The following is a 108,374-nucleotide window of genomic DNA, read 5'->3' on the forward strand; positions in this document are numbered from 1 at the left end:
TGTATGGGCACCCTGGCCAGAGGAGGAGAAAGAGGCAGGGGTGTGCAGGCACGGGCTGGGGGACCAGATCCTGCAGCCTCCCATGAAGTCTGCGTGGGTCTGTGGGGCGAAGAGCCAGGGAGGACGGGAGGAGGGCGAGCAAGGCCAGACACACACACACGCACATGTGCACACACCAACACACACTCAGGGTAACCCCTGCAGTGACCTCCAAGCCATATTGAGCCAACCCAGCAGAGCCTCCCAGCACACTGGCACGAAAAAGAGATGATTTATTTGTTTTTTTCATCTGCTTGGAGGTGCCTGGATTTTATGGCTGTGGCAAGTCATGGCAGAAAACGGAGAAGAGGATTTTCCTGCAAAACAACCTCCCCTCACTCATTTACACTGGGGTCTGCTGGGAGACCTTTCCCACCAGGTTGTCCCAGGTTGAGCATGTTTCTGGCGTACAGTTCCCATGGAAATATCATGGTCGCCCTTCAAGTTTGAGCATTAAAGTTGGGTTTTCTCTCCCCCAAGACCCCCCAAAGGGACACAGGGGCCATTGCTGATCCCTGGTCCCAGTTAGGGAAGAGGAGGGCAGTTTGCCTTGGCCAGCGCCTGCTTGGGACCCGTGGACTCAAAGCAGGCTGCTGTGGCTGAAATGTGGCAGAGAAATGGGGTGAGGGGAGAGGTTTCGGCTGGGCCAGCAAGAAGGTGTCCAATATCCCGTAGGCCAGACCATGAACTGCCCCTGAGCACAATAGCATGACCTGATTTTCCAGCCGAGCCGGACTGTGGCCATCCTTGCAGCGGATCAGGGTAGATGGGAATGTGGTGTGGACAGGGGCAGCCTGCAGGAGGCAGAGACCATCTCCCTGGGACCCCACAGCTGTGGGTTGCAGTCCTGGGAGAGGTCTTGTGGACGGAGCTTTAGGGACTGTGCTGGGGGCAGGAAGGCGAATGCTGCTGGGGGACATGTTGTAAGGGATGGGGGTGTTACATACCTGCACTTCTGGGAGCTGAGTTATATGAGGGAAGGGCTGTTGCTCAGGTGTGATACGGAGCGCAGAGTTATTGCCCAGGGGATATATATCACATAGGAGCTGGGAAGGACAGCGCTGCCGGGGGTTCGTAGCAGGGTGCTGCCACAGCAGGCTCAAACCCAGCCCGGTTTCAGGGCTGGGCTGGCATGCCTGGGGCTGGGCAGGCCCCCCAGGGCTGCGTCCCTCTTCCCCGGGGTAACAGCAGTTACCTGGGCTCCCAGACAATGCTTCCCCCTGCCTCGCAGCCCAACAGTTTCTTTGATAATTGCTTCCAGCAGTAGCTGCCCCGGGGGTGTCTGGCTCATTCAGGAGAGCTACCCGCTGAGGGTAACTCATCTGTTAAAACCCTGGGCTGTTTGGTTGTTAAACAAGAGAGCGGCTGTTCCCGCTGTAGGAACGGGGAAGCCGCTGCGGTGGCTGCGGTGGCTGCCTGGAACCAGAGACAGCAGGCGGCCAGCGGGCTGGGCACACCGGGGAGCACCCCCAGGGCACGGGGGTACCACACTGGGGCACGCCACATGCCTCTGCCTGCCCGTGCCCATCTTCCCCTTTCCCTGTGGTTAGCACTGCATTCAAGCTTCTGCATCCCACCCATCCCTTGCCTCCAGCCAGAGCTCCTAGGGCTCTGTACTAGGAGGTCCTCGGCTTGCCTCTCTGGCATGCCAGCACATCCAGGATGGGCCTGAAGGGTTCAGGCTCCCCAGACAGTTGGCTCCTGGTTGCCCCCATGGTGATTCAGCACCAGGCATTTTCCCCGCAGCCTGGGAGCAAAGCAGAAGCTGCCCTGTCACCCATGGGGAGGGATCGCCCCAGCCCCATCTGTCCTGTGCTGTGCTTGCTGCTTCTCTGGGACCAGGGCTCTGCATGCAGCTTGGCCATGCTGCACATGTGTGGCTCCTGCTGGCCACATCGGCTGGTCCCTGCTCCTCAGGAACAGACTTGGGGACTTGCTCCCAGCCCGAAGTTTTATTCCCACTCAGGTCTGACAAAGCTGCATCTCTGCATCCTTCCCAGCTCATGTTCCTTGCGCAGATGCTTCCCGTCCTGCAGAAAATGCCAGATCCTGGACTGCCCAGGTCAGGATAGATGTTCAGCCCTTGGTCTCTGGCATCTCAAAAGGGTGGCACTGCTGGGTCTTCTTGGGTGGATGTCTCCCAGCTTCCTGTCTTCCCCTCTCTCCACCACTGCCACCAAAAATCCCAGTCCTGTTTCATTGTGAAACAAAAAGAAATGTTCATCACATTCTTGTTTCCTGGCCAACTCTACCCTTTGTTATCCACCAAACACAGCACGGACTCTGGCACTGCACCAGCTTGCAAACGGAGTCACTGAGCAGACAGTGCGAGCTGGAAAGTCCAGGAACAAGAGAGCATGAACTGAAGGTCCTGACCAAGCTCACGGCATCAGTGGCAGGTTGGCAGATGCCAAAGAGGCTGCCCAGGGTTATTGCAGCCCAACTCCCATCACACATCCATTTCATTTCAATGGACCAATGCCTCCTGAGATCTCCTACCTTCTCACAGGCGATTACACACCTCTAGCACTTCTCCCTGCTTCCTGCTGAGCAGACCATGTGGAAACAAACCTAGAAGCCCTCTGTCAAACCATCAGGATGTGTAGTCCTGAAAGCCCTGTGTCCTGGAAAGGCTTCCTCCAGGCTTGGTGATGAGAGCACATGGGGATGGGGGCAGTTACAGACACTGCAGCTGTGGGATGTGGGGGAAAGAGCTGTGTCAACTCATGGGCTGCAGCTTCCAGCTGATATTTTCTTTCCTCCAGCTTGTGCAGATTCATTTCACAGTGAGGTCTCCAATAGCCCTTATCTCCTCCATTCGTTGCTCACCTTCCCACCCAGCTATGGCCACATGCTCACCTTTAAGTTTTCAGCTGAGAATCCAGTTAGTAAATTAAGGTGTTTGAGCCCACCAAAACATGTTGGGTACATTCTGGCCCCAGTTCAGCATGGCTCTGATCATTGAGCTACTCTTTGAAAGCCACAGTTTTGAAAGCCAGCGTGGCCAGGACACTCCTGGCCTGAGCTGCCTTGCTGCAGCATGGAGGTGTATGAGCAAGGCTGTCCCAGCTGAAGCTCCCCAGCACCCCGTGACAGAGCACAGGAACACATGCAGACAGAGAGGAAGGAAGAGGGGAATGAGGTGGTGGAGTGGGAAGGAAGATGAGGAGCACTGGTGTCTGAAATGCCTGAGAGAAGATGCAAGGGAGTGGTGGGAGCTGGAAGACAGAATCTGACCATCCCGCTGCAATGCCATGTTCCTGGGTGCCTAAAGAAGCCAGACACATGAGGAACCATTTGCTGAGCATTTTATTGTGTCCATCAGGCCTGGATGGAGAGTGCAATCTCTCTTTGGGTGCTCCAAGAAGAGCTCTGAGTGGTTCCTGGCCTCCAACACCAGGTATGGCATCAGGGCTGCTGATGGCCAGCAATGGTTACAAGAGCTCCTGGGGAGGACATGGAAACCATCACACAGTCAGCATGTCACTCTGCGGTGGGCCAGGGAGGGCAGGACTGCCATGGCAATGGACGGGAGCATCACACCCCTCCTATGTTTATTTTTGGCAGGGCTCAAGGGGTCAGTGAGCAGAGATGGAAGACGTATAATGAAACGTCCAGCCTTCCGTACCGTATGGTATGGTATGGTATGCTATGCTATTTGCCCCATTTCCCTGCCTGCTGGCCCCTGAAGTTGATGGCTGGGCCAGTGGGGACATCCCCCAGCTCAACCTCTTCCAAAGCTCCTAGAAAAGTGCAGCACCAGAGAGTGTAGCTGTGCCACAGGGCAGGGTGATGTATCCTGTCATTGGCCACAAACATCAGAAATTTCCAGCTGCCTGGTGTGTCCGTACCGCAGAGACAGGGATGGCGGTGCCCTGCTGAACTGCGGGCACACCCGCTGAGCACGAGACATGCTCTTGCGTCAGCTGTGCTCTCCTCCAGAGCCCCAGGGCAAAGGTCTACTTGAGGTGGAGATGGCAAAGCTCCTCCATCTCCAAAGGATGGGCTGAGCCAGGGAGATGATCTTGGCTGAGATGAGCTGAGGATCTAGTCCTGGTCATCCCAACACACAGCCTTTGAGGATGTCCCTTCACCTTGATCTGGCTGGGGGGCAAATCTCCTTGACTAGGCTTTCCTCACTCAGGGGACTGACCCCTAGGGTGGCAGGGTCTTTGCTGTCACAACACATCCCAGGGCAATGTGACCCCCATCTGCTGGCAAGCTCCAGTGGCCACAGTGTCCAGGCCACAGACACCAGTCTCAGCTGGGACACATCCAGCTGGCCGAGGTGCTGTCCTCGTGGAGTAATGTGGTGGCAGCTCCTGTGGGATCTTCAGGCTCTCCAGACGGCTGGTGCTCCTCTAGTTTTTGCCTTCAGGACTGCAGGCGAGCAAGTCCAGGCCTGAGCCTGCTCTCAGGCAAAGGGTGGGTCCTACGAGAGGATCTCATTGCTCCAGGCCTTTCTAAAATGAGCCGAGTTTCAGAGCATGCTTTGTGGGAGCCACCTCCACCACTGCCATTACATAAGACATGTTTTAGGGGGCCGGCAAGCTGAACTGATAAGAAGCCCAGTGCCTGAGCCATAGGGAGGTGCTGCTGAGCTTAAGGGGGGACGGGGACTTTGGGGCCAGGTCCTGCAGGATGAGACCATAGAGCATGTTCACCAGTTGCACTGTCCCAATGAGATCTGCACGCCCCAGTGCCGTACCCCACCAGGACAACCTCTGCACTTGCACTGAGGATAGCCTCTGCGATAGTGCCACCAAGCACTTTCTGGTGCATGAGCAGCATCTGATACAGTGGCCACAGCGTGGCTAGTGCCCATCAGGTGATCTAAACAGGCTTCCAGGTTTGGTGATGCCAGAGCTGGGTGTCCCAGTTTTCTTCCCTGTAAATTCCCAGTGTACCAGTGAGCACAGCAAGACCTGGCTCCATCTGGCACCAGGCTCCAACTGGTGCCTTTCTGGGGTGCTGGCCTTGGAGCCAGGGTCAGAGGGGGCAGCAGGTCCACCAGGATGGACAGAAAGTGTCTGTCTCCCAGTCAGCTTCTGCCAGTGGCCAGGAGTGTCTGGGTAGGCTCTAGAGGGGCAAAGGGGCGCTGGCTTCCCCGGGGCACACAGGGGAAACCCTTCACCTTCCCCACCCAATAGGGTGGTGGGGCCCAAGTGCAGACCTTGCTCTGGCCATGAGACTGGGAGGGAGGGGGTCCCGGGATGTGCCTCAGGGGTTCTTTGAGCACAGCAGGAGAGGAGATGGGCACACGGAGGGGCTGAGTGTCTGTGAACTGCAGTCCCCTCTGCTTGGGCACACTCCAGCCCTGAGGCTTCCCAGGGTCCCTGGTGCTGGGACCCCTTACCAAGTCATCCCAGGGAGCAAGTCCTAAGGGTCGCGCTAGCTGCAGGCAGGTCCCCAGCCTTTGTGCTGAGACCCATCCCTCCCGCATCCTCCCTTCCCAGAAGTGACGGTGGCAGGCGGTGGCAGGCGGCCAGCCCCACCTGTCTGACAGGTAGAGCAAGGGTGGGGGCAGCTGCTGGCACCCGCTGCCTGCATGCCTGCCCCAACCTGCCGGGGCCCTGCCAGGGATCGCCCCACTGCAGCGGGCAGGAGGAGCGGTGGCCCTGGCCAGCAGTGCCACCCTGCAGGGGCAGCACAGCTCTGCCCCTGGCACAGAGGGAAATCGGGAGGCAACACACTGCTGGGTGCGGATATCCTGCACCGTGGCATGTTAACCACAAGCACAGGCAGTTGCACACGCGTGACCACACACACAGTGGGCTACACAGCAACAGACACACTTGCAGACATACAGTTACGGATGCGTGCAGAGTGTGTTACGCTGATAAACAGTCACAAATGCAGATACACAACAGGTGCGTGCACAGCGTGACGATTGCGGACACCCTCAGTTACACACAAATACGCAGTGTGTTGCATGCACAGAGGTACGCGCAGAGTGTGTGAGTTCCAGGCGTACACACAGACACATGCAGAGTTGCACACTGCATTACCCAGGCATGTAAGTAGTTACACACATGGTTACTCACATGCAGTTACTCACACAAGCTCCTACACAGCTTCTCACCCGTGGGCACACACACCCCCTCAGACAGGTTGCACCCAGCATGGTGGTAGCCCAAGTCGCACTCACGTCCTGTTCCCACCACCCGCAGAAGATGCCCAGGTGCCCCCCCAGCCCCGGCCCCGCTGTGGCCAGCCACTCACCCCCAGCCTGTCTTCTTGCTCCCAGCTCCCTGGGTTGGGAAGGGCTTTGGGATAGACAGAAATCCCTGCAGGGTGCTGATGGGGCCAATGAATCACAGTGACGTGTCACGCCCTGCTTCAACCCTGGGCCAGCTGCAAGCAACAGGCTACAGGGTGAGTGCTCCCTGTTTTGGGCAGCAGGAACCCCCAATGGTCAGGAGCCGACCCCCAGCCCTGCCTGGTGAAGATGCAAGCAGACCATGGGTGGACTCTCACCCATCCCTGGTATTTTGGCAAGAGCTGGCAATGCCAGGCCTGTACCTGTGGGAGTGCTGGCCAGCACCCTGCCGGCTCTGGCACATATCCACCCAGCGTGTCCCCAGCAGGGATCGCAAGGGCCTATTTGGGGCATGGCTGGGCAGTGTCCAAGGGCTGTGTGATCACACACTGTTTATTTTCCTAGTTTCTGTCGCCAGGGACCTATTGGTGACCTGAGCTCAGAGCTGCAGGGACAGACTTTCCTGGGGTCAGAGACCTCCAGCGCTTGCAGCATCTCAACAGCTAACTGAGGGTCACAAACAGCCTCCAGGATCTGGCCGGGCCACTCCAGCCCCAGGCAACGAGCCTCAACATCTTGCCCAGCCACTTGCAAACAAGCCAAACAGCTCAAGGTCTCCCAGACTGGCTGCAGACATCTCGACCACCCTGCAAACAAAGCAGAGGTGTGGGCTGTGCCTCTCCCCTCCAGGCAGAAGGAGGGTCCCGTGTCCTCTTGCTGCTCCTGCCTGTGAGACGCAACCTAAAGGTCCCATGGGGCCCCTGCTTGACAGGCCAACACTGCACATCCCCTGCCCATGGGGTGCTGCTGAAGCTGTTCCAGCTCCCTGGGTGCCCCACAAGCTGGGGTGAGTGATATGCAGCTGCCAAGATGGAGACGTAGGTGGGCACCCCTCTGCCCTGGCAAGCCGACCACAGTGGGTTGTTCACACACCAGACCAACCAACTGGTATTTATCTTAGTTTGCCCAGGCAAAGGCCACCAAGCATCCCTGGGGCTGTGGGGTGAGCAGGACACGTCGCTCCCAGAAAGCAGGGGTAGGGTGATGGAGCTCACTTGGATGAAAGCAGCAATCAGGTCTACATGAGGCAGATGCGCTGGCCAGGGTTCAAAGCAAATGATTGCAGCTGGGAGGTGAGGAAGGCTGAGGGTGCAGCATAGCAAGAAGTGACTTGGCACTGTGTAGACACCCAGGCTAAACTGCTGGTGCACAGGGCGGTGGGGAGACCAGATGCTCACCCTGGATCTACAACAGCATGTTGGGAATCTAGATGCAGAGCCTACAACAGTCTCTAGCTTGATGCCCCCCAAACAGTGAGGGCAAATCCCATTTATCCTGAGGAAACAGGCACCTAAAACAGGGTGTGCCACAGAGAATGTTGGATGAGGAAAGGGCCCTTAGCTGGAGCTCCCATGACCCCGTCATTGTCCCACACTGTCCCTGGGGTGGCGATGAGCTCATTTCACTGTGGTTACCCTCCTCGCCTGCATGCCAGGTGCTTTGTCATGAGGCAAGAAGAGGAGTGGGAACAGGTTATTCAAGGTCTGCGGGGCCCAGGGCAAGCACAGGTGACCATGGGAGCTGGGGGTGTCTGGGGGTGCGAGAACAGGGCAGCCAGGCAGGGTGTAGCCCCCTCCTCTTCCCACAGGAGCTCCGGGGATGTGGGGGCTCTGGAGCCCAGCGCCAGGCACTGCGATATATCCACGGGGCACGGATGGGGAAAGTGGTAGACTTTGCCCCCGCCTACAAGGTGTGGCAGAGAGGCTGAACAGTCTGCATAATTATCATCAAGGCCGGAAAAGGCGGGTCGGGGTTAGGACGGGTCACATTTGGGTCAGATTGGGAGACCTGACCTGGATGGGATCAACAGAAACCCCCTGTGATGGGTTTTGCAGCATGAAAGCATCCCTCCACTGCTTGGGACAGGACCTCCTTCCTTGGCAGTTGGTGAGTCCCTCACTGTCATCTTCCCAGCTGAGAACCAGTGGGTTAAACGTCCCCAGGTGGACCAGAACATTTTCCACAGCCCCATGAGCCCCCTCCTGCCCTCCCCAGGCTCTCCTTTGCCACCTGATCCCCAAACTGTGCAAACTCCTTTTGGTGGGGCCACGACCCTGCAGAGCACAGGGACCAGGCACAGCAGCCCTTCTGGTCTGCCATCGCAGGGCGTTGGATCTCCTGGGCACTTGGAGACCTGGCGATGCTTCACGGGAAGCTGTTCCTCCTCTTCCTCTCCGACAGCTGCTTTTCCTGCTGGGATGTGCCATGGCCACAGCCCCTGCGGACCCCGTGCCCACCCCACGTGCCATTGGGGAAGCTGCGGTTCTGCCCCCCTCTCCCCCTGCACCATACACCCCCCTCTGCCCACACAGACCCCTTGCTCTTCTCATGCACACCCCAGCCCTGCACACACATACTCCCCATCCTTGCACCCGTCTTTTCTGTGTGCCTATGTGCACACACACGTGCCAGTCCCTGGGACTGGTGTTCTCCCCTTTTTGCTTTTGGGATCCCATAAACACAGTGAACCTGCAAACACCCGTCTTGTCCCCCCGGGGTGCAAATCAGTGTGGGTGGTGGGATCCAGTCCTAGGAAGGGTAGCTGAAAGCACGTGTCTGCAGGTTTCAGCAAGCCTGAGGCTTTTCTCTGGAAACAAAACCTAAGGGAACGAGAGGGAAGGAGCATCCCAGGTACCACAATGTACCCCCATCCATGTTCCTCCCTGCTCTGCCCCTTGGGCTGGTGGTTCAGGTGTTGGAGGGGGTCTTGGCTGCTGACCCAGAGGGTCCTGTTGGAGGAGTCAGGGCTGGAAACCTGGTACCACATGAGGTCTGTACAGAGAAGATTTGGCCTTGGTCAAGGCCTCCAGAAAACAAAGGAGAGGCCAAGAAAGCACTGTGAGAGCTGAGGATGCTGCTCCGTGGCTGCAGAGCCAGCCCTGCCACCAGCATGCAGCCGGATGCCAGTGAAGGGAAGGTCTGGGCACACTGCCCTTGGCTCCATCCCCAGCCGAGGGCAGGGGGCCAGCAGGGATCTCTGTCCCCAGGGGCTGAGGGACCCCACGGGTCCCTCTTCTTGTGGACAGGTCAAGCCTTAACACCATGGCTGGTCCTTGCTCCAGCTGCTTGCCTGGGAAATCATTGCAGCTCCTTCCTGTCCTGATGATGGTTGGAAATTTCATCTTTTCCAGCTGAAATATGGCCACAGACACTGTTGTACATTCACTTCTCCTTGTGCAACCTTTGTCCATAGCCGAAAGAGCTGTTCCCCACTCCCATGAGCCTGTGTGAGTCCATCAGACAGGGTGCACCCAGACCCCAAGATCTGGGGATGGCGGGGAGAGCAGAGCCTGGGGGCACCTGCCCTGGTTGGGGGCAGGGGGATGCTCTGGGGAGAGGTGACCCAATACAGAGAGCTCACAGGGCACCAGCCCAGTGAGGTGAGCATACAAGCAGTGCAAAAGCGAGGGGGTTTGGGAGAGCCACAAAACTGACCTCCTCCCAGGGGCACAGCCAGGCGCGGCTAAGCTGCACGATGCCCCGTGGAGCGAGCACCAGAGCGGGTCCCTGGGTCCCTCCCTGCCTGACCTGCAGCCTCATACCACCACCGCTGATCCAGGGCCGGTGTAACCCAAGCGCTGTTTGTGTTGTGGGAGGTTTGTGTGTGTGTGTGCACGCGCCTGTACGTGTGGGCAGGGCCCCCGAGCATGGAGCTGAGCGAGGATGTCATGTCAGCCAGGGGTGCGGCACCGCCCAGACATTCATTTTGCAAACAGACGTGGGGTCATGAACTACATAAAAGGCAGATGTGGGTTCTGCCAGCACCCGGTCTGAACCACACCTCCCTCGTCCAGGTCACCCCAGGAGAGCAGAGCGGCACTGGGGCACGGGGGAGGATGGGAGGACACAGCAAAACCCTTTGCCCTGGGATAAATAAAGCACACCACCAACTCAGGTGAAACTGAAACATTTTGGGACTGAGGATTCCCCCCAGCAAGTGCCTGGCAGGTTTGTAACAGCTGGGACTGCATTCCTGCTCACCTCCCCCAGCAACAGGCACGTGGACCTGGGGATCATCGCCTCCTGGCTGGACTCCCAGCGGAGATGCGGGAAGCCAGGATGGTCCCAGCACCTACCCAGATCTCCAGGGCAGCTGGAGACCTTGCAATCTTGCTGGATCTCCCAGGGCTGCTGAGGGCAGCCAGGCTTTTAGCTCAGCTTAGCCATAGTGGTCCCCAGCACCACTTACTTGTTCCTTGGTGCAGCAACAAAAGCCAGAGTCCAGATGTCCTGGCTAGGTGCTCCTGCCTACCCTGGCATTAGGAGCACAGCTCCCTCTCTGCCCTCGCCGCAGAGGACCCCACTCTCTGCTGTTCTGCCTTCCCATCCCAGGGGACATCAGGGCACAGCACGGGAAGACCCCAGGCCACCTGGTCAGCCTCAGCAGGCGGCTCCCCGTGACAGAAGTGATGCATGCAGGAGGCCAGGCAAGGCCCAGCCTCCCACTCTGCGGGGACGTGTCAGCCCCGCCACGACCCCACTCCTCCGGGAGCTCTGGGGGGTCTCTTGGGTGCAGAGGGCATTTAGGGTGCAGAGGTGGCTCTGTGCCTGGCTGCAGCTCAGGTCTGCCACAGGGACGGGACCCTATGGAGCTGGGGCAGCCCCCTGACAGCAGCACAGCTGTGGGGCCGGGGCTGCAGGCTCTGGGGAGCTCTGTTCCTTTTCAGGTATGTGCTGTTCCTGAAACTAATTAACCTGCAAATCTTTTGCTCGCAGACATAAAAAGCAACACTGAGAGTGGCAGTGGAGACCCAAAACCAAACCCCATTTTGAAAGCTCTCTTTTCCCCCCAGCCTGGAGCCCTGTGGTCCTGCTCTTGCACTGTGCTCGACTGCCTTCTGCCCTCGGCCCGGCTGTGGCACAGAGCCTGTGCATCCCCCGGACAGCAGATCTAGGGCTTAGCAGGTGTGGCAGAGCTGCTTACTCCTTTGAATACAGGATGGATGAGATACCCACCCCGCATGAAGGCAGCACTTTGCCCCTATTCCCCAGAGAAAGGACGGGCTTGCAGGGAGGGGAAGGGCTGCAGGACCCTCTGAACTTCACTCCTGTCTTCTCGGGAATGGCACTCTTGGGCAGGAGCCCTGCAGCCTTGCAGGCTTTGCCTGATGCTGCTACACGTCCCGTGGAGTTTGTAGGCTTGTCCCCAGCCCTGCACCTTGCTACCCGTGCTGCTGACTCATAGCCTGACCTTGGGTTGGCCACCACGTCTCTCTGTGTCATTGGGTTTCCCAAGGAGTGCGCTTGGCTCGGCTGCTGGCTGCCCAGACGTGGAAATTCCCCACCTCCCTCCCATCCCCAGGACCTGCTCCGCCTCGGCACCCGGGCATGACGAAGGCTCTGCCCCTGGCCAGCCCCGCACGCTCTCCCTAGCGGATCTCGCGCCCTGGAGAACAGTCCACATCCCGACTTTGCAAAACCCCAGCAGCCCCGGGGATGAGCAAGCCCTGACAGCGCCAGAGGAGGAGCCTGGCTGCAAACACTGGCCTCTTTGTAATGGCTGGGAGCAGGCGAGTGCCAGGCTCCTGGTATTTATTTATTTATGGAGGTGAATGCTAACAGCTTGTTTGAAAGGAAAACATGCACCTTGGGGCCCTGCGGGCAACCATCCCTCCGCTGTGCCTGCGCCCCTGGCCCCTGCCACGGCCAGACCCAGGCACCCCACACGGTGCCCCCCAGCCGGGGCCCTGGAAGGTGGGAAGGGCTCAGAGCACCCAGTCTCACCCAGTCAGCAGTCCAGAGCTGGTGGCCCACCCCGGCCCCGCTGCAGGCTGTTCGGGAAGGGTGAGACTGCAGCAAGGAGATGTGAAGGACAGCAAAAGCCCCGAGCCCAGGACCCGATGCAGACACTCCATCCAGCCCTTCAGGGCTTGTCTGGATCTGCCCCAGCCCTGACACGAGTTCATCCCATACCCATGGGCCAGCCCATGGAGCGCTGCGCCCACAGTGGGCAGCTCCTCCCTGCCCTTGGTTCGTGACCATGACAAAGATACCGCTGGACTGCAGCAAAACGGCTTGCGCGACACCTGATGCCATGTCTCCCAGCATCCCTCTGCTCCTGGGACCGAGGACAGTGGGCAGGGAAGGAGAACAGGAGCCAAAATAAGTGAGGCCAGTTAGGAAAAGGAAAGGTCTTGGTCAGCTTTGGGCTATCCTGCGGCCAGAGGAGCTTTACGTCTACCTAAGACCCAAACTACAGGTCTTGGCTGCCATGAGGCTTCACTCCCACCAGCTCGGCAGCAGCAGAGCTTTTCATGGCATAAGCTTGGCTGGCCAAACCCACTCCCCACCCAAGGTACAGCTTGCTGGTCTGTGAAGCCTGGCTGCAAACAGGAGTGTCTGTGTGTTTTGGGGGGCAGGCCAGGTGGAAAGCTGGTAGGTTTGCTCGAGGGAACTGGATCCCTATGTGTAACCTGGGGCTGTGGAGGGAAGTTGCTGAGATGTTCATACTTATCCTCCATCAGCAAGTGTCACCCTGCTAACCACGATGTCACCCTGGTTCCTGCCTTGATCACCGCATGCCAGGTCCACCTGTGCACCTTCTTGCCCAGCAGTGGGGATGGGACAGCCTCGAGTCAGGACCAGAGAACTGGCGCTGCCTCTCCAATGCCACAGGAAGCCAGAGGTGTTTCGGCAGTGCGTGCTCATTCTTCATTGCTAGTGACCTGCAGAGAGGAATGTGTGCTTCTGGGGACACTCCAACTCTCCAGCTGCTTGGCGTCCTGTGGGAGGATTTAAGGCACACGCTGATGAGCAGTAGGATATGGTGGTGTGAGTGCGTGTGGTCATGCCCATCAGTCCTGCTGCAGCTTGGCTGGTGGTCTTGGCCCTTGTGTCTAGCAAGGCTGGGACAGGTTCAGCAGTAGCAAGTGAAATTTAAGCTAATCACCAGAAGAAGCTGATCACCAGCAGTGCTTTAGGACCAGGTCCAGCAAAGCAGAGGGCTCTTGGAGCACCCCGATCTACTGCAGCTGCTTGTCTTAGCACAACTCATGCTGGTGATGGGGTGGCCCAAGCCAGCCTCGACAACCTCCAGCCTTGTCCACACACACAGTGCTGGACTTGGGTGGCCTGGAAATGGCCATGGGAGGGCAATGACCACATGGGACACCCAGACAGTGCTTGTAACAAACTGTATATTGATCGAGACCCCTCTGCACAGAGCTGGTGAGCCTGCGTAACCCTGTGGGTCATCCTCCAATGTGGTGACAGCATCCGTGGGATAAAGCAGATCTGTTCACCCCTGAAAGCAAGGCTGGTGAATCTCTCCCATACCCTGCAATAACCCTTCTTGCTTCAGCAGTCGTGGCTTGCCAGGTGTCCCCACCCTGCAGTCTCCCTGCTCAAACTGGATCCACATTTTTATTGCAAAGTCTGCAACGGGGGGAGCATGGGGATGCAGCAGTGGGGACACGGTCAGTGCTGGCCCTCCCTGCCAGCTGCTCGTCTCTCCCCATGCTCTGTTTGCTCAGTGTTGGGTGCCACGTGAAGGCAAACACAGCTGTGCCGGAGGAGCAGAAATGAGGGCAAACAGAGGCTGGCACAGTCCCGCAGCCTTCAGCCACGGTTAGTGGCATTTGGGGGTTCCCAGGGCACAGCCAGCGCCGACGGCACCCCAGGGCCCTGACAGCCCCTCACCTCTTCCCTGAGACAGCTCAGAGCTGCACAAGAGGAGAGCTGCACAACCCGCAGCGTGGGAGACCTCAGCCCAGGCAGCATCCCCCCGCTTGGCCCCAAGCCGCGATCACAGAGTGCAGATTTAAAACTGAGCCAGGTGGACCAAGCTCACAGGGACAGGGAGATTGGTGGCTCCTGAGGACAGAGGGACAGTCCCCAGTGGGAGGATGGTTGATGCCGTCACACTAAATTTGCCATGTTCGTGCATTGTCCTGCGGAGCAGAGCCTGGACCGGTTGGTCCCACTGAGGGGGAGCGATCCTGTGCCCACTGGCAGTGTCCCTGCACCCTGCATGCAGCGCCCTGCCCTTCTCTCTAAGCCCCAGCAGCGTCCCATGCTGGTGTCACATCTGCAGCCAGACTGGCTAGCGTGATGCACCCCCGGCCCGCTCCGCTCTCAGCTCCCTTTGGCTGCCCCGATGGAGGGGAGGGAAGGGAAAAGTTGAAGTATCTTCCCAGCGCTGCCTGGGGAGGGACGAGCCGGGTTCAAACCAGGGCCGGCAGCGGTGGGTTCTCATGTCCCCATCTGAGATTGACGTGTTGGCCAGGCCTTGTGGGTGAGCTGTCTAGGGCCGTCTGGCAGGGCTGCCTTCACCAAGGCAGCAGCACCTGGGGCAGACAAGGTGCCCATTTGACCCAAAAAGGGCCATGCTGGGACTGTGCACACTCGGCTCCTCGGTCAGAGATGACCCCATGCCAGGCCAGGACCTGGCTGACCCTTGGCTGTAGAAGCCTCTGAGCCAATATAAATCACTTCCTCTTCCTATAATTAGCACAACAATTTGCTGGGGAGCTGTGCTAATTTCTCATATGACGTCCCAGGTCAGAGACAGTCCTAGTTTTCCTCCTAACACCTGCTGAGCCTGACCTGCTGAGAACACACCCCACTCATCACCCGAGTGCGACGGCAGGCTTTGCTCTCTGCTGGACCAGCGGGCAGGCGGGTGCCTGGGCTTGCACTTTGGAAGCCATTTACACCTCTTGAAAGGGAGCATGAAATAGCTTCTCACCCCTCCCTGATCTACCCCATAGGTACCAGCCAAGGGGACGCAGCGTCCCTGCCATGCCGGGAGCCGCACTGACCCAGACCAGAGGGATGTGGCCCTGGAGAGCGTGGCCTGCTTGCATAAGAGCACTGGCATTTCCAGGGCCACCTCTGCCAATTCAAAGCAGGCAGAGAAATACAGTGTTCACAGGCTGATAGCTGCGTGCACGAGGTGTGTCTGCAGATAATGACAGTGGGGTCTGAAGTCCAGGAGATAAGAGGCTGGGGAAAGCAGTCTGGGGAGCTGCTGCCAGGAGAGATTTCAGGGTCCTGCAGAGGGAGCGGAGCAGGTTCCCAGTGCACAGCGCTGGGGCCGCCAGGTCATGTTGGGAGAGGTCAGGTCCCCACTGGCCACCAGTCCAGCGCAGCTCCGGCTGCCTCCACCCTGCTCAGCTGTGCAGCCCCAGAGCACAGCCCTGGCAGAGGGGCAGGGGGACATCATCGGGGGATGTGCTAGGAGCAGGGGAGGATGCCCAACCAGGGATGGTGGGAGGCAGGAGAGGGTGAGAGGCGCGGCTGGGGCTCAAGGCAGGCAGAGGGGGGTGAATGCTGCTCTGCCAAAGCTCCCCATGCCCGCCCTTCCCCGCACAATGGCCCTTTGTCCATGCCCGTCACAGTGGGGACGACATCCCTGCCACTGCCACTGCTCCCTGAGCGAGCGCTCAGCCCCGTGGCCCCGGTGGCTGTCGCAGCAAAATGAGAATAATTAGAAGGAGGTGCCTTTTATTACAGGTGTCTCTGAAGGCCTGGCAGAGTCGGACCCCGGGGCCCCCTTTGATCTCAGCCTTTGAAACCCTATAGCTTTGCTGACAGAGCTGCTCTGTGTTTCCAGGTCACCGGATGATCATTTCCATCTGGAAACAATGAGCTCTTTATGCCGCCCTGCGTGCTGGACCCTCCCTGTGCTGAGTGGACTGCTGCAGAAGCCCTCATCAGGGTCGGCTCCTTCTCCGGGTGGATGACGTAGAGAGGGACAGCAGCGGCAGGAGCCCACCCAGCTCAGCATCCTCATTCCCCATGGGAAATGGGAGGCTTTTAGTGCCGGGAGGTCAAATTCCCCCAATGCATAGCCCTGGGAGAGAGCCTTTCGTCCCTAGGGTGTACCACAAAAACTTCCTGCTCCCCTGGGGGAAACCCCTGCACATCCCCACCCCCAGCAGCTAAACCAAAATCCAGCCTCTGGGATGGGCCAAGCAGGCACATGGGGGGTTTCTGCACATGGGGGGTTTCTGTGCCTCCCAGTGCATCGCACCCAACACCTCACTGTAGGGAGCAGGACATGTCAGGGCTCCCGGAGCAGGTCCCCAAGCCAGGGATCTGCAGGGTGAGCACCTCTGCTGCATGCTGCCATCAGAGAGGAAGGCTCCTGGCATTGCCCCTGAAACAGCAACTCCCCAGGCACTGTCCTGGGGCCTGTTGCTGCTCCAGACTCTGCACGCTCAGCCCCCTGTGCTCTGGTGGTGCTCGGGCAGCAGGAGAAAGCCCTAAGCCTGTATTTCACAGGGCAATATGGACTTTGCTGGTTGGACAGCCCTGCTACAGAGCCTGGGAGCTGGTCACCTGGGGACAAGCCCAAGAACAGAGAAGGACTTGGGGAGGAGAAGCCCCTCAACAGCCTGTTGGTCCTTGTCTCCCTTGGGGACTTTGTCTGAACTGGAAAAACAGCAGCTGAAAAAACCAGCATCTTCATGGTCTACATGGTCTGTCTCTGTGCCTTTTCCAGCTCTGCAGCCTTTCCCAGCCCAGGAAGCTGCAGGGCACCTTCATCTCCCCTTCCTCTCCCTGCTGCAGCCTGCCCAGCGCCCTTGCCTACCCTGGGGGTCTGTACCTCCATCCTTCTATGGGTCGCAGCTTGGCATGGGGCTGCTGAAGGCTGTGGTTTGCATTTGCATTTGTCAAAACAACACATTGTTCTCCAGCAGCAGACAGGGGGACCGGTTGTGCAAGTTTCCTTGGTTGTGACAGTCAGTTTTTCCTGGGGTACGAGGCAAGATTTTGACTAGATGAGCTCCAAGGTCTGGTCCCTGGGGAATGGGGTGTCCCAGTGTTCTGGGGACATGCACTGGGGACACGTCTGGGTCCAGTCTGACTCCTTTGGCCTGTGCTTGGGTGATGCTTATCATAGACCATGATGAGGCCAAGTATCTCATGGCTGTTCTCAGCCTGAGGAACGAAACAAGTCGTCCCTGGGGAAGCCAGCAGCGTTAGCCACTATATTCCATGTTCCAGCAGCAACTGGCTCCACTGTCATACACTAGCCCACCTCTCATCTGTACCCACGGAGGCTTGGCAGACCCTGTGGGATAGGGCATGCCAAAGCCGGAGCACAGATCCTACAGCAGCAGCTGCTGTGGAGAGCGTGGTTGTGGTGACTGACTGGCTGATTGATTAATGAACAGAGATAATTAATGAACAGATAATATGAACAGAGCCAGCAGTGTCCTTGTGTGCATTTTCTGGGTGTGTTTGTTGCCCTCTCCTTGTGCTGGATGTCACCTTCTAGTTTTGCAAAGCAAATACTGGCTGTGCAGGGGCTGTGGAGCGGGGACACCTGCTCATTTGCCAGGTAAATTCCCCAGGGAGCAGGGCCAGCGGCCAACCTCTCGGCTTGGCCCCACGAAGCTGTTGTCAGCGGAGCGCAGGATGTGGGGGTCCATCTCCACCCCCCCATGCCCCCCGCTCCCTTTCCCCACCATGCTCCAGCAGAGCTATCTCCAGGCAACCCAGCCGGAGCGAAGGAGCGTCTCTCCCCTGCCGAGCTGGTGTGCTTGTGCCTGGCACATACCTTGCATACCTGGATGCAGGCATCACCAGGAACGCTAACCCTTTCCTACTCTACAGACAGCAATGCCTGCCCAGGCGCTGGCCTCCTGCGGGAGCTGCTGGCCTCCTGACCCAGTCCCAGCACCCCAAGGATCCAGCACTGCGTAGGCACCGCTGGCACCCACCTGGGCAAGGAGCCAAGAGCCTCCGTGGTGTCAAAGCTCGTGCTTTGCTGCCTCTGCATGTGTCCTTGCTGCCTGAGAGCTGCTTTACTCCATAGGCAAGCTGGAGGGCAACTTGCCCTGTTTAAACCCTGCCGCCCACATGCTGCTACAACCCCTCTTGCACTTTGATTGCACCTCTCTCTGGCAGCTCCTGGGACAAGGATTCTCCCAGCTGCCCCAGAAGTCACGATGTAAAGAGAGTCCACTGCAGGAGGGGCTTCTCAGCAGTTCTTTGCCTCCCCTAAGCAGTGCTGAGGTGGATCAGACTGGATCCCTGCATATCTCCGGGATGGTAAAAAGTCCGGCATGCTCCCTGCAGCATCTTCCACTCACAGCTGCAGCCTGGCCAGATATGCTGCCAGTGGCTGCTCCCAGCCAATACCTACCCTGATCTGACAGACGTCCTGCACTGAAACCTGGTACATGCAGGCGTGTTAGGAAGGGAGCCTGGGGACAAATCAACCCATGCCACATGTGGCAGTTTGCGCTGGGTAATTGTTCTTCTGGTTCAGTACAGACGTCCCAGCCCACACTTCACATGAAACACCCCTGGAGGAGGAGGGTGTCTTTTCTGCTGGAGGCTGAGATCCAGCTGAGACTGTTTCAGATCAGACATGCAGCTGTCCATGCACATCTGGCACTGCAGGTGCTGCGTGTCTATTTTGGCATGCATGTGGATGCATGTGCCTCTGTGTACATGCCTTAATGGGTGGGAGTCTGCACGCAACTGTGTCCCCATGTTGCTTGCAGGTGTTGGCATGTTCTCCTGGCTCTGTGTGCTCTCTGCAGGGATGGATGCGTGGAGAAGGGGATTAGTTTATGCCTGCCCAGGAGCTGCAAGTCCTACTCTTTCTTATTGCAAGGACTCCACAAGATCTCCTCACTCTCTTCTCTCTACCAGGTCTTGCTTAACCCACCCTAAGAGCTCCTCCTGCATCCTCCTTCAATCTGCTGCCTGACTGTCTGGCTTCAGGCAGCCCGTGCTGCAGGGTCTGAGACCTGGACGTAGCAGGCCTGGAACTGCCTGAAGTAAGTGTCTCCCCTGAGCCAGCCTGCCTATCCTGACTGTGTCCAGAGACTCACAATCCAGGTCCAAGCTCACAAGAGCCCTCTATCCAAAGGCCAAACTTCAGAGAGGTGGTCTGGACACCCGCAGCCACGTAGGCTGCCCAGCAGCTCCGCTGCAGCTCCAACTCCCCACAGACCTGCACAGCCCATGGTGGAGCAGGAGGTCTACAGAATGGGGCAAAACCATGAGTGGGATTTTTTTGTGCCTGAGACCAGGGGAGCTTGTGCCTCCCTGATCCCAAGGCTTGAGCAATGTATTAGAAGTAGATGAGGCATGGAAGGGCACAGAGACAGCCCGAGCAGTGGCATCAGGACAAGCAAGGCTGTTAGGGATGCTGGGGGTTGCACTCATAGCTTGAGCAGTGCCATTTTGGAGCCCCAGCAAGAGGTCCAAAGAAGAAAAGGGGCAGGCCAACCTTGAAGCGTGACATGAGATCATGCAGGTGTCTTTGGAGGACACTGAGGGTGAGCTATAGGTACAGGCAGTACCTGGTGCACACTGTACTCCAGGCCCTTTGCTAGGCAGAAGGATGGCATGGAGTCTAAGCTGCCCAGGGGTCCCAAGAGATTTTTGGCTGTTTCCTGGAGTGGTGGATCCCAGGAGACTTGAGGAACTGCTAGCCCGGGTTCTCCTTGGCTGTGGGTCCTGCCTGCTAGCCTGTAGCCCAAAAGGCTCTGCCAGGTGGTGGCCGGTCCAGGCTGTGCCAGCCTGAGCACAGCTGTCCGCCACTGGCACCCTCTGGCTAGTGGATATTTTGCAGGTGACTAATGGTAAGTGCCCAGGCGACAGGGCTGGCGCTGGTCCCTGAGGGCCAGCTGAGTTGGCTTGAGCTGGGGATGCAGCTATGAGTGACAGAGCTCTGCTACACATCTGGTGCTGAGTCCTGGGGGCATGGCACGGAAGAGCAGGGAAAGCCAGACAGGTAGCTCAGAGCACCTGGAGCAGAGCCGGGTCTGGCACCTTTGCTGTGTTTCCATCTCCCCAGATGTTATTGCTCTTCCAGTATTGCCAGCTCCTGAGTGAGAGGAGTTTAAGGAAACCCCAACTTGGTGTTGAGACCAGATTTAGATCTTGTGGCTGATGAAGGAAGCCTGCTCCAGGGCATCTTCCAGCACCCAGTATAGAGCAGGTTTCCAAGCTGACGGGCATCTTGTTCAGTCCCAGGCAGCACGGCTTGTGCTCAGTAAGGCTGTTCACAGCCACAGGGCAGCCCCACACTGGGAAAAGCGGTGGGTGAAAGTGCACAGGGTGATATACACTAGTGGGTACAGAGCATGGCTGCACACCACAGCTAGCCCGCAGTGTGCTAGCCGAGGGATGGGCAGATCCCCATGGCAAGCAAACCGGCAAAGCAGAGGAGGACACGGCTGTGGGCTTTACCTGACAGAACTGCCCGGCAGCCCCGGGAGCTGAGCCTGCCCATCACCTCCACCTCTCCGAGCTCGTGGGCTGTGCCTGGACCAGCTCTGGGCGTACAGGAGTAAGCCGGTGGCTCTTGCCTGCCCCGCTCCTCTAACACGGCATAAGCCTCCCCATCGGGTGGTGGGGTGAGCCAAGAGCTGAGCCCCGCTGCTGCCTTCGAAGGCTGCTCATGCCTTCCCCCGTAAACCCAGCGCTGGCAGCCTGCACTGCGCTGCGCCCAGGCTGCTGGCCCAGGAGTTGCACAATGGGCAGGGCTAAGCCCTGGCACTGGCTCCACAGCCACCAGCCCGGGGGGGCCAGCCTGGACCCCCACGAGCCCAGGGGTGCTGGGGAGCAGAGGCACAGCTGGAGTGTTGGAGCAGCCCGGGCTGGGACGGCCTTGGGGACCTTCCCAGGTGCTTGCAGCCACAGGTCCTGGTGTCACGCTGCACCAGACAGGTGGCAGCACTGTCCTGGCACACTGCCGTGGTGGCTTGTTTCCATGCCAGGGAACTGCATTGCTTCAGAGCAAGTGGAGAAGAGCTAAAGTCCTTCCTCGCATGACCTTGGCACAGCTGGCATTCTCGGAGGTAGTGAAAGGTGTAGAGATGGCCTTGGGGGTCTCCTAGTACCAATCCTGGCCTGGCCTCCAGTGATGAAGGGGGGGCGGGGCACGGAGCACTGCTGCCAGGGAGACAGTGCCTGCCAGCTCAGAGAGGCAGAGCCAAACTCTCCAGGCAGAGCAGGCAGCATGCCTGCATTTTTTTTCTCTGTGTCTTTCTTTGCAAGCTGCATTTGCACTGTGCTTTGGTAAGAGGCATTTCAATCCCCCAGCAGCTTTCGCTGGCCCTGGGTGCACATCCTGGGGTTACCTGGGAGGCGTGCGCTGCCAACCCTTCGCAGGGTGGCGAAACCGTCCCCAGCTCTGAGACCCCGCTGGGAAGCTGTCTTCCTGACACAGGTGTAGTGCATGATGTGCTCGGCCCTGCAGAGGATGTGTCTGACGTGTCTGCCTTCTTGCAGGCTGATGGTAAACTGAGTTAGCTGCCTCCTACCCAGGAGACCTTCTACCATGAATGGAGAAACTGAGTCAGGGTAGAGGTTGTGACTCACTCCCATCTTCAGGCAGTGCTGTGGAGGAGCCAGGACCCTGCACCGGGCTGCATTGCCCGCAGGAGGAGGGGAGTTGCACTGGTGCCACTGTGCAGAGGAGAGGGCAGTCTGGCCGAGCCGGGACGGCGAAAGGAGCAGCCTGGAGCACAGCATGACTCAGCTGTGATGTGTGTGGGGGTGAGGCTCAGGCTCCACCAAACCCAGCCTTTCGCAATGTGTTTACCAGGACCTGGGCAGCCGGTGCCTTCTAGGACGAGCAGCCCATCCTCCTCAGCCCCGAACCTGCTCGCCAGGCTCAGCCAGGCGGAGGAGGGACCATGTCCCCACCCCGGCCTCGCTGGCTCATGGCGGGGAACTGGGCGAGGAGCCTCTGGCCAGCTCTCTGCTCCAGCACTGCTGCTGGCGCTCTGCCCATGCCCAAGGGGAAAGTGATGCACCATGCCGAGGTCGGGAGCGTGCTCCCAGGGCAGCCGAAAACTGCCAGGTGCACCAAAACATGGCCCCAACCCACGGGGAGGTGGTGGCACATCAGGCCATTTATATCCACATGATGTCATCCCAGGGAGAGAGACAGAAATTCCCCCGCTTTCCTTATACCGTTTGCTAACTGCTGTCCCAACCACCCAGCCACCTTCTGCCAGCTACGAGGTTACGTGTCCCGACTGGGCAGGACACAGAGAGTGAGGGGCAAGTCCCTTTTTATGGATGATTTTATAGCAAGATATGCCAAGGACAACAGATCCAAATGATGTTTTATTTCATTTCAGCTTCTTGTGGAGTTTGAGATGGAAAATACTGGTCAAAAGCACAAACACCAACATTTATTCCCGCAATGAGCTGGAATGGAGGGTGTCAGGTGGTGGCCCATCTCCCTGCTTTCTTCTGTAGGTGAACTCAGCTTTGCTGCTGTAGCACTGCCGGGGATGAACACCCAACAGCAAAGGTCCCCAGTGCTCCTGCAACGCGCTGCAACTGGGAATGCCTGCTGTACCATGCGCAGGAGTGCCTGGCACATGGGGACCCCCAGAAAAGAGGCCCTGGAGCCATCACTGGAGATCTCAGGTGCTTTCAACAGGTCTATGTTGATCCCTGCCGCACTGGATATGGGGCACCACAGAGCGATGCCACGTCTGCTGAATGCTGCTCACACCTGGCCAGCCAGGACCCTTTGTCATGTGGCGCAAATGAACTGTTTTCAGCAGTTAACCTCAAACTGCAGTTCCCAGTTTGGCTCTGGGCAAGGCTGAGCCCTCCAGAGAAAGCCACGTGTGGGCCCGTCTCCTGCTGGCCTCTTTGCTGGCTGGTTTCCATCGCGTGATTCATGTCAGTTCCCAGCGCCAACGGCTGGGAAGGGACCTTTGTCACTGCATTGTCCCTGAAATAATTATTGCTTGGTTACCGAAGTAGGTTCAGGCTGGCAGGAGCTTGCATTACAGGCAGCAGGCAGAAACTGGCGTCCCCAGCCTGGCAGGAGCAGTGGCAGGGGCAAGGCGGGCAGCTGGGCTGCTGGAGACCCAGCTCCTCTGGCATCATGGGGCTGTGGGGACGGGTGGCGAGGGGTAGCTGTGCAGTGCCACGGCTGGGCATCGCTCTCGATACCTGCTCTGGCTGCCTGGGGAGGGCTCAGCCACCCTCACTGCCCTCTGGGCTCCTGCCAGGCACTCGTTCCTCACCGCTGATGCCCGAGCATTCACCCCTGCTGCTCCGTCGCCCCAGCTCCGCAGCAGGAACATCAGAGAGGGCAGGGCCCACATATGAAAGAGAAATGTCTTCACCCACCCCATGCCAGGAATATCTGCCTGCAGGGCGTGTGCGCCTGTGGGCACGGCAGGTTTCACATTGGCTGCTTCTCAGGGATGGGTCCCCAAATGCGCATCAGCCCAGCCCACCGCCCCTTCCCCTCCCAGTGCCAGCCTGCAGCGGCTCTCCCTCAGCTCAGACTGACTTGCAGCCTCCCCACTGCAGCAGGACCTGGCAGGTTTCTGGCTCCTGCAAGATATAAAGCTCTTGCCCCCATCCCTGGGGTCAGAGGATATCCGGGGAGGTGGGAGAGGCGCCGCATGGCACATCCAGGGGCCACCCATGCCTGTAAATCAGTAACAAAGCCGGCAGGTCCTTCGCTGCTCCCGTTTTCCCACTCATGTGACTCTCCCTGTCTGCAGCCTCTCCCCTCGGGCGGGAACAGGTGACGATGTGACTATCGATGGCCATGTGCCGCTGGGCTGCCACCGCCCTGCAGCACGGTGGCACTGGGACATGCACCAATGAGCATATGGGGAGCAGGGCATGGGATGGGGTGGGCTCCTTTCCTACAGGGGACCGTGCTTACTCCACACTCCCAGTGCCGAGTGGCAGATCATAGAATCATAGATTCATTAAGTTTGGAAAAGACCTCTACGATCATCGAGTCCAACCATCAACCCAACACCACCATGCCCACTACATCATGTCCCTAAGCGCCTCATCTACACGTCTTTTAAATACCTCCAGGGATGGGGACTCCACCACTTCCCTGGGCAGCCTGTTCCAAGGCCTGACCACTCTTTCAGTAAAGAAATTTCTCCTAATGTCCAATCTAAACCTCCCCTGGCGCAACTTGAGGCCATTTCCTCTCGTCCTATCGCTGTTACTTGGGAGAGGAGACCAACCCCTACCTCACTACAACCTCCTTTCAGGGAGTTGTAGAGCGCGATGAGGTCTCCCCTCAGCCTCCTCTTCTCCAGGCTGAACACCCCCAGTTCCCTCAGCCGCTCCCCATCAGACTTGTGCTCCAGGCCCTTCACCAGCTTCGTTGCCCTTCTCTGGACACGCTCCAGCACCTCCATGTGCTTCTTGGAGTGAGGGGCCCAAAACTGAACACAGGATTCGAGGTGCAGCCTCACCAGAGCCGAGTACAGGGGCACGATCACCTCCCTAGTCCTGCTGGCCACACTATTCCTAATACAGGCCAGGATGCTGTTGGCCTTCTTGGCCACCTGGGCACACGGCCGGCTCATGTTCAGCTGCTGTCAACCAGCACCCCCAGGTCCTTTTCCTCCGGGCAGCTTTCCAGCCACTCTTCCCCAAGCCTGTAGCGTTGCCTGGGGTTGTTGTGGCCCAAGTGCAGGACCCGGCACTTGGCCTTGTTGAACCTCATACAGTTGGCCTCGGCCATCGACCCAGCCTGTCCAGGTCCCTCTGCAGAGCCCTCCTGCCCTCCAGCAGATCAACACTCCCGCCCAGCTTGGTGTCATCTGCAAACTTACTGAGGGAGCACTCGATCCCCTCGTCCAGATCATTGATAAAGATATTGAACAGGACCGGCCCCAGCACTGAGCCCTGGGGAACACCGCTCGTGACCGGTGCCAACTGGATTTAACTCCGTTGACCACAACTCTCTGGGCTCGGCCTTCCAGCCAGTTTTTTACCCAGCGAAGAGTGCACCTGTCTAGGCCGTGAGCCGCCAGCTTCTCTAGGAGAATGCCGTGGGAGACAGTGTCAAAAGCTTTACTGAGGTCGAGGTAGACCACATCCACAGCCTTTCCCTCATGCACTAGTGGGTCACCTGGTCATAGAAGGAGATCAGGTTGGTCAAGCAGGACCTGCCTTCCATGAACCCGCGCTGGCTGGGCCTGATCCCCTGGTTATCCCGGACATGGCTCGTGAGCGCCCTCAAGATGAACCGCTCCATAATCTTCCCCAGCACCGAGGTCAGGCTGACCAGCCTGTAGTTCCCCAAATCCTCCTTCCAGCCCTTCTTATAGATGGGTGTCACGTTGGCAAGCCTCCAGTCGTCCGGGACCTCCCCAGTTAACCAGGACTGCTGGTAAATGATGGAGAGCGGCTTGGCAAGCTCCTCCGCCACCTCCCTCAGTACCCTCGGGTGGATCCCGTCCGGCCCCATAGACTTGTGAGCATCCAGGTGGCGTAGCAGGTCATTAACTGCTTCCTCTTGGATTATGGGGGGTTTATCCTGCTCGCCGTCCCTGTCTTTCAGCTCAGGGGGCTGAGTACCCTGAGGATAACTGCTCTGACTATTAAAGACTGAGGCAAAGAAGGTGTAAAGTACCTCAGCCTTTTCCTCGTCCTCGGTGGCAACGTTCCCCCCTCGCATCCAATAAAGCGAGATTCTCCTTGGCTCTCTTTTCGTTGCTAATATATTTGTAAAAACATTTTTTGTTTCCTCTTATGACAGTGGCCAGATTGCGTTCTAGCTGGGCTGTTGCCGTGGCAGCGCATGCTGGGGCTGGGGGCTCAGCCTTGGGACAGACCTGAGCCTCTCCTCCTTCTTGCAGTCCTCGTTTAGCAATGCCCCTCATTCGGCTCTTCCCTGACCACTCCTCATCGCCCTGGCAGTGTGTGGCATGTACCCACCCAGCCAGCAGCACCTCGGTGGTCTCTGGCAGATGGCAGCCGTGGGATACACCTGTCCCTCCAGCAACCTCCAGGGACTGAAATAAAGTTTTATTTCAATTATTGTATCCATAACAGTGACGGACAAGAGGGGGCACAAAAAAACCCCCACCGGTTTCTATGGCAACCAGGAATAATCTCCTTGGAGATGGTGCCGTCTCTGTCCCAGACCCTGGTAATACATCAGTTTCCTGATACAGGGACAGCACGGTATGTTGGCCACAAAAAACATCTGAAAGGACCCAGGAGGTATGAAGCAGAGGTTGCAAACAGCAGGGGCCCTCAGCTGCAGAGCCCTGCCATCCCCGAAATGCCCTTCCTCCTCTCTGTACCAGCTCCCTTTGCTTGCTCTCCTGTCATGCTCTGCAAAAGCCAGAGCCAGGAGGAATGTCTGTAGTTTCACAGCAGGGGGAGCAGGACAGGGACCTGCCCTCTCTCCGCCGCTGAGTCAGCAGCCAAGCCTGCACCACCACCAGCTCTTTGCTGCAGATGAGTGCTCCTCACCTATGGTCTCACCCTAACTTGGGAGAGCCTCTGCCCTGTCCTGAGCCTCTCCAACCTCCGATGGTGGGTGATGGAGCACTGTTCAGCCTGTCGCACAGTGGCAGCGGTGTTCCCACATTGCAATCTCGCTGGGGCATCCTGACAGCCCATGATATCTGGGAGAAGGCAGCGTGTGCTGCATCGTCTCATTCTTACATGGGGCAACTCAACATGCAGGTGGCACAGGGGCCCACCACCCATCCCTGGAGTAGACAGAGACTCATCTGCTCCAAGGCAGCTTGTGGCACTGCATGGCACAACGCCCTCCATGCCCACACCTGGAGGAGACATTGGAAGGGGTTACCCAGAGAGGTTGTGGAGGCATCATCTGGGCATGATCCGGGGCAACATCCTCTAGCTGACCCTGCTCTGAGTAGGTGATCTCCAGAGGTGCCTCCAACCTCAACCTTCCTCTGATCTCCACTTTGGGAACCTTACAGTACCCGCAGGGAGGTGTCCCCATGCCTCCCCCTGTCTAGGGCCACAGAGCCCTACCAGAGCCACCTTTCGGGCTGGGGGAGGAGAAGATGTCCAGACACCCTCCAGGCTCCAGGTGTGTCATAGGCCAATCATTTCAGTTTCAGCTATTCTGACATCATTTTTTTCCAGGAACAGGAAATTCTGATCCCTGAAAACCCCTTTATTAGCAGTCACTTCTGATTGGTTCCATTGCAGAACAAGGTGGCTCCCAGGGCCAATCACCACACAGCTGCCACTCTCACAGGTGCGGCAGCGAGAGGCAGTGTCTGATTGGCCGTTTGGGTCTCTCCTGAGGATATATTAGTGAAAACGTGGCTCTGATTGGCTCTGATTGGCTGCTTGGGTCCCTCCTGGAGGCTCATTGGTTTTCATGACTGGTTTCTTGCCGGCTGCTGCAGCCTGGGACAATGCCTGGTGTCATGGCTGTGCCCAGTGCCCTGGGACCCCCAGTTCAGGGGTGGCTGGAAGGCTCCCGTCCCTAGTCCTTGCATGGCCCCAGCCCCTGCCCATGGGGTGGAGACAGCAGCACCGGGGCTGCCCCAGTCCCCCGTGGTTGGCTGGTGGTGCACGGGGCCAGGCTGCCCACAGGATAGTGGATCTCCCGTGGGGCCAGCTCCTGAGGAGAGGGCAGAGCCCTCCCTTGGCTCACCCATGGGTGCACGCTCTGTTAGAGGCAAGCCCAGGCACGCACATCCCCGATGCGGGAGCTGGTGTCACACCTTCAGGATGCTGAGGATGTCCCTGCTTCGTTCCTGGGGATCACCACCTGCTGGGAATGACCGTCAAGGGCCTGGGCCAGGTTTTAAGCATCAGTTCCCTGTCTCTCCTGCTCCGCTCTGTGATCTTGGAGCAAGACCCAGAGCCTGAGAAAACAAAGCAGTGCAGGTGGAAAATTATACCTGGCTGCAGTCCTGAGAGCTTTAAACAATATCTCTGATTTCTTAGGAGAATAGTGGAAGGGAGCAGCTCCATCTGTGCAGCAGAGCGTGGAGGAGGTCATAAAGCACATGGGTAAGCAGAGGCACTGGACAAAGTCAGGGGAAATGGGTATGAGGCATCACTTATGTTCCTTCCCTCCTCGTTGCTGAATCTCCCTTTGTGGCCCTAGGCCGATTAGCATAACACATGACAACAGAAAGGTCCTTTCCTACTCCATCATACCCATACAGGGGGTTTCCTGAGAAGCTCTGTCTTTGGCATTATCAGAGATGTAGTGACTTAACTGGCAATCATTTGTCACCGTAATAGCTTTTAATGCCATCAGCAGCACCAGCTCCAGAAAGGATCCCTGTGAGACTCAGCTGGTGACCTCAATCTTTAGAAAGCATTTCACTGCCAAAATCACTCGGACTCTTCCCCATAACATACTGCTAAACCACATGCCGTGGATCCCCTGCTAGTCAGCAGCACCACCAGTGAGTTCCCCAAGCGTCTGCGTGAAGACATTTCTCCGGGTGAAGGTCCTGGCATTTTTTCTCTCCTTTCATGTAAACTAATGTGTTCTGAAATTCTCTTTTACTGGCATCCCTATTTGAGGGACCTCATCTAACTTCTTCACTGTGAAGAAAGAGTCCAGCCCGGGAAGCCCCTGTATGCCTCTGCAGGGAACAACAATGCGAGGGATTCATCTCACTTTTCTTTACAGCTTATCTTCTATGAGTGCTCCTGTTGTACTCCATTGTTTGTTGATTCCAGCCTCTTTGGCAAGCAACCGTCTTTTGCGTACTTAAAAAAACGTCTGAAAGTTAGTTGTTATGCCTTTAGCAAGTTGTTCCTCAAAAAAAAAATTTGGCTTGCCTTACTGTGGTTTTACATTTCACTTGCCCAGGTTTACACTCTTTGCAGTTTGCCTTGTTTGGACATGGCTATGGCGTATTCAAAGATATCACTTTACTTCCAACGGGCTCCCATACTTACTTTTTAAAAACATTTGCTATAATACTGCTAGAATCTATTTGGACAGACAGTGTACATTTACTCTGTGCCTCCAGTATCATATTTACATAATGTCCAACATTTTACTCTTTTGGTTGCTACTTTTAATGTCTTAATCTCCTTGTTTTCTTAGTTTCTTAATTTTAATAATGTCCCTCTTTTTGTACATAATTATTGCTGCAGGTTTTAGGCTGCTGGTTTTCATGTCCAAGACATCGTTATGGTCATCAGAATAACATTTTGGACTAGGTTTGTTGTCCTGCTTGTAGAGCTATGTAACAGATATACTAAGACGGGGATGGAGAAAGTGTGTGTGGGAATGGCTGGGTGTGAAAGGACCAGAAGAAACCCTGAAGAGGAAATTATGAGAATGGCCTGCACTAATAACCACGGGCACAATCAACATCAGGGAGATGCTGAGGAATCTGGTGTTTGCATGAGCCCACATGGCTGCACTTTGATAAGGCCCGGGTGTAGATGACGCACCAGCAGAAGACTTGTGCTTTGATAGCAGGAGGATGGCAGCAAGATACAAGTACATCGCTGACATCTTCCTCCTCCCCCAACACCATGATGGCACCTGTAAAGACAGCCACAACAAGGAAGCCCAGACAAAGGGCAACTATCCTGCCTGAGGCTCTTGGAGGGTGATGTGAGCAAGGATCAGAGGCTAAAGATGCTGCCGCGAAAATGGTTGATTCCTAAAGGGTATAAAAGACCTGTCCTCACCAGTTTGCTGTAGCCAATAAAGAGGGCCCCATGAGATACAGTGAAGACCCATCTGCTAGCATCTCTCATCCTTGGTGCCGCACAATGGTAACCTGGTCAGACCCCTTGTGTGAGTGAGTGTGGGGATGAGTGAAACTGGGAGAGCGGCAATGCGAGAGACTGAGTCAGTTTGGTTTAAAATGAAAATCCACTTCCCCATGGAATTTTATTACATTAACACCATATGGTGTGCCTGGCCCTGGGGCAGGAAGTGAAGTCGAAGCACGAGCCCCAGCCTGCACCCCGTTGGTATGGCCTTGGAGGGCTTTCCTAGGGATGGTCCACAGCCAGGTTGTGGGGGGCTGAGATGCCAGTGGTATCTGTGTGTATTCAGTCTCTGCAACACCGGCTGGTGACTTGGCTGGCTGTATTCCTGGAACTGAGATGCATTCGCCCAGCGCAATTGCTTGGGGGCTGAGGAGTTGAAGATGTGCTGGCCAGGCTGACGATGCTGCTTCCAGCAGCTGCTAGGGACACGCTCTTGGACGGTAAGGTTGGATCCCACAAAGGCAGGGCCCTTGTGAAGTCCTGGAGAGTTGCGAAGAGCCACCACAGAGGCTGCCAGCTGGAAATTGTGATGCAGAAGGCAATGGCTGGTGCTGTGCAGTGCTCAAACCTGCCCAGACACATGGAGGTCCACGGAGAGGGGGTTCTCCTGAGGGCAGTGCAGCCGCCTCTGCCATGGTTCCTCCCTGGCAGGCAGCATTACTTCTGCATCCTAGAGCCCAGGAGTGCTCTCCTTATCCTGCCTCCAACACTGTAAGAAAAGGATAATGCTTGAGAAAGGATCTGTGCTGCTGAACACCCTAATTCTGCTGAAACCCAGCACATTTTGTGAGACCCCACCTGGAGTACCGCATCCAGCTCTCGAGCCCTCAGCACAGGACAGACATGGACCTGTTGGAGCGGGTCCAGAGAAGGCCACAAAAATGACTGGGGGGGTGGAACGTCTCTCCTATGAAGAAAGGCTGAGAGAGTTGGGGTTGTTCAGCCTGGAGAAGAGAAGGCTTCGGGGAGACCTTATTGTGGCCTTTCAGAACTTAAAGGGGGCTTATAAGAAAGATGGTGGCAAAATTTTTAGCAGGGCCTGTTGCAACAGGACAAGGGGGAATGGTTTTAAACTAAAAGATTTAGAGTTAGACTAGATATAAGGAAGACATTTTTTCAATGAGGGCGGTGAGACACTGGTACAGGTTGCCCAGAGAGGTCGTAGATGCCCCATCCCTGGAAACATTCAAGGTCAGGTTGGACGGGGCTCTGAGCAACCTGATCTAGTTGAAGATGTCCCTGCCCACAGCACAGGGTTTGGACTAGATGACCTTTAAAGGTCCCTTCCAACCCAAACTATTCTATGATTCTATGATCTATGGCTGGACAGGCTCACCCAGCAGAATATCCCAGTGCAGGGAAATGTGGCTGGTAGGGAAAGGGGTTGCACAAAGGGTACCACTGCCCCAGCAGAAGTGGTGTGTGTGTCCAAAGCAAGGTGCAGGTATGGGCATGAGGGCTTGTGACCATGTTAACCTGCAGGGAAAGAGATCACCCACAGACTCAGAGATCCCCCGGCATCATGGGTCAGGTTGTCCTTCCCCTCCCACCCCCTGCATTCCTACAAGCTGACTCACGGGTTTGCAGATACCACCTACGCCTGCCCAGCAATCGGGGAGGGCTCAGCTCCTCCTCCTGGCACAGCAGGTTGGCAGGACTCTGCCACTCAAGGTCAGAAAGGTTTTTGGGATTGGGGAAAGGGGGAGGGAGAAGAGCGGGTACCATCATGGGCTGAGGCTTGGAGCTACAGTAGATGTATCTTGCAGGGTTCCTTGCTCCTCTGGGAGGAGAAGGTTCCCCCTCTGTGTCAGGGCACTGCTCTTCCCACTCACAGCTCCCCAGCGTTTATCTGCCACCAGGCCACTGCCGTGTGGACCCTCTGGATGTTGTGCTGACCTTGGGCTGGCTGGGCACATGGCTATAGAGACCTGGTCCCCCTGCAGTGACTGGTCAGCATGATCACATCTAGATGTCCAGGCTCAGCATCCCTCCAAAGCAGACTCCAAGGAAACCACAGAAAAACCAAGTGGCTGGCATCCAGCAGTTAATGCTCCTCGTCACTTTTCAGTCATGGAGTGGGAAAAGACCAGTGGATGTAGAAGGGTCCATCCATCCTCTAGGCTGAGGTCAGAAAACTTCAGCATCCTCAAATAAAGGACAGGAAGAAAAGTGAGGAAATTGTGATAGGGAAAAGAGAAAAGTCATTTCAGCAAATAGAGAGCCATTTAAACAAAGTTCACAAAAAGAGATGCCCAAAGGTATGTTTGGATTAGGGACCAGAGGTATCTCTGCCAGTGGCAGAGGAGATGAGATGGGCAGAGAAAGGCATCATAGACTAAAAACCATGTTGGAGAGTGGAAATAGCAGATCTGTCCTGTCCCAGATCCAGTGCCAGGAACCATTTGGGACTGAAACTCTGCCTCAAAGCAGGAATTGTCTCCAATGAACTACCAACCTCCTAACCAGGGCCACGGCACTGATCAGAGGGCTGGTGGAGATCAGAGCAGAAACACAGGAGAAACGTCTTACTTCCAAGCATGTAACAAAACTCAGTGCCAGACCTTGGCAACAGGAGGTTTCTATTTTAAACAAAACTGACTCAGTCTCTCACACTTCTTGCTGGTCTCTCTCACCTTCACAGCTGCCCCCACCCTGATGTGTTTGCACAAGGGGTATGGCCAGGTCTTCAGGCTGAGACACAAAGCACAAAGGTGCCAGATCAAGTCCCCTCTGCGTGGGATCCTCTCAACTGGCAATAACAAACTAATTTTTGGGCAGGATTTGTACAGGCATCAACAATTATTATGGCAGGATCTTTCATCTCCAAACCTTGCTCACTTCACCCTCCACAAGAGTCAGGCAGAGCTGCTGATTTTTGTCTGTTCATCCTCATTTTGGGTGTCTTTTTTGGCTGCTGTCTGTCGAAGTGTTGGGATAGGAAGAAGACACAGGGTATCTGCTGGCATCATCCTCCTGTTACAAGAGCGCAGGCCTCCTGGGCTCAGTGTGAACACTGCATTTCTCAGTGTTTATCAATTTGCCTGTGGTCATTTCCACCGCTGGTTATTGATACAGGCCATTCACATAATCCCTGGTGTTTTGGGGTTTTTTTCACATTGGGATGTTTTCATCCATGCTTCAGCCAATTTTATCATTTTAGTTACAGTCTACACTACAATCCTGCCAAGATCCTTGCTTTGTGCTCAGCAGCTCTGGGTTCAACCTGGGATCCATTGAAACCCATCTGAGTAGTCTTGCTATTTGATAAAAGAGCATTTGCATTCCTGCAAGGCTAAAAAAGGCCACTCTGCACAAAAAGTGGCACATTTAAGAGGGCTAGATCTGGTCCAAGGGTTTGTTGAGTGCCCAGCGAATTAGCAAAAAAATCTTCAAGTAAGTTTGTGTTGGAGAAGGTAGGAGCTGGTTTGACCAGGTGGGATTTTAAGACCTTTTTCAGTGCAGTTCTAGGTTAAAAAGTATTTTGAACAATGTCCCTGCTTGCTTCTTTTGGAAAATGTCCTGTTAAAATCTTCCAACTACTTTCCTCAACACGTTGTTTCTAAATCCAGCACACTTGGTGCAATCTGCTGCTGCCCTGTCCCAAGGAAGACAGAGCCCCGTGTGCCCCACGTAAAGGGGAAGGACATCGTCACATGCAGCTTTTCCCACAAGTGTCTGACCAGTTGACGCCACTCCTTGCACCTGCCTGGCAGCCTGCCCCTCCACTGGCCCCGGAGCCTGGCACAGTGCTAGCTCAAATACCTGCCCGCGGCAGCTTATCTGCCAGTCTGCAGCGAGTGCTGGGAGTGGGGAGATGGCCTCAGATATTCCCACGTTTCATGGGTTTTCTACGCCCACAACCATGAGCTTGCAAGGAGCCCAGGCACGCAGGGCAGGAACACCTTGGCTGTGCCCTGCCAGCTCTGCTCAACGCTGGCTCTCTGCTTCCCCCTCCCTTCTTTGGGGGCTCGTGCAGCACCCTGCAGATAAAGGGATGTCAGGTCCTGAGGTGCTGGAAATCCTCCCATGCTTTGCCACCTATGGTGCTCATAAGGTATCGCCATTTGCTTCCCATTCCCTCGCTCTCCCTCTCTGCCTTTGCTTTCTGCTGGCAGCCCCAGGATTACTCCCACAGAGTGAGATCAGAGAAATGTTTTATTTTCTGAGTGTCCCACCTTGTCCTGCTCCACTGAGCTCACCTGCATGGCCATGATGAGGACAGAGAATTAAGACACCCTTGTAGGACCAAGGGACCATCTGCCGTACTTCCAAGTACGAAGTGTCCTCAGGAGTGTGCCAGGATTGTGGCCAGTCCTGGACCTCTGCTTTCCATCATGTAGTCCAGACTTTCACCTCTCCTGTGCTCTGATAATTGCAGCCCAGGTGGCTGGTGACACAAAACACCAACATCCTCCTCCTACGGAGCATGATGTGTAACTCTTCTCCTGCAGTTTGGAGATGCAGATGTCAGGTGTTTTAAAGAAAAGAAACAGCACCTCTACTTTTAGGCCAATGGGCCTAAAGCTGCCCAGCACCAGTGGCCGGGATCCCCATGGGAGACATGCCTGTGGCACGCTGCCCTTCAGCCTGAATGTGCCCTTTCTGCCCGTGCAGCACCTAGCAGGACAGTAGAAGTGAAAGTATGTCCCAGGGACTCTTTCTTCCCCTGTCCTGATGTGCTTGCAAGCATCCCCCTGCTGCATTTGGTGTATCCCCAATGTGGGGGCTCCGGGGTCCCATGGCCTGGTGCTGTGGCCTTGGGGAGCCCAGCTCCCCGCTTCTCACAAGGATGCGGGGTCCAGGCCTGGCTCTGTTCCCAGGTGCATCTGAGTCTGGAGCAGGCGGGGAAGCTCCAGCGTGATGATCAGGACATGGCAGGCAGCCGACCATGCCCATGGCCATGCTGTCAGGGACAGGGACAGGGACAGAGGGGTGAGGAGTCTGCCTCAGGCATGAGCCCCAGACAGCCTCAGAAGGGTTCCTTGGAGCTCGATAGCTTCTCCCAGGAGACAATGGTCCAAAACCTGGCAGACTTGTGACATCTGCCAGCCAAGCGGTCTGTCTTACCAGCTCGTCAGCAATTGCCCAAAGCTGTGAGTAGCAGAAAGATATCCCCCACCTCCAGTCACGAGTGCCATCAGCACCAGGCTGCAATTGCTGCTGCATCACCAGCTCCTCGGTGCTCGTGAGCCAGATGTCACCCATCGAGCTGCCACACCTGGGAGATACCAGCAGGATATAGCTGTGTCACCTGGTGACTCAAGGCCACCGGCTTCGGTGCGAAGCTGGAGCTATTGACCTGAATCTAGGGGAGAACATCTTGTAGCTGCCGGCTCCTGCCTTATTATAGTGTTGAGAAGCTCCAGCCCTTTGTGGGCCGCTGGCTGGCAGCCGTGTGGGTCAGTGTCTCAGTGCTGAGCAACTCACCACATGGGGCTGAGTCACAAGGAGAGTGGGGAAAACTGCACAGGGAGCCTGGGGTTTTCTCCATCACTGGGGAGAGGACAACCTCTCCCTCTTGCTGGCCAGCTGCCACGGCCGTGGCTGACACCTCTGACCCGCAGGCGGCAGGGCTTGGAGACTGGAATGGACGGTGCCAGTGGCCTCAGGAATCCTGCTTGCACCTCCTGGCTGGCCTTGCTGATGCTGCGGGTGCTGGGGTAGAGCAGCTCCAACATCGATGGAGCCCATCTCACCCACTCGTGGCTGTGTCTTTGTGGCTGTCACATGGGCATCCCAAGGTGCAGGGAGTCCAGACCCTCCTCTGCAGGATAACGAGCTTGGTAGGGAGATTTTTCCCTCCCTGCATCATCCATCATCCTCCCAAGCATCCAGGCAGTACCACAGTCCTGGAAAATAGGACTTGTAAGGCAAAGGCTTAGGAGATTCCCTTCCTGTGCTCTGCCCTCTCCTGAGCCTGGTCTGTAGATACCTTCAGAGCATGTGGTGCTGATCGTGCGCATCTCTGGGACCTCAAGAGGGGTCCTGCCCACCCCATCATCAGGCCAGGCCTGGCCACACAACATCAGCACAATCCCAGCACCACGATGCCCAGCGCTCTGCAGTGGGCACAGGTACCAATCCTGCATGACAGAGCACTGACTGATGCCTGTGTTCCCCCACAAGCTCCTACCCCCCACGACCCTGTGCACAACCTTCTCTCCCACCTCCTTGGCCATAGCAATGAGGATGTGACCAGTTCCATGGGACACCCCTAGTCCTTGGGGTCTTCGTGTGGCCTTGCCCGTATGTGGCTCCAGCAAAGGCTCCTCTGGCTTCAGAGAGTGGGTCCGTCAGGAGTGGGTGTCTGGTAGGGCATGGGCACAGCCCATCCAAATGTATGGACAGGCTGTGGGCAGTGAGAGCTGCCCTGGGGACACAGCCATGCCCCATGACCAGGACATCTCCAGGGTGGAGGACAGGTTTCAGGAGGGCCAGTCTGCCATGATGGTGGCCAGAGTGGGGGCAGCACAGAGAAGCCCCAGCCCTGCTGCGGCTTGCAGAAGGGAGGGCAGCTGCAGGGGGCTTGGGCACAGGGTCCCCAGCCCCAGCCATTATTTGCATGTGCGCAGAGCTGGGAATTTCCCCGTTTTTTTCCATCAGCAAGCAGCTGAACTTTCTGCATGGTGACCTTCGTCCCCACCCAGGGTGGGGCACCCACAGCAGTTGCCAAATGTCACTGCGGTGCCCTGCTCCCCACCGGCAGGCTGGGGACCAATCCCTCTGTGCAGGGGGACAGCAGCGCTGACCAGGCTGTGGGTAGCCAGAGGGGGCAAAGGCGAGGGGTCTGGACCCTGCCCCCAGCACCCACGCACTGTTGGCTCGGTGCACAACAAGCAGGCAAACCACCCTTGCCAGCCCCCCCAGCACGTCCCCCCGGGAAGGCAGAGGCCCCCAGTCCCCAGCCATCCCCGGGCATCGGTGGGGTCGGTGTCCAGGCAGTCCCCGCTGCCCACCCTGCTGCCAGCCCCAGGTGCTGACACCTCACCCTGCAGGAAGGGGCAAGCAGTGGCACGAGCTCTGTGGTGTCTGATGGCAGATGTCAACACGGATGGACATTTCTGGGGGTGCTCAGCACCTCACAGCATCAGACCACAGCTGCTGTGGCCAGGTGCTGCCCGTGGATGCAAGAAAAGGCAACACCTGGTCCGTATGGTGATGAAGAGCTGTCTGGTTTGAAGGCAAGCTGGGGGGGACCAGGAAAGGCCACTCAGGAGACCAAGTCTGGATGTGGGGTGGGGCAGGGGTCTCTGAATGGCACCCTTGCATTGTGGAAACCTGTGGCCACCCCCCCAGGAGTTCACAGCCCTGCCAGGCTGCCTAGGGGAGGCAGCCCCTGCGGGCAGGGCTGCCTGCGTGTGAGGTCCCCCTGGACGCACCACAGCCTCTCACAAAGCTCCCGGCCCATCTGTGCCCAGTGCTGGGCACAGACCCCGCCCCGCAGGGGCTGTGAAGCCAGAGCACCCTGCTGCCAGCCTTGAAGCCCAGCAGCCCTCGGGGGGGTGGTCCATCGCCCTGCCCGGGAGGGCCCATCACCCTGAGCAGTGCACCGGAGCACAGACTGCCCACATGCCAGCTCCCTCCTCGCTGCTTTCCAAGGAGAGGCAAACCATGATACTCCCGGAAAGCGCAAATCACCCTGACTTTTGCTCCGAGACCTTGAATGGTTCGGACAGAGCATGGACAGAGGCCAGCACTGTGCTTCGCTCAGGACTGCTCAGCATCCGTCCTTCTGCAGGCGGGTTATTTTCCACCGGTGTTTCCCCAGCGCCCGTGTTTTGGCAGGCAGGTGGGTTGCAGTCGCAGGTCACCCAGTCTGCTTCTCCCTCTGCTGACACAAGCGGGGATGGCAGCCCCGACACAAGTCACCCAGCACAGGCTCTCTGCCCTCAAAGCTCCCCCAGACCTTTCTGCTGCTCATCTGGGGTCCCAGCTGTGCTCTACAGCCAGCTGGGTTTTAACCTTCACGGGGGATACACTGAGAGCAGTCAGGGACGTGAAGCACCCTGAAAGTGGTGCTAGGAAATAAGGGGTGACAAGCCCATAAACCTTGCAGCATGGTGGTTTTCACCAGTGCTCTAGCTGATGTGCCCCAGGACTTAGAGGGGATGCTGCAATAGTCCCCATTCAACTGTCACCCCAGACCCAAGCTCCGTACAGCTCTGAAGCCCCCAGCTGCAGCATGTGGCAGCCAGAGCAGGGGAACACAGCAGCGAGGGAGCTTGAGGTTTACCCCACAGCAGGGAAAAAAGGGGAGTCAGAGCCAGAGGGACTGAATTGAGGCAAATGGAGAAACCAAATAGCTCGTCCCCCAAAAAAAGAAGATGGCGGACTTGAAGACGGTTTGTTTTCTACATTAAACTTGCGTGGTTTTGCTCCGAGTTGCATTTTTGCATTCGTGAGTCCTCGTGCACTCACAGGGAACCTGGGGGCTCCAACAAAGGGGCTGAGCTCAGGGCCTCTCCAAATGGCCTCTCACTGCTTTCAGAGCATCACTCGTTTTATTCCATGGGAAAATACTGCCTTTGCCCTAAGCTGAACTTGCCTTGGGTTCTCAGTTCCTGCCCTGAACACAACGTGACCGCCCCGTTGCAAACAGAAATGCAGCCCCTGCTCACATGAGCTGACAATGCTTCCGCGCACAGACAAGGCTGCATCCAGCGCCGCAGCACCGACCCACAGAGAGCCCGGACGTCCCCACGGTGGCCCCTGCGAGGAAGCCCCCGGAACTTGCCTCCTGCTGTGGCTCAAGGAAAATCCCACCGTCATTTTTTTTCCCCGCTGCAAAATGGGGTTGAGTGTTCATGTCGTGCTTTAAACCAGTGACTACTGGAAACCTGCCCACGGGGAGCAGAGCCAGCATCCCACAGGAGGCCGGGAAGGCCATGGGGTGTGGGTTTGCTCCAGCAGTGCCAGCTGCAGCTCAGTGCAACGTGGCTGTGGTTGGATGGGAGAGGCTTTTCATGAGTTCTGGGCAGGAGGCGCGGGAGCAGGGGAGGGGGAGCCGCAGGCTCCAAAGCCTTTCATGGGTCCTGCATATAGCTGGTGGTGTGCTGGGAACAGCTGGTCAAACATCGCAGGTTGCTTCATCCCAACAACCCGCAACTTCTGGGATGAACCGTTGCATACCATCGCTGCAGGAGACAGCAGCTTGCAGGAATGGTGCCATCGAGACACTGATGGGAACTCCAAGAGCCACCGTAAAGCACTGAGTGAGGCAGGCTCAGCCCAGCGCACCGGGAGTTAATTTTGAGACACAGGAGCTGGGGTGAACACAGGGGGCTGGTCTTAGCCTCCAGCGGGAAGACAGGACAAGGGGAGAAAGAGGGTTGTCTGTGGGGAGTTTCATCATCCTGTCCCAGGGCATGAAAATCACACGGGAGCATCTTCATTCAGGATGAGGGGTCACAGCAGTGGTGGGGAGCTCCAGCAGCCCTGCCTTCAGAGCAGAAACTGCCTGAGCACTGGCTTTGCCTGCACCAACCCTCTGTGTTTACCGTGTCCCCTCCCTGCCCTCTCCCCCCTTTCCAAAGAACTACGCAGATCACTCTAACAGTGCAAACAGGCTGTACCAGCCCTGTTATTGCTTTGCTCCCGTGCAGCCTGGACTGTTTGGTGGAAACAAAAGGGAGCCGTTTTCTTCCTCTCATTGGGTATTTGGGCCTCGTCTGCCCCAAGTCTCTCTAGCAACATGGACGTGCGAGGTGCCGCAGGGTGAGGGGCACCGCAGGGGGTGGTGGGGGTCTGGAGCAGCTCTCCCTACTATATCTGCAAGTCAGCGGGGGCAGATCCACTTCTGCTATGTGCTGTCAGAGATAGCTTGTGGTAGCTCTGAGCAGCTCATGAAAGCTCGCCGGAAGGCAGGCTGAAGCCTCAGAGGGGGTTTCTGACATTTATACTGATTTAAGAAAAAGAGTGTTTTCATCAACCGAGAAAAATCAGGGGTGAAATTGAGTCTGAGTGTGCCCGCTCTTCAGTCACTTCAGGCTGTTTGTAGTTACAGGGGGTTCTTGCCCACTTGCAGGGCTCTGGAAGAGCTGAGCTACACTGGGTCTAAACTCACTGTTGAGGTCTGATGAGGGACGTGCTTCTGCCAAGAGCAGGGGATGAGATGGATGGCTCTGGCATCTCCCTGAGCCCTTGGTGAGGATGCTTTCTAACACAATGGCTCAGCAGAGCAGGAGGTGCAGAGTAGCAGGAACGGGACCATGCGGAGAGGAGCAGGGCTGCCCGAGGTCATGGACTTTGGCCTCAGTGCCAAGATGCTGGGGCGGTACACGCCATGGGCGACAGGGCAGCTCGTCCCTGCCACCCTGCTGCTCTACCAGCCTGCCTGCAAACTCAGCTCAGCATCATTGGTGCTCTCACCTCTTAGCAAAAATGCTCATCATCCCACTCACAGACAGTCCCATGTCTCCTCAGATGACCACGCATCCAGCTGTCCATCTCCGCACATGGCATTATGCCCGCAGGCACAGCTATGTTATTGCTGCCCATTCTTTCAAGCTTCCTCCATCTCAGCTATGCCCCTGTGCTTGAATTAGAGCAAATTGCATCGGGCAATTCTTCTTCTCCCCAGAAATCACAAGGCCAGTGAACAATGTCATATAGACTGGGACTGGACATAGCTCACCCTGCTGGGCTCCTTCGTGAGGGTGATGCTGGAGCATGAGTGGGAGGACACTGGGGCTTCCTGCGGAGGCAAGAAAGGAGTCGGAGAAGCTCATCAACTGACATGGGGGGGTCCCAGCTGGCACAGACGCTGCCCACTCACACACCCTGGTGTCTTGGTGCTGGTACCCCCGCTATCCCCTCTGGCCAGGGAGAGACCGTCCAGCAATAGGATCAGACACAGCATCTCCCTCACATCCCCCTGTGTCCCCTCCTTGAACTATCCCCAGCATCCGGAGAGCCGTGGTGGGTACATGGATACAGTGAATGGGAGGTGAAGCAGTTACTGGGTGGCTTCGTAACTGCCCTTGGCTGCAACAAAGGTGTCTTGCTCCAGAGGAACAGCTTAAAAAAGCCCTAAAATGGAGAAGACACTTGGTGTGGTGTAATGCAGGCTCAGAAACACTTCTGACTTTTGCCACTTTTCTGGGGGGCGATTTTGCACTTGTTACTGAGGGGGCTGTCCCCCTGGGCCCCAGGGTGGGGAGATGCAGGTCTTAGGTGGGATGTGATTTTTATGCAGACTTGTCCAAAACTTGGAGAGTTGAATGAAATATCTGGAAGAGGGGATTTAGGAAGAAAACTCCCCTTGGTCACAGTGGGAAGCTCTGACTCTGATAAAGTACCTCCAAGGAGACGTCTGCAAAACCCAGACATACACTCATCTCCCGAGAAACAGTCTCAGCCCGTCTGTGAATCTGGGAAGGAGAAGATAAATGTGAGGTTCCCAAATAGTCTCCGAGGCTGTTGTCTGGCTCCCAGTTTGGGGACAGCCAGCTCCTGGACGGAGAGAAGGAAGGAAGAGGAGCATTTCAGAGAGGCTTGGGCAGCAATTCCCTGGGTGACAAAGCCCGCCCGGGGTCACTCCTGTGCCACTGAAGTGTCACCTTGTCCCAGTGAACTCTGCTGTTGTCTTCAGGCGGCTCCATGACACACCCATCCGTTGTGCAACAGCCATGAAATTAAACTAAAAATAGCTCCCTCTCCTTACAGGAAAACACCTGGCTGCCTTGCGCCGGCGCGGGGAGGGTGCTGGGTGCCAGCACCCTGCCAGGAGCCACGTCCGTCCTGGCAGGCGAGGAGCGCACCGAGAGCTCCCTCCTCCGAGCTGACGCGGGCACTGAGGAAAGACCTCATCCGCCTTCCCTGTGCTCCTGGCCCAAGCCGTACCTTGCCTCTGTTCGTCCCTCACTCTGCTCTGTCACCAGGCAGCGTGGTTTTCCTCCGAGCCTCGCCAAGGTGCAATGGCATCACTTCCTGAGCCTCATGTGGGGACTGATGCCACCATCTCTCCCTCCTGGCCTTTGCAGAGGGAGCTGGGATTAGCACTGGAGGTTCACTGGGGAGCAAGTTCGTGTTATCCGTCCTTCAGTTAACCAGACTTAATTAAAATGCTGACAGTGCTTGACTGGCCAAGTTGCCTGTGCCCTGGCTCTGGTTGCATCCCCACATCTGAGCACAGCACTGTGCCCCCGTGCAAACTGGACACTGTTCACCTCTTTTGGGGGTTTGTTCTCCACTAAGAAGAACACTTGGCTCATTTTAGCTATGGGATGGTGGGCCAAGGCCAGAGCAGTCATGAACCCTGGGGTTGGTCCCCTGAACTTTCACATATTCCCTTATGTCCTTGGAGCCAGAGCACCTGAAGCAATTGGCAGCCCACAGCAGTCCTGTGTGATCCTCAGGCTGTCACTGAGCTCAGGCTGAGCCATTCTTCCTTTCCAGTAGGTGGGATCCACTAGCATTGGGCCAGCGATCACTTCGAGGTGCCTGTCCCTCTGCAGCCAGGATGGTGCAGGACCTCAGGCACTGCCACTGTCTGCTCCTGTAGAGCTCCTGCTCCTGCTCCTGCTCCACCAAGAGCTGAAATACTCCTTTTCCCTTTGGAAATGTCCAAATGATGCTCAAAAATCATAGCATTATCCAGAGTCAAAGAGCAAGAGAAGCAATATGAGACAGGAGAGCAGCCAGGCACAGCTGCCAAGCTCCTGCCTGCAGGGCCCTGGAGCCAGCAGGAGGCTGGGACTTCAAGCAAAAGCACCAGGCTGCTGGTGTGCCTCCGACTGCTGTGGCCTTTGCTGATCAGCACTGTCACACACAATGGAGGAATGGCTCCAGCACAGGAGGGGTGAAGGGCTTGCACCTGGCTGAGCCAAATGATTTGGGAGCAGAGACTCCTCCTGCCTCACCCTGGAGGGATGTGGGACAACAGGAGTCTCTGCCAGTCCAGCTGCGGTGGTCAACACCAAGGGCCAGCTCAGTACAACGTGATTTTGAGCAGAGCAGGAACACCCCACCACTGAAACCCATGTCGGCAAATGTCCTGCTGGCTGTGGTCACACACTCACCTGGAAGGGGCAGCCTCTGAACTCTGGGACTCAGTCTCCTTGCTCTGGCTCCAGCGGCATCAGCTCTCCCAGCTCCCAGTGACGCCGCAAGAGGCCCATGTCTCCCTCAGTGCTCCAGGATGTCAGCCCAGAGGTCCTTCCGGCTCAGGGAAAGGTGGGCATGGTGCCAGACGACGACAGCAGCGGGGTCCCAGCTAGGGGGAAGCTGGTGTTTGCTGGCTGCAATGGGGTGAGTCACCCCAGCCCCTGCCACTGCCCTATGCAGGAGAGGGACAGACTCCTTGAGCCCCCCAGGTCTGGGGTAGCCCCACTGCTTCAAGCCTGGCATGCATCTCCATGGGCTGCCTACATGCCACAGGTCATGTCCCCAGAGGGGACCCTGGTCCCTCCAGTCCCATAGTCATGGGGAAGAGGTGACAGTGCAGGGAGAGATAACAGGTAGGGGAACAGGAGACTAGGACAGAGGAGAAGTGGTGGGTATGGGGAGAGGTGATGGAAATGGGGAAGGATGGTGGGTGTGGGGGAGAGATGATGGGTATGGGGAGAAGTCATAGGTACAGGGGATCATGGACCTCAGTTCTGTTCAAACCCCTGTCCCAAGGGGGAAGTCAGTAGGAAAAGCAGCAACAAACCTAGGGAGAACTGGGCCAGCAGATCTGACACCCCGATGTGGCAAGGAGCATCGCCTGAGGCCAGCCAGTCTCTCACCCTCCCGACAAGGGCAGCCCCATCACCCCTCCAGCCCCAGGGAGGTCTGGCAGTTTGAGGGCATCCTTGGTCCAGGCTGAGTGTGCAGGGGACGTGCCACACGGTGCCCAGCGCCGCACCTCAGGCATCCTTAGTGCCGCCTGCTCGGGGGCAGGGGGTGGGAGATCTTGAGTGGGAAGAGCTGAGCTCAGCAGCCCATCCCCAGTGCCAAGCCATGGGTGTCCTTCGTCTGGCTTGTTCTGGGAAGATGCTGGGGAGATGTTGTGGGGATGTTGGGGTATGTTGGGGGATGCTGGGGAGATGTTGCAGGGATGTTGGGGGATGCTGGGGAGATGTTGGGGGGATGTTGGGGGATGCTGGGGAGATGTTGGGGGATGCTGGGGAGATGTTGGGGGCTGTTGGGGGATGCCGAGCTGCCCAGCCTGGGCGCTGGCGCATCTCTGCCGAGCTTGGCAGCCTCCCCGGGAGCGGGTGGGTGACCAGCAGAGGGCCTGGCTCTGCCGCTCCCCAGCGCAGCTTTTATTCTGCCCAGAGCTCTCCGGAAAGCCCAGAGCAGCGGCCGGAGCTGGACAGACCGGCTGCTCCTCCGGACGGCTCCCTCGCTGCCCGCAGCCCCGGGGTCCCTGCACTCGGGGCTGCTCTGTCTCCCGCCACACGCTCTCTCCGGAGGGTGCAGAAGGCACCATGCCTTCACCGCTGTCACTGGTCCTCCTGCTGCTGATGCTGCTGGTGCCAGGGGCTGTGGCGATGCAAAGCAGGGCTGGGCAGCCTAGGGAAGGCAGCACCCACCATGCCCAGGGTGCAGACGGAGGTAGAACTCTGCCGACTATTTCCCAGGACAGTCCAGAGGTCCAGGTGATGAAGGAGAGGCTGCGCCGGGGGACGGAGGAGGACTCCAAGTCGGTGCAGCAGTACGTGCCGGGGGTGCGGGTGGAATTCCCGCGGCCCCTCAACTCCGCCAGCCTGCACCCAACCAAGGCCCTGCTGCCATCCAGCACGGACCCATCTGAGCAGCAACAAGGGGTCCCCACAGCCGGGGAGGGGGAAGAGCCCCGAGCCAACCTCACCACTGTGTCTGACAAACGGTTGCAAATCCAGAACCCCTTGTACCCAGTGACAGAGAACTCCTACAGCGCCTATGCCGTGATGTTCCTGTCCCTCATTGTCTTCGCAGTGGGCATCATCGGAAACCTCTCCGTGATGTGCATCGTGTGGCATAACTACTATATGAAGAGTGCCTGGAATTCCATCCTGGCCAGCCTGGCTTTCTGGGACTTCCTCATCCTCTTCTTCTGCTTGCCTGTGGTCATCTTCAACGAGATCACCAAGAAGAGGCTGCTGGGGGATGTCTCCTGTCGCATCGTGCCCTTCATGGAGGTAAGGAGCTGCACAAGGACCCTGGAGGGCTCAAGGACTTGTTTCCTCTCTGCTCTCTTGCTTTGGGGGCAATCCATGCTGCCTGTGGCCTGGCACAAGGGCTATGTGCCCCAGACACCCCCATTGTGGGGCACAGCAAGGAGCCGAGGGATGGTCCCAATATTGACCTTCCTTTTCCCTCTGCCCTGGGACATTCCTCAGGCCCTGCAGCCAGCAACAACGCTGCCAGGGCTGGGAAGAGCCTCTGAGACCCTCCTTTGCCCAGCCAGCATGGGGGCTTCTGTCCATGGGGTCCCTCCGTCTGTCTGTCCCAGCCCAACATCCCACAGTGTGCTGGCCCAGCACTGGCTATGGTGGGCTGCTGAGGATGGCCCCAGGGCAGGGGGCTGCAGGTGGGGCAGTGCTGAGCAGCACTGGGGTGGGAGAGTCCAGGGATTACGTTTGGGAACCTGAGATCTTTGCTTGTCCTCAAGCCTCACATGCGATGGGTTGGCCACGTTCAGGGTGAGCTGGAGACCCACTGAGAAGGCTACAGGGACTGTGGTGACAGGGGAAGGCAGAATGAGCAAAAACGCCCCAGATGGCATGGTTTTGCATGGTCCTGCTCTTGCATTGAAAACAAGCTCACACTGTGGGGCATCTCCGATCCTGCAGGGATGGCTGGGGTCAGGCTGCTCCCCTCTGCGCCCGTGTACGACAGGCAGACCCAGCCTGCCTGTGCGTGTTGTCTGGGGCTCCAAAGCCCGGTTTATCGCAGAAGGATGCAAACGCAAGGTTCGAAGGGATCAGAGACCATGTCAGGTCCCTGAAGACCCTCTCAGGCTTGGTCAGGCCAGACGGGGTTCAAAACCTGCCTGTCCCACGGAGCCCCTGACACAACATACGAAAACCAGCCACAAGCTGAGGGCATGGCTTGTGCTTGAGGGCCTGGGGCCGCTGCCCTTGCTCTCCCCAAACCTGATCAGGTTGTGTGGGACCACTGACACCCCTCGGCACCCATGCCCAGGCCAGCCCTGCCCCTCCCAGGGCTGTCATCATGCTGAGTTGGGACCTGGCTATCTGTTATTGCCAGTCTTGTCCGTGCCCATCACCAGAACTCAAGCCTGCTCAGAGAAATAACAGCTGGAGGGGACAGAGAGCAGGCCTTGGCACTCAGACGGGGAAGGTTCGTGGCTGTAGGGACCTCAGTCATTACAGGCAAAGAAATGGCCCCAAGACATTGACATGGCCCATCACAATCCCCTCCCCAACATCCCCCTCCCTGGTCCAGCTTCTGCTGGGACCTGCAGGGCTCTCAGGTGCAGGACCTGGCTGCATCCCGCTCCCTGGGTGGCTTGATTAGCCTCTCCTGCTTCATCCGACAGCAGCTGCAAGCTGGGGTGACTCTAGCATGGGCTGGGGGTAGACTTGGGCCTGGATGGGTTGGCACAGCCCCCGCTGCAGGTGAGCAGGTCTGAGGCCACTGCTGCCACCAATAGCCCCGCTCTGTCCTGCTGCTCCGTCCCCTGCTAGCACCATGACAGTCAGCTCCCGGGTGTCAGTGCCTTTGCGCAGGTTCTGCAGAGGCGCGGGGGTCCCTGGACATTCATGGACATCTTGGCTGTGCACTCCCCCAGCAGGAGACCCCAGCGATGCCGCTGGGTCCTTTGGGCGCAGGCCTGGGGTGATGGACCCGCACCCTGGGTACGCTGCCAGGCAAGCCCTAAACCTGCAAGTTACAGCCCAGCACGATGAAGTGGTGTTTGCTAGAGGAGATGGGCAGCCCCCGCCTCTCCGCACTGTCTCCCCTGCTCAGCACGCAGGAGCTGCTCATTTCTGGAGGTGTCCCACCCCAGCCTCTTACTAAATGAACTGTTTGCCCCATCCCTTACTAAATGAACTGTTTGCCCCATCCCTTACTAAATGAACTGTTTGCCCCATCCCTTACTAAATGAACTGTTTGTATCCTCCACCTCAGGCCCCTGACGTCGCAGCTAGGCGGAATGAGGACTCAGAGAGAGGCAGGAATATGGACCCTCATTTGCCCGGGCAGGCAGGCTCAGCACCCCGGCTGAGGACAGGAAGGAAAGGGTGATGTCCCCAAACCAGACCCCTTCCTGAGGAGGGTCTGCCATGGCTTGTCTCTGGGCTGCCCATGGGCTCCCTGGCCATCTCCCTGTGGGGGATCCCTGGGGGGTGGCACCTTCAGGTGCAGTGATTCAGCAGCACCAGGGTGCCCCTGGGACAGCTCGGTCCCCGAAGGAGGCAGGAAGGACAACGGGATGTTGGCACTGCTGCAGGATGGGCACGGCACAGTCCCGGGAAGGCATGGTCCTCCTCGCAGGAGGCTACTCCCGCTCTGCCCCCCCAGCTGCCAATCCTGCCCTGCCCTCCTGCCTCTGGGCCCCAAAGCAAGGGCAGAAAGGGGCTTCAGGGCTTCTCTGTTCACTGGGACCCGGCACCAGGGACCCTTCAGCCAGGGTGGGAGGGCATGGCCAGGCCAGAGCTAGTTCCCCAGCAAAGAGTCAGCCATGAGAGGGGAATCAGTCTGCAGCCCAGTAGTTAATGTCCAGCCTTTCTGTACGGGACTGTGCAAGCGTTTCAGGCTGCTGGATGAACTCTGTAAGGAGCAAATCTTCTGTCCTCCACTTTGTGGCTACTCAACTGCTCTGTGGGGGGGCACAAAGCCAGGTTTTTGGAGCAGAGCTGGCTGCACGGACTCCTGGTGACAGGCGGTGTGCAGGGATGTGTCTGGGGTGACCAGTGGCACCAGCTGCATCTCTGCCAGGGCACTGGGGAAGGATGCTCTGCCGAGTCTGAATTACATGCCAGGACCAAGGGGACCAGGAGAGACGGAAGAGCCTGTGGGAGGGTGTAGGGGAAGAGGTGGCAGCACAGCAGCACTGGGAGGGCTGAAGGTGCCAGCCAGGGAGCTGGGCAAGTGCGCTGGGTGCTGGTTGAGGGGCAGAGCAACGGTGCTGGATGCTCGGGGTGGCTCTGGGCATTGGGCAGAGGAGCTGAGACATGAGCAGCATTGTTGGGCGGTGGGGCTGGGTGCAGGATGGTGATGCTGGGCTAATGCCCCAGTGCTGTGGCTGGGGGGATGCTGCTGTGCATAAGTGAACGCTGATGCTGGGTGCTTGGCATCAGTGCTCGTCATGAGCTCCTGTGCTCTGCTACACCTAAGGGGCCAACCCAGGACCACTGGAAAAGGCTGGGGGGGGCAGTGCCAGACCTGTTTAGAGCTGCTGCCCAGCATCATGCAGAGCCCTGAGAGGTTTCCTGAGTGCTAGGAAGGTCCTTCAGTACAGGGTGATATTTGATGGCTTCGTGAGGCCAGGAATGGCCACGGGGCTGGGGGGCACCAGCACGTGACTCTGCCAATTTCCTGGCCGAGGGCTGTGGGACTTGGCTCCGAGCAAAGCTGCAGTTCTGGGGCTGGGACCATGAATGCTGATTGTGACCCTCGGTGCCTTGCCAGCCCTCCCAGAGCCACTGCGATTCCTCTGCCTCCTTTGGCCTCTTCCCTTTGGCAAACAGGATGTTTTTCCTGCCATTCTCAATGCAGCGGAAATTGCCCCAAGCTGATTTGTGACAACGGCGCCTTCAACTTGTTTGGCCTGCCCGGGAAGCGGCCAGCAGCTCTGCAGAGCAGAGCAGGGACAAGCCAGCCTGGGGCAGCTGGGGGGCCTTGGGGACCCTGGGAAGGTGCTGGTGGGTGTGATGGTCCCTGCTTTTCCTCTCCAAGAGCTATCCACAATAGAGGAAGAGCCTGAGGGACAATCCTGCTATTCCCACCCTGGCTGGACAGAAAGACAGACATCCAGCAAACCCTCTCCCTTCTGCAGAAAAGGGAGCTGGGCAGGGACAAACAGGTCAAGGGACATTTTTATCCACTGCTCTTCAGGAGTTACAGAAAAGTGTCTTCAACACTGGGATGCAGCCACAGGCTGTGATCCCTCTAAAACTTCTGGAGGAAGGGTCTTGGGCTGTGGTCTTGGGTAGCCAGGGGTTTGCCACCAGCCTGGTAAAGCCAAGCCCCCCATAATGTTCCTGCAGCAAGGCCCGCTTGTTCTGCCTCCCCTCTTGCCAGGTGTCGTCGCTGGGAGTCACCACCTTCAGCCTCTGTGCCCTGGGCATCGACAGGTTCCACGCGGCCACCAGCCCCCAGGCCAGTGCCCGGCCCATCGAGCAGTGCCAATCCATCATCGCCAAGCTGGCTGTCATCTGGGTGGGCTCCATGACACTGTCGGTGCCAGAGATCCTGCTCTGGCAGCTGGCACAGGACACATCGCCCGTGTCCGGTGTGGTGACGGAGTATTGCACCATGAAGCCCTCGTCCAACTTGCCTGAGTCTGTCTACTCGCTGGTGCTCACCTACCAAAACGCTCGGATGTGGTGGTACTTCGGTTGCTACTTCTGCTTGCCCATCCTCTTCACCGTGAGCTGCCAGCTGGTGACCCGGAGGATCAGCGGCACGGAGAAGAAGACCGAGTGCCGAGGGACCAAGCACAGCCAGTGTGAGAGTCACTTGAACTGCACCATCATTGGGCTGACCATCATCTACGGGCTCTGCACCACCCCTGAGAACGTCTGCAACATTGTGGTGGCCTACATGTCCCTCGACATGTCCAAGCAGACCTTGGATCTGCTCAACCTCATCAACCAGTTCTTCCTATTCTTCAAGTGCTCGGTGACACCCATCCTGCTCCTGTGCCTCTGCAGACCCCTAGGACAGGCCTTCATGGACTGCTGCTGCTGCTGCTGCGAGGGCTGCAGCCCTGACACTGCCTCCAGCGAGGGCAGCGCCGACAGCAAGCTCAAAACGGAGATGTCCTCGTCCATCTTCTTCGACAAGCCCCGGGAGTCCCCTCCACCCCTCCTTGCCCTCGGCACGCCTTGCTAAGTGCCACCAGGGAGCTGTAGAGATCGATCCACCACCTCCTCCCAAAACCAAACGTTGTTTTGCCATTAGTGCCTGTGTCTGGATGTGGAGCAAGCAGAAGAGACAGCTCAGGGGGCTGCACCATGGGGTTCAAGCCCCACATTGGGCAAGTGGGTCTTGAAGCCCCAGTCCCCGTGGCTACATTGGCGGCTTTCTTGCCTCTGCCCAAAGGCCAGCAAGGACATCAGCACCCTCCCGTCCTGGCTGCCTGGCCAGGCTCAGAGGGGTTGCTGCTCTGGTGATGGAGTGATGGAGTTGTGCCAGAAAGGTCCCACCTGAAACTACGGAGGGTTTCCATGGTGGCTTGCAGAGGACATAGCAAACAAACTACCCTCGTCCTGTCCCGTCCCCTCCTGCCAGCCCCCTCCATAGAAGAAGGTCCCAGTGGCTATATCCCACCAGATCCGAGCAGTGCCCTGTAAGAGCTCAATAAACCAGTAACATAGACCACATCGCGCATGCAGCTGTCCGGCACCGCCGAGCAGAGCCCCGGGAGCCAGCGCTTGGGGCTTGGATGGCTCTTCCCTAAAACCTGGGGGCTCTGGGGTGGGCATGGGTAGCTGGGGGGGTATGAGGGCAGAAAAGCAGCTGTGCCAGGTCAGGCAGTACCTAAGGGCGATGGGGAAAGGCCCCTCTGTCCCCCTCCCTCTGGGGTGATGCTGAGCGAGCTGGTGCCAGGCCAGCCTCTGGGAGGGTCCCCTCCAAAGCACTGGGCTTGGGGTGGTTGGTAGGACTTAAAATGGTCCCAGTAAAGCCCGACCAGCCCAGCACTGGGCTGAGGTGCTCTGCGGCCTGCAAGGCAGCCGGTTCCTCACCTGCACCCTGCAGGACCAAGGTGCTGCTGCTGCTTGGTGCTGCCGTGCAGTGCTGGGGGGGGGCCATGCGGGACCACCACCCCCAGCACCCCTTGGGGAGCCAAGGGGGTGAGCACATCTCATCCAAACAGCTCTGTGCGGCAGTCCTGGCCTTCATCCACCTGCCCATTGCAGGGAAAAAATTGCCCCAGAATGATGGTTTGAGGGCATCAGGGTTTCCAAGCCCCATATCCACCTGGGGGGGCTTCGGGGAGCAGCTCGGGCGGTGGGATCAGGCTGAGGACAGGCTGGCCACACCAGCCCTGTCCGCTGGAGCTGTTAAAGCTCCTTGTCATGCCGCTGGCGCCTGCCCCAGCCCGTGAAATGCCGGGGCGAGGGAGACGGTTGCTATGGCCGGGTGAATGTGAGGGGCTCACTGCGGGCTTTGTGCGGCATCGACACCCACCGGGCTTTGCTTTCGCATCCCCGTTTCCAGGGAAACAAAGCCCCAGTTTTCTTCCGAGAGCACAAAACTGGGTTTTTCCTTTCCTCCCTCCCGCCAGTGCTGGGCCCCGCAGTTTGGGTGCAGCCGTAGAGAAGAGGGGTCTCATCCCGGTGTGGGGATGGAATGGGGGGAGCAGAGCCCAGGCTGCCCACTGTGCCCTCACCCCCTCGCATCCCCGCGGGCAAGCAGGGTCCCTGTGGGGGTTCGGTGGTGGTGGGAGGAAGGGAGCGGGGGCAGCTCTCATGCGCTTGGTCTGTGCCACTCCGTCCTGAGCCCGGGCCAAGGGCGAACAAAGCCAGGCTTGTTGCTGCGGCCCCGCGGGGCTGGATGCGTGGGGAGGAGCAGAGCCGGGCGGGGGGCAGGGAGGGCGCAGGCAGCACCATCATCATGGGCTGCAGGCAACACATGGCCCCATAGCAGGCAGCGCACCCCACGGGCTGGGCTGAACCCCAGCCCTGGTCCCAGCCCCGGTGCCCAGGTACCCAGGCAGCCGCCATAAGGCACAAAGCACAACCCTGGGGGGGTCAGTGCAGGGGGCCAGCCCCCAGAGGACACAGTGCCCCCCCCAGCAAGGGCCACAGCCCCCAGGAGGGAGCTGGTGCGGGCAAGGGGGCAGGGAGAGGGAGCAAGAGCCCTGCAGCCACCCCGCTGCAAACCCAGCATTGAAGCAGGGCCCTGCGCCAGTCCTGGGACACAATGTGGGGGCAGAGGAAGGTCTGGCAGCAGCAATGGCCACAGCCAGCGGTCTCCGGGCTCGTCTTCGCACCCAGGCCAAGAAAACAAGGCATCCAGAACCATCAGTGTTGGCTCCAGCACCTCTTTGGTGAGCACAACCACGGAGCTGCCCGGTGCTGCCTGGGGGACAGGGACCCCCCGCGTATGCACGGGCACAGCACCGAGGAGGGACGGGTGGCAGCGACAGCGAGGAAGCAACGTGACGGCAACCACACCCCGCAACGCAAAATTGTTAATTTATTATTATTAGGAGGCAAAAAAATTGTACAGTTACAAGAATCATTTCCCAACAGAGATCAAATCTGAGCCAAAATATCTCTTAAAAAAAAAGGGGGGGTTGGGGGTGACACCACTTTACAATTCATTAAATTAAAAAAAAAAAGAAAAAAAGAAAAAGGAAACCTCTCTTTGTGCAATTCTGCAAAAATGAGAACAGAAGAGAAACCCCCAGCCTCTCTGCCCCGGAGCTGAGCAGGGGAAGGGGCAGTGAGAGGGGCCCTGCGGCTCCCCGCCCCTGGGCCACCGCCACCCTCTCCCCCAGCCCTGAGCTGGGGACAGGCAGCTGCCTCCCCGCTGTGCCGCTGACCTGACCCCCCTATGTACCCAACCTCTGGATGCCAGTGCATTCCCCCCCAAGCCCAGCTAAGGCCCCCCCAAACTGGCTCCAAACAAGCTGGCCAGGCGCCCAGGTTGCACCTGCAGAGACCCAACAACTCATCACACAGCACAGATGGGCAAAGCCTTCCTGACCACCCCAAAATTTCCTCTTGCCCTCTCCCCACCTGCAGACAATGACCCAACCAAGCCCCCCCCAGCCCTGCCGCCCACCCCACTGCTCCCGTGTCCCCCCCAGCCAGGGCAGCAGAGCTTGGGGCCGGCGTGGGGAGCAGGGCACGGGGAGCCGGGCACGTCCTGGAGCACCCCCTGGCTCCAGCAGGCAGCGGTGCCAGCGCACAGGGGCTCTCACGGTCCCGCACCCCCGGGGGAAGGTGCCTCCATGTGTCCCCTCCTCCCCGGCGCCCCTGCGCGATGTCCTCAGCCGGGGCAGAGCCAGCAGCCCCCAGCCGGGCGCCGGTGATGCCTTTTGGCACGGGGGGAGCCAGCGCAGCCGCCCCGAGAGGGCCGAGCCACCCCCGGGGGCAGCTGGGGCAGGGAGAGGGCAGGAGCCCCCCGCTCCCCTGCCGGCATTGATGGCCCCCCCGTGCTGGCACCAGCCCCTCGGATCGCCGCCCCAGCACAGCCGAGTAGCAGGACTGGGCAGCAGGGCAGGATTTGGCCCAGGCGTGGGGGCCAGGGGGGACGTGGGGCAAGGGGACAAGCGGCCCAGGGCAGCAAGGAAGGGTTGGGGCAGCGGCATGGCAGCCAGAGGCCATGAGGGGGGCAGGCTGATTGCAGCGGGTCGTGAGTAATCCCTGTCCCCCCGGAGGGGCAAGGAGCCCAGGGGGGGCAGCATCGCCTCCCCCCAAACCCTGCCCGTGGGGCCGAAGCCCGGGGAAGGGCAAGGCGGGCATGCTCCCGACACCCCTGGGATGCTCCCTGCCTGGGGGTACAGGTAGGACACCTGGGGAAGGGACAAGGGAGCCCCAGGGTACCTGCCCGCAGCCTGGCATGGCCCCGTCCCCAAGGGGCTGCCTTCTGCCACCACCCTCATCTTCCGCCCAGCGCTGATCCTCGGCTGGCCTCGGGGAGCTCACAGCCTTCCTACCGCTCACAGGGCCCAGTTTAGTAACAGCGCTATCGCTTAAATTAAAAAATTAAAATATATATACATATATATATATACTGTATACACAGACAACAACAGAACAGTGCCAAAATGGGAGGAGGAGACAGAGAGAGGAGAGGAGCGGAGAGGAGCGGAGAGGAGAGGAGAGGAGAGGAGAGGAGAGGAGAGGAGAGGAGAGGAGAGGAGAGGAGAGGAGAGGAGAGGAGGGCAGAGTCAGACATTTTCTTTACAATAAAAACAAGGGCTCCACCTCAATGCGAGCGGAGTCTGGGGTCCCCTAAAAATACCCATCTAGAGAGAGAGCTGGAGGGACAGAGCAGGAGAGAGAAGGGGCAGGGGCTTGTACAATGGCATCTTCCCGATTCGAGCCACGGTCCACAGGATCTCAGCTCCTCCTAGACTTCGAGTGCTGGATAAGCCACTGTAGGGTGATGTCTGCAAAAGCAAGGGGACACTTACAGCCTCCCCCTCCAGCCATCACCCGCTCCTGTACTTGGGCAAACAGCCGAGGCACGCGGCTGCCATGGGCACGGGCTGTCCACCCACCGCTGCACCCTTAGCCCCAGACTGGAGCCGCTGGTACTCACCAATGTTGTCCTTTTCTTTGCAGGAGATGGAGTAGCAACAAATCTCTCGGTCCTGGATGGCGGAGAGGTTCCTGCAGGAGAGAAGTGAGCTCTGGTTGCAGATGCCCCGGGCTGTGCGTTGGCGGCGACAGGAGACGCCTCCAGGCAGCCTTTTGAAGGGTCCCTTTGGATCCCAGCTCCGAGACAGGGGACACTTTGCAGGGGCAGTGTCTCCCCAGGCTCCTGGGGACCTCCATGCAGGTTGGGTGAGGACACCAGTGCACCGTGCCCATGACTGATGGCTAGGTGCAGTCTGTGGGGGGCTAAGTGATGGGGCAGAAGGGACCCGACCTCAAGGTGAGCCTGGCCACGAAATCACACAGCTTCCCTCCCTAAACCGTGGTTGCACAGCCCTGCGGCGAGATGGGGCTGGGAGGGTTTGGGAGCGGCACAGGGCTGGCAGCGCAGGAGCTGCATAGATGCCTGCAGGACAGGGGTGGCTGGGGGGGAGCATAGATGCTGCGAGTCAGCACAGCGTCTCAGTCCCCTAACTGCAGTGGAGGGGTGGAGGTGGGCAGAAGGCAGCATCGGCTGCGAGGAGGCCGCGCACCGGCACGGCAAAGGGTGGTGAAATAAGGGAGAGGTAGGTGGATGGTGTCACACACCAGAGCAGGATCTGACCTCCAAGCACTGAGGGCTGCCCGCTGCTGGGGGCGCAGCGCCCGTACCAGGCAGCGGGGCAAAGCCCTGAGGGTGACGGGAGCAGCACCCACGTGGAGCCCAGCTGCACTGCAGAGAGCTGTGCCGTGCCTTGCCGGGCCCCAACGCCACCGTGTGGCACGCAGGACCCAGCCCTGGCACTGGCGGCCGTGGCTGCCAGCTCCTCCCCATCCCCACAAGCATCGAGACGTCACCTCCGCCAGCCACTGCCTTGGGACATCCCCAGCCACCCATCTCTGCCAGCCCACCCCCGGCACCACGATGCTACTTCAGCTGGGGAAGGAGTACCAGCAGAGCACAGCAGGATGACCGTGCCGGTGGGGACACGGCAGGAACAGGGGAGGCACACTGTGTCACAGCCCCACCGCAGCCGCCCAGGCCACTGGCACACTTACATCTTCTCAATGAGCTCCTTCTCATCCAAGGCACCGGGCAGGTCTCGCTTGTTCCCCAGGACTAGGACCTGCAGGAGAGGAGAGGGGACACCTGAAGCTCCTGGCCACCAGACCAGGCGGGAACCTGCTTCTGCCACCCAGAAGCTGACCCTGCTTGAGATTCAAGACAGCCCTGGCCGCTTCACCCGGGTGTGCCCAGATGAAGAAAACCCCTTCAGTGGGCAATATGAAGGCAGAGCACTTCAATTAACAGCCTTAATTAGCCCATACACATCTCCTGTGTACTCTCTAGTCCCAGTGAGAAGCTGGCCCCACAGCACATCTTCCCTAAAGGGCACCAGCATCTCTCGTGCCATCTAGGACCTTCTCCCAGGAGCCTCTTGCTATCTTTGAGCAAAAAATCAAGTGAAATGGCTAAAACCGATGTTATCAGGAAGGAGCAAGATGCGGATGCCATGCAGAACCTGCTCTCTGCAGGCAGCCAGCCCAAAAAAGCAATGGCTGTTTGCACCATCCACTGATCTCTCCTTACTTCAAGGCTTTTCACTTCCACAAAGGCATCCTCAGACTATGCAAGGAAAATAATCACCCGGCCGGACTCGTTCATCCCTCCGGAGCGCGCCACGCGACTGTCATCTGACAAGGAGAGCACTGAGGCTGCAGCTGCCTTCCCGGGGTGAGCCAGGGCCTCTGCAGCAGCACGGTAACGCAGCATCCCCCAATTTAAATTTGGAGACTCGTTCTCAAAAAAGAGCACTCAGAAGGGCTGCAAACGCGGCGCGTTATTTCGGGGGCTTCATTTAGTTGGCAGCGAACGCTTGGGATCTGAGCAAGATCCTCAATTAGCTCCTTTCAAAGGATGCCGATTTTGGATGCTCTGTAAGCATCCTGCCCCAGCACGTGCAGTGTGCACGGCGCCGCCACCACAGCCCACTCCTGCAAGCGTCACAGCCCCGCAGCCGCCCTCCCAGGAGACGAGACCTTAATGTCCCACCGTAAATAAGGTGCAAATGCATGCGAGAGGATAGATCTCACATTTCGGGGGGTTTGTTTGGTCTCTTCTAAAGCTCCCTTCCCTGCTGGTTGGCCCGGCCCTGGGCTAGAAAGCATCACTTCCCCAGCTCCCACAGGAATGCAGTGGGGAAGGGGACCCCCCAAGGAAGGGGATCCGCCCCCCAAATCTGCTCTGCAAGATGCAAGCCCCTCGCTGCAAACCCTGGCAGCCACCATGAGTGGCTGGGGGGAACCTATTCAGGCAACAGCTCACCGGGATGCCCTGGAGCTGTGGCTTGTCAAGCAGGTTGTGCAGTTCATTCTTGGAGGCCTCTATCTTCTCCTGGTCAGCGGCATCCACCATGTACCTGCAAGGGAAGGGACAGCCCTGACGCAGGCACCGAGGTCCCCACACCCAAGTGCTGCGCCGAGGTTTGTGCCACCACCAAACCTTGCTCGCGCGGCAGCCGCATCGCCTTCACCAGCTCCCAGGCCAGCACATGGAGGTGATGGATAATAGGATCCTCCCCCCAGGACTCCTCTTCCCAAGGAAGGCTGTGGGGCTGAGAGCCTCTCGTGTCTCCCAGGGGAGTGGGGGACCTCCCTGTCCCCATCCCTGCAGGGCCCACCCTGTTGACAGCAGGAACACGGTGGGCAAGGGGAGCCCGGGCACTGCCCGGGCAGAAGCAGCTGCAAAACACATTGTCCCCAAGTGCCCAAGCGAAGCTCGTCTGCATGTGGCAGCTCCGTGTGGAGACACTCAGAATAGAGGACAACAAGTGGAGAAGATAAGAGGAGCTGATGATGGAGAAGAGAAGATGTCAAATCGAGATCCTTGCAGGGGGAAGGACTTCGGGAGCAATCTTGGGCATGGGGCACAGAGCAAAGGGCACGCAAAGCCAGCAGTCAGCAATGCTTGCTCTGAGCAGACAGGGGAGGTTTAGGGAAGGATTTAGCTCTTACGGGGATCACCCGTCCTGCAAACGACATAAGTGAAGCCAAAACTGGGGAGAGTAACTGATCAAAGCAGCCTTTGTTTTAAAGATCAAGAAGCTGGGAGAGAAGTGAGAAACACCGTCACGCTTCATCAGGCCTTGTGGGGTTTATTAAAAATAGGAAAAGAGCCTTTAGCTACTGATGCGCTGAACACAGGAAAATGTGTATGGCTGTACGGAGAGGGAGAGGGAAACCCACCACCCAGGCACTGCCACAAGCTTTCGGCATGCCGGATGGGGCTGGAGGGCTGAAGGCAAGAGAAAAGGGACACGACCAGCGCAAGGCGAGGAAGGCAGACTGGAGCATGACCTGACGGCCACAGGTCCTTTCGTTTCCTCTCAGCCACACGGGCCACTACGGAAAAATTATGAAATTATGGAAGGAGGCAGTAAAAGGAGTGAAAAAAAACGGGATTTTGACATTTCCAGCAAAACTCACTGTAATAAAAAGTGTCAAGGCCATGTCCCGACATGGTGACAATCAGCAAGGGCAGGACCAGACACTGCCGTCCCAACAAGCAGGACAAGCAGCCCCTCACTCCTCGTCACCTGCCAGACTTACAGTTGGGAAGGGCAGTACAGAAACCCAGCCCTCCAAGATCTCAGGCCATTGTCAATTGGTGAAGATCACATAAATCTGATTTTCTAATTGGGTTTAAGCAACACCGATGTGGTCTTCTAGGGTGAATTCTTGTCCTCAGGAGCAGGCAGCCTGCTTCCCATGAGCATCTTGCCAGGCTCATCCCCAGCCTGCACTCCGTGGGACTGTGCTTACTGCAACGTTTGCAAGCAGGGCATGTGCAGGGATACTCTTGCTGACAGCCGGCAGCGGGCGTTGCAGGGAGACTCCTTCTCTCAGCACGAGATTCATCCGGCAGCACATGAACACCATGACCTGGAAACACGCTGCTGGCGACCGCCCTTAAAACCAGTGTCTCGGAAAGGGCTGAGCCACACAGATGGCCTTTGCTCAGCCCCTGCAATGAACAGGCAGCGCAGGGGAAGCATGGGAGCCGGGAAGGGCAAGATCCGAGGAACAGAGCCGGGCCGAGTGATGCTGGAAGGGAAGGGTCTGCCACGGCTGGCGGGGACCTGGCTGCCCTGGGCTCAAAACCCGTGGGGGCACCAGTCCCAGGGGGAAGCACCTCGACTCCCAACATGGGCGTCCGGCTCCAGCAGCGAAGGCACTGCAGCTCCCCCAGCTCAGCCCTGCCCAGCACCCTTGGGTGCGGCAATGGGACCATGCCCCCACCCGCTGGCGGGGCTCAGCATCGGTGCGTGGGTGACGGGGCTCTCGGCTCCCAGGGATACTCACACGATGGCACTCACTCCACGGCAGTACCGCTCCCACATGCTGCGAAACCGCGGCTGGCCACCGATGTCCCAGAGCTGTGACAGGGAGAAGATGGCATTACCCCACCATCCTGCCCGTCATCCCACTGTCCTACCCATGACCCTTCCCCATGCGGCCACCCAGCCAGAGCACCCAGCAAACCCACCCCCATCCCCTCCTCTTCATCTCAAACCTAATGAGGAGGCTCCCAACTCAATAAAGAAAGGAAACATCTCAGGATGGGCAGCTGTAGGGTGTTGAACACCTCCTGCGATGTGCTCTGCTGGCACGGAGGGACCACCTAGCCCAAGCTGGGGGGCTCCTCCCCATGCCCACCACCCCTCCTGGCCTTTCACTGATGCATTTGCCATTTCAAAACACTCAGCATGCTCTCAGAAATGTTTCTGCAGCAGGCAGAGATCCCCAATCAGCTTTTCAAGCCTGTCTCACTATTTCCCAGTCCAACCCAGGGCCCTTGAAAGATCCAGAAGGGGTAGAAACCTCCTCTCCCTTAGCTCTCGAGGCAGAGACCACCACTGCAAACCACGACCTGTTTTTCCCAGCATTCCCACCCTCAGCAAGGCGACCACATCCACGAGCCCCCCACCAAGCAAGCCAGAGGTATAAGAAAACCTCCAGCTTTGCAGCCCAGACTGACTCTTACTGCAGACGTCTGGATCTCCTACATCCCTTCCCATCACCTCCTCTGATGGGTACCTGCAGAAACCTAACAGGGCAGATGTTCCCAACTGCAGCTGGGGCCACTGGCATCTTTCAGCCTCCAGTAGAAGTCCCACCAGTCTCCCTTCATCCCACCTTTCATCCCGAGGACCCACACTGGCGATGACATCTGCACCTTACCTTTATGGTAACGTTCCCCTTGGTGATCTTCCTCATGTTAAAGCCCACCGTTGGGATCATGTCTTCGTTGAACTGTCCCGACTGCAAGGAAGAAGGTGAAACAGCGTTAGGAGGCACGGAAACCCCGCCAGCCTGCCCCAAGCAGGGCAGCGAGGCTGACAGCCTGCCTAGAAATAACCCGACATGCGGCGGGTACAGCACGACCCTCCTCCTCGTCCCACCAGGAGCAAAATTCGACTCAAGGAGATAAAATGCCTGCAGGAGGGAAACGCTGCTGCTGCTGCTGCTGCTGCTGCTGCTGCTGCTGCATGTGGCGCAGGGCGCCCTGGGTGCCCCAGTGAAGCCCCCAGCACCTCAGCGAGCTGCTGCCCCCAGCCCCAGACATGCTGCCGTCTCAGTGGGGTGGCGGAGGCTCACCCAACCCAGCCCTTTCCAGGTGGCATTCCCAAGTCCTTCATGGGAGGAGGCAGAGACTTTCGCCCGCTGCAGTGACCTCAGGTCAGCCGTGCCGGGCCCAAACCTCTCCCGCAAAACCCGCTGGCAGCCTCGCAAGGAACCGTGGTGCAGGCAGGCGGCCCGGCTTCTTGCCCAGGGGAGCCACCTCCTGCATCGGCTCCTTTTTGGCTGCGGGTCCTGGGGGCTCTGGGACATTTCCTGCTTCAGATCATTTATGGCCCAGCCCAAACCAGACTTCTGCTTTCCCGCAGGCCTGCCGCCTGCCTGCAGCCTGCCTGCACGGGTCCTCCAGCGCCTGCACCCGTGCATGAGAGCCGGGTGCTCGTGCTGGGTGACGTGGGCGATGCAAAGGGTCCCCTCTCCCCCTCCCCAGGAGCTGCCACCGCATGTCCTCCAGCAGCGCAGCTCCGAGCCGCGTCAGGCAGAAGCATGAAATCACCGCAGATTTGCAGCATCCCAGTGCCGCTGCGAAACTAGGTTAGTCGGGTTGGAGCGGTGAGCAGGAACAGTCCCTCTGCTGCTGTGGAAAGATGCCGGCTCACCAGTCCACGTGCCCAGCACCGCACCAGAGGGACAGGACGGTACTGGTCTGTTAAAGTGCACCCCACCTTCCAGTTTGCTGCTCAAATCCCAAAGCTGAGACGGTCCCGGGCTGAGCAGCACAGAGGGATGCTCCAGGCAGCCCCAGCAGCATCCCTGGGGCAGGAGGTAGGAGCTGCCACAGCCCTTCACCCTCTGCCTCTTGCAGCCTCCCACCTGGCAAGCAGCCTCACTGGGACTTAAAACAAGTTTATCTTCTTTGCTTTTTAAATGCACCCTTGTGGAAGGCCCTGCTGCGGGATGCTAGGGAAGCCAATGGGGAGGAGGGTTTGATAACCAGGATAACACGGTGCTGGGGCTTTTGGCCATCAGTGCCAGAAACCTGCAGGAACCACCAACCATGGCCAAACTCATCCCAGCAGCTCTTTCCTGACTTAAATTCTCAGTTTCTCTAGGACTTTTCTGGGTTTCCTTTCAGTTAACACAAACCTCAAAAAGGGAAGGCAATTTATGCCGCTTACTGATAAGCAGAATTTTGTGCCTGGTTGAGCCAACGGCTCCTCCAGATCCACCACGTCAGCGAGTCCCCAGGGTTTTCCTGACCTCTTCCAACGGTTCTGCAATACACGCCGCTTCCCTTTTTCATTTCCCTTTTGCGCTCATCAGCAAAGCCCGGCAGCCAAGGGGTCTCCAAGCCACGGTGCACCCAGAAACCACACCGGGGACTGCCGAGGAAGGGCACGGGGGGACAGGAGGGGAAGCAGGCAGAAATCACTCTACCACTGACCGACACAGGGGATGTCTCCTGTGGACTGAGGTTCAACACACAACTTGGCTTTATGTTTTTAAGGAATTATCAGGCTTTGATCGGAACACATGGAGAGCAATTGCTGAAGAGCTTTCGGAAGCTGCAGGCACCTCCGTCGGGGATCCCGGACCACATCACAGGAACTCAGGTGCAAAAGCCACCTGAGACATAGTTCACATGTGATGGTAGCTCTTCCTCCACGAAGGGATGGGCTGCAGGAGCCAGGAGTCACATCTGCTTTCCCCCGTGAGAGATGGGAGTGAGCACATCTCCGTGAGCACAGCACGGCCTTGCTCCCTGCCCCAAATCCTTCCCCCACCACGGCACCCGCCTCCAGGCTGCCCCCTCCAGGGGCCAACACAAAACCACCAGTGCTGTCCAAAAAAGGCCGACACATTGTGGTCCAGGATGGCTTGCCTGTGGTCCCCGATGTCCTGGCACCTGCGGCGGCATCTTCAATGCGCTGGAACACGCTCAGCTCCTTCTGCACCAGCTGCTCTCTGAAAGCAACTTTGAACGGTGGAAACATGATATTCCCTCTTCCATCTTCAACTACCTGGAGGGTCCAGCCCTCCACAGCTCCACTGCCAGGGAGAGTGGAGACCAGCCCAAGCTGCAGGCATGCAAAAGCAAGACACATCTTCCCCCCAAATTTTCGTTATGCAATGAACACAGCATCTCTGCTGTGGGAGATCATGCCCAGCCACACCGATCGCTTGGGAATGGGATTCCTCTGGGAGGCACAAAAACCCTTGCAGGCAAGATGGATTTTGTCACTACAACGGGTGGATCAGGTCTTTGCAGGCTCTCGTTCATCACTGGTTTTGCCAGGGTCCCCTCAGCATCCTGGCCAAACCACCCTGCCTCGGTGCCCTGGCTGGAAGACAAATGACCTTTCTGCCCAGCCCCACCACTTTCCAGTTGGGTTACTGGGAGAGGCGGCCAGGATCCAGCTTTTGCGGGGGCGAGCAGTGCCCCCAACTCACTCCGAGCCCCATCCTCTGCCACATGCACCTGGACATCACGTCACCTGCCATTTCAGCCATCGTCCCCTGCTCGGCCAGCACGCGGGACCTCAGGTCGCTGGCATACGCACAGAAACAACCTCAGCCTCCACGCTGCATCCACCAGCTCTGGCAAGCAGCGTGCAGAGCCAAGGTGGCCAGGCCCTGCTCCTTGCCATGGTCAGGCGGCTGTCACCCTGTCCTAGCACAGGATGACACCACTTTGATGCGATCTGCTCTCAATAAATGGCTGCTGGCTGTTTTGCAGCCCCATATCCCCAGGTGCTCACAAACAGGCCATTGCCCTGGGACCGGAGATGGCAGCGCTGAAACCCGGTGAAAGCCCCCTGGTCATCTGAAGTCATGTCTCCACCAGAACATGGTCCTCCGTGGGGCAGAGGCAGATGCCCAAAGCACCCTTGGTTGGATGGCTCCCACCAGTTCCCGGACCATCCCCAAAACCACCCAGCCTCACACTCCTGCAGGCATCTCCCGCCGTGCGGCACAGCGCTGAGTCCCTGCCGAACTCTGTCCAAGCTCCAACCTGGAGAGAAATGCAGGGTGTTTAATTCTTACCTGCAATCTCCCTGACTAGCTTCGCGCACAGCGCAGGCCGGGAGCGCCTGGCAGCCAGGAGCTTCACTTGCAAAGCCACTGCTCTTCCAGGACCTCTTCTCCGAAACAGTTAAAAAAGACCAGCCCCGCCGCACGGGCTCGCTCCGGCCCCCAGCACGCCTCGCATCACCAAGCCGAGCCATGACAGCCCCACAGATGGACACTTGACTCTGAGCACCCCACTCGGATGGGAAAAAGCCAAATTCAAGCCAAGCTTTTACATCATTTCCCTTTGACAGCAGGTCTTACAGCCCTTTGGGGCTCTAAGCATCGCAGGTCACCTACGGCACAGATCCATGGAGCCCCGTGTCCCCCTGCAGAAGGCAGCGGAGGGGACAGGCTGTCCCTGCGCGCAACACAGCCCCCCCAGGGAAGCCAGAGACCTGGGAAGGGGGGCTCCACGTAGAGCCAGGCAGGATGGAGCTACGCCAGGGCTGGCAGCAAGGAGGAAGAGCCACACAGGTTCAATAATGAGAAAATCCCGACTTCTGCCCCAAATTCTCAGCATGCTTTGGTTTCAAAACCTCTGTGCAGAGGGATCGCACTGAAGGGACCCATGTTGGCCAGACCCCACTGCCGCAGGCAGGCCAGCAGCCTGAGCTGCGCAAGCACGGTGCTGCGGGACAGGGATGGTCACCCCAGTCTCCCTCCACCCCAAAGCAGATGGTTTCACCAGCAACACCTGCAATTAACATACGTGGTCTGGCTCTGCTGCACCCCTCAGCTTGGAAATTCAACATTGCAGGCTTTCAGCGTGGTGGAAAACCCACAGGCCCCTCCTGGCCGCGCTCCTGCCGATGCTACCGCAGCTGAAACAGGCTGTGCTGCCCTCCCTGACCCCACGGGCCCTATCTCCAGGGCACTCAGTATCTCGAGAGCAAAAATGGGATCCAGGGACAAGCCTGCAGATGGCAGCCAGGCCATACGCCAGCTGACCCTGGAGCGTGGGTGATGCTGGCATGACCGACACTGCCAGTAATTCCACAAGAGCAAGGCAAGACGATGCTCTCCAGGACAGATTCATCCCACTCCCTACAATGCAGCTAATGGCTTTTTTTTTTTTGAGCATGGTATCACTGAAGCTCAGCTTCTTTCATAAAAATGAGGTTTCTCAGATGAAAGGGAAAATCCTTAGGCTTCTTTTGCTTCTTCAGCACTGCACCACAGCCTGAAACACCCTGGACAGTGACTCTGAGGCTGCACTGACCCAACACTCTGTTTGAGGCAGAGATGCACAGACACATATGAGATGCTCCCAGGAGCTCCCCAGGGACACGCAGCGCAACCCTCAACTCCAAGGTGGAGAAGGCGTCTCTGTACAAGAGCTTCAGCAATGTTTGCTCTCACCTCCATCAACTGCCTACAAATTTATTAGTGGTTGCTCTCGTTCAGGATGTGTCCGTAATGAGGCAGCATCTGACAGAGGAACAGAGATGGTGGCTCTAGAGTGACTGCTGCTGGCCCAGGCTTTGCGGTGCTGGACGTGCACAGCCCCCAACAGCATCAGCACTACTTGGTGGCAGCACAGAGTCCATAACAGAAACTCTGGAGAAAAGCAAAAGCCTCTGGATCCAAGGAAGGCACCGAGAAGGTGCCCTCCTGCGAGCTCGGAGAACGATGTGGGACAGGACTAAAGCAGAGCCATTCTGCACCGCACATCCCAAGCCAACCCTGCAACGCCGGGGCAGCAGGCAACGCCTTCGGAGGACTTCAGATCCTTTGGGACAAGGCGAAGGTCGCAGCTTAGCAGCTGCTAAGCATTGCCTTAGCATCACCCTCTTGAAGGAAACAGAAGTGGCCTCTCTGCTCTTCAGTGCACATCTCCAAACACGATGGACCCACATGAGCTGGCTACATGGTACCTGCACCCTTGGTTCTGGCTACCCAGCCTGATCGATGGCCCCAGCAATGGAACCCTGAAGACATGGAGTTTAAATCCATCCGTAACGTCTCCATGCCCCTACTCTGTCACTGCCAGCATCCATCTCCTTCCCTCCTCCTCATACAAACTCAGCGCTGGAGCAGCTTGGCCCAACTCTTGTTTCTGAGGTGGCTCGATCTCCCTTGGTCTTCTATTGAACTACAATGCTCAGGTTGTCCCCTCTTCAATCATTGCTCTGGCTTCTTAGAGACCTCCAGCCATTGCCCTGCTCTCAGCTGGATCTTCTCCCTTCCCATCCCTTCTTCCCCCAAGCACAGCATCCCAAACCAGCCATGACGCCCCAGCCAAGGCAGGGGCAGCCAGCAGCAGGGCTGGGGGTGCTTGCACCTTGCAGGACACTTGTGGTCCCACAGCACTACTGGTAGCTGTGCCGCAGGTCCGCAGCCTGGCCAGGACACATGTGGCACCTTGTGAAGACAAAGACTAGTGCTCTCCTTCCTGAGCTGGGTTTAATCAAGAAGAAGCTGCAGGGAATCTCCTAGATGAGCCTGGAAGAGGTAATTATTAAGTTCTATCATAAAAAACTCACCTGCACACACACAAAGGAGCACAGATAGGCAAGAACAGGTGGACGAACCCGAAAAACCGCTGGTCCCGCTACTTCCAGGGCAGGAGAGCCAGAGCAGGTTCCTCTACCCACGGACACAACGGCAAGTGGGGAACCCAAAGTACGGCAGGGGAGAAGCACCTTGGCATTGGACAAGACTTCTTCTGGGATGTCTATGGGAACAAACATGGTAAAACAAGAGGGATAAGGGGATAAAAAGGGTCAATAGGTTGCTGGTCAGTACGTTTGTCTGGCCATACCTTGTGCTCAACCAGCACAGCCTGTCCTGTCTTCTTATCAAACTGCATTTCTCTTTCCCTGGATAAGCGATAAGGGCCTCCATCTTCTGTGTGCATGTGTGTTTTTGGAGCAGCAACTGCTCTCCAAACCAGGGTTCAGAAGCCACTTGTCCTTGCTGCAGCAACTGGAGGGAGTGCAGGTGAGCGTGCAGCCACTGCTGAGCAGGTGGAGTGGCCACGGATGTCCTGAGGGACGACACCATGGGAGAAGGTGGCTGCTGGAGGGACCAGGAGGTCCAGACAACTGCCAGAACAACTGTGGGGTCTGAGGGTCAACTGAGCGATCTGTGTGTGTGTGTTATGGCTGGGGAACACCATGGCCACGGCGGGCAGAGCTGGCAGCCATCGGTAAAACTGAATTTAAGTGAAACCCTTACAGCCCCAAGACTGTAAAGATGAGACCAAAGTAAGTATTTAAGCTGTGCCCATAGAAACCAACTCTTCCACCTGCTGAAGCTGCTGCTCCTGAGAAGTAGAGTTAACCAGGAGAGAAAATCTGCATAATGGCAATAATTAAAAAGCACGCATAATGAAGCCCAGAGCTAGACCAATGTTGATACATTCTCCACTTTTAGAGGAAATGAGGTCTGCGTTTGTTTTTTCCATTGAAAAAAAAAACAGAACAAGAAAAATGGAGAAGCAAGCAGTGGGTGCAGGCTGTGGAAACAGAGGAGAAAGCTGGGGACAAGGACAAACCTCTCATGAGGCTGTAGCTGGTGGACTTTTGCCCAGAGAAAATACAGGAGGTTGCTCCTTGGCCATCCGTCCATGGCTCTGAGCCTGCACAGCCATCGGCTTCCAGTGGATGTGTTGTTCATCCCACTAAGGCAGCGAGCACCCACCACCAGATCCATCAGGCACAGATGCCAAGTTTTGAGCTCGTACCTGGCCTGACTCTGCCCATTCCCACCAGGCCCTCGGGTACCGGCTCCTCCCTCAGACCTCTGCTAAGCACATGAGGACACGGAGTCCCACCACATCTTCTCAAGTAGCACCTGGCTTTCACTGCAGGGGTAAAGGCTGATCACTGAAGAGTTAACGAAGTGGTGATACATCCATACGGGACCTCTCAGGCAAGGGGCACCAGAGCAGAGACCAGCAGTTACTATAAGGACCAGACAGAGAAATAAAGCCCCTGCTGAGCTCACCATAGCCTGGTAGTCCTTGGTTCTTCAAAGCTATATCAATCTCCAAGACTGCCTTGCTTTGAAAGACCAGGGATCTCCAATCCAGGCTGCCCAAGGCTCATGCTACCCTTTAACTTTGCAGTCTTACTGATGTTTACGTTCTTGCTGGGGCTGCCTTTTAACTTTGTGCTCTTTAATTAAAAAAAAAAATATTACAACACTCCTTAATTAGCAGGTGTTTGCTACGTCTGGACCTCGGGTTATGCTGAAGGGGGATTCAAGGACTATGCTTGGGTTTTTCAGGATGCGCCAGTGCTCCTGCCCGGCAGAGAGCACCCACACCGCGGGACACGCATGGCTGGGCAGATGCTTCCACGCCCAGCTCAACTCCAGCACCTGCACACGCCTGTGCCCAGGAAAGCCTGGCTGGGGGCACGGCAGTCCCAAAACCCATCACCTGGGTGCAGCGTGATGCCGGCGCGCATCAGCCCTAGGATGGGACAGTTGCTCTTCTCAGCCATGCCAGCAACAGCCCCGGCAAGGACACTCCAGCGAGCCGTAAGCATGGGTGTCCCCTGCACCAGGGACAACTGGCCTCTGACCCCTGGTTTGGAGACCAGTTCCTGGTGCTCAGACCCTCCAAACACACACATGCACGCAGAAGATAGAGGCCCTTGCCAAGGGAAAGAGTTAGAAATGTAGTTTGATAAGACCGGACAGACTGCGTTGGTTGAGCACAGGGCACGGCCAGACAAACATACTGACCAGCAGCCTGTTGACACACAATGGACACTTTTTATTCCCTTATCCCTCTGTTTTCCCATGTTTGTTCCCATAAATGTCCCAGAAGTCTTGTGCAATGCCAAGGTGCTTCTCCCCTGCTGTACTTTGGGTTCCCCACCATGCCTCCGAGCCAGGGCAGGAATGGTTCAGAGACATGCCACAATGGTGGTGTTTTTTTTTTTAAGGCAGCTTGAGCATGGCACAGAGTATCCCACCAGGCTCGGTCCCTCTCCCGGCATCCCCAGAGCCCCAGAGTCCTGCAAACCCTCATCCTGGGCTGGGCAGTAACGCACAACGGCTCTTCGGGCAAAACCCAGAGTGCAGGCAAGATCCTGCTGCCCCCCATACACAGGGACGACACTTGGAGCAGGCCAAGTGGCTTTACCCACGTGGGCTGCGCGGAGCATCTCTGGACTGAACAGCACCGCAGCAAGCCAGGGGCTGGTGCCGAGGATGCCGGGCTCAGTACATCCACACCTGGTGCGCACACCCAGCCGCAGGCCGGATCCTGGAGCACCCAAGGGGGCCAGCTCATGGCTCTGCAACGCGCTGCTCTTCAGGGCACGCAGATGGGTTTGTTTGGGGTTTCTTGCCAAGCGGGAGGGAGATGGTGCCACTGCCCGCCTGGATGACCCCGGTCATCCTTCAGACCTGCTTACGTTTCTGCTCTGGACAACGCGACTCACACTCAGGCATCACTTGTCCGTATTGGGACCAGTGTCCTTACTGGGATTAGTGTCTGTATTGGGACCAGTACTGTTTAATATCTTCATCAATGACATAGACAGTGGGATCGAGTGCACCCTCAGCAAGTTTGCAGATGATACCAAGCAGAGTGGTGCGGCTGACATGCTTGAGGGATGGGATGCCAGAGGCACCTGGACAGGCTGGAGAAGTGGGCCCGTGTGAACCTCATGAGGTTCAACAAGGCCAAGTGCAGGGGCCTGCACCTGGGTCGGGGCAACCCCTGGTATCAACACAGGCTGGGGGATGAAGGGATTGAGAGCAGCCCTGCCGAGAAGGACTTGGGGGTACTGGGGGAGGAAAAGCTGGACATGAGCCGGCAATGTGCGCTCGCAGCCCAGAAGACCAACTGTATCCTGGGCTGCATCAAAAGAAGCATGGCCAGCAGATCAAGGGAGGTGATTCCACCCCTCTGCTCTGGTGAGACCCCCCCTGCAGTACTGAGTCCAGCTCTGCAGCCCCCTGCACAGCAAAGACATGGACCTGTTCAGAGGGGTCCAGAGAAGGCCACAAAAATGATCCGGGGGATGGAACACCTCTCCTATGAAGGAGGGCTGTTTAACCTGGAGAAGAGAAGGCTCCGGTGAGACCTTACTGCAGCCTTTCAATACTTAAAAGGAACTTATAAGAAAGACGGGGACAGACTTTCTAGTGGGGCCTGTAGCAATAGGACAAGGGGTAATGGTTTTAAACTAAAAGAGGGTAGATTCAGACTAGATATAAGGAAGACATTTTTTACGATGAGGGTGGTGAGACACTGGAACAGGTTGCCCAGAGAGGTCGTAGATGCCCCATCCCTGGAAACATTCAAGGTCAGGTTGGACGGGGCTCTGAGCAACCTGATCTAGTTGAAGATGTCCCTGCCCATGGCAGGGGGGTTGGACTAGATGACCTTTGAAGGCTCCTTCCAATCCAAACCCCTCTATGATTCTATGATCCTGGAAAAAAACACTGTCCATTTTTTCTTGGCTCATGCTGACAGAGCTTGCGGCAGCAAGACAAGACCGTACCCCAGCCAGCTCCTTCTCCTCTTCCAGAAACATGGAGAAACGCCCCCCAAAAACCTACCGCCTTTTGTGTTATGTATCTCAGGTGCAACAGAAGCAGCTGTCGAGGGCCCAGACTCTGCATCTGGAGGCAGAATGATCACCCAGCACAAGGGCCCACGTTCCCCTCTCACCCCATCCTGGCCCTGCCAGACCCCACGCAAGGGGGGTCCAGAGTTACTGGGAGAGGCAGCGTGCCAGGCAGTCTGCCAGGTAGACTGGTGAAAATGCATCAGAACAAGATCTCCTTGCTTCTCTCTCAGCATCTCCACCAGCACCTCTCTTCTCTACCTCCCCAGCAATCCTTGGAGACCTTGCAGGACCTGATGATGCCGACTCCCCTCCCAGGTTCAGGCACCCAAGTGCATCCTGTAGGGATGGGTCAGCCGGCCAGCGGAGGGGGACCGTGGCTCCCCAGGGACGAGTGGAAGCAAGCACTGAGCTCTGCGGTCCTTTAGCCGCTGTCGGGATGCACTTCCACTGGCAGCGTGGTCGGACGCCTGGCCAGCTGCCACGGCATCCATCATCCTACCTGACGCTGACGTGGTTTCCTCTTGCAGCATTGATTGGAATCACTTTCTGAGCAGGGCTCAAGCGCGGGCTGCCCCAGGCCCCCCCACCACGCAGGTCCGACACCCTGGCACCCAGTCTTTGCAGCTCCGCTCCCTTGGAAGGCTCTCTAGCGCAGGTGGAAGATGTGTGATGTTGAAACAAAAGCAGCAAAACACCCTCTTTTTCTAAACACGTCCTGCACTGACGGGTTTGAGGCCCAGCACTCATTGAGGGGCTCCTGACGCCCTCAAGTCTCACCCTCGTCACCTCCTGACTGGGGAAAAGGCAGCTAAAAGCCCATCAGCTTCAGCTTAAAACCAAGACCAGATGCGTTTTACAGCCTTTCACCCCTCCTTGCACACAGGACTTCAAGCTTCAGCTCCTGACAGCCAGGGAAAAAAAAATGAGCCCTGAAAAATAAAAAGCCCAGGCAGGTGACCCAGGAGGAGTCATCCCTCCCATCCCTCCCATCCATCCCATCCCTCCCATCCATCCCTGGCACAGCCACAGCTCTGGGCTGCTGTAGGAAACCACCAATCTTCCAGGCAACCGGATTCCATTTTTCAGCCAGGTGCAGCTAAAAATCCTGGAACACAAGGACGGCACCAAGCCCCCCAGAGCAGCTCCAGCCCCAGCGCCCGCATTGCTCTGTGGGCTGGGGGAGGATCACCCGCAGCCACGGAGATTTCTTGGGAGATCCCTCCAACAATGCTGAAATCCAATACTTTTCAGTTCAGGTTTTTGCCCTCCCCAAAGCCCAAATCACAGCTATTTCCCCTTCTAAAGCTCCCATTATGTCACCTTAAAGACAGACGGCTCAAACGCTTCTCGTGCAGTTCCTGTTGAGTGAGGATTTTCTGTGGTTTTTAGCTGTCCCTGACAAGTCCTTACGACGTTTTCTTGAAGATCAGTGCCTCTTTTCTGTGTGCATCTGCCACAAAATCTGAACTTTCCAAATAACTTCACAGACAGAGGCAAAACTGCAGCAGAGACTGAGCCTGACTGCCCTGCAAGGGTGTTAAATACCCCACCACAGAGGTACCACCTCCTGATGCACGAGCAGACCATGAAGCCAGCTTCAGCCCACACACAGAGAGCTTCCCTCGAGAGCTGCTGTAATTTCTGGATGTCCCTTTTCCCTACACCAGCAATACTGGCTAAGTCTTGCTGCACGGGTCTTGCAGGCGGGGTCTTACACACAGCAAAATGGCCAAGTATGAAGCGTTTAGCTGCAGAAGCAGGAACCCCACCGAAGCTCATGCTGAGCCCCATCTGCTGCAGACACGGCTGGGAGAGGAGAAGGCACGTGGGGAAAGGGGAGCCGGGCTGGCAAAAGAGTCGTTGCAAGAGGATGAGGACATCCCCAGCAACTTCCAGCCCCGTGCAGGCAAAACAGCCCAGCAAGTTTGGGATAAAGCTCTGTCACTCTTTAAAGCTTATCCGGTTACTTAAAAACGCACCAAATTATTTTTCCATTTTTAATGTAGCCTGTGTTGCTATTAACAGGCTAGCAGTGCGTGGTGGGTCCAGAGCAGGACTAGCCCTCATATGGCACCGCCGTGTCCCACTCTGACATGGGACTGCAAAAGAGGACCATTAAACATGCAAACAGCAGGGATGAAGTCACCCCAAAGAGGATTGGTGCTCACCGTCACTGTCCCAGAGCCACGAAGATCCCTGTCCCCCAAGGCTGGTGTGGGTCTGCTGGGAGAACCAGCATGAGACCTGAGCACCAAGCGGTGACTGCCAGCAAAATGGCTCGAAAGCAGGAACACCGCTGTCTCCGGGGTGAAAAGCATTTTAGGGTGTCCTCCCTCTGCCCCTGGGCACTTCAGGAAGGACGTTTTCGTCCCTGCAGCGCCCAGCACCAAGGGAAACCCTCCCAGGGAGCAAAGCTGCAGCGCAACAAAGCCTCCAAATTAGCTGCAAAATCACCTTTGACAGCCCAGCAGCTTTCAGCGCCCCGAGCGAGCAGAAATAACTCGCTTTGCTGTGGAGCCGAGGCACCGAGTGAAGCAACGTGCACAGACGAGGGGGGCCACAGGGGAACCGGGACAGCCGGAGGATCTGCATCCACCTCCCTCCATGAAACCCCTGGGAGCAACAGCCCAAACCTGCCCCTTCAGGATCTGCCCAGCAGCGGCTCCCACCTCGCAGCGTCACATCTGGAGAGGGTGAGAATAACCCAAAAACCAAGAGGGGAGACTCCGCCAAGCATCTCCATGGGTGAAACCACGCCCTGGGCTTCAGGATCCAGAGCTCCCATCTCCTGCTCCACTGCCGGGATCCACGGACCCTGCAGTGCAGGATGAGCAGTACAGCCAGTGAGAGGCCGGGGTCGAAGGGTCCCCGGGGCGGGTGTCGCTGCCCTGTTCGGGTGCAAAGCTCGTGCTGCTGCAGCAGCACCCTGGCACCATGGAACGCTGCCGCTGAGGGATGCTGGCCGAGGAAGGGATGGATGTCGCAAGACAAATAACCTCCTACACCGGTCACCGAGCAAAAAACCCTCGTGGCACTGAGCCTGGCAGGGTCGTCACGAGGCCCCACCTGCGCGTCCCTCAGCGGCAGCAGGGCCCAGCGATGACAAAGCGCCCGCTGCGAAGGGGACGAGGGCAGGAGCTTCCCCCGGCTCCCAGGGCCGAGGCACCCGCAATCCTGGGCAGCAGCAGCCACCCACGGGGACCAGCCGCTGCCCCGAAACCGGCAGCTCCCCAGCGGCGGACCCCCGGCCGGGAAGGGCAGGCAGGTGCCAGGATCCTGCCCGGGGCCTGCTCCGGCAGCGGCCCCCGAGCCGCCGCGCTCAGCGCCGGGGATGCGGTGAGCGAACACCGGGGTTTGCCCGGGCCCTCCCGGTGCTGCCGGGCCTGCACCCCGCACCCCCCACTCCCCAAATGCATTTCCGGGCTGGGGTGCGATAGGGCGGAGCAATTCTGGGGAGCAACCGGGGGTGTGCAAGACGGGGGTGCGGCGAGGGGCGCGCACGATGGGTGCAATGGTGGGGTGCAAGGCTTGGGAGCAACGAGGTGGGGTGCAATACGGATGCAACGGGGGGTGCAATGAGCAGGGGTGCAACCCAGGGGGTGGGTGCACAGCCGAGCCCCCCGCAGCGGCACCGCTGGGCCCGGGGTCCGCGCTGGGGCCATACCGGGGCGCTGCCCGGAGGGGTGGGGGAGGGGCAGCCGGCGCTCACCGCGATCACGTTGACGAAGGTGGTCTTGCCCGAGTACTGCAGCCCCACCAGGGTCAGCTCCATCTCCTCCTTCCAGAACAGCGCCCGGAACCAGTCCAGCAGCTTGTTGAAGAGCGCCAGCATGGTGCCGGGCCGGGCCGCTCCGCGCCGAGCCGAGCCGAGCGGGGCCGAGCAGGGCCGGGCCGGGGCCGAGCGGGGCCGAGCCGAGCCGGGGCGGGGCCGAGCGGGGCCGAGCAGGGCCGAGGCGAGCCGAGCGGGGCCGAGCGGGGCCGAGCAGGGCCGAGCGGGGCCGGGGCGGGGCCGAGCCGAGCGGAGCCGAGCAAGGCCGAGCCGCGCGGGGCCAGCCGGCGCGGGGCGGATCAGAGCCGAGCCGAGCCGAGCGGGGCCGGGCCGAGCCGATCGAGGCCGAGCCGGGCCGAGCCGCCGCCGCCGCCCCGGTATTGTCCGCGCGCCGCGCGCCCTCCTGCCGCACCGCCGCGCGCCGCCCCGTGCCCCGCGCGCGCCGGGTGGGGCCCGCGCGCCGCCCGGCGCCACTGCCGCCCCCTGCCGGGTGGGAGGACCCCCGGCACCAGGTACGGTACCTCCGGTACGGCCCGGCCTGGCCTGACACCCTGCACCCCGGACACCCAGCACCCTGCGCCCAGCACCCCCAGCACCCCCAGCACCCTGCACACCTGCACCCCAGTACCCCCACACCCTGCACCTTGCACCTGCAGCACCCAGCACTTCTGCACCCCTGCATCCAGCAGCACCAGCACCCTGCACCCCTGCACTCTTCACCCCTGCACCCCCAGCACCCCCTGCACCCCTGGCATACATGCATACTGCGCCCCCAGCACCCACTGCACCCAGCAGCCCTGCACTCGCCCACCCTGCATGCTGACACCCAGCACCTCTATACACCCTGCACCCCCAGCACCGCCAGTTCCCCTGCACTGATCACCCCCTACACCCTGCACCCCTGCACCCTCAGTACCCATAGGAGTTTTGCAGCCCCAGCACCACTGCACCCTGGACCCCTCGACCATGCACCCCTGGACCCCTGTGCCCTGCAACCCCCCCACCCAAACCATCCCTGTGCCCAGCACCCCTGTGCCCCCAGCACCTCTGCACCCTGCACCCAGCAGCCCTTGCACCTTCCTGAGTCCTGTGCTTTCTGCACCCAGCACCCCCCACACCCCCATCACCCCCTGTGCCCTTTTGCACCCGGTGACCGCTGCACCTGGCAGCCTGCACTGGCTGGCACATATCCTGCACCCTGGGACGGAGCCTCCAACTGCCCCCTCCAACCATGCCAGCTGGACAGACCCCCAATCCTGCAACCTTACGTGTCTCCTCCAGCTCCCCCATACACCTCGGGGTCCCACAGCAGCCCGTGGGGTAGCTCCCCTGCCCTCCGGCCCCGCTCCATCCCACGCTATGGTCCCCCTGTTATCACCTGCCTGAGATCACCTGCCACAGCAGGAAAAAAAGTGCCTGGCCAGTGGCCAAGGCAGCTTGGGTGGCCACTCCTCTGCCATGGGTGCCCATTCCTCAGGGCTGGTGGAAGCAGCCATGCGGAAGTGCTGGACACTCCCGAAGGACGATGCGGCAGCATGACACCAGCGGTGGCGAGGGTGAGGTCCCAGCAGGGACCCCAGCTCCCGAGACTCAGCGGACGCTAACAGGAGAGATGAGGGTGACCTGGAGGTCCAGCCCCGTGGGAGGTGCACCGTGGTGCGAGGGGACCTCATGGGCACGAAGGGGACCTTGTGCATCTGCTGTTTTCTTTTCAGTCATGGGACAATCACTGGTTTTGTGGATTTGGAGGGTGGCACTTTGCCCTTGAGCCTCAATTTCCCCAGGTAATGGGCTGCTTTCGTATTTCAACCCAGTGCTTTCATTTCCCAAGACAAGACCTCTGCAGAGCCGGGAGCCGAGCAATGTCACAAGAGCTGGTGAGCAATTTTCCACATGCAGAACAAGACACAATCCAAAGGCATGACTTTCTCAAGGGATGTTTCTATAAGACGTTTATACAACCTGCTGTGACATCAGCCTTTAGAGATCAGGTTGGGCCCTGCAGCCTCGAAACCCCCTCACTTTCACCCAGCTAAGCTCGGCTGGGTTGCAAGGGGACGCTAAGCTGCCTCTGCACTCTAGGTACTTGTGTTGGCTGTGCTGTCGCCCTGCTTTGCCCTTCCACATTGATGCGGAGCGCTCAGGGCAATCTGCTGCTGGTCACGCTGGCCGGCTGTGCAATGCCAACAAGACTCGGTTACATCCAGGCTGGATTTGAGCCAGTCCTAAAGCGAGGGCTGACACACGGGGGCCTTTGCAATTCCCTTACACCGTGGTGGAGAGGCAGGACCTTTATTCCAGCAGTTGTTGGGGACAGCCTGTGTGCAGAGTAGGTTGCTCATGCTCCCACAAGAGACGAGGATGCTGAGAGCTCACTGCTGGGGCTGCCTGGCTGCCTGAGATAAACGTGTATCCACAGAAAATAGAGAAATTGAGCCGTGGTTGGATCTGCTTCACAGTGGCTATCTCGCAGCCCGTGACAATTAATGGTGGGAAAGTGCTGTAAGTCACTGCGAAGCTGCCTTTGTTTTTGGAGACAGAAACATTTTGTTTTCAGCAATGCTGCAGCCTGCTAAAGTTCCCCGTGCTCTCGAAGGGAGGCCTAAGGAAGCAGGAATGTTGTTGCTTTCTGTAATTGCTCCGTTGTAGCTCTTCAAACCAGTGAAAAATTCATCGTCCCCCAATTCTTGTGTGTAATTTCTGCCTGAAGATGTTTTTTTTCAACAGATTTCAGCCCAGGGAATGTCCCTACACCAGTCTGGGGCTTCCCAGCCAAAACGCCTGTGGCATTCAAGTTGTTAGCAGAGATTGCCTCCTGATAGCACGTGTGTTACTGCAGTCCCTGCCAGAGAAACTCTGTCCATCCAGTGCTCAAACAGATGCTCATAGCAGAGATAGGAGCTGGGTGAGTCCATCCCCACGCTGGGAGAGACATGAGCAAATGAGAAAAAAAGACCCTTTTCATGTACTGGCTCCCCTCTGCCCATCCCCATTTCCCTTATCCCCAGCAAGGGAAGGGTCTCACGCCAGCCCTGGCGGGTTTGGAGACATCTGGCTGTTTCCAGCTGGTTTGAACCGGGGAGTCCCAAGCTCTGCTCCCTGCAGTGGAGCCATGGTGGCACATGCAGGGATGCACGAGCCAGATCTGGTCCCCATGGCTGCACCGCTGCAGCGCTGTCCCCCATTGTGTCACCCTGTGGTCTCCATGCCAGGAGTGTGGGACTGGGCAGAGTGTCTTGTGCAAGAGCCAGCACCGCTCCAGGACCTCTCCAGACAAGAGCATATTTGAAATTCCCAGAAGGTTTTGATGTGGTTGCTCAACCAAGTTCCTTAAAGAAACTGAATTCTCAGGCTGTGCTCTATGTTAATGTGGGGTAACGGATGGCTTATTCTCCGTGTTCCCCCATCTCACGGTTTAACCACTGGGTTACCAAAGACCAGCACAAACAGATGTCACTCCTGTGCCCCACAGTGTCCCCAGTGCTCCCAGCCACCAGGTCAACCCGTCCCTCTGGTGCTGGGTGGGGTGCTACTGGGTGAACCTTATCTTCTGTGGGGTCCCACCTGCTGCCAGTGCTCTCACGAGGCCTCCGTGAGCTCCTGGGACCCCAGTGCTGCCCTTGAAATATCAAAGCATGCCTTGAAATTTCTCCTTTCTGGGTGATGGCTTGGTCATTGATTATTTGGAGTCCATGAGAATGCTGCTGGAGACTCGTCTGTGGTTACATTGCTTACCTGAGTGGAGAGCCCTTACTGAATACCCAAAATGCTGGATTTTGGCACATCCTACCCGAAAGCCCTGCTCTTCCAAGAAGCTGGCTGGAGCGGTGCCCTGCTGCAGCCTGCAGTGGTGTGCTATGTTCGATGGGGATGTCGTGCAATGCACTGGCACTCTCCATCAGCTGCAATGAATTTGGAGCACCTTGGGTCTCCTTGCCACCAGCAATGCCTGTGTGTGTGTCGTGGTTTAACCCCAGCCGGCAACAAAGCACCATACAGCTGCTCGCTTATTCTCCCCCGGTGGGATGGGGGAGAGAATTGGAAGAGTAAAAGTGAGAAAACTCATGGGTTGGGATAAAGACAGTTTAATAAGTAAAGCAAAAGCCACGCATGCAAGCAAAACAAGGAATACATTCACTACTTCCCATCGGCAGGCAGGTGTTCAGCCATCTCCAGGAAAGCAGGGCTCCATCACACCTAACGATTACTTGGGAAGACAAACGCCATCACTCCGAACGTGTCCCCCCTTCCTTCTTCCCCCAGCTTTATATGCTGAGTATGACGTCATATGGTATGGGATACCCCTTTGGTCAGTTGGGGTCAGCTGTCCCAGCTGTGTCCCCTCCCAGCTTCTTGTGCACTTCCCACCTACTCGCTGGTGGGGTGGGGTGGGAAGCAGAAAAGGCCTTGACTCTGTGCAAGCCCTGCTCAGCAATAACTAAAACATCCCTGTGTTATCAACGCTTTTCAGCACAAATCCAAAACTTAGCCCCATACCAGCTACTATGAAGAAATTTACCTCTATCCCAGCCAAAACCAGCACAGTGTGCCACTGCGGTGATGTGCACCACATGGTCACCATGTTTTTTTCTCCCATCCTAGGCAACCTCCAGCCTGGTGAGTTGTTGCAAGTGTAGGAAATGGATTACCAGCCTGGGAAACCCCAGGCCAAAATTACAGTCATGTGGAGAAAGGGCGTTACCTGAACCCTGGGCAGGACCTGGCCTGCTAGGGACATGGTTCAGAGGAGTCTGCAGCCCAGGGACCCCAGCACCAGGTCCCTGACCCGTCGTCTGGGCTGCATCTCCAGCAAAGCCATGAGGAGGAAAAAGGCAGCTGGGTCCATGCTGGGGTTTTAAGGGAGGGGAATGAGGAACAGGAGGAACCTCGGCCTGCTGAAACCCCTGGCCAAGCTCAGGGGCTTAATCTCAGCCCAGGGCACAGGGAGACGTGAGATTTTGGAGTGATTCCTTTCCTTTGCCTGCTGGGCACCCCATGGTCTTTAGGGACAGGGTGAAGCAGTTTCCCAGGACATAGGTATAAGCCTGACACAGCCAGACCAGATCAAACACCCTACTTCACCCCTGACATGGGGTGAGCCGTGGGATGATGTTTTGCAATAACGCAGGCAATAGCCCAGCATAGCCCCGAGCAGTGCTTGGGAAATAAATACAGGGAGGATGGAGAGATACTCAGATACTACAGTGGTAATGGCCTGATTAGTGTTTTGAACAGATAGAGCTGGTAGAAATTGAGATGAGAGACAGGAAAACTGCTTAACTCATAATCATAATCTGCATCACACAGCTGAACTGGCAAAACTCCCAGCACCCAATGTAGAATCTGAGAGGGGGTGACGACTCCCCCTGCCTGGCCACCGGTCCCAGTGCAGCTCCTGCGTGCTGTGGGAGACCCTCAACGCAGCTCTCACTGCAAGCCTGCCCTAACAACTCTCCTCTTGATAATAAACTGAAAGCATGAGAAAAATGGTGCATGTCCTGCTGTCCAGGGACCACGGGGAAAGACCGTACCTTGGTGCAGATTGCAGGCTCTTCAAGTTCCCCTGCCTGATGGCAATGTGGGAGGAAAGATTCGGGAAGAAGGATGCCGTGGGCCCGGTGAATAAAGCCTGTCTCAGATGAGCTCAAAACTTCCATCGGTGGCTTCAGAGACACCATCAAAGGCAACAGCGTGACATAAAATTAACTGAGAAGGCAAAGTCCTGAGCCATGCTTTGATCTTCAGGGGCCTTGTGGAGGCTCTGTGGCCTCTCCTAGAGCCCAGGCATCACGCAGGAGCCCCGCAGAGACCAAGATCCCCCCAGCAGTGCCCGGCTGGGCAGGCTTAATGGCACAAGGAAGGGTTAAGCCAGCGGCCGGTGCAGGGAGATTGCTCTGCCAGGGTGATCCAGATGCTGTAGGTGGAAGGACGTTACTTCAGATCTGGGTTTTTTCCTGCTGTGGGGTCAGGGAGTGGGTTTGTTCCTGATGCCATGGGAGGGGGCTGTGCTAGCAGAGGTTCTCTCACTGTCACTTTTCCAACCATTCTCTAAGACATTTCTCCAAAAGGATTTGCTCCTTGCAGTGAGCAGATGATTCAACATGGGTTTATTGTGCTATAGCAAGTTCCCTGGCAAGTACTGTATCTGGAGAGTCTGCAAACACATGAGAACGACTAATACGGACTACCACGGCTCAGCAATACACGATAATTTCTGTAATATTGAGTATTTCTGCACAGTGGGACATGCCTGGTCTGCCCCTGGGTCTGCTACTTATGCCCAGTGAGATTAGGGAGAAAAAAATGACTTTGGCTCACTGTCCATCCTTGGACAAAGCTGATTCACTTGCTTACTTACTGCTTTTATAGAGAGTAAATGGAGAGGGGCAGGAGAAGAGCAAGAAGAGGAGCAGTGAGGGTGGGATTCTGGCGCAGGGGACACAGACCTGAGGACCCCCCCTCCTGGACTGATGGACTGATGACAAGACAGGAGAACTGCCGAGTTAAGGATGAAAATTCTCTTTTTATTCGATCATTTATCCTCCCAAGAGATCCACAGAGCCTGAACAACAGGCACTAGGGCAAAAACATTGGGCAGCCATTCAACTGCATTTTGGGAACCCTCAGAGTGGTGGAGGGGAGTCCATGCACACAGCCCTGATCTGGGGATGCTCCAGGAGCCAAGGCAAGGTCAGTCTCTCTCAGCAAGAGGATTTACGCTTTTTTCCCTGAATCTCACCCACTGAGCAGGCCACATCAGGGCTTGTGGGCATGGGCAGGCGCAGGCTGGGCAGCCCTCAGGTCCTTATCAGTCCTGACTGCCCAACAGGGTGTGCAACGCCCATCAGCTGAGGTCCAGTTTTGAATAGTTTTAAAGTATTTTACAGAATATTTCCATCTCCATGCTTTGTGCCAAAATGTTTCTCTTTCTTCTTCCTTTTTTTCCCCTGAACTTATCAGTGAAAAAAACCTAAATATTATTTTATTCTGATTTCAGCAAAAAACCAAGAATGCAAAACCCCCACCCTTGTGCAACAAAAGGCAATTGGGAACATGTCGCTTGCAAAACAGCAGACGCGCTTAGGAATGTCCCGTACTTTTAAGGCTGTTGCGAAGGTGTTGGCCGAAGGTGGAGAGGAAAGCAAGCCATGTAACGAAGGCAACTGTGCACCTTTTGTACCAAATCATCAGGGTGTATCTTTAGGAAGAAGAGCATCACGGCACATGTTTGGAGCAAGCCCAGCCCTGCATGCAGCGCAGCCTCTGCCCACAGACAATACACAGTCAGGAGAGAGGCTCTGTTTATTTGCAGGGTAATTGTACCAGCTCCACGTCTAATGGGTTAAACATTTCTGTGCAGCTAAAAGGCAAACCGTGCTCCCGACGCTCACCCAGCTTCAATTCCTCCACACAGCTTGCTCCTCTGGTTGAGGATAGAACGTTGCACGTTTTAAAAGCCAAAGCTTCTTTCCAGGGGTGAAATCTGCCTCAAGCCAGCAGCAACGGCCACCCCGAGCACCCACTGAATCCCTCATGTGAACCCGCCAAATCCTGCTGGTCCCCAGGGTCACAATCCCCATGGGTTTGCTCAGCTGTGCTCATCCTGAGGGATGCTCATGCTGCTGCTCTGTGGCCTGGCGGCAGCCGTAAGCAGTTTTGCTGGAGGTGTCCCAGAGGCTGGAGAGGTCGGAGCAGGGAGCCAGCAGCCTGGTGGGAGCCCTGCGCTAGTGGCCTCCCGCCTCGGGCAGCTGGGAAGCGTAGAGAGCTAGTGTGTGGTGGAGGAACTGGTACTGCTCACTCGTCTGGATCATGCCGCCTCTGCAAGGGAAACGCAGATCCTGCTGACACCTCGCCAAAGCCCACAGCCCCGTCCCTGGCTCCCCGCTCCCGGGGCACAAATATCCCTGCTTCACCCACCACGCCCAGGTACATCTGAAACAGCTGCCAGAGCTGCCCAAAGAGTATTTGGGCCCAGAACCATTGGTGGACTGTTCAAAATGCAGATAGCAACTGATTTGGCCCTAATTTTTACCGGTACTTCTCCTTCAAAAGTGGCAAAATCAAGTGTTTCTGAATTTAGTGGCTGAGCTGGAAGGGGCAAACCAGCTGCCAGGTTCAGAGCCGCCCTCCTCTCCCTCATGTCATCAGGTCCTCAGAGCTACAATAGCCCTGACAGCAAAACCACCCCGGTGCTGGGCAGTTTGCTGTTGCCACATCTGCATCTTTCAGCAACCCTTCTGGTTTCCATCAAAAATTGTCCCCATGCCCCCTCGCGATGCCCATCCCGACGTCCCTCCCGCATCCTCCTCCCAGGCTTGGCACCCAGCAGGACCCTCCAAGGAGCAGCCTGCTCTGAGCACCCACCTGTCTATGCGGAGATGGCACACGATTCCCAGGATATCCACCTCCCCCTTGTCCTTCAGCTGCTGGCACCCAATCCTGGTAGCGATAAAGCAGCCCGTCCGGCCGATGCCTGCGCTGCGGGACAGACACAGCTGTGCTGAGCAGTGACAACATCCACTGCCTGGACCTTGGTCTGTCCAAGCTGGGCATACTCCTGGATTGGTTTGCTGACACGATTTCTTCCTGGAGGGATGCTGAGGTCCCTGTCCCAGCTGCCAGACCAACTTTCTTAGCCAGACACCAAAAGACATGGGCTGGTGTCACTCTGCCATGGCAAGGGGGTCCTGCCATGTTGCACGGCCCAGCTGAGGCCGCTCTGGAAGCACAAAACCAGTCTGTGCCCCCCATTCCTGCACAGTGCAGTGGTCTCTGCAGTCCCTTCACCTCCCCTCCCATCTGTGCTCTAACCCCAGGCACCGAGTGGTTTGCCCTGGGGCAGGCCAGCCTGCAGCATCACATGCCAAGTGTGTTGCATAGGGACGACTGGGCGCTCTGCTCCACTGTCCCCAAATTCACTTAGCAGTGAGAGAAAATGCACAGAGGCCACCTCCTCCAGGAGGGCTGCCCTGAAAAACAGCTTCATAGCCGAGCCACAGACCATGCTCAGTGGCAGAGGAAGCGCCGTGGAGCCTGAGCCGTGGATCTGCCGTGGGTCTGGTGGCTGGGTCCTGACCCTGCAGAGCTCTCCTGCTCCCACCTCACTGCCCACAGACCCAGGTGCAAATCGGATTTCTTTACAGGGCAGTGTGCACCATGCTAATGCAACCATCCTGATGCCAGGACAGGAGTTGCTGGTTGAACAACGGCTATGGGGATGCTTTGCTCTGGGATTTCTGCACCACAGCGGGACCAGCTCATGAGCATTCACACGTGGGATTTTCCTCTCCGGCATTTGAAGACTGACCCCAAGGTGAAGGGCACACAGGGGCTCGAGTGAGGGGAAAGCTCTTACCTACAGTGCACAATGATGGGCCCTGGGCTGGCTGCAGCCTGGAGAGCCTCCTCCACCTTGGACACCAAGTGCAACAGGGGCTTGGCTGACTCGGGTGTCTGCTGGTCCGGCCAGGAAGGGAAGAGGATGTGTTTGACCTGGCGGCATTCACCTTCAAGCTTTTTCAGAAGAAAAAAATCAGGAGACAGGAGCACAGACTTGCTGGGCTGGGCCAAATGAAGGCATTGAGTCCAGCTCAAGCAGAGGCCACGCAGCCTGTGCCCATCTCATGTGCTCTCCTCCCAAATCCCTCTTTGAGCCTCTGCCAGATGCTCAGGAGAGACCCCTGGGCCAGGCACACTGGGAAGTGTCCCATTCCAGAAGATGGGAACAGATGCAGAGTGTCCCAATACCATCCCCACAGTCCAGGCAAAGCCAGCAAGATCCTTTTGGCTAGCGTCAGCCCAGGATGACTCTGGAGAACCCATGGGGCAGAGCCCAATGGCACAGTGCAAACAGCAAAGGGCTAATAGAGAAGCTCTCTGTGGCTGACCCCCTATCCTCTCCCCTCCAGGGCTGGGTCCTACTCCCTCTCAGCCTCCTCGGGCAGGCAGGAGCTCTGCAGACCCCTCCTCTGGCAGGGGGCTCATAAGACCCAGCTCTCTGAGCCATGAACCCTCTGCTCGCCTGTCACACAGCATTGCCATCCTGTTAGAGAGCCTGGGGGTGTCAGGGCACTGCCAGGCCCTGCTGGGCTCCCCCTCTGACCCCAGGATGGAGCTCGAACCCACCTGGATGGAGAGATCCCGGATTACGTACTCCACACACTCGCTCACCCCCTGCACGCAGATGGTGAAGGGGCCGTAGGTGCCCTCCTTCTCCGGCCAGTAGTGGACACATTTCTGAAAGAACAAGGCAGGGTTCATGGCTGTGGAGATGCTCAGGGCACCCACTGGATGTCTGAGCTATGCTTTGCTCAGTGCAAAGGGGAAGGGACATCTTGGGGAGGTGTGGGGGAGCGGGGAAGGTGGATGTGGAGTGATACAGAGTGGAAGCTAAGGAAGGGATAGATCCCTCTCCCCACATCTGCTCCCCCTGCACCCTTTCCCAAGCACTGCTTTCAGACCCCGGGGCTGCACGGCTCTCCCCAAAACCTCTGGAGCTGTGCCTGGGCCAGTCCGTGCCCTGCCAGACCCAGGAGGACTCAGCCTGCCCACTGGAGGGCACAGGGATGCTGCACCAGCCAGGGAGAGAAGGGAGGAAGGACATGGCCAGGAAAGAGAGGGTGAGTTCCCCCAGACAGCTGCTGCTTGGACGGGGAGCCAGGGATCCCAGCCAAGACACAGGGCGGCTGCCACGCAGGGCACAATGCAGCCGGCTCCCATCCCAGCCTGGATCTACTGACTGAGAGGTCCCAGCGTGGGAGGAGAGCTGCTTGGGGCTGGAGGGACACTGCGGACTGCTGCCTCTGCTCCCTCTCCCAGGGGTTGCCCTAATCTCTTTATCCTATTATCCAGCTGGCAAGGCATGCCCAGAGCACGAGAGGCCACGTGAGGAGGAGAGGCTTTGCCGGATGGGGCCAAGGCTGCAGCCCTGAGGCTCTCCTCTTCCATGTGTGATCGATCAGAGGTACCCTCTGAGAGCAAAGCAGAGAAAGCAAGCAGGTGCTCAGACCCCACATTTGGTCTCACATAACCCTTTACTGTTGCTATTACCCCACCCCACCCTTTGCTCCTGGCTGGGGTGCTGTGCCTGGGCCTGGGGAGGGACAACAGTACCTCTTTGCGCTCCTGGAGCTTGGTTATCATGACGATGAGGGGCGCCTCCTCCTGCCACACCATCTCCCAGAAGTCAGTCACGGTGTTCAGCATGGGTCCCTGGGTGGCAATGTACTCCCGGGGCCGCCCCGCATAACCCTGCTGAGCACATGGTCTTCAGTGACGCCGGGGGACCCTGACGTGCAAGGGGAGCCTGTCTCCAGGCCACCCCAGCTCTTGTGGTAGTTGTCTTCCTCTACAGGTGAGAGGCTGAGCCACACGGCCTATTTCCTGCTAAACCTGTCCTTGAAATGCTTTTATAGACCTGATCAGGAGCTACCAGACATCCTCTCCATCCTCCCAGACCTACAATCCAGGAGCAAGCTCATGGAGCAAGCCATGTGCACCCAAGCTCCTTGCAAGCATCCCCAGGTTATTGGTATGACGATAGCCGGCATGATGGACACCTTGACGAGGCAGAGCTCACACAGGTAGGACGCTTCTCACCAGAGGCATTTCCCCAAGGACAAGCAGAAGTCATCTACTCTAATCTGGCTGGGACCTGGGATAGTCCCAGCTGGGTCCCACCAGTGCTGCCTCCCGCCAGGCGTAGGAGGAGACGTGGCGGTGCCCAGCAGCGGGAAGGCTGGATCTGGGGACACTTGGAGGGGTGGTCGGCACAGGCCTCTGCCCTGCCTCTGCCCCAAGCTCTGTTTCACAGCTCCAAGCACCCTCTGCCTCCATGGTCACTTCCTCCCCCGGTATAAAATTGCCAAAGAAATAGAAGAGCTTGGAGGTGCTCTGAGTCCTGCTCAGCTCCTGCTTCCAACCATGGCCTCACGGGCAGAGCTGCTGGCCCAGCAGAGGGGGGAGTGTGCAGCGGCACCAGGCAGGAGCTGGGGGGCAGGCGCAGGGAGAGGTGTGGGAAGGTAACGGGGTCAGTAACGTGTTGCTGCAGCTCCCAGCTGAAGATGCAATTTGGCAGTACAGCAAAGAGTCAGGGACCCAGCTGAGGATGCCCTGGGGATGCTGGGGGAGGCACCAACAGCACCCACAGCTTTTGGAAAAGCGAGTACACAGCACTCCAGGCAGAGCTTTATGGCTTTGTCAAAAGAGGTCTCAGTTAAAAATGCACCTAAACCCCTGTGATTTAATCCAGGTCTTTCCAGCAATCCTGTTAACAGTTTGGTCCCACAAGAAGTTGCACTGGCCCAGCCAAGGGGGAGGAACGTTTTCAGGAACATTTTGTATAGCCCTTTTCTCTTGCCTCAAGATTATTTCTTTTTCCTAGGAAACATGAGGTAAGTGGAAGGAAGGGGTCAGAAAATACCAGCTCCACACAGGGATGTGTAGGCACTCGTGTGCTCATCTGTGTGCACATATATGTGCACGTGTGAGATGGGGATGGGCATTTTTGTTAGCATTCGTGTGAAACGGAGAGGATGCCATGTGCTCATGTACACCCTGATGCTTGTGGGCAGGGTGATGGTGTCACCCGATGTGAAGCTGCAGGCTGCCAGGCTGCTTCAGAAGACTACTCTAAAAGTAGTCCTCTGCTGCCCATGTTCAAACCTTCATTTGGACCAGCAAGCCTCCCAACAGTTTTCAGCATGGTGCTCCTGTGTCCAAAGGCAGACTTTGACCCTCAGCGCAGGATGCTGGCAGTTCACACTGCTGCTGCCTCGTTGGATCACACCCATCAGAAAAGAAATGTTTCTGTACTAAATGCCCTCCAGCTCCAACCTGTGCCCTCAGACCACCTTCCAGGGGTCTGCCCGTCATACCAGAGGGCACTTTTGTGGGCTACTTTTCTGAGTCCCGCATTCCCACGCTCTCCTGACTGCAACGCACCCAGGGTGGCTGTGGACCCACCTCTGCTTCCCAGTACCCCTGGTCTGTCCAAGGGGAACGATGCTGAAATGAGATAAATTGCTCAGAAAGAAGCCTACCAACCAGGCAAAGCAGGTACCTGGCTGACACCAGAGCCTGGTTTAGGGTGACATACGGTTCAGCACAACAAGTGAGACTGCAGCCTGGAAGGGATCATTTGCACAGGAGGATGATTATCATAAATCAGGCTGCCTGAAGTAACACCCTTGGGTCTGGGGATTTCTCAGGCTCTGGAAAGGGACCCCATCAGGTGTCAAAGATAAGCCATGTCCTCCCCTTTGTTAGCTTTCTTGGGGAATTGCAACAAATCCCCTGAGCGGAGAGGAAATTCCTGGATGTGTAAGGGTTGAACAGGACTGGGCTGCGATGCTCTGTTGACATGGCTTGCCTCCTGTGGCCTTACCAGACAACGGATTAGTGCATGAGGAAGACATGGAGAAGCCACTGTGAGGGAGCCCGTACGGGTGCTCAACCCGCCCAAGCAGCCGGAGCCAAGAGCAGCCACCTTATGAGGCTTTCCCACCAAAAGGGACAGTGTGTCTGCCCTGCGCGGATGGAGCCGCATCTCCCCAGCTCAGAAAGGGGTGGCAAGTTCAGACTGCTGCCCCAGGAGAGTGGGTCACAGTCAGTGCCCCGGCATGCAGGTCCCAGCATGGCACCTGCAGCACCGAGGAGTTTGCAGCCCGATGCCCTGTGAGCCATGGGCTGCAGGACCTGGGAGACCACCCGCACTCCAACCAGGCACGACACTCACCGTGATGTAGTTGGCGTTTATATAGCTGTCTTCCTCCTGGTTCCCTGCCCTCCTGAGACAGACCCGGCTCTCAGGATCTGAAAGAGGTGGCAGGCATTACCCCAGAGACAGTCTGTCAGAGCCTGACCCTGCCCATCCTCCCTGCCTCAGCTCCAGAGGCTGGAGACTGAGTCCTCCCAGCTCCGTGCCATGCTCCCTCCCTCAGGCCCCTTCTTGCCCCACTTCACCCTCACTACCATGGCAGGATACGGACAGCCATGCCCAAACCTGCCTGCACCACAGTGAGCATGTGGGGTAACTCACTCCCCAGGCAATAACCCCCCCGGGCCCTCCCACAGTGCCTGATTAGAACCCAAACGAGTCCTCCTATAATGTTCTCAGTCTTTATACCCCTAGCGACGTGCCCTTGGGACATGTAAGGCCCCCACAGTGGCAGGGAGCAACCCAGGCTGGGCTGTCATGCGCTGCACACCCTGGGAATACACCCCAAGGAGTAGCTCCCCACATACCACCCCATAACACAGTGTACACCCCCTGCAACCCAGCACCCAGCTCCTGCAACATGGGGAGCAGGAACAAGCACAGGAGGAACACCAAGAGCACCCAGGAGTGCCCACCCTGGTGCCAAGGCTGCTCGGAGTCACCCTCTCCCATGCACAAGCACCCATGCACACACACATGCGTGCGCACAAACCCCCCTCCCTGCACATGGCACCTGGGCAAATGTGAGGCAAAGGTATGCAGTGCCACATACTGGGGAGGATGGTTTTGTATCTGTCCTTCGAGGCACGTCCAGGGATCTCCAGCTCCTCTGGACTGACAAAGTTGGCTGGGATTTTCTGCAGGAGAGAACAACTATGAGGAAAACTCCATTGCTCTGGCTTGTGTCCCCTCGTCGTGGCAGAGCTGGTCCCCCAGGCAATGAGAGGCTGACCCAGGGACCTAGCAGCATCACCAGAGATGTCAGCTCCTGGGATGAGCCCTGTCCTTAGTCCAGATTTGCTGGGACACCTTCAGAGAGGCCATCTGGGGAGAAGAGCTTGGCACAGGAGGGCAGGACAAGATTTCCAGGGACGCAAGGGGGACTTGTGTGCACAAGGGAGCGGGCAGCCAGGGGATATCCAGGACACCCCTCGCCCCTGTTTGCCCTCATCGCCTTCCCTGCCACCGGTACTGTGAGGCACAGCTGGGCTCAGAGCCTCCCTCAGAGATGTCCACCCCTGCCAGTCCCCACCACCACCAGCCCCTGTCATCCTCGTATGAAGAGGGAGAGGGGAGAGGAGCATCGTACCGAAAACTCCTCCTGGAGCTGTGTCAGGCTCCGGGCACGTTGCTGGAGCTCCTCTCTCCTCAGCACATGGCTGGATGTCCTCAGGAACTTCAGTGTGATGTCCCGCGGCGTGCAGACGGGCTGGATGGGCTCCACGCTCCCCAGCGAGCTCATGTCCAGCATCAGCGACACATTGGAGCCCCTCCTGTGAGGCAAAGGGGTCCCTGGCTGACCCTCTGCTACCCCAGGACAGGAGGGCAGCCCATCCTGCCATATCACCAGTTAAAACCACCCCACACCGAGCAAAAGTCAGGCAGAGAATAACAGAGGATGAAGAAAGGGGCCAGGCAGAGACCCCAGAAGTCGGGGGGGTTGAGGAACAACGAACTAGCTGGTCATTTCACCTTTTTGCTGGAAAGCCCTCAAAGCCCAATGTCTAGATTTGGCCCAGGCTGGACTGGGGTGGGTCAGGGCTGTCTCCACGCTCAGACCTGGCATTTGCACAAGTTGGCAGGCAGCAGGCTGGCAGGGCTGAGCTGGGGGAAGAAAGTTCGGGGGAGCCCAAGCCCTGGGGATGAGCTGTGCTGTGGGTACCCACCATCTGGGCTGAGATGGGCAGGGTTCAGGCTGCAGGCACTGTCCAGCCACACTCACCTCTCCTGAAGACGCACGTGCTTCTTGGCAGACGGACTGGGCTTATCCGTCTTGTCCATGTCTGCCCCGGCTGCCCAAGCTGTCAGGCTGCCGTTATGAACTCTGGAGCACACCAAGCAGGCTTGTACCATGCTGCGGCAGCCACAAAGCTCTCGTCCTGAAGCACAGGGAGTGGACACGGGGGACCCTCAGCTCCCGGGGAATCAAGGAGCCATCGGAGGAGAAGCGGCTGGAAAAGAAAAGGCAGATGTGAGAGATACCATGAGGCTGAGCGGACCCCCTGATGAATGGTCCCTAAGCAAGGGACAGGTTTTGGGTCCTCAGCTGCTCTGGAACCGGGACCCCCAGGCCCTGCATCCAGGCAGGTGACATAGGGAGAGCTCCAGCATGTTCACCCTCCGGGACACCCGCAGCACTGCAGCCCACATAGGCAGCCACTGGTGACCCCGGGCATGTCACCTATGGCCATCTGCTTGCACCGAGCGGAGGACACCCACGCGCTGTGTTGGCGGAGCGTGGTCTAGTTTTGGGGGAGCCCAAGATGCTCTCCACCTCCATGGGAAACACACACTGCCGTGTGTTTCCAGCCCTTCCCTGGTATGCCTGCTTCAGCCTGGGGACATAATGGGGAGGAGGGAGAGCTGGGACCCACATGAGCACAGCAGCATTCAGCAGGTGAGACGGGTTCGGCTGTAGGCACCACAAGGAGCCTGGCCAGCTCCTGCTGTTGGGAGACACGGCACCAGCACCCTCAACAGCCTTGCAGCTCTGGCCAGGGAGACCCTGGGACAGCCTCCTCCATCCCACAGGTCTCAGCAACCGTCAAGAGCAAACTGCTGTATCTGGGTGGTTGAACAAGAGGTGATGGGGTAGCCCAGCTGGAGGAGGATGCCAGGGCTCCATCGCCACCAGCCCTGGGACAGCTCCTGGCAGGGGCGGGGAGATGCAGGCGATGCTGGTTCACCTCTGGGCAGAGCTCCTCACGGTGCAGGCAGCACCCTGGGTTCATGAGGCTCCTTCTCATCCCCAGCTCCCTTCATGAAGAGGAGATGGACCCAAAGGGGCAGGGGATGCTGAGCTCTCGATGGGAAAAGAGTGGGATCCCAGGTAACTCATCAGCTCAGGGAGGTCCTGCAGAGAATCGGGTCTACACTGTGGCCGTACTGTTTGGGGATGCGGCTGGGGCAGGAGCTGTTCCCCATGACTCCCTGCTGCCCGGCGGCATTTCTGGGGGTGGCAATGCCACCGCTACCCACGTGCACCATCCCCGTGCCCCACGCAGGGCGCCCTGGGGGGCCTGTCCCCCAGCCAGGCAGGGCAAGAGCGGCTGCTCCCAAGGAGTCGCAGCACCAGGGGAGATCCTGGTCAGAGACAGCAGCAGGCTCCAACCCAGCAGCCGTCCCTCATACACCGGCCAGGAAACACCTGGGAGATGCCCCAGCCAAGAGGGAGGGCCCTGGGAAGAGCCCCAGCTGCCGGCACCTGCAGGGAGAGTGTCCCCATCACCCTGCCCAGCATCCCAGCCCTGCCCAGGGCTGCCCGGCAGCGAGCACATGCCCACCGCCCATGGGCGCCAGGGCCCAGCACTGCCTGGCGGGGGTCCCCTCTCCAGCGGGCGGCATGGATGGGCTGGGGGGCTGCCTACCTGCTGCCCTGCGGCGTGGGCTCAGTCGGTCCTGGCACAGGCCCGCAGGCGCCGCGCGTGTCGGTCTACCACCACGGTTTGAAAGTGTTCAGGAAGCTGCTTATCAAAGGAGCTGCTGCCTCTGCCGCTTCCTCTCCCTCCTTCTCCCCCACCCTGCCTGCCGCCCACACACATACCGGCCACATCGCTGCGGCTCAGCTCCGCCAGGCCGCCTGCAGCCCCAGCCCCACTCCCCGCCAGTGAACACCCGTCCTGTGCCTGCGGGCGCAGCCCTGCCTCCCCCAAAATCCTGGGTTGCCTCCACAGGCATCTCCAGCATGGCCGGTGGGGTGTGCTCAGTGCCCTCTGCAACCGGCCATGGCCAGTGCCGGTGCCAGCCCATGGGGCATGGAGCGACGGGCGAGACCCGGCCATGGGACTGGGACCGCTGGCAGCAGGGTCATGGTGGGATGCTTCACATGGTGCAGTGCTGCTGCTCTGGGGACACCAGACCCCACCTGCCCCATAGAGAGCCAGGATGAGTCCTCCCTTCCCTGCCACCCGGGCCGTATCCCCTTGCCCGGGCTGCACGCCAGCCATTCCCCATCCTGCTGTAGGGCGAGCCAGGGCCCGGTGCCTCCCACCCTCCATGCCCAGCCGTGCGCAGTGTGGTCCTCGTGCCATCCCTGGGCACCTCAGGGGAAGGCGCGCGGGCTCCCGCTCCCCAGCAGGGCAGGGCGGGGGGTGTATTATGGGAGGAAGGTCCCTGGAGGGTCTGGCTCAGGTAGGACGGGTCTGCCCTTGGGGCACTGCACATCCTTCCTGCCGATGCCTGCTGCCGCAGCCCTGCCGCTCTTCCTGTTTGTTATTGCCCAGGCGCTGCGCAGAGACACTGCACCCTTCCTTCCTCTTCTGCCCCCACCCCACTGCGCTGCAGCGGCTCCCACTGCCTCCCCGCCAGCCACCATGGACGTCACATCCCAAACGCCTTCTCCCCCCGGCCGCTCCACTGGCACCTCCTTGCTGCCCCAGAGAGCCCGCCGCCCGGGGCCATCTCCAGCCCAGCTCATTGCAGTGACCAGGCCGTCCCTGGGATGTGCGGTGCAGGCACTGCAGGTCACTGTGCTGGAGAGGTGCGCGTCTGTGCATGCCTGTGTGTTTGCAGGAACGTGCGTGCAAGGGGGTGCCAGGGTGCCAGAGTTTCATCCTGAAAACAACATCTTCACTGGTGGCCCGTGGGAGACCCTATCAGTGCCGCCTTTTACCCAAGAGCTGGGAGATCAGAGGGACCAAGCTCCAGAGCAAAGTGCTGGGCTTGGCCAGCAGCAGAGCAACTTTATCCTGGAGACAAGGGCCACCAGCATCTGTGTCTTACAAGTAGATCCCAGGGTGCCAGCAGCCTCTGCAGACCTGAACTGGACTTTACATCAGGCCTGAGGATGGACTGAGGAATTACTCCCTGTCCTATGTGGGATGAAAGAACTTGGCTGTAGGTGCCTAGAGACAGGCCCACCACAGACAAACAAGGCCCAGCACTGCCCTTTCCTCCCACCCTCTGTCTTCTGACTGAGAATTCTTCCTAAGATGACGAGCAGTGCAGTACTTAACAAGGTGGCCGCATAAACTTGTCCTCAATAGGGACCAGAGTAAACAAAGAGGGTTCTTTCCTGAAGTATCAGCCTGTCAGACAATGCAGAAGCTTCCTTCCTCAGCAAGGCTGAGGCTGGGACTCTATCTGCCCTCTTAGTGTAGTGGACACCCCTCCCATCTGGGTGGCTTTGAGCTCAATGGGTCCTTGAGGATGCAGTCAAGATGCAAACCCCTGGGGCCGCCCTTCCTGCCTTTTGCTGGCCCAAACCTGCACAGACCTGCTGCCTCCTGGCCGCCCTGTTCCTCTGGCACTGGGACAAGCAAGGGACAAGCTCAGCATGGCATTGGGGCAGATACCGCAGAGCCGCCAGCATACGCAAGTCACTGGGCATGTGTCGGTGATATCCGTTGCGCCCACACTCACCCCCAACCTGCCCAACTGCCAGGCGCCTGCGATGGGGAGGACGGAGACGGCTGGACCCGTGCAGATCTTGTAGGGCCCAGGGAACATCCACAAAACCTAGCAGCACTCAAAGATGCAGAGAAACGGGGCTCCAATCCCCAGAGCTGGGATGTCCGGAGGCCCTCACTGCACCCGAGAGGTACCACGGGCACGTACTGCTCCTCTGCACGGAGCACAGTGAGCGGGAGACCAGAGGGCAGCACCAGCCTTTGGGAGCTGGATTTTGACCCTTTTTTCCCAAAGGGAATGGGAACCTTTCACCAAAACATGGCTTTATCCAAGAAACAAGGCCAAGCTGCAAAAGTGGTGTGGAAAAAGACTTTTATGGAGGCCAAGAGCTCCCTGTGTGCTGTCAATTTTAGTGATCCATGGCCCAGTGTGATTTAAAAGATTTGATTTCAAATCCTTGATTTCAGAGGGTTTGGGATCCCCTCAGCAGTAAGACCCTTCCTTCTCCTGCCAGGTTCTGCCTTGGTCATGAAATCCTCCTGAAAGCTGCAGCGAAGGATGCAGATGCACTCCCTTTGCAAAATGACCTTGTTTGGTTGCCCTGGTACCTGGGTCACTCCTGTGCTTCAGTGAGACCATGCCCAGGGGTAAAAGGAGGAAACAGATACTGAGACACAGTGTATCCTCTCCTCTGAAGCCATACAACATCAAGGTACTCATGCTCAGGGAAGTACCAGAGAAGACCCTGCAACACTTTCCCTCTGCCACTTATGGACCTCCCCATGCCACTGGCTTGGCTCTGCTAGCCACACGTGTACCTGTGCCAGCTGGGACCAAGAAGGACACCCAGGACAGAGCCCCTGGGAACAACACCTGACCCCCTTTGGCTTTTCCTTATCCAGAAAGCACTGATGGAGACTGAAGGGACTGTCCTGGCCATGGGAACTCATCCAGGATGGTGGGAATGCAGGAGGGAAGCAGAGATGTGGTGCAGGGATGTGCCATGGCCCAGGCTCCCAGGGGCAGAAAAATCTGCACTGCTGAGACCTCCTGACCCCTACATGCATTTGATGGTGCACAAATGGACCTCAGCGTACTTCCACCTGGCCATCATGGCTCCCGCAGGAGCACACGGGCGGGATGCACGCCCGCACGTGCAGAGTGAACGTCCTGTTTACAGTCCCTGTTTACACACCGGTGTCCACCCATGCAGGAGAAGGGCATGCAAATACCCTCTGCAGAGAGAAGGGCATGCTGGCCTCTGCAGAGCAGTGAAGTCCCAGAGGTGCACACACACACTTTTGTACACACTACTTCTGCCCACCTCTGCGCCCCAGCTTGGAAGATAATGCTGCCACCCCGCTCCTCCTGAGGGACACAGGCTGGGTCTGCAGAGGGGTGCAATGGTGAGCAAAAAGCCAGGAGCTGCTCTGGCCAGCGGTGCAAGGCAAGGGGCCGTGCATCACTGTTCAGCCATGCTTGTCCCATGTTGTACGACCAGCTCTGCACTGGATGCATCAGGCTGGCACGGAGTGCAGAGCATGGGGCAGCTGCCGGGTCCTACAAGAAGGGGCTCCTGGGGCTATGGAGCACCTACAGTAGGGCCTGGCTTCGAGGGAAGAGGCTGGGGGCAGACTCCCACCCAGGGACAGTTTGCTGTCAGGGCAGGATCAGGACTCCAGGGCAGCCACCTCCATCGCAAGCTGCCACAGGCAAAGAGGAACCAGGCAGTCCCTGGAGGGCAAAGCCCAGAAGCAGATGGGGGGAAGCAGCACTGAAGGAAATGGCTCTGGGTTGGGTCCCATAGGGCCACAGCTGTGCCCTTCGCCATCTTCCCTCCCTCCCCTGGTGGGGTAGGAGGGGGCAGGGCCCAGAACAGGAACGTCCCTTGTCCCCAGCACTCCCCTCTCCTCTGACCTTGGTGGCAGTGGGGTGTCAGTGCCCGGATCCCTCAAGGGTGGCCTTCATCCTCGCGTTCGCACAGCCCATGTGGAGAGCAGGACTGCTGCAGGGAGAATAGCCTCCCGGCTGCTGGATCCCTCCCCTGCCTCGCTGCAGAAGCCCCAGCCTTGTCCTGTCCCCAGAGGCGTCCCAGCCTCACAGCATCCCAATGCCCAACATAGCGAGCAGGATGGGTGAGTGTGGCGTTTGTGTTTTGGGATGATGATGCCCAGAGTGGTGCTGGGACAGCAGAGGACTGGTGATGGAGGGGCACCCGCAGAGGAAAGGGTCCAAGCTGTTACCACATTAGCCATCCACCCTGGCCCAACGTGAGGCACCCAGAGATGTGCCAGGCATGGGATCCCGTGTGTCCCCTGTTTGTGGACACCTGGGCATTAGGGTCATGAGTTGGGATATAGGGACTGGAGAAGTTTGTGAGAGAGCCTCAGGGATCTTCAAGGGGCTGTATGGGGGTGCATTTATTTTCAGCAAGCCCAGCAGGACGTGGGGACCCTACAGAGCTGGTGCTTCAGGGAGGGAGATCTGGATTTATCCCTGACTTGTACGTGCGGGTTGTTCACTTGCATTTTACAACTCCACTTCCATGGGGTCATCTTGCACCCTGAGCATCCTCTGGCCACATCCTCGTAGTCAGCTCCCTTCATGCAAACAGCAGCTCCCAGCTTCAGACTGGGAGTTGTTCTCCCCACTAAACCCAGCCAGTCCTTACTCCCATTTCTGCTCTCCAGCCTCCCAAGTACAAGCCTGCTTTCCCAGCCACCCCGCCCTAATCCACACACCCCAGAACCACTCCTCACCCTCTCTAAACAGCAGTGTAGCTTCAAAGTCACCTGAGCCCAGGCAGGCACCGAACTAGCACCCAAAACACAGATGGTGCCCCACGGTCTCACTCCCCTGGGATTGCCTACCGCACCACGGCCTCGTTTCGCTGGGCCTCCGTCACCTTTGGGTCCAGCGCTCAGACAGGGCTGGTCTTGCTCCCGCTGACATGGCTGGGAGCTCAGGACGTCCTGCAGGGTTTTGGAAATTAGCTCATCTCCTTCGCTGCCTAAACATCGCTCATAGGCTTGAAGGTGAAGCGGCTGCCTCGGGATTCAGCAGACTCTGTTAAAACCAGCCGATCAGCTCCCAGCAGGTGTGAGAAGGACTATGCAATTAGCCTGAGCATCCCGCAGAGCCGGCCGTGGGGGATGTGAACAGCCCAGCTACGGTACGGCATCGGGGGGCTCCGCGTCACGTGCCCGCTGGCCTGGGGGCAGCCAGGACCCGGGAGCTGAGCGAAGCACTTCTGCAGATCGCTTTTCCCAGAGAACAGCGTCTCGCTACTCCAGCTTCCTCCGCGTGAGCGCATTCCCAAGGACAGCCCTGGCACTCTGTGCCGTGGTGTGCAAACGTCCGCCACACGCAGCCCGTGTCGGCGGGGCTGCGGGGAGCACAGAGCCTGCAGACGAGCGCTGCACATGAGCCTGGACCCTGGGGCATCCCGCTGGGATGGAGCTGATACTGAGGAGGGAGAGCCGGAGGGAGCGAACGTGTGACCTTCCTCCCCGTTGCCAGTGATGGTCTGCGCAGAGTTTGCTCCTGCCACTGCCCAGCTCTGGTTGGAAGCAATTAAGCAATTGCTGTTTCATTTTTTCAAGGCATCTGCCGCTGATCCTGCCAGCCCATGCACTCCTGCCCCTCTCTTCAAGGAGAACCAAAAAGGATGGAAATTCACCTGAATTTCTTGCTTAACTGTTTGGTTTTTTTTTTCCTTCTTTGAATGACTGCTGAGCAGGACCACTTTTGGTTTCTGGAATTAGATACTCTCCCACATCTCCTGCAAACAAGCTGAGCTTTCCTCCAACTTTGCAAACAGAAAGGCAGAGGCAAAGCAGGTGAACCACCAGCCCCATCTGTGTGGGGCTAGCAACAATGCAGGGTTGGTGCCGCTGTGGGTTAAAGAGGGGTGCATGGGCACAGGAACAGCCCTTCTGGGAAAGGTGTTCTTCTGGCATGAAAGGTGTTCTTCTGCTTCATATCAGCATGGTTTATTCCTCTCCCCATGTGAGAACAAGCTCTCCCCATTCATTTTAGCTTCATGCATGGAGGATTGCTCCTAAGTCCAGTGGTGAGGGTAGAGAGGATCTAAGCCAGCACGTGGGGCCAGATCTCCAAGGTGCTGAGACTTTGACTCTCTATCCAACAAATGCCAGAGGAGAAGCCACAGAAGCATAGCAAGAGCCATGGGGCTACTTCGTCACCCAGGACACGCTGCTGCACTGCGAGGGGACACAGCCCCAGCACCGGCGGCAGCATCTTGCTCATCCATGTGTCGCTTGGGCTTGTCCTGCACTTCCCTGGCTGCCTCCGAGAGCACTGTGCTCTTGGAAAGGCTGCCTGGAAACCTTTGTGTGCCTCAGTTTCCCTTGGGGACCTAGCTGTCTGCCTTGCACGGGAAGCCTGGTGGGGTGGCAGCAAACAGTAGCTTGCCCGGGGCCAAGAGACACACATATATCTTCTCAGGAGGCTCTAGACCACAGCGCCTGCTTGCAAAGCACTGCGAGGTGTGTGGGCAGGAAGAAGGCCCCCAGGAACAAGAAACTACTTTCCATCCCCAGAGCCTACAGAACAAAGCAGGTCCCTATGAAAAAGGCACAAAAAGGCCTGAAAATCCTGAAGACCCCTCATGTTCATCTCCTGGGTCCCTTGGCACACTGCATCCTGTAGCAGCAGGGACCTGGGCACCCAGTGGCATGGGCTGAGCCTCGCTGCCTGCCCCAGCAAAGCTCAGCTGGGTTTGCTTTGCACAGCCCTGCTGTCTCCAGCCCCTGGGCTGTTTTCTCGTGGGGGCACCAAACGTGGTGACCTCTCGCCGGGTGCAGGGGCCGTTATCAATAACAGGAAATGAACTTGTCAGGAGGGGCAGGAGAGAGAGAGAGACCCAGAACGAAAGGAAGCGGTTAGAAAGTAGTCACTTCCATTTTTGCTGCAAGAGAGCCTGCGCCCACACGGTGCTGGGCTCAGGGGAAGCGGTGCTGGTTTTCCGCAGGCTTATCTGGTCTGGGATCGGCAGTGAGTTTTTCACAAAGAGCGCAAAGATCCTCTCCTAGCCCGTGATAACAGCTAGAAAGAAGATAGTAAACCAGGGATGGTTAAAAATAGCCTGCTCTCAGCCAACGTCCGGTGCAGAAATAGGTGCAGCGAGTCAAACAGATGCTGAGTTTGTCACTCCATGGGGGCTAAGTTTCTTAACCTCACTAAAAACAGCCCAATCATGTGATGCTGAGTGTACCATCTGGCCCCAGCACAGGATGGACCTGTGGATGCACCTACCCGGGGCCAAAGGGCCTTGCTGCTGCATGGTGCAGGCCAGGGAGGATGTGCCAGCAGCATCAGCCTGGAGTCTTGGAGGTGGGGATGAGCTGGGGTTGCCTGAAAGACCAGCGGCACAGGGAGAAGCCAACCCAAGAGTTTGACTCCTCCGGTTCCCAACTGCTGGCGTGTTGGCTGCTGCTAGACAGGAGGCATCTTTTCTCCATGCAGATACTTGTAAAACTCACCCTGGTGGCCTCTTCCTCTTTTCTTGGGCAAACTGTAGAGTTGAGGCCTGTCGGATCTTTAATGAAAGCCATGTTTTCCAGAGCTTTCCATGCTGTTTTCCTGTACTCTGTTAAAGTATCTTTTTAAGATGGGAGAGCCCACAGAAAAGTTTTGCTACCCCCTGCAAATGTGAATCCACTGCCATCTCTATTATACAGCACTCTGCAAGATCCCCCTTGAGCACAAAGAGAGATCCAGTCTCCTCATCCTGAATCCCGCCGAGACAATCCTGTCTTAGCACAGCAGGGCATGTCCTACAGGCGACCTGCACCCGGGCAGCCAGGATCATGTGAGATACATTGCATGTGCAAATGAGACAAATTCTCTAAATTCAAGTCCTCGATCCTGTAGTTTGGCACCGCTGCCAGCACCCATGCCTGGCTGATGGTGCACTAAAATGTGTTGATCTGGTGCACTAAAACGCATTGATCTGCTCCCAAAGGAAGGTTCTTGAGTTGTGGTGTGTCTTGTAGGAACCAGAGCCCCGTGACAGCCACGGCAGGTCCCATCTCTCCAGCCAGAGGAGAGACTCGCCATAGATGTGCCGAGGCAGCCAGAGGGCAGCAATGCAGAGACGACGGGGATCTACACAGTGCAGCTCCTCCAGCATGCAGCCAGCCGCCCACCGAGGCAGGGCCACGCGTGCGTGCGAGTACATGGGCCTGTCTGCTCTTGAAAGCTGTTTTGGATAGTGCTTTCTGGCCTCAGAAAATCAGGAAGCCGCCACGTTGGGCCGTGCATTGCTCCTGCTGAGTGATGCCTCCCCAGTCGCCTTGGTCTCGCTGCAGCTGGGCAGCCATAGGTCTGAGCCACAGGAGCTCGCAGCACACGGGGTCTTTTTTATCCCGGCTCCAGGTATCAGAAATATTCCTTTCGGCTCACTGTGGGGAAGCCACAAATGCCCCACATCTGGAGGAAAAGCTAAGAAACTGTAAGCTTTTTAGGTTTTTTTATTTCTGCTGTTGGGGCCAAGGGGGGGTCCCCAGATGCTCTGGGGCAGGGGACACCTTTCCTGCCAGCGAGTGCAGGTAGCGGAGGATGGAGCCGTGGGGCTTTCATCACTGGAGGATAAATCAAGGCAGCAGCTGGTGGCACCACGGCCCCTGATGCAGCACAGGCGTCAGGCTTTTTGCCCATGAAAGCCTCACCTGACCAGCGCTGGATGAGCTGCAGCAGCAGACAGCAGACCTCTCCATCACCCAGGGCTGCCAAACACCCTTCCCCTGCTCCCGCCTGGCGCAGGCACGGGGTCAAGCCATGGGCTGGCATCAGGGCAGTGACTGCAGTAACACTGGATAAGGCACTGGGTCTGCCACCACACGGGAGAGCAGCAGGTCACGCCGTGGTGCCTGGTGGGCAGGTCACTGCGCAGTGCTACAGCTTCTGGCCCACCATCCTTCTCCCCCCATACCTCACCTCTGGTTTATGGGGGCCATTGCGCCCTATTAACAAGGGCTGCTGGACTCTGTGTGCAATTTGGGAAAGGGTGGGCCCCTCTATAAGCAGAGCCTGCATGTGGTGCTGGGGCCCAGGTCTGTGATACCGGGACAGGGCAGGAGGGATCCGTGCTGCTGGCGAGTAGGGGAGAGGATGGGGAAGCACTGGCTGAACACCCACGGGGCTGTGGGGAGGGGTGCAAAGCCAGCGAGCTCTGCTCTCAGCTGGGGCAGGTCACCCCCACCCTGCCATGCCACCAGCCAGCCCGGCACCGTGACACTGCAGCAGACCATGTCCCACTTGGTGAGCATCACCCCTGCCAGGGGGCATCTCCACCTCCTCTCACAGCGCGCCAAGCAGCTCTGCCTCCCCTCTTCTGTGGGTCTCCTGAGCCGCTCCCCAGATACGACAGTCACCAGTGAGGCCACCTCAGCTGGGCTTTGGGGTCGCTCCACTTTGGGGAGCTGGAGTCCGCCGGGGGGACCCTGCAGAGCTCAGATGCAGCAGCCTGCAGGCGTGTGCTGGGCAGGGGCCCTGCTGCCTGCTCCTGCCGGGGAGGAGACGCTGTATGTTGGGCTGCATCCTGCAGCGCCGGCTGGGTCTGGGCCCACGGGTGCTGACAGGAGCCTCCTGTGTCTGCCTATTTCACCATTCCTGCAAGGGCCTGGTTTATGTTTCTGTCATGGTCAGGGACAGCTGATCCTGAGTAAGGATCCAGGATGGACCCTGAGGAGGTCCAGATGGATCCTGTCTTCCACGGGGAGCCAGGACTGATTCAAGCAGTGACAGCTACCCTGTGTGTCAGTGTCCTCTCTGCCTGCCTCTTCTCCATGGGTCAGACAGTCTCCAGGGACTGACACAGGCTGGCTTTCAGGGCAGACTCTCTGCCAACAGCATCTTTTTAATAACGCTCAGCAAAGGAGGGGAAAGATGATGTTTGTCAACTGAGAAAATATCTGTGTGTTTCCCTGAAGACCTGGTGGGATGGTCCCACTGCCCCTGCTCCTGGTACTGTCCAGGACAGAGGGGAGATCAATGACAGGCAGGGAAGAAGCAGGAAGAGCTGGGAAGGGGGCTCTGGGCTGTGGCAGAGGAGCAGCAATGGGTGCTGGGCGGGCAACACCACCAGACAGGGTGACCTTACCTGTATGCACAGCTGCAGACAGACTCTGGTGGAGAAAGGAGGGACCCATGGTTGGAACGACACCAAAATTGTACAGAACTCTGTTCAGGACCCCAACACACAATTGGGATGCAGGGCCTGGCCTGGGAGGAGCAGGGGTGATGGAGATGGAGACACTCGCTCCACACTCCTGGGAAATACAGCAGTGGTGTGCCATGGGGCATCCTGCCCTCGTCCCCTGCCTTCAGCAGCATCCCACATGAACCGCAGCACCGAGCCATTCCTGCTCACAGCAGCGCCCGTTCCTGCGCTCCTGCGCAGGGCTGAGCGTGTTGAGCAGGTGGCCATGCATGTGATAAGTTTGTCAGGCCATGGAAAGCTATCCATAAGAAATACCAGCGAGGCTATGTAAACAAGCAGTGTCCAGCCTGTTTTGACCTAGATAAGACCATGCATTCATGGATGCTTTCAGCCCAGAAGGGAAGAAAATAATACTGTCTCCTGCCACAGGTCTCCGGTAAAGGTTGCAGCTGATGCTAAAGCCAATCTTTTGTGACCTCTTTCTCTGCCAGATGTCAAGCAGCAGGAACTTGCGTCGCCAGTGAGGGTCTGGTCTGGGACCAGGCTCAGTGCGGACAAGTCCTCTGCCCCAGTGGTGCTGGAAGAGCTGCTTAGAAAACAGGAAACCACTTGACCAGGAAAAAGCAGTGAAACATTCCCTTACTCTGCAATGTTTGTTGTTTTAAGCTCTCCCAGCCAAGCGGCTCAAGGCGAACGGCAGCCCGGCTGATCCCCCCAAGCCTTGGGGCAGTTCCTTCCAGACCCTGCAGCCAGCCCAGCCCAGCTGCACCACCCACGGGAGAAGCAGGACAGCGTGACTTCGCAGCCCAGATGCCAAACTTGCTGCTAATGACAGCCCAGGGAGGGATGAGCAGGCTCAGAAAAGCTTGATGCGTCCCCGTTACCAGCCTGCCGCCTGCTCTCCCTCCCTCCCCCCCAGCAGCAGAGCACCTCTGCTTCCTGGTGCACAGATGGTAAACTGGTGCAGGGCAGGTGTGTCCCAGCTCAGAGGTGAAAATACCCTCTGCCAGTGCTTTGGGTAGGGACCGGCTCTCCAAGTCTGGCACCTGGGAAGGTCTCCAAGGCCCACAGACCTTCCATGCCCCCAAACTCTCAAGCCAGGATGTTCAACTCTGTGGACACATCATCAGGGACCCCTGGACAGGCAGGGCTGAGTTCTACGTCACTCTTCAAGACCCACTCTGCAAGACCGTCCCAAGTCAAGCAGCAGAGGCTGTGGCTGAAGGGACAGACACTTCACAGGGATCTGGAGCAAAACTCTCAGCAGGCAACAGCGGAGGGGGCTGATCTGCATCCCTCTGTGAACACCTCACCCCTGCTCCAGAATTGCCTGGTGAGGCCAAGCTTGTGCCAGCAAAGCCTTTAGCAATTGCCAGCCATGAGACCCGCACCCATGGCCAAGACATGTCCCAAGAAGCAGCTTCCACTGCCATGGTTGAATGCCACCTACGGCAGTGCCCCCGGGAGCAGCCAGGCTGCAGCTGTGCCAGCCCCAAACATGCATTAACGCAGCGGAGGGTGGTCTGGAGGGGGCCTGCAGCTGAGCTGGAGGGAGTAGAGCCGGGGTGGGGGTCCCGTAGCTGCTCCTGTGAAGAAGCAGAGCTGTCTTCTTTTGGGGGCTGGACGCAGAAAGCAGCAGGAGCTGCTGACCGCCGAAGAGACGGGCTCATGTTGTGTTTGGCTCTGGGTGCTGCAAGAGATGCCAGGGAGAAGCCGAGGAGTTGCAGAAGCAGGCGCTGCCAAGGCTGCCGCCATGCTGCGGGGAGGGGAGCACCCCTGGGTGCCACGCCGCGGCGCCCCAGGACCACCATGGTGCAAGGAGAGCCACAGGCAGACCTTGATGCCTCTGCTGAAGGACCAGCTCTGACCTTGCACGCCCCCGTCCTGCACCCGTCCTCGTGCTCTGGGACCCTCCGAGGTGTCACAGCTACTGAGATGCGTGCGAAAAGCCTCGGCCAGCACAGCCTGCCAGGGTCCGGCGCTTGCAGGGCAAACTGGTCGGCAGCTCGGACGGCAGCGGCGTTGGTGTTGCTGCAGGCAGTGGTCTGCTTGCAGTGGACGTGGGAGAGGGAAAGCAGCCAGGCAGCAAGATGGGACAATGCCCTGCCTTCGCCCTGAGCTGCCAGGCAGGCCTCCCGCCCAGGGGCATGGAGGATGGGCAGCCTTGTGTTTACTCCTCCAAAAAAGAGACCTTCCTCCTGAAAACAAAACCTTTTGCATGCAAATGCAGCCGTCTGGCAGGTTTGTTTTTATACAGCAAACTTTGAACCAGAGGGCCGGGGCTGGTTTCATTTTGAGGTGAGTTTTTCAGTTCATGGCGGTATTTGGAAACAGAGCCGCTTTCCAAATTTGGAAGCTGTGCTTTCACATAGCTGCTGAGCATGGCAGCAGTGTCCAGGGCTTCCTCCTCTCCCTGCCGTGCAGGCAGGCTGGTTTGGACTGAGCCAGCATCGCCTTTCCTCTCCCTTTTCTCTGCAGAGAGCTTTGCCCAGCTGGGAGGGATGGGCGGGGGGGAGCTGCTGGCAGGGACGGGTGCCCATGGTGGGAAGGCTGAGCCCCCTGAGTGGCAGCTGAAACACGTGGGACCCTTGTGGGACTGGAAAGGGTCAGATGCAGAAGTCCCCCTCCATGCACTGCACAGCGGATGCAGGAACCCACTGCTCCCGCGTGAGGCTAAGCTGGGCTAATCCTGCCAGCCGCTTGCAAGGAAACCTGAAATGAGGTCCAGGCCTTGTTTTCAGCTGGGACTGCAGAGACAGGAGTCCTCACGCTCACTGCCATGGCTATTGAACCTCCTCCTGCCGCATCCATCAAGATGGGAGAGGGGGTGCCTTGGGACCTGCTCCCATGGTCCTGGCTTTCCTCCAAACCCACTAGCAAGACCCCTCTCCTTACCCCCAGGGACCAGCTGGCCACCCGCTCACCAGGGTGAGGATAAGTGCCATCCTGGACGAGCTCTTGGGATGCTCTGCGCCTCCTGAGCCAACTCACTGGCTCCTCTCCACCTCCCCCTTGCTGTGGGGCTGAGAGGGACTGGGATGCTCTCACTCCAGGATGGTGGCTGGTCTGGTGAGGCTCAGGGCAGCAAAGTCTTTGGCAATCACAGCCAACAGACACCTTCAGGGCTGGAGCATGGGTCTGGGCATCTGTGCTGGCTCCATCGCAGCCTCAGGGCCCTCCCTGCCTCCCTTTGCAATGGCAGCATGAAGGGATGCTTGCCATCTCCAAGGGTCTCATCACAGGGTGCCCCCAGCACCCGGGCTAGCCTTGCAGCGCGTGGTGCAAACCCAGGCAAGGTGCAGGGACACATGAGCTGTGCCCAGCCTGCAGCATGCATGTGTCTCCCACCCTCCCTGGGGCACAGACCCCTGCCCTCACGGGGCCACAGGAGACGTCTCCATCCAGCTGATCCCTCCTCCCTGGCATCCTGCAGCTGAGATGCTAGGCGAGCCCAGGCGGGCCTTCCCCCAGGACCAGCCCAGACTTGAGCGTCAGGGCCGTGCACAAGCAGGAGTAAACGGCAAGCAAGTGTGAGTGCGCCAAGCCAACACCGCGCACGCCAGGCTCGCAGGGACGGGCTGTGGACCACGCCAGGGATGCCCACCAGGAGAGGTACTGCTCCCACTCCTTGCCCCCCTCTCTCTTTTCTCAGATGTGCGGTTGAAGCCGGGATGCATGCGGTAGGGAAAGGAGTGCAGACCCTCCTGTGCTCTGGCACGGCGGGAGCAAACTCCGTCCCACGGCCCCAGGGCGGGTGGCTGGGGATGGGCAGCCTCCGTGCATGGCTGTGCCAGAAGCAGAGCCTGGCAATACATGGCTGTGCCTGCGCAGGGGGCATCTCGTGCCTGGGTTCCCCAGGCGAGGCGCAGGTGGGCACTGGGAGCTGCTTCGTGGCTACTTCTTGGCTCCGTGAGTGTAGCGTCCCGGCAGCACCGGGCACCTTTGCTGTCAGCCTGTGCTGGCACTGCATCCCATGGTGGGAGCAGAGCCCTACGGAGCTCTGCAGGCTGTTGGCGATGGAGGGGGGGGCCATCCAGGTGCTGCCCTAGCACTGCTTGCAGTAGGCGTGGGGCAGGCACTCTCCAGGCTGCTATCAGCCCTCCCCACCTGGTGCCTCTTGCCCTGGCCAGGGGAAGGGGACTCCTGAGCTTGCTCAGCCCCAGGGGCGGCACCCACACCCTGGGGGGGCAAAGCAGGTCTGCCCGGCTCTGCCGGCTTTGGGCGTGCTCTGAGTCACCGGCAGCCTTGCTCTTCCCAGGTCTGCAGGCGCCTGGTTCTCACCCACAGGCATCCTGGGCTCTGCTGCCAGGTCTCATCCATCACTGGCAGCGAGCGGGGGGAGCGCAGAGCATCACCCGAGCAGGGGAGTCACTCCTGTACCTCCCGGACATCCAGTAGCCTGGCCAGCGCGGTTGTGCCTGCCCTGGGCACAGCTCTGCCCTGCAGAAGGGGTGATGTCCCCCCCCACCTGCCTGCCCTCCCCTCTCTGCAAAATGGGAAGAGCTCCAAGGTTTGAAAGCATAGGGCAGGAGGCAGGCAGCAGCACTGGCAGGACTCCACATGGAAATGATTAAACACTTGCAAGGGGTTGAAGGAAGAGCATCCCAGTGCCCTGGGGTTTAGGGTTGGAGAACGGTGGCGTGTGAACCTTGCAAAGAGAGAGGTCCCAGCGGCACCTGCATCCTCCGCAGGCTCTGCCCCGGGAACAGCTTGTTCCCCTTGTTCCTCCCTCGCAGCCCCGGGCAGCACTCAGCACCTCAGAGGTGGCAGAGGGGAGAAATCGTGGCCTGGGGCAGTTCACAGCACTGGTGGGCACAAGGAGAGACAGGGACCAGAGGGACAGGGACCGGAGGGATGTTGCTGCTGGGCTGAGGCAGGACAGAAGCCCCAGAGCTGCTCCCAGCTCAATCCCAGTGGCACCAGTGCCCCATATCATGGGCCCCCTGGGCAACATGTTGTCAGAGGGTGCCAGGTTGGACGCAAGGGGTCCTGCCCAGGGCAGGTTGGCAGAGCTCCCTCGGGGACAGCAGGACTGCGTGTCCAGACATGGGTACAGGCTCCTCCGTGCAGTAACAGCATCGTTTATAGTGCCGGGCCATGGCCCTGCCCTCTCTGGGTGCAGGTTGAGCCCCTCAGGCAGTGGCAGCGTCCTTGCCCGCGTGCTGTCCCGCAGCAGCCGTGTGCAGGCACCTTCCCGGGTTCTGCCTGTGCGCAGCCTCGGGAGCGTTGCCTGCCGGCTGTCACCACACACAGACCCTGTGACACTGGGGATGCTCGGGTGCCGCAGGCACACACTCTGCTGCCCACCCTGCTCATCCTCACCCCAGCTGGTGCTTCCCAGGGAGGTCCCCTACTTCCCCCAAGTGTGGAGGGCCATGCTCAGGTCTGGGAGATGCCTCAGCGGGGACAAGCCCTGTGCCACCAGCTCCATGCCCAGGGCACCTGGAGTAAAGGCCAGTGCATGGAGTACAAAGCCAAACCGGGGGTGGACTCTGCTCTGATCTGAGGTTGGCACTGCCCAGGAGACTGCCTGGAGCCTTTGCCAGACAGGGCCTTTGCCACTGCACTGTGGCTACTGTCCCTTAGCATAAGCGAGACCTGACACCACAATGATGGGCATACTGTCAGAGGTCCCCTTTCCTGTCTCTGCTCCGGACTGGATGATCCCACTGGGGCCTGGGGCAAGGACAGTGTCCCAGCCTGAGGCTCTCCCCCTTGCAGGAGGCGGTGGCTTGGCTGCGCAGACCCCGCGGTGCAGCCGCAGCTCTGGCTGGCATAGCTTTCAAGCGTTCACGGTTGGCAGGGCCTCCCCCATCCCCCTGCTCCTTGCGGTAGCCTTTGCTGCTTCACGGAAAATGTGATGACTCGGCAGCCCCTGAGTTTCCAGGCCGGGTTCCAGCTGCTGGGTGGAGAAACCTTCTGCAGTTGTTTTTGGGTCTGGCACAGCCAAAGGCTTCACTGTCAGGGGGACCGGAGGGGAGATCTGGCATCCCCAGCCGAAGGCGGGCTCTCTCTCTGTCCTGTGGTGGCATGGTGTCACCAGGGTGGCTGCGGGGAGGGCAGCGCTGGCACGTAATGAGCAGCTTCTTCTGTCCCGTATGGGAGGCTGCTGAGCCCTGCGGCGCCAGGGACAGGGCCTGGGTTTGGCTCCCACCAGAGCTTTGGGCTGTTTCCACCACAGCACAGCCCAAAGTCCCTGAGCTCAGGAAGCACAACCACTGAGTCCCCAGGTTTAAATCAGTGGGGCTGGTGTGGACGTGTCCCCACAGCCAGAGGGGTGCCAGCTCTGCGTGCCCTGTGATGGGTCACCAGGAGCATGTGGAGGCTGGGAAAGCCACTGGGACACCTCCGGGACCATGCCCAGAGGTCAGTCCCAGCCCAGCGGGCAGCAAGGCACAGTGCCGAGGCATCCCCCCAGTGTGTCCTCATGCCGGGTGGGGGGTCACCTCTCCTCCTGGATGGGGAGGTGCTGGGCTTTGGCACAGCATGGCAGCGGGCTCCGGGGGTGTGGAGACACTGTGCTCTAGGACTCCCTGCTCTGCTCCCCAGCCCAGAGTCCAGGGAGGGCAGGACACAACCTTTGGTCCTCGGGCAAGACAATGCCCGGAGAAACTACCTTGGTGGTGGAGTTGTACCCCCACGCAGGGCCGTGGCAGGGCTCGTTGCCTGACAGCCTGCACCACAGCACAGACGTGCTGGGGACATCCACCGAAAGCCTCTTTGCAAACACGTGTGGGGACCGGCCAGCTGTAACCTCCCAGATCCCGCCCTGGGCCCCTGGGTAAACCTGGCAAGCCCTCCCTGCAGCAGGGAGCTCCAGCCTCCTCCCAGCTGGCTGCAGCCGCCCAGCTCTGGAAAGGAGCCTTTTAAAACAGTCCCCAGCCCACTGGAGACGGCAGCAGCCAGCCCCAAACCTCCCTCTGCCTCGGCTCATGGAGGGGGACTCCCTCCCCATCCAAGTGGCTGGAGGACGTCACCTCCAGTATCGATGAGCACCCGCCCTGTGCTCAGCTCCTGTGGGGGATGGCCAGCCCCCGGTCATGCCGACGTCCAGCAGCAGGGATGGGTGTCCCCAGCTGCCTGCAGCACTGGTTGATGGGCCATCCCATCACCCCAGGTGCTGGTGGACCTCAGTCCCAATGCTTATCAGGGGATCCCTAAGAGCCAGAGCTTTTACCCTGGGGCTCCATCCCTTGAGAAGATGCACTGCTTGCATTTTTGACATTCAGCCCGCCCTGGAGCTGCCAGTATTAAGGATTAAAAAGCTTGCATGCACTGGAGCCAAGGCATTGCCTTCTGCTCCCACCCCGACCTTCATGTCCAGGGTGCAGAGGGAGGGCCGGTCTGGTGACAGAGTGACTCGAAGGGCCTCTGGTTGTTGAGCTGTGCCTCTCTGCTGGGGGGACGTCGGAGTCATTAACAGAGGAGATGAAGGTGACAAATAAGCCCTTACTGCTGGGCTGAGCAGCAGGGCCAGGGCTCCTTTACCTTCAGCCCGCTCCAGGCAGGGGACTGGACCTCTGCAGAGACGTGACTGTGACCACGGACCAGGACTCCTGGCACCAGCCCCATTTGGCCAGGACCTGGGGAATTAACTGTCCCCCATGCAAAGGGAAGGGGACTCATGTGCTCTGTCCCCTTTCCCAGCTGGCTCCATCAGCCTGGCGGCTGTCAGGAGGTTTGGGGATGGACCTAGGGCTGGAGATGGGTCCTAGGCTGGATGTC

The 108,374-nt window shown here is 58.2% G+C and overlaps 3 protein-coding genes and 1 long non-coding RNA gene across 8 annotated transcripts; 2 read left to right on the plus strand and 2 right to left on the minus strand.

The window, feature by feature from the left end:
* Positions 1–44,211: 44,211 nt before the first annotated feature.
* Positions 44,212–53,637, plus strand: GPR37L1 (G protein-coupled receptor 37 like 1). The gene is made up of 2 exons (XM_075174373.1): positions 44,212–44,919; positions 48,992–53,637. Exons 1-2 carry the CDS (start codon positions 44,227–44,229, stop codon positions 49,802–49,804), a joined length of 1,506 nt encoding a protein of 501 aa, XP_075030474.1. The 5' UTR covers positions 44,212–44,226; the 3' UTR covers positions 49,805–53,637.
* On the minus strand, positions 52,097–73,329 carry ARL8A (ARF like GTPase 8A). The gene is made up of 7 exons (XM_075174374.1): positions 73,120–73,329; positions 59,467–59,547; positions 58,588–58,661; positions 56,552–56,645; positions 55,285–55,352; positions 54,191–54,261; positions 52,097–54,038 (listed from the first exon to the last, which is right to left on the minus strand). Exons 1-7 carry the CDS (start codon positions 73,240–73,242, stop codon positions 53,989–53,991), a joined length of 561 nt encoding a protein of 186 aa, XP_075030475.1. The 5' UTR covers positions 73,243–73,329; the 3' UTR covers positions 52,097–53,988.
* Positions 72,672–79,147, plus strand: LOC142093313 (uncharacterized). The gene is made up of 3 exons (XR_012677375.1): positions 72,672–72,746; positions 74,657–75,056; positions 75,907–79,147. It is a non-coding gene; the product is annotated as an uncharacterized LOC142093313 (long non-coding RNA).
* A 1,316-nt stretch (positions 79,148–80,463) lies between these two features.
* Positions 80,464–90,585, minus strand: PTPN7 (protein tyrosine phosphatase non-receptor type 7). 5 transcript variants are annotated; one of them, XM_075173988.1, is made up of 10 exons: positions 90,484–90,585; positions 88,839–89,067; positions 88,206–88,389; positions 87,669–87,753; positions 86,915–86,991; positions 84,292–84,429; positions 83,305–83,415; positions 82,535–82,692; positions 81,544–81,657; positions 80,464–80,997 (listed from the first exon to the last, which is right to left on the minus strand). In XM_075173988.1, exons 2-10 carry the CDS (start codon positions 88,967–88,969, stop codon positions 80,904–80,906), a joined length of 1,092 nt encoding a protein of 363 aa, XP_075030089.1. In that variant the 5' UTR covers positions 88,970–89,067; positions 90,484–90,585; the 3' UTR covers positions 80,464–80,903. The 5 variants fall into 5 exon arrangements, with proteins under 5 accessions (XP_075030089.1, XP_075030090.1, XP_075030091.1 ...); XM_075173989.1 differs by having other exon boundaries at positions 82,535–82,635; positions 84,292–84,432; XM_075173990.1 differs by having other exon boundaries at positions 81,544–81,652; positions 84,292–84,432.
* Positions 90,586–108,374: the final 17,789 nt, after the last annotated feature.

The sequence above is a fragment of the Calonectris borealis genome, chromosome 26 (genome assembly GCF_964195595.1).
Source record: "Calonectris borealis chromosome 26, bCalBor7.hap1.2, whole genome shotgun sequence".
Lineage (NCBI taxonomy): Eukaryota > Metazoa > Chordata > Aves > Procellariiformes > Procellariidae > Calonectris > Calonectris borealis.

Bases quoted from the DNA above. Each gene is read 5' to 3' on its own strand.
- GPR37L1 (XM_075174373.1), top strand. From the start codon at position 44,227: ATGCCTTCACCGCTGTCACTGGTCCTCCTGCTGCTGATGCTGCTGGTG. The intron at 44,920-48,991 runs GTAAGGAGCTGC...CCCTCTTGCCAG, and splicing joins GCATCGTGCCCTTCATGGAG to GTGTCGTCGCTGGGAGTCAC.
- ARL8A (XM_075174374.1), bottom strand. From the start codon at position 73,242: ATGCTGGCGCTCTTCAACAAGCTGCTGGACTGGTTCCGGGCGCTGTTC. The intron at 55,353-56,551 runs GTGAGCTGTTGC...CCTCTCCTGCAG, and splicing joins CACAGCTCCAGGGCATCCCG to GTCCTAGTCCTGGGGAACAA. The intron at 54,262-55,284 runs GTAAGTGTGCCA...TCTCTCCTGCAG, and splicing joins AAGGAGCTCATTGAGAAGAT to GAACCTCTCCGCCATCCAGG.
- PTPN7 (XM_075173986.1), bottom strand. From the start codon at position 88,969: ATGGTACAAGCCTGCTTGGTGTGCTCCAGAGTTCATAACGGCAGCCTG. The intron at 88,390-88,838 runs GTGAGTGTGGCT...TTTGCCTCACAG, and splicing joins CACGTGCGTCTTCAGGAGAG to GAGGGGCTCCAATGTGTCGC. The intron at 80,998-81,543 runs GTGGGTGCTCAG...TTTCCCTTGCAG, and splicing joins TGCCATCTCCGCATAGACAG to AGGCGGCATGATCCAGACGA.